The 120,942-nt window shown below is 39.7% G+C and overlaps 1 protein-coding gene across 1 annotated transcript; it reads left to right on the forward strand.

Moving 5' to 3' along the window:
- Positions 1-221: 221 nt before the first annotated feature.
- CWF19L2 (CWF19 like cell cycle control factor 2) lies at positions 222-82,972 on the forward strand. The gene is made up of 18 exons (XM_086739576.1): positions 222-338; positions 11,543-11,653; positions 12,344-12,457; positions 13,877-13,984; positions 16,335-16,454; positions 17,585-17,678; positions 18,808-18,923; positions 20,467-21,179; positions 26,414-26,510; positions 29,090-29,179; positions 50,132-50,257; positions 51,431-51,568; positions 70,748-70,960; positions 72,135-72,251; positions 77,380-77,535; positions 78,910-78,990; positions 81,384-81,485; positions 82,390-82,972. Exons 1-18 carry the CDS (start codon positions 255-257, stop codon positions 82,528-82,530), a joined length of 2,721 nt encoding a protein of 906 aa, XP_086595702.1. The 5' UTR covers positions 222-254; the 3' UTR covers positions 82,531-82,972.
- The last annotated feature ends 37,970 nt before the right edge of the window (positions 82,973-120,942 follow it).

A 120,942-nucleotide genomic window follows, 5' to 3' on the forward strand; every position in this document is an offset into this window, starting at 1 on the left:
CTGCATCCAGAGGGACCGGGGTCTGCCACCTCACCCCCTACACGGGAGGCGGGCTCCGCTTCGCTCCAGGGAGGGCGCTGGGGGCCCCGGCCCGGCGCGGAGGGCGCTGTGCCCCGCAGCCCCGCCGGGAGCCGCCGCCTCCGCCCCGCTCGCCATTGCTAGGGACGCCGTTTACGACAGTGTCACGGTCTCGCCGTACGGCGGGGTTGCTGTACGGTTGCTGCGCGACGGTTGGTTTCCGGTGCGGACTGGCGATGGCGGCCGGGTTTGAGAGCGAACGGAGCTTGGCGGCGCGCAGGGAGCAGCGGCAGCGGGAGCGGGAAGCGCTGCTGGCGCAGGTGGGGTGCCCGGCCCGGCCCGGCCCAGGGGCCGCTCATCCCCGTCCCTCCCCCAGGCCGGGTGCTGGGGCGGCCGCGGGGAGGCCTCGTCTTGCGCGGGGGCGGTGCGCTCCTGAGGGCGGCCCTGGCCGCGGCCTCCCACCCGCAAGCCCGCCAGCGGCGGCTGGAGGAGGGGGACGCCCTGGGGAGAGCCCCCTCCGCCCCGAGGGTCGCTGAGCTGCTGTACCGGGAGTGGCAGAAAGCAACCGGGGACTTAATTTTGGGTGACAGCCACCTGAGTTCATGCGTTTTCCCGCTTGTAGTGGTATTATCCACTTGGTATTTCACTTATTATGTGATTCTATTCTTACACCACTGGAAAGAGCTTGGCTTGTTCTTTACAGCCTTTCTTCAGGTATTCGTATGCATTGATAAGATGACACCACTCCCATTCCCCAGCCTTCTCTAGGCTGGACAGTCCCAGCTCTCAGCCGTTCCTTCAATAAGACATAAAAAGCAACTCCTCCTCCTTGTCTTCCTGGGCTGTTTCCTAAACAGTCAGTATTCTTCCATTAGAACACTCCGGTCATGGAGTAGTGATAACTTGAACAGAAGTGAGACAGCCTGCTTTTTTGGAGCCAGGGTATTACTTGCTTGGTTAAGTGTTAGCCAAGAATTAGAAAGCTCCCACTCACAGATGCTGTGGTAGAGTTGCTGTGACCTTGAGACCTGTGCTAATCCTAATGCATTTTATTAAAAATCCACTTATATGCCATATTTGGTACTTGTGCAGTAAGCTGCTGGTTGTTGTTGTAACATTTAGGTCAAGTGAATGATAAAATAGTAAATGGCACATCAGTTAGATGACATGACCTGTTGTGAAATTTAAGGAGCGGGCAATAACTATGGAAAGAAAAATACGTGTAAGAGAAGGACAGGGTATGGAAGAAGTATGAGGTTGTGATGATGGGCTTTTGAGAGATGGAAGGCCAAAGTAAGCAGCAATCAAATCGCACTGGATAAAGATATTTTCAGAAAAAAAAAATAGTGGGTAAATGGTCTGAATAGCCTCTGTTTGAACTGCTGTATGATATGTTTAAGTGTGCTGCTTTGCTCAATTCAGCCTCTTGGATGTTCAGAAAATACTCTCAACTGGAAGTGAAACTTATGTAGGACACCATTATCCTACTTGTACAGCAAGCTATCTGGGGTAATGCCATTCTCTTAGAATCATAGGACAGCCCTGGATGGAAGGTCCTCGAAGGATCACCTGTCCCAACCTTTTGTGGGAAAGGGAGCCTGGATGAGATTGTCTAGTGTTCTGTCCAGTTGCGTCTTGAAAATCTCAGCTGATGGAGATTCCACCCCTTGTCTTGTGAAGAGAGAGACTTCACCCTCTTCATAGCTGCCCTTTAAGTACTGGAATACTGTGATGAGATCCCCTTTAAGATGTCTCTTCTCCAGGGAGAAAAGACTGAAATCCTTCAGCCTTTCATTATAGGGCAGGTTCTCCAGCCCTTTGGTCATTTTTCTGGCTCTCCTTTGGACCCTCTCCAGTTTGTTTGCATCTTTCTTGAAATGTGGGGGCCAGCACTGGACACAGTACCCTAGGTGTGGTCTGACAAAGTGCTGAGTAGAGTGGGATGATCACCTCTCTGCCTCTGCTAGTGGTGCCCCTACAGATGCAGCCCAGGATCTGATGATTTGCCTTTGTTGCTGCACCGACGTGCTGCTGACCCCTGGGCAGCTTGTTGACCACCAGGACCCTCAGCTCCCTGTCAGCAAGGCTGCTCCCCAGCCACACAGATCCAGGCCTGGGCTGGACTCCTGCGTTATGTCGTCCCAGGTGCAGGACCTTGAACTTGCCTTTATTAAGCTTCACATAGTTCTTGCTAGCCTGTTCTTCCAGGCTTTCCCAAGATTGCTCTCCTTTCTGACGTGTCCACCTGAACCCCCAGTTTGGTGTCATCGTTAAACTTGGTGAGGGTGTTTTCAGTCCCATCATCCAGATCATTTATGAAGGTGTTGAGCGGTGTGGGGCCCAGTATTGATCCTGGGGCACCTCACTTGTGACAGGCTGCCAGCCTGACTGAAAAACATCGATAAATGGCTACTTTTTCTAAAAGCATCTTAGAGTGTCAGGCATTGTTGTAGTAGTTAATTAAATAATATTTTTCCAATTTTCTTGTTTGCTTCTATTTGCATCAGTACCTTAACATGAAGTAAAAGTGTTCTGTGAGGGTGTTGTTTAGAAATTTTGGTATAACTTATTCTTTGCAAACATCTGTGGATGATTTTACTTTTTTTTTTTTTGTATCTCTAAAATACTGTTAAAATAAGAGATGTAGCATTAAACACCTTTGTGATGTTTTTATAGTAACTGGATTGTGGTATTAAGTATGCTGCGATCTGTGGAAAAGGTAACAAATTTATATTTAACCTCTCGTTGTGTTTAGGTAAGTCTCAATTCAGGGAGGCAGTAAGGCTGAGAAATGAAGTTTGGTTGCAGTAGTGTTGGAGAAACGCTACAGCAATGAGCCGAAGCTACGCTCACAGAGAAAAGGTTGAAGTCGGGGATGAGAGTGCTTGCTCATACAGAGGCTGTGGAGAGAAAAGGAGCGAAGGTTGGTTTGGCAGAGTTTGAGTTGGTACTAGAAAGCGTGGTATCTTGAGCGTAGGGGCTGTGCTTCTCACTGTTAGGATGTCTCTCAAGAGGTCTCTGATGGTGATGTAGCTTCATAGGTCCTAGCTCTAAGTATTGATACAATCTTGTAGGTTTAGATCCTGCTCATAGGCCTTGTTAAGAATATTAGAAAAACTGATTTTTTTTTTTTTTTTTGCTTTGATTTGAACAAGAAACAGACCATCATTGTGTTGTTCAACATGTTTTTAAAATGCCATGAATACAAATTACTCCTAGATGAAAATCTTAAAAACATATCTGGAACTTTTGCGCAATACTAAATAAAACCAAATATGCAACCCTAATTTTCTGGAGGAAGGCAACTCTAATTTTCTGTATGTAACAGTGGGCTCAGAGTTGACTTTTACCACTCAAGACTAATAACTGGGGAATAAGTAGCTCTGTAAAGATGCTACATTGTTGCTCAGACAAAAGCTAGTAAAGTATTAGAAGTTACAGGGAAAGGAAAAGAACAGAAGAAATGGTTACACAGACATATTACTGATTTCTGTGTAATACCAAACAGCGTATGCAGTCCTGGTCCCAGTATCTCAAGCAGAACTGAACAGACTTGGAGAAGGTGAAAGGTGTCGGAGATGATCTTGGTACACACTGTCCAAGATTAAAGATTTTGATATGAGGAAAAATAGTCTGAAAAAAGGTAATATGAGAGAGTTCTGTCAAATCATAAGTGATATGGAGAAGGGAATAGAGAATTGCTGTCTGCTGTTTCTTTTAACACAGAAACTAAGTTGTATTAAGGGATTTGCAGGTAGCCAGCTCAGAGCAGACAAAAGAAATGAACATTTGGATGACACACAGACAATTTATAGGGCCTCTTGTATAGCGTGTTGCAAATACTCCCACTTCACTTCTATCCAGACAAGAATAAAAAATATTTGTTGGAAGTTATTGATTGAAAAGTTTCTAAGCCTCAAATGGCTGGAGGATACAGAAATATTTTGGAGATGTCTCACTTTGAGCTTAGCCCTGTATCCATTTTTCTCAGCTTCCCTGGCCATTGCCAGACATTTTCCTGTTGGGATACTAGCTTAGATTCTCAGTTCTGAGAATGACAGAGCACTGAGAAATTCCATTCAGGGCAGCAGGATGGAGTATAATTTGTGAAATTCTAGGCACTATGGTTTTACAAGTCCTTTTTTTTTTGGTGGAGTGTAGGAAAGGGTCTTGAGATCATCACATGGTTTTCTACAAGATTTAACCATTGGAGGTGCTTGATCCCTATATGGCCGTTGCAAAACTTTTGCAATATGACTTTTCAGCTTCTTACTGAAAGTGCACATTGCAGAGGCTGTGTGATCTTTCCATGCTGTTATCCTTCCACTTCCGAGCAACCTAAAGCTAAGTCAGACTCTGGGACTTTCAGGGATTCTTTTGGGTGCATTGGGTAGCACTGAAACGTGCATTAATGATCAGATGTCTTTCATTGCTGTTGCCTGTGGAATTGCTGTGTTCATCGTCATATGTATGTCCTTGAACTATTTATTTTATTTGCAATAAGAACTCAAAGTTGGAGTAAGGAGTGGACGTGTTGAAGGTTGGTGGTTTTCCCCCCTCCCCCCACCTTTGTGTACCAGAGTGTTAGAATGTGTTAGCAAAAGCATATTGTAAGCATTTTATCCTCTTCAAGTTGATGTGGGACAAAGAAGGCCATAAAGTTTCCTTTATCCCTATTTTGGGTGATAGAGAAGTTTAGGAATGAAACTTTTTTCTTTTTTTTAGAACTCATTGCATGGTTTGTCTTCCCTTTTATGGACTGATTAACCTAGCTTTAAGCTATGTAACATGGCAAAATTTTCAAGACTTCTCATGTAGCTACTCTGTTATTTCTATGCAAAATCAATTCAGCATTTTGTAACATGGAAGCATGAAGATGTCGTCGTTGCCGTGTCACTACTCTGCTGTCTGCTTTTCAGAATGGAACTGATTTGCTGCCACCTTTTTGCTGTCAGAATAACATTTCTGTCTTCCTTAAATTGAAAGATACTGTAACTTGAAAGCCTGGAGATTAATATATATATATATATATATATATATATATATAGGATATAGAGATATATGCAGGGTATAGATATCTATGTAATATGTACTAGTACTTCAGACATGTGGTGGCATAGTACTATTTAAAACAGCATTTGATAAAGTGGTTAAATCTTTTATATTTAGCTTAAGTAATTGAGGTTGTCCCCATTAAGTATCACACATCTAGCAGTAGTCAGTACTTAGCTAAATTTGAACTCCATTTTTGGTCTTTTATGTTTTGAGCTTTTCTTAATAAACTCTCTTTTGAATTAAGTTAAAAACATTTTTATCGTGAGCAGGCATTAAAATCTTTGTTTTCCTCTGTCCATTCAGAAAAAGAAGTAAGCAGAAAAATGAAGAAAAACCTAACCTTCCCTTGAGGGTACAGTGCCTGAAGTTTTGTGCAGGAAAAAAGTTACAAATGGCAAATTAGTTGGTAGGGTTTATTTGCTTCCCTGCTTCTTACCGAGGAAGGAAAACCAGTCCTCGTTTGAAGAAAGTGAAGTATTTCTGAAGTTTATGAACTTCTAAAGATGTTCATCAGTTCATTAAAATATGTATGTTACTGATAATATCAGTAAATGAGAATGGATTAATCTCTTCAGTGTATTGACTTCTCAGCTTTACTTGGGTTACTTTGATTGTGGTTACACTGCCTGCTGCTATAGTGGTGGAACAGAACTGGGAGAAAGCTACTGCAAGGCTTTATGTTAGTGCATTTTGACCATCTTCCTTGCAAAGACCAAAAAAAGAGATGTGCACGGACTTTTCACATGTGTCTAACATAGTTAGGACAGTTATTTGGTGGTTTCTATATTGGAAGCTCCTGTTTTTCGCTTTGGGAAAGACACTTGGGATGCTCTGTAGGTCTTTGCTTCTGATAATCTGAGAACTTTGCAGAAATAACTGTATTTCAGCAGTTCTGTTTATGGAAAGATGAGATGTTCAGCCAGCTAACTAACCTTAAGGAGCTTTTAGTTATCAAATATTGGAAATTATTAGTCTGTTTTCTGTTCTATAGGGTATATGGTTGGGGCTAAGGTAAAAGGGAGCTCTTAACTCTGGTTCTTGATAGGACAGGGAGGAGTCTGACAGAACTTTCACTGTCTCTTCAGAAGTAATTCTCTCCAAATCACCGAGCTCAGTAGAAGAATCTGGGATTAGCTCACTCTTGGAGATTCCATATCTGCAAAAATCAAGAGAGTAAATATATAGTAGATTTTGAAACAGTTATAGAGGTAGAATGAATTTCTTTATATTATAATATATATATTTCTTTACTTTTAAAACAGGCTGAACAGAAGCAGCTGCTTTATATTTCAAGTTTTTTGCTGTTTATAAACTTACACTTCTTTTGAAGAACCAAAATACCACCCATTTTTCTTTGAAAATACTGCCTACACTTTAAAAAAAACCTCAGTGTGTAACAATATCACTGACTTCACTGTATTTGGGCTCCAAGCAAACTGTGAAATGAGCAGGTTTTCCCGGTGAAGTTCGGTCAGGTATTTCCTCATAAAAGCTTACCCTTGGGTTGTTGCAGTGATGGAATGCTGAGGTGGTATTTTATCACTGAGGTGATGGAATGCTTTGGTGGTATTTTACATTTCGGTTTTCAGTGGAAAATTACAGAAATTGCTCCTTCGACAGAAATTAATAGTAAAACATATCACTGTTAGGACTTATAGAGCTGTTATTTGTTGGAAGTTGCTTCTGTGCTGTAATGCTAAGCACCTCTTCTTTGTTCTTTCCCTTTTAAATCCTTTATGAAATGTTACATCACTCACTCTCTGTGGAAGGAAATAAGTGTGTCAGTATTACTATACTCACTTAAATCTTAGAGTGATATTAAGAGAGTAACAGCACTGAGAAGTGCTGCCTTTTCACAAAAGGTTTTCACACTTTGACAAAGCACCTCTGTAGGCGTTTTTGAAAGTAACATCTTTCGTTTAACAGACAGGTCATTCCAGAAGGCGAGCGATGAAGACAGATTTCTTCATTGTTATATTCTGTAAGTCCTTCCTCTAGAGCTCGCCCTGCCACCAAAGTGGAGAGGTCCTACATTAACCTGAAGTATCTGCCTACAGTTTCCTAGCAGTAGTAGCTACTGCTCTGCATCTGTTTGTCTGTTGTGTCTGCAGCTGTACCAGCAGCAACAGTTACTGACTCCCACGTGTTTCTGCCTGAAGGTTGACATCACCTAGAGTTTGATTTTTAAGTCATGTCTGACTGTTCTATAATGATTATTAATCACAAGAAGCTTAAATGATTTAAGTGATGGTTGTTTCAGTGACATGTCTTCTGTGCCTTTTGGCAGGCGAAAATGACAAAGAGCAGTGACGTTTCCAACTGGCACGGTTGTGTATGGAGGAGGTGGAGGTACAGGCAGCACTCTGACTCATTTGTGATTTGGCAAGTTCAGGTGGAAGCTGTTTTTCCACTGCCGTCCTCCTTGGGAAAACTCTGTGAATGTAACAATAATTGGAATATTGAGGGTATAAAAAAGCAGTCTGAGCATTCATGAAAATAAGTTTGTTATTCAGGTAGGGAATTGGTTGGTATAAGAGCATCAGAACTGCAAGGAAGGGTATGTTCAGGTTCCCTGAGTTTTGGGGTGATGGAAGCTGGGAGAGTAAGACAGGCAGCTTTTCTGACAGCTGAGTATCGGAACTGGTAACTGAATGGAATAGATTGTGTGATAGGATGGGTGGTGGTCCTGACATTAGAAATAAAAGCTCATTGTTTAGGTTTGGAGTACCTTATGTTAATGTCTGAAGGACTGAGTTAGGTATTAGTCTTTTGAATTTATCTAACAGGAAGCTGTTGCCAAAAGGAGTTTTCCCACACTTCTTCCTCCTGTTCACTTCCTCCCCAAAGTGCACAATTTTCCCTCATTCCTTGTGCTTAAAATGGTAGCCTTGATGACCTTGCCAGAGGGCCATTAGAGCAGCTTAGCTGTTGCTTTCTGTGTTCGATGTTTTTGTCATGCTGTATTGATCTGGTGTTGTGCTGTGGAGTTTCTTCTGGTTGCTTTTTGGAGAAAAAGAGAATTTTTCTTCATTTGGATGGAGAAGTTGGCTTTTAAATGGTGATGATTATCATCTGAAGAGCTAGAGGTTGACCAGAGTTAAGGACGGGAAATTGCATGGTCTCTGTAGTGGTATGGAAAATTGTCTCTGGCCTTGGTGGGAGCTGAAATGGTACATAGAGTTGGGGTCAGGAAAGAGCATTGGTGGGCTGGGGAGGGAGTGTTTTAGCCTCCATCCCTAGGTCACGCATGTCTACTTCTGGACATCTTTGGGGGGCTGTTATGTAACAACCTTCATTTATTGGGCAGCCTAGACCTTGGCCATTGGCAGTGACACTGATCTTTTCTGCTTCCTCCTGGGGTGGCACGGTGTAATTTTTACAGGTTTTGGTGTTTGTGTCTGCAGTGTATTACAGGCTATTTGGAGCAAGTTTTGTTCTTCATTTAGCACATAGTGTTGTCAGCAACTATGCAGGCTGGCCTTAATGACCTGCCTAATGAACACCAGAAAGCACTTTCCCTGAGCTTGGTTTCCTTCCTCATTCAGATGTGAAATCCAAGACTACAAAGTTTGGCTCTGTTCACCTTGGCTAACATAGTGCTGTAGAGTAATTATTGTTTTTTATAGCACTTTACCAACAGACCTTTCAGAGTGCCTTGCCAGCATTATGGTTCACCTCGTGCTTGTTGCAAAGGAGACTCTGAGCAACTTTATTAAGGTGTTGCAGAACTCAGTAATGCAGCATGACAGTTACCCTTCTTGACAGGTTATTGCTTGTAATGCTCCTCTGTGTAGCGTTACTTTGAAATAGAGGTACTTCAGAAATGTAGCATCCTCTATTTGTGGAGAAAAAAAACTTTAAAATATTGCACTGGGGGACTAAAATGTACCTAATCTTAAGTACTCATCTGTAAAGGGGAAAGGATAAATTTTTGGATATTTTTGTGGTACCATGCAGTATTAATGAACTTTAATGTGAATTAAATACTTTAACTCCTGTGGGTTGAGAGATGTGAAAGTATTAGAGTTGGCCTTCATAGCACAGAATGGTAAGTCTGATGGGGACTTAATTATAAAATGTAGAAAAGGGAGAAAAACTAGTTAGATGCTAGTAAGCCCTGCGTCATTATAAAAAACAAGTAGAATAGAAAGGTAAGATATTCCTCCTCCTGACCACTTGAAATAATTGGAGGGAGTGTGCTTGCATGAGGGGAAACAATTCACAACAATAAAAATGAATATTGTAGGTTGATGGAGGAGGGAGCTGGATTGTTTTTAGAAGTAGAAAGGATCAGAGAGTGTTGCTGCTAACTTTCTAGTCTCATGTTAAAATGATAATTTAGATGAAAATAAAACTTCTTTCATAATTTTATATCTCTAGGCAGTTTTCTCTTTTTTTTTTTTTAATTTTACACATGGATATTGTTAAGAATCTTCTATATTTTGTACCTTTGTCTAAGAAGAAACAAACTTTGACCTGATGCTTTTGTGTCTGTTTCTCTCTTTTTAATAGTCTACTGGTATTGCCACTACAGATTAATCTTGCCCAATTCTGTTTCATTTAGTATTCAGGAGACAACAGTATGCAGTTTGATGATGATTTCTAGTCATTCTGTGTTCTGAATATGTATTTGTGTACTTCAGCCAAAACGATGATCCACCTCCTTTATTAGGATTGTGTATCTCAATTAACTCAATGCTTGCATGTGTTTTTTTCTGTTTATTCTTAGATCTAATAAAAGGTATAAAAGCTCCTTTTGTGCCTTATTTATAATGTTAACTTCATTTTATGCGATGTATATTTGTAACTTTGGTAACATGAAGGAAGTAGTAATTTTATTTAAAATATACCTGCTATTATAGAGGAGGATAAGAGGCCAAATCTTCCTAGACAGGCAAAGAGTATTAATCGAAGACATGTTGACAAGCTGATCTTGGTTGACCTTCATCTGAGTTGTTTATAGATCTGTATGCCCAAGAGCTGCTGAAGGGGTGGGAGGGAGCTGTGAACTCCAGCTGCAGGTCTTTCTCAACCAAAAGTGACACGGAGTATGTGGCAAGCCTATCCTTTTCGCAGTCCAGATCCTGGCAGCATGTTTCATGATACTTGTAGACCAAACAAGTCTGGAGCCATTTGTGTTTTTCCCATCTAGAACTGTAGTAAAATTCCCTTTATCTCTGCTGTTTCATCTCTCTCCACTTATAAGCTTGGGTTTTGTGTATGTGTGGCTTGTAGACATTTTCTGAGTTGCATGGCTGAGGTTATTAGCTTTCACTTATCCATGAATGTAGCATGCTTAGCTACTTTATTTTAGTCAGATGAATATATTTTTAAGACAGAAGGGCCATCATTGTCTGTACGGACTGGAACAGAAAATAGCAGTCAGCAATTTCCACATGAACTTTCAGGAGTGTTGTCCCAGATGGACCAATGTCCTGGGGTGGGCAGGGTTAGACAGTGAGCTCTCTGGATCATGTAGATGTAGCAGGAAACATTCCTGTATTTTTTTGAGTCCTGGGTGGTTTTGGTGACCCTATGTTATGCTTAACAGCTATTTCACTCTCACTTAATTGTAGTCCTACTTACCTTTTTGTTGTTCTGTTTATTTACAAACTGGAAAACTGTTTTGATATTGTAACAAATGTCTCAATGTGCTCTTAACTCATTCTTTCTTTATGCCTTTTGAATTTTAAGATATAGCATTCACACTTTTTGACTGGCAGCTTCATTCTAGCTATGGAAGTTTCAGTCTTGGCATCTTTATTCAACTTGACTTAAACTTTTTTTTTTTTTTTGGTTTGGCAAAGTCCCTTCTTTTAAAATTAAGAAGTCTGTGTAGCAGCCTGGCTGTACTTGCATTTAAGTGCCTTAGAAAGTTTGTCGCCTGCGTCTTCTAAGAAAATAGATGATGAAGGTTTAAAAGGGTACTTTGGTTGAGCACAGATGTTGTATACTCCTTGAGAGTATGGACTTCTGCAGTTCTAAGTTTTGCACGTTGCTGAGATATTTCTGAAGTTGAATATGCACAAAGATAGGCTTGCTAACTTCTCAAATTAATAGACAGAGCACCGTGTTTTGCAATGGTGTAATTGCCCAGAGGATTTTTTGAAATAGAAAATCAGAAGTCCACTATATCATATCCTGTGCAGTTAATGAAGATTGTAAGAATAGAAGACTTGTCAGAATAAAGAATGGAAGTTGACTGTCTCCGTGTCACTCTTATTTAGGATGACAGGATGAAATGAGTGCTAGAGGAGCTGCAAAGCTGTAGCTTGAGGAATGGGGGTGCGTAGTATGTTTTAGCTGGATTTCCCCTTTAACGTGTAATCCAAAAATATTTTTATTGCAATCCTCTAAAAAGGAACGTTCTCAAGCACAATTCTCAACATTGTGTGTGGTTACAAAGGTGTGGCTGTGAGTAAATGCTACTGAACTCAGCCTGCATATTTTTCTTCTCTGTTCGTCTTAGGCCAAAAGTAGTTATGAGAAGGAGCAGAGGCGTGAGCTGCTAAAGCAACTACGAGGTGAAGATACGTGGATGCTTGCCGATGTGAACAAACGTGTGGAACAACTGGAAAAGGTGACGGAAATGCATGCTCGTACGAACAGCAGGCTTTGAGGGCTTTAAGATGATCTTTAAAAACCTCCCAGTTTCTGAAATCTTTATTCTTCACTGTTAGCTTTTTTAAAGGTTTTTGTTTTTTTTTTTTTTTTTTTTACTCCCAAAGAGGAAAAATTTCTGTCATTCAATTCCAGCTTTAATTTCTGCCGAATGCAGAAGAGCAAGCACTGCCAGACAAGAATAGTCCTATGGGAAGAAAAGTCTTTGTAGCCATCCCGTTTGTGCTCATTCACAGGAGAAAACTAAATGGAACCACTGAATATTGCATCCTTTAGTATCAATGTAGAAATCTGTGCAGGTATTTAAACAAAAGACAGATGTGTATTGATGATGCAGGGATTCCCAAGAAAATAGATTTGATTGAAATTAATGTGTTGGAGAAGATACTCTATGTGTAGTTACAGTGCCTTAGTTTCAGTGAAAAAGGTATTGAGAGGGGGAAGAAAAGTCGATTATGCATGTCAGGCATGCCCTCCCCCTCAACAGAAGAAAGAGAGGGTAGTAGAAGTAAAAAGTAGCTATGTCCAGCTGTGTGCGTTTTACCTTTTTCAATGTGGCTTTGAAAGTAGATTGTGATTGTGTTTTTTTTTTTTTTTGTATGTGGGTGGTTTGATTTGCTAGATCTCATTTACAAACATTTATTTCTAGGAACATTCTGTGCAGAAAAAGAAGAAAAAAGATAAGCATTCAAAAAAATCTAAGAAGAAGAAAAATAAGAAACAAAAATCTGAAAAGAAGGATGACTTACTTGATAGTTCTTCGGTAAGTAAGAAACTTTGAAATGCTTCAGATGACAATTTTAAAATCTGCATCATTTTAATGTGTGTGGGTACACATGGTTAGTAAAATTAAGACTCATTCTTACACTTTTCTGTTGGGAAAAACTGTAGCAAAGTTTATCTTTTTAATATACCAAGCCTTTAATGAATTTATGTGAGTGCTTGTGAATTTTATAATGTTGAATTGACTTGGTAAGACCTAAGGGATTTATAGATTTTCAGCAGAGAGAAATGGAAAAAAATCCTCATTCTAGGACAGACTGGAAAAATTAATAGATTTCCAGTAGTCAGTGGTGTATGATAGAATGATGTGTCTAAAATTGCACATACTTTACTTTGATTTTAAGCATGAGTTACTGCTGCCTTTTTGGATCTTCAGCCATGTAAACTCCCAACAACATGGGAGTTGTACGTGAGTCTGAAGGGAGGCTCAAACTTGTGCATTTGGATCTGTAGACAGATGCCTTCACACTGAGGGACACTCTGTCAAAACAGTACAGAGGCTGCATTAGAAATCTGGCTGCTCTCTGGGAACATTGTGTGAAACATTCTCCCAGCATTTTGGTGCAAGTCAGGTATCACTGTGCTTTTTTTTCTTTTCAGAGATTCTCTTTTATTGAGTGAAGGAACATGCAGTATGATGAGATTTATTTTCCAGGGATTGGTAGCAGAAGTGAACTATACTTTTCATTGTGGGAAGTGTCCTAAGGCACAAATGTCCCACGTTTCCTGTGGGAGTCATCGAAACCTCTCAGATGGCATCAGGGAGTCCCAGGATACAGCACAGTCCTGGCTGATACCATTGATCCAAAGTCTGTATTCCCACGACAGGTTCATGTAAATAGCAAAGAAACTCTGTTCAATGGAGTCCTATTTGCTTTGAGTGTAAAATCTCAGTGCACTGTTTGCAAGTGCAAGTGTAGGAAGTCGGATATGAGAATAGGAGGAGATAGCACGTGCAGTGCTCTATATTGTACTGTGTTACTGATTTAACTTTTTAAATGTAAAACATACTTTAATCTAAACATAATTTAGATTTTTAAGTTTTGTTTTTGTAATGCCATAAGAACAATTGGGTTTTGTTTTGTTTTTATTCTGACAGTTTTCACTTTAGCAGTGTTGTGCTAATACACTGCCAGTATGAACTTGTGTTACGTGCTGTGATCTACTCATGAAGCATGGTGGAATGTTTTGATCATGAAGGAACAATCTCCTATGGGAATATCAATATTCTACTTTTATTGTCAATATTTTTAGATAATAAACAGTAATATATTAATAATGCATCAGCAATCAGCATCAATTTGGATTATCAATATACTTAATAAGTATTGTATTTTATCAATGTGTAATAGTAAGTTAAGGTGTTATTGTTATTCTTTACATTAAATTCTTTTTTTAGGATTCTTCAGTTGAATGGGTTGAGTCAAATGTGTCACAGTCGGATAACACAGAAAAGGCTTGGAAGGTCACCAAGCAATCAGATGCTGTGAAAGAACCCTCCCTGCAGGTAAGCAGTCTGATAACTACTCCAGAAATAAATTCAGCATGACCAAATGGGAAACGTGTTTAGGTTTCTTGACAGTTCTTTTGCAATGTGTTGAACAAAACCTATTTTACAGACAAATGTCTTTGTTTAGTTAGGTAAATGTTACATTTCATTCATTGGAAGACTTCTCTACCTAACAGTTGTTTAGTATTTAATGAGGCACTACGCTTAAAGTTGCCTAGCACCAATTCCTTTCATCATACTTTGATGTTCTAGCAACTTAGCTTGATTTTCTTGGAGAGGTCAACTTAAACAACTTGACTAGACACGTTATTTTTGCTGCATAATTTTGGTGGCTGTTCTACAGTTGAATGAGTTTTTGCTTCTGTGGTGCTTGAACTGATATAAGGAAGAGAGCTGTAGAACTTTTCAGCCACAATATTTATGGAATCAGTGCCTCTTTTGATCTTTGTAGGTGAATTCTATGCCCAGTAAGCAGTGTTTATTCTGGAAAATTGAGTCATTCTGAAATGAACTGCTGTGATTTTAGTAACATAGCTGTAGTCACATATCATCCTCAGTTGTGTGAAATTATGATTTTTTAATTGTCTAATTTCACTCCTGAAAAAAGTCCCTGTTTCTCATTCTGAATTTGTGCATTTTGTTAAGAGAAATAAAAAGGATCGCTGAATCGTATGTAACTTCTTGGAAAAGTATAAATTAGTGAAATATGTATGTCATGATAATTTATACTGCAAAACCATTTTTTTCCCCCAAGAATTTCTTGTATAATGTGCACCCTGGTTGAGTCTGTTTTTGGAATAAGAGTGTGCTTTTGAAAGGAATTTCCTGGTCATCCCTAGTTTTTTAAATTTTGACTTACATTATGAAGAAGTCTTGGATCATGTAAATCCATTTCCTGTTGGATTACACTAAATTAGAAGGTACATTCTCAAAGTGCACCTAAGGTGCTGCGTGGGAGGACTCTTGGACTAGTCCAGAGTGCTGAATTTGAAAAAAGAAAAAAAAACCAACAAACCAGAAACAAAGAACTCTAAATTGCAGATCTAAAGCCTATATAGAATGCAGAATCAGGCTCTTTTCAGTGGTGCCCAGGGACAGGACCAGAGGCAGTGGGCACAAACTGAAATACAGGAGTTTCTGTCTGAATATCAGGAAACTGTGTTTTACTGTGAGAGTGACCAGGCACTGGCGCAGGTTGCCTGGAGAGGTTGTGGAATCTCCATTGTTGGAAATATTTACATGCCATGTGGACATGGTCCTAGGAAGCTGGCTCTAGGTGGCCCTGCTTGAGCAGGGGAGTTGGACGAGATGCCCTCCAGAGGTCCTATGCCCATCCACTTCTGTTGATCTACATTGCTTGCTAATGTAGGCATAGGTGCTATTGAGTCACTTGAAGATGGATTATTTTTCAGTTTCTTCTCTTTCTTAGAGGGGGATCTGAGTAGTGGAATGTTGTGTTTCACCTCTCGAACTCTGGTGTCTTGCCTAATAAAATTTTTAAATAACAGAAGAAGTGTGACATATAGCGCCTATTCAGATTGACAACTCAAGACTTGAACCATACTGAAGATGTGAAGACTCTTCTGCAAAGATATATTTCAAAATAGGTGTAATCTTGTTATTTTGGTTGCTATGCTATCTACAGAAGTGCTCTGAATACTTGTTTTTGCACAGTAGTTGTTTATAATGTCTATGTCACTGCTTTCTTTTGAGGCTTCAGGTTTTGTGTGTATAAAGGTAGGAGGTATATCTAGGCTTTTATATGCTGCTCTTCTTTAGAGAGTAGTCCTCATTTTTGAAATGTCTTTGGTCCATCTTAGGTTTTGTAAATGCAGCTTTCTACCTGTTATTGTGGGTACAGTTCACAGAGTTTAGATGTGTAACTGTTTAATTTGAGGGTGTGGTTGGTGCCTAGATACCTGATGTATGAACTATGCTCAGTTAGTGAGTGCGGATTTCTTATACCCTAGAAGAGATGTAAGAGGTCATCAAGACAGAATTAGCAAGATGAAAAGGAATTGGTCTGGATGTACAGTATTCATTTCAGCAAACAATAAGCAGTCTATATGATTCATGTGTTTTCTAGTTTCTTAAATATATTGGAAGATGTATTTCAAATTACAGAAAGACATTTACAAAATTTATTTGTATAAGTGAATATAAAAAATTGAAAGATTGGCATTCTTAAAATCATATTTGCTTTGCATTAAAGTATTTAATATGTGTTTGTAAAACCTATACTTTTTATTTTAAGTAGCTTTTGTCAGTAATTGCACTAGTTTGATTTGTACCTAAGCCATGCTTTTGTTGGAAGTACGAACACTGATTCTTTGTGTTTATTTTAAAGAGAGAAGAATGGATGAATTTAGACTTCATGTCATTGAAAACCACGTCAGTAGCAGCTGTCAAAGGTGAAAGACACAAAGAAAAAATACTGGAACGACAAAAAGCTCAAGAAATGGAGCAGGTAGGAGGAATTAATGTATCAACTTTTTTCCTGAAGAAAGAGTTCAGAGGAATTGCTGTGCCTTTCATGCTGCAGTTGTGCATGAACACATGCGTGGATCAGGGTTTGGCTAGGGAAAAGGTTGCTGTCATTAAATTAGTTCTATTTACATACAGTTGCTGGCTGCTTCATTTGTTCATTCAGCTCCTTAAATGCAATGTAGTCTGGTCTGAAAACATAGTGGCTGATCACTATCTAATATTTACTTGTCCTCACATCTCACAGTAGGCCATTTGTTGCTGTTAGATTTCCCAGTTAGTTGTGTTGTGACTAGGAACAGGCTGACTTGGAGCGCTGTTCATGTGTAGTATCTGGTGCTTTGGTTATTGTTTTTTGAGAAAGGATGAATCTCTTTGGTTTTTCCTCACATAATTTTTTGCTGAACATTTTTTCTGAACTGTTGAAGGACAACTTAGTGTGGAGATCTTAAATCACCAGAATGTTAGCATGTATTATATAGTTTTGTGACAATTTATATGTATTCTTGATCCTGGAAGAATATGATTTTTATAGACTTTCCCACCCAACCGCTTGCTTTCCATTCAGATATATAGTTTTATGTTTTCTACACCAGAATGTCTGTCCTTTCTTTGATACCCAAAACAATGTATACAACAACTGCATAGAGCGTGCCAGTCGTAGTGATGATGATACAACATAGACAAATTCAAAATTTTGTCAGTGCTGGAATACCTAATCAACCCTTTTCTTCAGTGGACTTCCTTGCCTGCTTCCAGAGAAGTCAATTGACAGAATCATAATAGATGATCTAGTTTGAGAGTTTGAGGGTAACTTGAGGTAAAATGAAGAGCCTCTATAACAGCAGTGCTTCAGACGCAAGTGCACATAGCTGCTATGCTGGCAAAGAAGTCAAACAGTAAACCTGCTTCTGTGTAATAAGGGTGCCAATTAAGCACATGTTTGAGCGCTTTGGCTCCAAATGGAGAGTTATGTTTATTTCTACCTGTCATTAGATAGCATAAGTTATGAGCAAGCTGTTCTATTCCCACACAAGTTTCACAAAAATTATCAAATATTCTAAAAAATACAAACCGTATGCTATGCACACTTTAAAATTATTTCTGTTTTAGGCCATGCTGTCTCAGAGAGAACTCAATCCCTATTGGAAAGATGGTGGTACAGGTTTGCCACCAGAGAAGGATGAAGCAGCTTCAGTTAAGAAAGGTAAACAGCAACTTTTAGTAATAATCTTAAATTTCTGTCTGCAGTTTCTGGTCTCTGTGTAGCTAAAAAGTTACTACTAACATTGATGTAAAGGGATTATGAATAACATGTAATACAATAAAAGTTGGATGAAAATTCTGTAGTGAATATTGGGTTAATATCATAGTATGTTGTTTTGCAGAATTTATCTTCATTGGTTTTAATTTTGAGTGGTTTGACCTTCAGTATCTTTACAGAAATTCTCCATTTTGAACTAATTAAAAGAAAGCATGATTTAACTGAGACAAGATAAATTGTTGTCATCTCATTTGGTTCCTTTCATTCCATTAAACAAATTACAGTTTTAAAATATTCAACCACAGAAGTCTGAGTCACATTAAAATGAAGTACATTACAGATACAGTTTATGAAAAATGTTATTTCTGTAACCTTTGCAGTTCTTTCCTTACCCTAGGGTTATCCTGCCTATTTCCAGCATGAGCAGTTAGAAAAACGTTTTTTGTAATGTCATGAAACATTTATTATGTGATAAGAAGGGTCATTTTATCTGTCAACAGGGAACAGTAGAGTCCCTGGCATTTCTCTTTGGGAGCCTTTCCCTGTGGACATTCTGTCCTGCAAACCATTAGCCTCATGCCCAGTTTTAGGGGTCACAGAGATCAAAAGATGACAGGCATCAGTGAGTATGTGTCCTGAATGTGAACACCTCTTCTCAAATGGAAAGCAATGGGTTACTCATTAATTTTCTGAGAAAGGGAATGCACTTGTTTGTATGTAAGGGGTATGCCAAAGTATGGACACAGGAAGTGGAAACAATGGGAAGGTTCTTTAATTTCATAAAAAAAATTCCACAACTTCTCATTTGCCACTCCTGTCTTAGAAACTGCTTGTTGTGTTCTGTGATAAAATGGAGAAGCTTGAATTAAATGAGTGGTGTTCCTGAGGTATATCCAGCATTAACTTATAAAAACATGTAATTGTAGTATTACATGCTTTCTATTTTTCTTTTGCATCCCTTCAATTTTTACATTAACTGTAGGTGAAGGTTGAATGTCACATACAAAGTAAGGTTAAACAGGAATAACTACTGAGATAGAAAACTATAACTTCTCATTGTTTTCTACTTTAGTTACAGTGGTAGAAGATGCTGGATTAAGTTGGTTACAAAAATCCTACCAAAGGATGAAGGAGCAGGCTGAGAGAGAGAAACGAAATTTTGAGGAAATTGTAGCTGAGAGATATGGGGTAAGGATCTTCAATTAATTTTTTTTTCCTACTAATAGATGGTTGGGAAAGGTTACTTTAATGTAAAGGCACAAATACTTAATGTGTAGTGTAAGACATAAGGAAGGAAGCAGGAAAAAACAGCCTCTGAAGCTTCTTTCAAGTGATGAAGAATTTAAAGCTACCCAGCTTTTTATGTATTTTTCGTGAAATAGTTTTACTACATGGGATCCTATAGCAAATTAAAAATACTTATCTGCTATATCAGGAGGTTGAAATGATCCCAGTCACATCCTGAGTGCTTCCAAAATATGATGTATACTAGAAAATGTATTTTGTTCTCCTGTATGTAGCAGATAATAATGCACGTTGTGGATCATAATAATGCCAAGGTAATTTGGAGGGCTGTGTCAAATTTTGCCAAATATGAGTCTTCAGGCCACCTGTGATCTGCTCAGTCCAGATATATTGGGAAAGCTGCTTGCTTCTGAAGGGTTCAAAAGTCTTCAAAATTTATTTCTAATAAAACAGTCTGCCATAACAATATGAACTCTTTAAAGCCTGCTCTCCCTACATATTATATTACTGTCTTTAAAAGCATTGGTCAAAGGGTGTTAAATCTTGACCATAGTGTTACATTTGAGATTTTTGTGGGTTTTTTTATTAGATTAATTTGGTTGTGGAAATCTTGGAAAATAGTTCATACTATTGTCTTTGGATTGAATTGTAGTCATTCCTGAGTGATTAAGCCGACATGGTCAGGACTGGTAGAAATTATTCAGTGACAGTGATTGTAAAGAATGTTATTTTTAAGAATCTTTCTCAAGAAGCTAAAGTTCAAACAACATGAAGCACTCTGGCTGCTGAAGTACAGGATAGTGAATGAAAGAGATCCCTGCCTGATTTGTTTCAGTATGTAATGTTGGGGAAGTCGGGGGTGGTAGGTAATTGGTGGCTTTTAATTCAGCTCAAAAGAGGGAAGAGGAACAGTTCACTTTTTCCATAATTGCCTAATGGATAGAGTATTTGTCCAGAAAGCCAGAGACAGAGGTTCAAAGCCTGTTTCAAGCTAAAGGTTTTGAACTCATTCCTGTGTTTTTTAAGAATTTAACTAGATTGTAAAATGGTTTCGTGGGAACATCCATTGGTTCTGTAGAAGCTGAGCATCTGGTAAGCATAAATGCAAAGTTCATGAGTAAGAAAGAAGCAGCCTTTCTCACTAGCTCAAGCTCCTGATCTCCAGGTTGCCAGGAGGAGACAGTTCTGAGGTTCTGGTCCCTTTTCCCAGGAGTGCTTTGGCACTTTACTTTAGAGCCACTGGATAAAAGTTAGAAATAGTCCAAGAGAAGGGATCAGAAGGCCTTCCCAACAGAGCATCTTAGACATGAGACTGTAAGTCCTCTTTTTCGTACTGGTCTTCCTTTCCATTCCATGGCTCATGCCTTGCTCTTTGTGCAGTGACTCATTTTCACAGAGTGTTGCCTTTCTTGCAATACTTTGTAGGGAGCTTCACAATAACCCATGATCTTAGAAGCAGTATGACTGTTTTTATTCTTTCTTATAGTCAATGGAGATATTTCAGTCACGATTGGAAGAAGCGGAAAGAGTTGCATCCAGAAAGGAAAATTATTATAGAAGTGGAAGATGGAAGAAAACTGACTATTCAGAAAGTGAGAAAGAAAAGAAAGAACAGCATATGACAAAGGAGACACGAGATGAAGATGATAGAAACAGGAAAATGTTTGGTGGCTATACCAGGGAGAAACATGACAAGGGATGGGCACAAGAAGACAAAGATTTCAAAAGGGATGTGTCAAGAGAAGACCAAGAATGTGGACACAGTAGCATGGACTCAGTATTGAGAGGCTACAGCTCCAAAGCAGAAAAACACTCTGATGAAAAACGAAGTCAAGAAAAGAGTTCATCTCTAAGGAACATGAAACACAAATTTCTGAAACCCTCTGAAGATGATTTGTCATCTTACAGTGCACCTAGAGATTACAAGTCACAGCAGTCCTCTTCCAAACTGCCAGTTCATAGCTCTTTGAGCAATCGTTTCCAAAAACCTAGTGAGGATACTGCACCGTGGACCAAAGCACACACTGAAGACAGCAATGAGAAATTAATGTCAGATCAAAAATCATCAGGTACTAGGGAGCAAATTGATGACGATAGTTGGGAAAGAACTCCAAGTGATGAGAAGTCGCGAGAGGAGTACCCAAGTGATATTCCTGAGAAGAAACAAATATTGTCTGACAGTAAAACGTCGTGTTCTAGGTATTTTACAACCATCTTTACTGGTCTGTTATTTGCTGTATTTTTGATGGCAAAGTATACCAGAAACTCTGTCTTCTTTGTGACAGTATTAGATCTGATCATATCAGATCTCTTTACTTAGGAGGAGGCTAGCTTCACAGCTAAGGGCAGCTAAAATGGACCACTGCAGAAGTAATGACCACCCCCTGCTTGTCCTGTCTCCTCAGCATATTTGGGAATTGCTAATCTTAGAATTATAGAATGGTTTGGATTGAAGGGACCTTTAAAGGTCATCTACTCCAATCCCCCTGCGAGGAGAATGATAGATTATTTTCTGGTTTTTTCTGCTGTTAGTTCACACTGCAGTAAAATTGACCTCTTAGGCAAAAAAACTGCAAAACAGTATGTTGTTGAATTCGTAAAAGACAAACTTTGAATGTTAGAAAATGCGGACTAAAAACTGAAATAATGAATACAGCAGAGAGAAGTTTGCTACCTGTGAATTGAGCTCTTACACTGAAGTTATAGCATGTGAAATATAGTAGAAGGTATTGATTAAAAAAGTAGCATGGAAAAGTATTTTCTATGGAAATGACAAAAGATGAATAGGAATGGGAAGAGAAGAGGAAAGTAATTTGCAGTAGGAATTTCAGTTTGCCTGACTTGATTTAATGAAAGACAACAGAGAGCAGTAGGGAGAGCTGGTCAGAAAAGTAAGTTGTAAACGAGTGAGCTTTTACACTACTTGAGGCCGCCCGTTCTCCACTATTACCAGCTTGTTGATTCTTTCAGTGATATGAGTAGTGTAATTATTGCTCTGAATGGTTTTCTTCAGGTCTTCTCAATAATAGGTAAGCATATGCAAAAGTATTTTAGAGTCAGGGCAGTGTTATTTAATTGCTTGTGAAAGCTGGACAAGCAAATGTTCAGATTATACGAGCAGAGTGATATGATTTTGTTAGAAACAGCATTTGATGAAATATCAAGTGTAATTGCCTGTTTCTTACATGCTTATGTCAGTTATTTGCAGAAAAAAGCTTCATATAGTGGGTTTATTAATTTAATGTTAATGTTGGATTCTAATAACAAGGCAACACCTTGAAATGATGTATTTTATTTATAGTGGTTCCTACATGTAGTACTTGCAAACGCATAGTGAGGTATCTGCAAAGAAGAATTGTACATGAAATAAGTGCTGCATGACTAACCAAAACCAGGCAGCTGTGTTTACGAAATTCTTTGTGCTGTACAGGTTGAGTATTTCTTCCGGATTTTACTTGCTATGTTTTCTACTTTGAAAGGAGGGAATTAAATTTACATTTTTGTTGATAGCAGGAAGAGAAATTGTTTGCATGACATTCACTCAATCTATTTTATTTATTTATGTATTTATTTATTTATTTTAAAAGCATGAATTTGAATATTCATCGTGGCAGGAGTATTTCTGAATTCTGCCACGAACAGTTCGTATGCACTATGGGAAGCCCCATAGTGTTTGTCATGTTTTGTTTTATTGTTTATTTTAGTATTTGCCTAGGTGTTACTTTGCTGGAAAATGAGAAATGTATCTATATAGCTGTTTTAGTTACTCTGAAAAAAGAGATCTTGTAGCATTAAACCTGCAGTGTATAAGACATTATTAGGCATTCAAATTTGGTGATCCTTTTCATTTTCCGGATACTGCCCAAATAGTTATTGTCCTGAAGTGCCTGAGGTTTGCCACTTAAAAGCACTTTGTAAATTTGATTTATAATGATTCAATGTGTGTCTCAGCTGGAGCCTATGAACCTTCCTCAGCTCTTGAGTCCTGGTTTCTTCATAACTTCATTTAGGTATGAGATCTGCACAATCCACAGTTGTTTTCTGCCTGCCTTGGGTAGTACTTTGGTTTCTGTAAGGGAACATAGGTATTAATATAAGGAGGGATGCTGCAGTGAGCTGGGAGATTGCATCCATGCTGCAGTTGAGACACAGGCTCCCTGAAAATGAAAATACACATTCAGAACTGTATGCCTGGAAAAACCCACCCTGCTAAGATGATTTTTTTTTTTTGCGCACATAAAAAAATATGATTATGCATGGTTAGAGTCTAGTCCTTAATCTTAAATATTATGCACTTTTTTAGAGAAACCAAATACCTCACTAATTAACAGCAAATAATCTATGTCAATGGCGCATAATCCTTTAGTAAGTCTAACTTCATTCTCAGTTTTGTTTCCTCCATGACTTCCAGAAGGAGACAGCAGGATCTGACAGCTGTGTCATACAAGTGATGGTAAATAGGAGTTCTGATATCCAGTGTACTTTATTTAACTGTAGTGAACTACTAACAGTAGGAGAGTTTTGGTGGTTGTCCAAAATGCAGAGGCTGCGAGAGACTCACCATGTGAAGACCCTTGTTTTTATTTGATTTATTTACGTATTTTTGAGGGGTTTTATTTGGAGAGAGGGGAAGGTGTGGAGCTGGGTGTTGCTCTGCTTGTTTTTCACCTCAGCAGGTAACTAAGCACGTACCCAGCTGCTCGCTCATTCTCCCTCCTGCAGAGGGAATCTGAAGAGCAAAAGGGGAGACTCATGGATTGGGTGAAGAGACTTTTAACAAATGAAGGAAAAGGGGAAAAAAACAAGTGATGCAAAGGCAGTCAGTCAGTCATCACCTCCCATGAGCAGACCGATGCCCAGCCAGTCTCTGAGCAGCAGCTATTTTGGAAAGACTGTATCCCCAGCTTCTATTGCTCAGCATGGCATTGTGTGGCATGGGTCAGTTTGGGTCAGCTGTGCTGGCTGTGTCCCCTCTAGCCTCTTGCCCACCCCAGCCTATTTGCTGGGGATGCAGAGTGAGAAACAGAAAAAACCTTCAGGCTGTGTAAGCACTGTTCAGCAACAGCCAACACACTGGTGTTTTATCAGCACTGTCACGAGTTAAGTCCAAAGCACAGCACCATACGAGCTGCTATGAAGAAGATAAACTCCATCCCAGCCAGACCTAGTACAGCATGTAATTATTGAGTAGAAGTTAGTGCTACCATTGCCTCATTATTGTTGTCTTAAAAGCAGCAACTACTCCTTTACAGTCTTATTTTTTGGGTTTTTTTTTTGGTTAAATAATAGTGAATAACTTTTTTTTTTTTTTTCAAATACGAAAACCGTACCTTTTAGCTTTTGGTTACTATGTGTAGGAAGGACAATACTAATTGTCACTGGACAGAACTGCAGATTTTGAGAAGCTAAGTTGTACATGGAAGTGATTTGCTTATTCAAGTTCAAAGAATTAAATTATTATGATAGAAAACAGAATTCTTTTCCTCACAGAAGATAACTAAGCATAGAAACTATTTAGCTGGCATTTTCTTTTGCATGTGTTTTATGGTTTAGTACTGTTAAACCCAATTGTGCATCATCTTTGATATTTTAATTATATTTTTTAGCCAATACAATGACTGAGCTGATTTATTAGTAAAGTGGAGATTACTTAGGCCTGGAAAACCATATAACCTCTGCTGATTGACTTATTTCCAAGTTATTTTAAGCTGACTCTTAACTCCTAAGCTTCTCTGTGTTTGAGATAGTGTGTGACCTGTCTCCTTCAGTGAGAATTGTCTGTCTTTGTAGAATTTTGTAGAAAATTCTGGCTTCTGGAACATTTCAGGTTTGGATGTGTGGGCTAGTTATCTGTTGCGAATAGTTTATAAGCTGCTGCTTTCTTTTTCTTCCTAGAGTTTCAAGTCTTGTAATACATGTACTCTTTCAGTGGTGCTCAGTCAGTCACAAAAAGTAAATCTTCATTGACGTGAGAGCTTGGATTAATAGGTGTTACTGGTTCAGTTCCTCATCTCTCATGCTGACAATGTACCTTTTCAGTTTTATCCCTTCTAGAACACTGAGAGAGTTTCTTCAGCCTATAAATCAAAGTGGTTTTGGACAGTTATGACACAGGTTAATTAAAAGTGCTGATTAGATGTCCACGCGATCCCCCCAGAGGGAAAGTCCATCCAGCTAGCATTTGCTGTAAATCACACTTAATAATGTGACTGCTTCAGAGTTTAATTTGAGACAAGATAAAAAGCAAAACAAAACAATGTCTCTAGTCTCAAAAAGTTCAGACAGTGATTCAAGCATTAGTGCCACTTAAAAAAAGCATGTATGAAGTAATAAACATCTTTTGTTCCCTTTACTGAAATAGTCTGCCTTGTTTTGAAAAATATAAGTTAAGGAGAATTGAGAACTTCTTTGAAGGTTCTGTTGCTGGTGAAGTTAATGTAAATGTTTCTGCTGAGTTTTGGGGTTTTATACTGGGCATCTTCAAACCAGGCAAAGATAACTTTGGTAATTTCCGCAGGGCCAGGGAGATCTGGCAGTTAAAGATAACACCGTCTTCAAAGTTCTCCTGTTCTTCAGATCCTACAAGTTTTAACCATATTGAGTAGTGAGTGAATTCTTTTTCTCCCTTTTAATAGCAGGAGCCGATATAATAACTGTGATTTTACATCTTTTTGTCTCTCTTACTTTCGGAGTTAGTTGACTTTAGTCTTTTCTAGCACTAGAGAAAAAGAGACAAACTTGTTCTATGCCTCTTTGCAATAGTTCTTAGAGACCTTCTTTCTTATCATAAGAATTCATACTCCTACCTTTTAATATTGAAATTAAGATATAATACTGTTTATGACTAGCTGTAGCTTCTCTAGGGAGACTTCATTTTAAAAACAGTACCAGTTAATTTTCCATGGAAAGTCTACCACATCAGCCTTTAGAAGTACAGGTTTTACTGTAAGCAGGTAAGTATGGGCATGTAAGTAGTTTTCAAGAGATGGACGGCCATTTGGCGTACCCAAGGAGAACTGGGAAATGGGTGGTTTTGCAGGAGCTGAGAAGTAAAAGCATGACCAAAGTCAGAAAGGCCAGTGTGAGTTTAAATTACTCTTTCTGCTCCTCTTTTCCTTGCTTTTTTATCTGCTTATATCTACTACTGCCTATTGACTGTTTTTTCATGTTGAGAAAGTGTTCATAGATAGTGTTTTTCATTTTAATTGATCTCAAAAGTAAAAGGAAGCATACCTCATAAACATTTTATTCAAGTTTTTTGGTTTCCGAGGCCTTGGCAACTTCTAACTGTAAATATATTTTTATAGTATGTTGTTATCAATTATTTGGACAATAGAAGCATATGTACCAGTACAGTAAGCATATAATACTTAATTATGCAGGTGAACACTGCATTGGTTTTCTATGAGTTTAGTGCTGCTGATGTTTTACAGACCTACATCAAAGGATGAGCCGCCTCGGGTCCTTAGTGAAGAGGAGATGAACAGACTGGGAGCGAGGATTGTGAAAGCAGAACTCATGGGAGACATGGTAATGTCTTTGAAAAAATGTTGTGATTTACTGCAGTTTTTCTTTAAAGCTCATAGTGATTTAGTTGTTAAAAAAAAAGTATTGTTTCAAGCAAATGAAGTCCTGCAAAATTTAATCAGGTAGGATTTGAAGATATTGCTTTTAGAGTAATTTCTGCTTTAAATGTAATGGTTCATAGACTAGAATAGAGGATTCGGGTCCCCAGGTTTTGTAGGCTAGGCAGCATATGCAAAACCAGTTGTCCTCTGCCTTTTTTATAGGCTTTAATGTCTTTATATTAAGCAGGGAGTAGGGGAAAACCTCAAAGCTCCCCATCTGTGTTACAAGGTAGATGGTGTGTTTTGTTATTTCATCAGCTTTGTCACAAGTAGATGCTTGTGGTCTGTAACTCTGCTATATAAGCATGCTTATTAATTCTGATATGGAAATATAAAACTGGAAGGAACCTCATCGGCCATTGCATCCAGCTCTGCAGTGAGAACAAATGTGTAATGCTTTGTGGTCACTTCTACTTCTTGAATGAGTCTGGATCCATGGAGCTGAGAAACAGCTGCACATTTTAATGTTGTTTTAGGAGGCTTGTTTCAGACAGCAACCTGAAGGATCAAGAATTTTGCTCTTTCGGAACACTAAACTCTGAAAGTGTATATATATATTTTTTTAATTACATTAAGTACGGCTATAGTGAGTTTATTGCATTCAGTAGTACTGCCTGGAAGTTTCAATTATAACAAGGTCATAGTCTGTTAGTTTTTAAGCTAGATTTTACAAGTGCTTGCTCTGAATAGCTGCCCTTAAGGAAGTATTGCTGAAATTTTTTCAAGGATATAATAAAATAACACTTTTAGAAGTGAATCGTATTGCTAAGAGCCTTTGTATTTTTTTAAAAAAGATTAATTTTTAGTGTACCTGTTTACCTTGCCTCCCGTGACAGAATATTTGCACCAAAATCTGCATCACTAAGAAGTAATAAATAAGACATGTTACGACTTCAAGTGCCAAATTATTGTTTCCTGAGAGGCATTGATTCTTTGATTTGTTTTAATCTGTAGTTTTCCTAGTTAATATAAAGAAATACACTAGTGAGGAAAAAATATGTTTATGGATGTAATTCTATGATAAGTTTGTGAGAGACTGGTGTTAGTCACTTAAGGTATTATTTTAATACTTTTTCCTACAGGGGAAAAGGATGAAAGCTATCTGTACACAACTTGCTGTAACTACTAAGGATGGGAAAGTTTTCCAAAGCCTTTCATTGAGAGCAGCAAAAATTTTAGAACTTTTTTTTCTACTACTCAGCTTCAATAGCATTGTCCAAATAAAAGACTGGGCACAAGTGTAGGGTTTTTTTTTTCAACCTGACAGTAACCAAGCAAGAGTAATTTTAATAGAAATATTCAGAAGTTCTATGGGGCAAGTATGATTCTTTTACTATTCTACCATTTTGTTTTGACCAAAATAATGTAGCAGAAGCTAACATTACAATTTTACTGTTAATTTTATATATACATTTTTCTACGTATGCACTCTGAATTAGCATAGTTAAAAAAAAAACCAAACCAACAAAACCAACCACCACTGTATAAGTAACAAAATAACTCATCTTTGCCTTGTTGCTCTTTAAATATTTTTCATGGACTTTCTCTGATCAGAATGAAAATGCAGCTTGTTTAAACAGGTTCATCCCCACACACCAGAACAGATGGTTATGTAACAGCATGTCCTGATGGCTGGAACTCAAGGTTGGCCATGTGGGACAAATGAATTCTGAATCTATTTTTGCTACTGCTCGCTGCTTGGTGTTAATCAAATGGCTTAATTTTGGGGTGGCAAGTATAGGCATGATTATTGGAGTCCAATCAATGAAACTGGCAAAGTGGTCAAAGTATAAATGGTTGTCACCTGACAATTCTTAGCAAATGAAGATATTCTGAAGTGCTTGTATTTATTTAATGAACAGATGGATGAGAGAGCAGGAGCATCAAAAACAATTTGCACAAGACTGTAAACTCTTCTCATTTTCCACCTCTTGTCCATTTTAATACCCAAAGTAAGGTCTTAAGTGCTAAAGTTGGACATGTGGTGTAGGGAGATGTGTAACTGCATAGCAAAAATGTCTGAGAGATTTCCCTAGACCCATTGCGTGCATGTGTGTATATGTGTGTATATATACATAACAATAAATAAAAGGATATGTAGCATAACTTGGATAGATTATATACTTGGTGTGTTCAGTCTTCCTTATTTAGCTTCCTATACATAAAGTAGTATCTGTGCTTAGCCACACAATGAGTTTATTAGTATAAGTGAATAATGTTTAAGCATAATTTTTCTAGTCTTTTTATGACAATATGTTTTTATGCTTCAGATGCCTCTGTTCTGAACATTTATTTTAATTTTGTCTCCATAAAAAAACTGTGTGAATGGTATTGACATGTTTTCGTTAGTCTTTTGTGTCATTACAGTTTTAAAAAATATATTAAAACGTGAAGTAATGGAATGAATAGTTAATTCTGATATAGAGGTCTCTAAAAGTCTAAAATGGTTAAACTAATGGAGTACTACTACTTTCTTTGAAGGAGTTAGCTTCAGAACTTCAAGCAGAACTTGAGAATGCTCGCAAATTGAGAGAGACTCAAGGGCAGATTCCAGCAAAGTCTAGCAGAGAGGTAAGTGGAAAACATTCTTCTTTTCTTTGTGCTATCATGATGGTACAATACAGGTAGCAGCTGAATTATAGAGAACATGAAATGTACTTAGGAAAATTGCAAGATGTGACTTCAGGTGGTTTACTGTTCAAATTGAATTGTACTTTTTCATGGTTAGCAAAACTTTCTCCATTGTACTTCAGCACCTTCCATAGGTTTTTTTTTTTTTTTACTGGTAATATTTTCTCAGCAATGATATATATCTTCCATTAAAAAGAAAACTGATATGTTGTGTTGTTGACTGTGCTAGCTGTTACATAACTGATGTCTCTGAAGAAGGTGGCACTTTGAATGTTGTTCTTTTTAAAGGGTGGTATTCAAGAAATGGGTAGTAATCTTTTTCCATACAAATTTGATATAACTACAAGGAAACAGGGTCAATATCTTCATTTTTGAGCTCTGTCCTCGTGGTGAAAAGCAGACTTCTAGGCAAAAACTAATGTTCTTGTTCACTTCAACCCCAATTCCACAGTGAAAATTCAGCTACAAGTCAGTTGAGTTTGAAAAGCCACTAATATTTTTTATTTTTTCTTAAGCTGCTTCATCTCAGACCTCATACATTGACTAGTATTTATCCAGTCTTTAGAAGACAGACTGAACTGGAAATTAATGTGTAGCCTCTTGCTGACTACATTGTGACAATAGTATAAAAGCTTAAAGTCTCAGACCTTGAATTCACAAGAATTTAAGATTTTGAAAGCTCTGTGTAGCTAGACTCTACTTTATGACAATGCAATTCTTAGGCATATTTTTGTGTATATAAAAAAAAACCTAAATAAACCAGGCTGGAGTTGTGTAATGCAAATAGTCGCTTTCAGGTACAGTAGGGCTGATGTCTGTAGTTCTGCAAGTGGTTAGTTCTTGAAATACATCATGACAGAACAGTATTAACCACTTCACACTTGCTATGAAGTTACTCAACTTCTTAGGCTTGCGGTAAATTGGCAGACTCTCTTTCTGTGGTGAAAACCTTGACATTTACTTGATTTAACTCAGGTTTTAATTACTGCCAGGGCTTACTTCCCAGAGGGTAAAGGTCTTCCTGTGTATTTTAGAGGCTTACTGTCTTGTCTTTATGAATATGCCTTGCCTGTGCCTATTTCATGGCTACTTCAGCCTGTATTACATGACTTTTGAGTGTGAGCACTCCAGTAAAGCTCACACTCAAAAGTGTGACAGTTGCTCTGTCCTAAGTCCTGTTCCTGTGATGGTTGCTAGGGTAGTCTTACCAGTTTCACAGCTTCAAACTGATAGTGGGCTACTGGGACACAAGCAGAATGTCTTGAGTACTCCTGTGTATCAAGGACCAGCTGTATCACATTGTGTCTATAAAGAACCCAGATGTTCAGAAACCATCTTGTTTCACAAGAGCAGCATATTTGTGAAAGTGTATTTGGTCCTGTACCAATCAGTCTTGCTATCATGTTGACCACCCAAGTGACAGCCTCGATCAGTTCAGCCAGCTGTATTCCAGGTAAAATACCTGAAGCAGTTTCCACAGAAGTGGTTTTCTAAGTGGGTGTCCCATTGATTCCAAAGTTTGATAGCTTTGCCTCTGCTATCAGTAACAACTGTGAAGCAGTTTGTTTCAGGCAGGTCTGTCTCTGGTTCCTTGCAGCAGCATGGCCAATGTCATGCTGAAAGGTCCTGAAACGTGGCTTTGCCTTATTTTCACTTCTGTTGGGAGAACTGGGGAGATAAATCAGGAAGCAGTGAAGGCAATTCTGAATGTATCTCCCTAGGAAGGTTTTTTTCCTTCTTGATTAATTGAACGTGGATCAATTTCCTAATTCAGTTCACTGTGTGACTGAATGAAGACTCATGCTGGTATAACGCGGTCTGCATGGACGGCTGGGGTTTGTACAGAGGACAAGATCAATTCTTTTAACAGCAGTACTGGTTTATTCTGCCTTAAGAAAAGTGATCAAGAAACTACAGACTGAAGAGACTGTGAAGTGGTAGCTTAAATGCTGCTTTTATTTGTTTCTGTGTAAGTGAGAATAGAGACAAGCCTAGCTTTTATAGTTTACTTGATTTAGGCAATAATTCTGCCCCACGCAACCCTAAAGTTATGGTTTTGAATTATAATTCCAAATATTGATGTTTGGTATTTAAAAATCTTACATATATCAGATGATATATTTCGCCTAGCGTAAGTGTCCTGGTAAGACTGTTTTGCTAATGATTTTCCTTTGGGCCAAAATCATCTGTAGTTTTAACATCTGCTGTTTGTAATGCATTTAGACATTGCAAGTAGAGATTTCTAGCTGAAATAAGCCAAAAAGCATTAATATATACATCTTTCCAGATCTAGAATAGCAAGAAAATTTTACAAGATACTGAAGAAGAAAAAGTCCACTTGGGTAATTTTATAGCCAAAATTTATGTTGAGGAAAGGATTGTTGTTGTTTTCTTGCTTGTTTTTTTTTCTTTGTTCTTGGTAGTTAGTGTGACATTTCTAAACTTTCATAAAATGAACAACCGCAATGAATAATGTTACAGGTTTTCTCTGTATTAAGATATCCCAGAGTAAAATTCAGTACAGGCAAAAATATGTTTGAATTCTCTCTCTCTCAAAAAACCCCATAACTTTGTCTTAAATAATTTTTCATCAGTATTGAAGCATTTCTTTTATGTACTACCAGCCCTCATTTTGCCTGTCTAGTGTTTGATTTGTTTTCAACTGCTAGACTTCCATGTGTCCAAAGTGCAGAAAAAATGAAAATTTATTGGTTGAGCTGATTTTGAATTGTTTGTGGCTTTTGAGTAACTTTATAAATGGAATTATTTTGCCTGAATTGAGATACAATTTTTTCAAGAAAACTTGTCTGGTTTTTAGTTTTTATATATATTCCTCTTGAAGGCATGAGTATCTGTTGTCTTGATTTTTTTGGTACTTTGGGAAAAATTCTAGGGAATGTTGTTTGGGGATATTGTTTAACTTAAGTTGTTTAGTTTTTTCCCCACATTTTTTTTTCTCCTACATCATTTCCACATCACCTTAAATATTTAATTTCTCAATTGCACTTTTTCCTACCTCTGTGGTTAATTTATTTGATAAAATATCTAATCTATAGATAAATAATCAATATCTATATATGTATATGTTATACACATATATGAAACCTAAATAGAGGATAAGGTGGTTTTTTTTCAGTAGCCTCTGAGCTGGTGTGCTATTGTAAGTATTTTCCTAGTTAGTTGTGCTAGGAGAGTGAAGAAGCATTGCTATGTTCAGGCTTAATGCCTGAATATGCAGTTAAGAAGATATACGTTTTCTGCTCTAGAGTAAGCAAAAGAACCGTGAGAGGACACAGATGTGTATCAGACTGCCGTAAGCTGTGAAGGCTCCTCAGTTACAAGGCTTTGTGGAACAGAACAGCAGACTAGACAAGAAGATAATTGGAGGGAAAAGGTAGATTTATTAATATTTTTTTCTCTTAGTACCTCTAAATATGTCAGTATCTGACATCACATATTATTTTCTGTATTGGCAACATTAAATAACATTCTGATTGTAATTTTTTCTGGATTGAAATGTGAAATTAGATCAGAGTAACAGTTTTGGCACTCTAGACACTGAGCAAGCCTGGCTTTTGCCACATAGGATTAGATAGCTCTCATGGGCTAGAGACTGCGTGTGTATTGTAAATGGAAAGTCTGTGCTAAAAGCACAAAATGCCTAAAAGTGCAAAATGCGTAGGTGTGGCAGCTGGTTTTGTGTGCTCAGCTTCAGTGAGAGAGATGTTGACTTGTTTGAATGTAGCATCCTGGAAGTCCATAAACAGAAGCTACCTGTGTGGTGCGTCTGTTGCACACTGAGTGGACCTCTTGGCTTGGGTGGCTGCCAGCTCTAGAGCCCCTCTGTTGTTCACTGCAAGTTACCTTAAGCGTGTAGTCCTATGAATTTTAGTAGGATTACAGTTAAACTAAGGCATCTCTTAAGTGAAAATTGGGGCCTTAAAGGCTGTCATACTTAAATACTTAGATCACATGTATAGAGCTACAATGACTGCATATGCAAAGACCCTTTTTAAAAGGATGAATTAAAATGTAGGTTGTGCTTGTTTTGTCTTTACATTTGAGCAGGAGGCAACGTTCATGGCCATAAGTTGTACCAGAGGAGGTTTAGATTGGACGTGAGGAAAAACTTTTTCTCCCAAAGAGTGGTAAGGCACTGGAACGGCCTGCCCAGGGAGGTGGTGGAGTCGCCGTCCCTGGCAGTGTTCAAGAGGCGGCTTGATGAGGAGCTACAAGATATGGTTTAGTAGCTGTGGCAGCAATGGTAGTGGGAAGACGGTTGGACTAGATGATCTTATAGGTCCCATCCAACCATGTGATTCTGTGTGTGATTCTATGTGTTCAGAGTCTATGGAAATAACAAAAACTTGCTGAATATGCAAAAGTGACATTTGGGCTATATGAGGGGACCAACCCTGAATGAAATATTCTAATTTCATTTGTGATAAGTTAAGCATCTGAACATAAGCACCATTTATGTCTAAATTTTCATGGGCATTTGGAGAAAAGCAAAGTTCCACTTTGAGCCCTGGTGAAACTGTATAAGAGAAGGCTGCTGTTCCATAGTGTTTCTGAGTTAGGATAGATGATGAAAATTAGTACTTGTTGAATGTAAGGAGACAGCAGAAAATTGTGGAGAGTTTAGCATTTAAAAAAAAACTTCCATGTGTTCATAGTTTAAGTACAGTTTATATTTGTTATCTGAAAGTGCTACACAACTCTTGATTTTAGTGCATTCGTTATGAGGATGTTACCTCTCCCATTGTCAGTATCAGTCAGAACTGATGTAGTTTATGCTTTTATTCCATTAGCAGTCCTTTGAGGCACATCATTTGTGGTGGTTTTTGGTGGTACAAAAATTGGGAGGTAAAAAGTTAAATGAGCAAGAGGCAGATTTGGCAGATTCAAAGTAAATGGAGGAAAGGTGATTATTCACAAAATGGTTGCTCCAGGATGTTGTGGATATTGGAAGCTTGCGTAGATTCAAGGAAAGACTGTACAAGTTATTGAAAGTAAATCCCTTGAGGGTTGTACGGAAATGGTGTCTGGCTCTTAACGGCTGAATCGCAAATGCGTGGAGGCGTGCTTTCTTTTTGAACTCTTCATTAGGCATTCACATTTCGCTACTGCTGGAGAAGACATGTTGGGCTTTGGTTTGATCCAGTATAGCTGCTTTTATAGTTTAATCTGCATGTGGAAAGTGTTCTTTATGACTATAAATAATTTTATGATGTGCATAATTTGTGTGCTTTGCCGTTTCAATTTTTTTTTCCAGATTTTTTCCCATCTTTTATCATACTGTCACTATAGTCCCTGGATTAGAGTCCACTCTGCTAAATGAGAACCAGTTTGCTTTTGTGTTGCTACAGACTGACTTAACTGTGTTTGTGTTTTTTAATCAGGAAATCTATTGACATGATACAAAATTAGGTAAAACTATACTCTGTTCATGGTGGTGGATAAATGAAGTATAAGTCTATGCATCTTTAAAAACTGTTTTCAGTTCCAAACTAAGTATGGCCTGTAAGAAGAACCCTTCTCAAAGCTAAGCCTGTTAACCGTGTTCCACAGCACTTAATCAGTATGCAGGAAAGATAAGATAGTCTCTGCAGAGCAATTGCTGGAGACAGTTCTTAATAATGATGAATTGTGTTTAAAATACAAAATCAGTACAAAATTGAATGATAGGTAGAAGGTGGTACTTTGAGCAAAATAACATGATAGAGGATATACTATCATAGAGTATTTAAATAAGAGTGTGAAGTTCTGAAAAAATTAGAGAGAAACAAACACAGGTTTTCTGTCATACTTTTGAGAAATTGTAAGGAGAACACAAATGATTTCAGCATAGCAAATCTTCATTTGAATAACTGCATTTTCTGTGATAGTCCATCAGCCTTCAGTCTAGTATGATTCATTTAATAAATATATTTAAATCATAAAGACTGAAAACAATGATTAAGATATATATACACACACATAAATATATATATATATGCCCCACGAGATTATTTATATATATTCCTCAAGATAGAGCAAAAAACTCAGGAAAAAATCTCCTGAAGTTTTTTCTAGTGAAGGGTATGTAGTGCTTCTGTGAAGCCTCTAGGGCATGAAAGATATCTGTAGAGTAATAGTCTTCAATTTTGGCAGGAACTGTATTTTGTTTTACAGTAGGCATCTGACTGACACAATGGTGCTTTAAAGGAGAAAACTTTTTCTAGGCTACCTGTTGGCTCTGCAAGAGTGACACTCTCCAGTCCATTGCTTTTGCATCTCAGATGGTGAAGGTTTACAGTGCAAGGAAAAGTTAATTTAGCTAGTTTTATAGCATAAGTAGGGCTCATCTTTTAGTGAAAGCCTTAATGATACCAAGAGCTTCAAGTACTTCAAATGCTTCTGCTTTTTTATTTAACTATTCTTCCCAAGTATAAATAAGAAGATTGATTAGATTTCCAATACCACCTCTTGCAAACTACATCTGAGCACAATTTTTGATGTATTGAAGGTCTGATGTTTAATTTGGGTCCCCAAGATGCATTATAGTCCAGACTGAGAGAGAATTCTGGGGAACCTAGCTCAATATGGATGACTTTATTATTTCTTCTTCTTTTTGAAGAATTAACACTTAGCATTTTCAGAAAGCAGACTGAATACAACATCTTGGCTTAGACCTCAAATCCTGTTTATGATAAAAGACCACCCATTGCACACTGTAACGTATAGTTCTGCATTAAGAGAGAGAGGATGGGACATGTTGGATCTCTATCCAGAGAAATTATTTGCAGCCAGCTACTATCCCAAGACAAGTAAACTATATGACATTAGGAGCATCTGAGAGGAATCAGTTGTGGAACAAACCTGAAATAATATTCTATTGGTTCCAGTAATGGTAATAGGGAAAAGTGAGAATGTTTATTTTTCATGTGTTTTTGAGATTGGACTTTTCAAAAATAGCTTAAAAACGACAGTGCTTCCTTGGAAAAAGAGCTGGTTATCTAAAAGTAAAGTGATGTATTTGTGTGTGTGTGTGTGCATGTGTGTTTGTGTATATGTGTGTATACATGTAAAATTTAGGTAGTGCTTAATACTTTGGAGTAGGAAGTGAAAGAAAGAAAAATAATCACTGCCTCGAAAGCAAACAAAAGAAAAAAACCCAAATCACCCTGAAAATTAACATTCAAAATTGCAGGTGTGCCAGCATGTTTAATTTTAGGTTTGGGAATCGAGACTATAAACACAGATATTTTTCTGCAATAGAAATATTTGGTTGTCAAAATTCACCTGTCATATGTTTTCATAACACATGGTTGAGTGGCCTTTCATTGTGACATAGCCAATGCAGAACTTAAATGCAGTTGTAGTAATGCTTTTAGACTTACGATATATAAAGAATAATTTTAAAAATTATTTAATTATTTACCCGCAGAAAAATATAGCTGAGACACTTGTATAAAAACTAGAATGCTGAGGATTAATGATCCCTGCTAAATGCACAATAAAAATCTGTGACTTCATTTGGAACTTCAGATGGTGGGGAGATACAGCAGCAGATGGCTGTTGGCCTGGTTACTCTCAGATGTTTTCAGCTCATCATAATTTTGAATTCCTGCTGTTCCATCATGCTTGAATCTCGTCTGCAGGATGGCTGTGCCATTTTTTCTTCAGCAAAAGTTTATATTTTCCTTACAGAGAATTGACTAGCTCTAACTGGAACAGGGAATAATAAAATGGGCATGTCTTTGCAGAACATCTTTAATATCACTAGTGCATACTTTTAAAAAATAGATACTTCCAGTTTGAAATGGAAAGGTAGAACCTCGCCTGTGGTCCTCTTGGTCCTCACACAGCCTTGGTAAACACATGGTATTGCACCTTTTTGGATTTCAAATAATTTACATGTAAAACTGTCGTAGTTCAGCCCCAACGGGGACCAGACTACGCAGTCTCTCTCTCACTCCCCCGACTCTCCGAGAGAATAGGAGGAGATTTGACAAACAAAAGAAAACCAGGGAAAAAAAAAAAAACAAACACGCGGGTTGAGATTTGAACAAAAAGTAAATTTAACAGTAATGACAGAAGAAAACAATAGAGTGATGGAACACAAATACAGTATAATAGCTCACAACAGATCTCTACATCCAGTCTCTTCCAACTAGGAGGGCCTCCCTTCAGCACCCTCCTCACTTATATACTGAGCATGATGTCAGATGGGATGGAATAGCCCTTTGGCTAATTTGGGTAAATTAACCCCAGCTGTTAGCTAATTAGTTAACTATCCCAGCCATAGGGGCTACCAGCTTCAGTTCTCCACCCAGCTCAGGTAAATATTAACTCTATCCTGGCCAGAACCAGGACAAAAACCAATTATAAAACTGTGATCCATGAATCAATAGTGTATTTTGTATGTTTAACCAATGAATCACAATTATTGTGTTCAAAATGAGGTTTTAAAAGGAGAATTTGATCGTCCAGTGACTGTTGGGACTACCTGATCTTCAGTGTAATTAGAAGTCTCTTTAGCTGTTGCTACTGACACAAAGCAGAAACATTTAATAGAAATAGGCTGTTTAAGAGGAGCAATTAAACTATGCACCCATCCTTCTGAAAGGAATTAAGAAGTTTGGCTTTCAGCCAGCACATCTGGATAACGACATACTTTCAGCTAGCAGCATGGTTTGCGTATTTATGCACATGAGATTTTTGCAGAGGTTCTGCACTGCACTACAGGGCTGTGGAGGGCAGGGCTCTCCACCAGTACCTGAAATGGGTGCACCACTACTGATGTCAGTATTTACTTGCCCGTTCTGTTCTGCCCGTAAGCCCAGAGGAACTGCTTCTAGCTAAGATGATGTTACAGGCTCATTGCTTTTTCAAGTCTTTGACTTTCTTCTGATGTCTCCCAAAGTAACAGCAGTGGTAAAGGCTTGAGGGTATGGGTATAGATGAGTAAAAGCTTAAAAGGACGCAGAGTTGAATCTTTATTCTACAAAATCTGGTTGTCCACATTCTTCCTCTACCTCTCTTTCCTTTTTTGAAGACTCCTATTCTAGATATACTCATTTAATACTACTTTTTCAGATTCGACTACTTCTCTTTCTATAAAAATGCATTATTAGGCTCCCTCATTTGCCTGAATTAGTATTTCTGATTGGGTTAATCTGTTCTTTTCAGTTTGTAAAATTATATTTTCTGATACTGCACTCTATGTAAATACCTCATTTACAGAGCAGGGGTAAATTTCTTTTCTAAGTAGTGAATATTGAGACCTGAACTTTTTTGAAACTTCTTACAGTTTTTTTTTGCTGGACTTTTGTAGTTATTCGTTACTAATTTTTAATATTTACTTAAGTAAATGCTATTTTTATTTACATATGCTGAATTTCTGCTTGTTACCTTCTTGTTCTTGTACTACATTTGTCTTTAATATGACCACAAATTCTTGTTTCATATTAAGATGGGACATGCTGCATACCTTTCTTTTTTATGGTCTGAGTATATATATTTTGTATCAGATGTTCTTGCTATAGAAGCAAGCCTTCTTAATCATTGCATTTTAAAAATTTTCTTACATCCCATACCTATTGTGGCTCACTGATGCTATGGTTAACTGGCTAACCATTTCAAAGTGTACCTAACAATTTAAAATATCAAACTGCATCTTCAGATCTTTTTAAAAAGTTGTGTTTGCAAGGTTATGTGGCTTGCTGACAGCCAATATTATTGTTAAGTTAGACTTAATCACTTTAGTTTTCCCTAATACTAGACCCATCACTGGACACATTACAAGCTGCTGTAAATTACACATTACTAGTTCCAGTCTTACTTCCACAGGCTGACAGTATGGCTCTTACTGAATTTGATTTGAGGTTTGTATGTGTGTCCATTCTACTCACGAGATATTGTTCTGCTTGCTCTATCTCAGACATGCTGTAAGAAAATAAGTAGTGAGAACAAATAGAAAGATTTTTGAATGCTGGGATGATGGGAGCCATTCAGTATAAAGAAGAGATGAATAGGAAGGTCAGGTCAGTTATTTTGAGTAATAAACAGTTTAGCTAAAATATTCTTTTTCATAAAGTAAGAACAGAAAATTGTTGAATTTAAAAGGCAACCAATTTTGTATCAATAAGATGAAATTACATTTTGACATAACATCTTATTAACCTGTGTCACTCACTGACTGGGGGAAAGACAAGATAGAGACCAAACAATTAGTAGTTGTCCAAGTACCTAATTGTTTTATAATAATGAATGTTTTAACTTATAAATAGGAGTTATGGCTTTTTTTTTGTTGATTTTTTTTTTTTTAAGTCTCATGCTTTATACATAAACTTAGCACTACCTGATGAAGATACTCTTCTGTAGGGTAGTTCATTTCTGTGTTATGGCCTGCATTAGATTTTCTAATGCTTCTTGTCACTGTTAAGTGAAACACCCTGATTATGGCATACAAACTTTTTGGTCTTGTAAAATCTTTTACATCCCATTTTTATATTAGCTCAGTCTCTTTTGAAGTTGTAATAGTGGTGCTTATTACTGTGTTTACTGAGTCTTTCTGGAAATACAAAATTTTCAACCTAGGTTGAAGTTTGTTCTTGGTTCCCTTCCCCATGCTGTGGTTTCCCTTAATCTTTTTTTTTTTTTTTCCACTGTAAGAAACCCATATCAAAGATACAAGTTTTATACAGTGGACTGCTGTTACAGAACTGTGACTATTTTAGTTTCATCTTGCTGTGAGAATGGGCTCCCTACTGATTCTGTAGGCGTTACCTCGAAGTGGGCAGTTCCATTATTCACAACAAGTGCCAGACCCTGAAGGTAGCTTAGATGCTTTGAAACTTTTGTTACATGGAGACTCTGGGTAGTAACTACGCTGAACTCCTCACTGATGAGATGCTCCCTTACAAGTAGCCAACGCTTTAGGAGGCAGACTGCTCCTTCCAAATGGGGCTGACTCATCCTGCTGATCCCGGTGGTGGTCCTGTCTAAATGCAACCTCTAAATGCAGCAATGAGAGCTGCACAAAAGGGTAACTGAAATGAGAGAAGAAAGAGTAATTGAAAATACCAGAAGACAGTGGATGGAAGAAATAGCTCTGTCCAGCATGCTGAGAAGTGCTCGATGTGTTCTGGACGCTTACTTGAGATTGATATGACAGACTTTTCCAGTAGAGGAATAAGGCAATACACTATAAGAGAAAGGAAACAAGTTGTATGCTTAGTGCAGCATCTAATTTGTCCGTAGTGTTTGGCTGTAGAGGTTTGTTCCTTGCTGAAGACTGTTGCTGAGCTTCGTAATTCCTTCATTACACTGTGCTTGTACCACTCAGTGTAGCTCTTGGTAAACATCTGCAGGCAGCTCTCAGCTCACGCAGCATGTAGCTTTTTGTTGGCTCAGTAATTAAAAAAAACATGTTTGTTTTTCCTAGCTCAAGTTGCTCCCTGTCCCACAATACACTGTTAAAATATATCTTATTCTCTTTAGCTATTAACATTGAAAAGCAGTTCCAATTGAGTAGAGCCTCTCTCAGGTGCTTGGGTTGCTTAGTCCCTTTGTTCAGCTGCTCCAGTGTCTGTTCCTCAAATTAAGCTGTGCACCTGTGGCAGAGCTTTTCCATTTCCTCCTGCTGGAACAGACATCATCTCTGGGGAGTTCAAAAATCTTTTTTAGAGCTGCATTTTATTTATTCGTGTATTTAATTTAAGGCATTTATCTTTCAAAACCAGACTTGTCTGCTTTGTTTTGTTCAGTTGAGTGTTAATCGCTATATAGTGGTTTTTACGTTTGGTGAGAACAACTGTGTACTTTGCATATTTAATTGGTCTGAAGTAAAAATTCATGTTCCTTAATTAATGACAACAAACAATTCCCACACTATCTTTGTTCATTTCAGACTGTAAATTATATTGTTTGTGTAGCAGTCATCACAAGATTCAGGGACTGTGACTAAGCCTCTTCTCCAGTTTCAACTTTAACCTTTAATAATATGTATTGTATTTGAACTACTTTAATATGTATTTTAAAACCTATATTATACTTACTTAAATAGAGATATTATTTATCTGATTATAATTATTAATTAATAATTACTGTATTACTGTCACCATCATTTCTGTTTATTACATAGCTTAATGTGTTTAATATTTAATAATGTTTATTCGGTAAGTCATTAATTCAGAAACTTGAGAGGTTTAAAAGCAAGTGAAAACAGATGCAAAAAGCCAGACTCAAGTGAATCTCTATGTAGAGCACAAAAAGATAATTATTGCCTGTTTTATGAAAGATAGTAACAGTTCCTGGGAATATTTGTAAGGTCTCCTGGATGATTTCATAGTTTGTTAGTTGGAAAGAAAGTGGTTTTTCCGTTCTTGTGCTATGCTGAATGGCACATAGGTGTTACTATATACCATGTCATATAGCTGTAGGAATGCAAGTCTATAAATGTGTAATGAAATTATCAACAAATAAAATGAGAGTTTTAAGTACACTCTTTCAGTTAGATTGGTATCCACACTCCTTTGAATCCTTCAGAAAAGTCTAATACTTCCATGAGTTATGGCTTTTCCCTCCAAAGGCTTTTTCCCTCCAAAGGCTGAAGTGTAGAGGAATTCTGTTCTGTATTGCACTTGTGTGAGTTTGCCCATTGCAAATGTCAAATGCATTGCCCCATAATTCCCAGGCTCCCCCTTTGGCTCATTTTAAAGGTTTATGTTTTACTTGTCACCCTCCATTATTTTTGTATTGTATTATTGTTGAATAGGAAAATCTTAAATTTAGAATGCAAATAATTAATTTATTGCTCAAATGTCATCTTCTGATACTGCTATAACCATTTGATCATATTTTTTTTTCTGCCAGAAAGCTTTCTGCTTCTGATGTGTTTAGAAATAGATTTAGTATTTACTGTGAGTAAGATCCTCCTCAAATTAAGCTTTTGCCTTGCTTTTTAATGTTAATACAATTAACTTTCTATATTTATGCTGTGTTTTTATTCAGTTCTATTTTTTTTTGACTTCTGAAAGAGGTCTTTACCTCTAATAACATCTTTAATCTTCTGAATAATCATGCCTGGCATATTTGATCCATTGGATTTGTCTTGGTTCATAGTGTGCATTTACTTTTAGTCTCTAACATGACTTCACATTAGTTTTCATGCTGTCCATAATTATTTTATCCTTTTATCTGCTCCTTTTAATTTCTCTTTGATGGACCACTTCTTTGTTTGTACTTTGTCTTCTAAAGCTAAATATTACTATAATTTTTTGCCTTTTCCTTTTCTCTGGATTATTTAATCTAAATATATTATGGTCAGTCTCATGTGCCTTGTGTCAGGACTCTAAACTCTTTGAAATTAGAAAAAAAACACAAAACCTCACAAAACCCACAAAAACCTGCCAGCTGTAGGGTTCTGACTCAAAGAATTCGGTATGTATTGTATCTAAATGTTTATAATTTATGCATTGTTTCATGTTGTGTAAATGGGAGCCTGCTGAAAACTCTCATTAGAACTTAGAAATGCCCTACTGTCTTCCTCTCTCATTTCATTGTACACATCTATGGTTCTTGGTAGTTTCCTATCCCTTCTTGTTTATTTTTTTTTGAAAAAAGAAAACATGAAGATGATTCCATAGTCTTCACAGGCAACTGCACTGTTGTTCTACAGTCCTTAATGTTAGAAGAACGTTTCTCTTACCTAGCTTGTATTTCTTCTGCGGTTTAAACCTTTTTGTTTTTCTCTTATTCATCACATATTCAGTTTACTGAAACTTTTTGAGTTTTTGCACCCTACCAATGTCTGTTCCCTAATTTTGCCTTCCTTCTCTTCCAGGTCTTTTTTTTTAATAACTATTTCTTGTTCTCTAGTCATTTTTCTTGCATTTTTCCAGTTTCTCTCGTTAAATTTGCATCTTTCTTGAAGCAATACAAAGATGTTGGGGGTTGGACTAGGTGACCTTTAAAGGTTCCTTCCAACCCAAACTATTCTATGATTCTATGTGGCGAAGGAGGGACCTGATTCACTTGAAATCAGATTTACTTGAAATCAGCATCTTTTTGGAGACTCCACAGGGGCAGCAGACCCCGTCACAGTTTTCACAGAATAATCTAACAAGTCACCATTTCTGAAGAGTCCTGTTTACGTGAAATCCCCAGTCAGATGCGTCTTTCTACTCATTCAACTCCTTTTACTTGCTTCCCCATCTTCATGTGGGTTCAAATGATCCTCTTAGGAGAGCTGCTATATCCCTGCTTGGCCACGTGGGTTTGGTAGATTTGGGAAAAGGTGTTTTTTTTCTCTGCAAAGGTCTGTTTCTTTTCAGACTAATTAGGAACACTCTGGATTTTTGAGTTTTCACTGCCACATCTGTGGCTATGTCTTCAGCTTCCAAACTTGTAGAGTTATCCAAGTCTTTAAACAACTAGGGCATTTGTCATGTTTCCTATAATATGTTCTGTTGGCATTAACTTCGTCTTTGCTTTCCCTATCTGCTGTGTATGAATTTTAAAAATTATTCCCTTTTTCCGTTCTATCTTTTTGTACTGCTCTTTTTATGATTTTTCTCTACATGATTATCTTGTGTTAAGTCTAAAATATTTAGCCTGTGAGTATATTTCTCTTTTCCACCAGTGCAAACAAAATTTTGTGCTTATTTCAACCAAGTGTTGCAGATAGGTGAGTTTCTTGTTGTCGAGTGAACAGTATACTCCTTAGGAAATACTTTTTTTACTCCTCATTCTGGTTTTTAAAACTGTTTTTGCTTTGACCTTTCTCTTCCTCAGTGCCTTCAACTGTTAAAATTGTTTCTACTGTCTATCACAGTATTGAGTCTTGCTAAGTCATAGGTTGTTTAAGCATTACAGTATTCACAAATGTCTACCTGTTTGGTTTTTTTTTTTTTTAAATATGCAGAAAGAAATGACCAGTGCCCTAGCAGTATTGAATTGGTTACCTCTTCATTATCATATCCAGAATATTCCATTTGCATTTATATCCCATTTTAAAGTGTTGTACATCCTGCTGCTTTTCCCTCATGTTGTATTCTTTTGTCATCCTGTTATCCTTTGTCTTTGCTCATCTAATGCTGATCATTGTTTTTTTGTTGTTGTTACATTTTCGAATTAATAGTGCTTTTCACGCTGTAGCGGTAACCTGTCTGAGCAGCATAGTGATGAATTGAAAACACAGTCCCTCCCTCTAGTTGTCTTGTCTCTAGCCAGGTTTGACCTTTAGCACATGGCAAGTGTGGAGTGGAGGTACCACAGCCTTTTCCTCCTATTGGAACAAATCACCTCTTTTCCCCTTCCCAATACAGAGAAGACACCTTATCTTGTGAAAAAGTAACAGCTGAGGCAGACACCTGGCTGATGCTGGAAATAAGTGATGGTGTATGTGTATTATCTGAAAATACCGTTATTGCCATTGGAGCCAGACTAGTGTTGGTTGTCTTGGTTTGCATTGCAAAATGAGGTTTGCCTTTGGTGATACAGAAGAGAGAAATTTGGCTTCCCTAGACAGCTTTTTGGTCCATAACTTTGACCATCATGTAACTTTTCTTGGAAAAATAGAATTAAGGTGTTGAAGTTAGAATACTTGAGTATCTACAGAATTTTCAGACTTTATTGAGGTTTCTGGGACGAGGTTTCGTTAGGCAGGGATGGCAGATGTAAAGCAGACATCAGTTGTTTGGTGGAAAATAGCTTCAAATTGGGATTAATAAGGTTGTTTATAAAATTTGACAAAGACTGTCCTAATATCACCAAATTTAATGATGTCCCCATTATTTGCTCTAATTTAATCAACCTGTTTACCTAAATGTCGTTGTAGTATAATCAAGAACCTCTCAGACTTTTTAATTTCTTTTTTTTATTCTTAATCTTTTCAGAACATGAAATACTTTTCTGGTGAAGAATTTCTGCCTTTTAAAATTTTTATTTTTATATGTGTATATATATATGTATCTATATCTATCTATCTTTATTTAAGTCTGAGAACACCCCTGTGAAGTGAGAATGTTCTGTTGTCCCTGTTTTGGAGGGAGCTGAGCTGATCTGTCTCTTGATAGGATGTCTGTCATCTGAACGGACGTCTATTGACTGAAAAGGTAGTAGCTTCCATTCCAAACGAGAAGGTCATTGGTGAGAGCAGATGGAGGCACGGGGAGACTGAAGGCTGGGCATGTAAAGGGAGTGATACGGAACAGCACTTAGCACTCCAGTGCTTTACTTGTAGGCAGCTGGCAACAATAGCGTAAGCTGCAACTGAAAGGACCTAGAAACGCAGTGTGCAATAGCTGAGGTGTAATGAAGTAGTTAAACAGTCATGTAGGAAATGGATATATTCATTTTGCTCCCTGGTACTTTTTCTGAAGGACTGGAATAAATGGGAGTTCCTTCATCACTGAGCTATAGTGATAATGCTTAATTTTCGTATGGGCTGGTAGATTCTGTCTGGTTTAATGAGTCCTCCATGACTATTCTTCACTCCTGCTGCACAGGCATTCCAGGCTGCTGCCTCCTCTTCTTCTCTCCGCTTGGTGAGTAGAGAAGTTGTGGGAGATCTGTAATCTTCCTGAGCTGCATTGAAGTTAAATGAGTGAATGATATTCCTCCAGAATATTTTTACAAAAGGATATATTTTTCTGAATTAAATTTGTGACCTCAGCCCTTTTTAATGAACTGAAGAGTGTTAATGAGCACTGGGTCTGAACTAAGTCAATCGGGATAAAACTTAGGGATAAGGATGCTTAGTCCAGGCATTCTGATTGGATTTGGATATGGAATGGATGATGTTAAGCCATCTGTCTGTGGCAAAATGGGAGCAGTTTTGGGCACGCTCGGAAGCATAACTCAGTATGACTCTAGAACTCCACTAAGAAAAACTTAGGTGCCTGTAAGATCTTAAGTGTTGAAGGGTAGATTAGGAGTTCAGGGATTACACTTTTCCATCCAAATTAAGATGACCTTGCTTGTAGGTAATTCCTTGAGGCAGGTGTTTTGCTTCTGGTCTTTCAGTTCTGAAGAGGCCCGGTATAATAAGGATTTACACTAATTGGCAAAATGTTCCTATTGTACAAGGAAGTTGAGAGATCTCCTCTCTGCTCATACGAGTGATAGTGATTTTACTATCCATTCACCTGTCGCTGGCTGACAGATGGAACTGAAGCCGTGCTGTTGGCAGCTAGCTTCTTGGGTTCTGATAAAGAAAAAGCAACGTTACCAGTAGTTTTCATATTAACCTTCTATCTATGTAAGTATCTATGTTTAATGGTATTCACCACTCTGTGAACTCTTTCTTTCTGGTATCCAGCATTTAATGTGTTCACAGCTGTTCTGTTTTTCCTCTTTGTAAAATAATGTCAGAACTGTCAGTCATAGCTAATAGGGTTTTTTGTTGTGGGGTTTTTTTTTGTTTGTTTTTTTTTTTTTTTTTAACCTTCGGTTGAAGTAGAGATTAGGAACATAATTCAGAATGAACATGCACTTTTGTTTTGATAGCAGCATCCTGATGTAAGCTGTGACATGGATCTTGTGATACCTCTTCAGCAGTGATCTGACTTTCAAATTTGAAGTTAAAGTTTGAAAAAACTGAAACCAGAGAACTGTTTCTGGATCCTGTCTTCTGATAGTTTGGGCCATGGGACACGGTGCTTTGTGAACTCCAGTATTGCAGCAAAATATTGTATTCGGAATGCTGATAGAGATAATGAAAAGAAAATGAAACTGTCAGTTTCCTGTTGATCTTTATTCAGTTTAAATAAAAGATGTATGTCAGACAAAGGACTTAGATGATTAGTTGTTCTATTTCTAGATTGAGTGGCTCCCATTTAGGAGTTTTGAACTCTTATGCCAGTTATAATAAGCATATTAAAGAAAAAAGAAAATACATAGTCATCTTTTTCTTGGCTTATAGATCATAAAAAGGTCTCCATGCTTTATCAGGTAATAGTAATTGTGAAATAGCTGGTAAGATGTGCATTTAGCTCTGTTTGTCTCATTAAAGAGAACAAGTTAGAACTCATTGATTGCCATAATAACAGTAAGCAAACTGGTTTTTGCTAAGGATAAAATATTTCTTACTGATACCTATTGATTACAAGGAAAGCAAAGGCAATGTGGAGACTTGCAAAGCTCTACATCAACTGTAAATAAGCAGTTCTATTATGTTCTATATAAAGAACACAGGAAGTCTGCTTAAAGACGGTTTTATATTTGTAACAATGTTAAATATTAAAATACAGAGTAGAAAATTGCTGAAGAGCTTCTAGATGATAATACAAAAGATGTTAATCTGAAAATACATTTATAAAAATGCAATTCTGTTTAGTTTCATGGAGGAGGAAATGATAACTTTGTATATATTTTAGTATTTGATAAAACTGATTGTTTCACTCAGCCATGTTTCAAGGCTACGTACTTATATCATTAAAAAAATTCAAGAGTTATTTCAGAATGCTTCTCTACTCCATTTTGTCCAGAGCTAAAGCAGTTTTGGCAGAATGAATGCTTTAAGCTTGTTTCAGTTGCCTGTTTCCCTCTGTAATCTTACTAGTTTATCAGATCTTTTGAAAATGACTTTTTGCAATTCTTCCTTGGATAATAAATCGCTGTAGTAAAATGCATGTGCATGATTAAGGGTAGCATTTTGGCCTGTAGAATTCTCATTACATTGTATAATCTACAGTATGGAAAACGGAGCTCAAGATGTGATTAGCTGGCTAACGAACTCATTTTTTTATTTGCTGTCAACCAAGGATCCCAAGTCTTTTTTTCTACAGTGTTGCCCTGTAGTCTGTCTTCAACCTTTGCCAATGCATGAGTTTGTCCCTAGGTGCAAGACTTAGCATTTGTTTGAGGTTCCTATTAGCCTGTTCTTTCGGTTTGTTGTTCTTCCTCTGAATGCCAACCCTACCCTCAAGTCTATCAACCAGGTCCCCATCCCACCTATTTGGTGTCTCAGCAAAATTGCTGAGAGCACATTCTGTTCCATTGTTCTGGGTGTTGAAGTTAAGTTGTGTTGACCTCTCTATCAGCCTCTGAGGGATGGCATCTGTAACAATGTGCTAGTTCAACTGTGAGGAGTGCTGGTTAGACTACTGGTTAGAAGTATTGACAACTACTTTTGAAAACCTGAAGGGCTGAGAAGCCTAAGGGTAGACCTTGCTGGTAAAGACTGGCAAGATACTGAGTATCTTAGTCTCTTTCATCTTTCCTGTCCTTTGTCACTAGATCTTTCCTCTCTTTCAGCAGTGGACCTGTGTTGTCCTTGCTTGCACAAAAGTTATCCAGTATGCTTGTAGAATTCCTTCTTTTTGTTCTTTGCATCTCTTGCTAGTTTTAGCTTCAGCTGTGAATTTCCTAATTCTATCCCTGCATGCCTGGGAAGTGCTTCTGTGTTCCTTCTGTGTAATTTGTCTCAGGTTCCACCTTCTGTAAGCTTGCTTTCGTTTTTGTTAGAAGTTCCCTCCCTCTTTAGCCAAATAACAGATCAAATGGACCTTTCTCATCCTCCGTGGAGGTTGTCCTTGAAGATCAACCAGCTCTTGTGGGCACCTTTGTTGTTCATGACCATCTCCCATGAGATCCAGCCAAGCAGATCCCTGAATAAAATGAAGTCCATTTTCCTACAATCAAATTTTTCTTTGTTCTGTTACTCACCTCACTTCCCTTAGAATCTTAAGCTGCTGACTTCCATGTCCCTGATTAGACTGTTTTAGTTTTTTTTTTTTTTTTTTTTAATTTGTGATTCTGAAATTTAGTAGAGCAACACTCCTAGTCAGTTTGTTCAGCATTTGTGCCAATACTTGTCCTCAGTGCATTCAAAATCTGGATTGCTTGTGCCCTACTGTGTTGCTCTTCCACAGATGAACTAGTGGTTCTGTTCCACCACGAGGACCAAGGGTAAGCATGTGAAAGCTTCCCTTGTTGCCCTGTCCTGTGTGTGTTTCTTAGCTCATATCTCCAGCCTGGTTTAGACAAGTTTGGAATATATCCTCTTCATGCTTCCCAAATTTCTTTTGGTATGTAGAAGCAGTAATTAAGTACAAGTGTAGTTTATGTGAGATTGAATGTGTTTGCCATTGAAAGGCAAATGGCTTATTTGGCATATATCAGGTAAATGCTTGGTTTTGTTTCCATATATTTCAACAGATGATTTAAACGTTGTCAATCTGTAGTTTAATTTGACTTAATCATCTGTTTCTTCTTTACCATAGAGAGAGATACTTATGTTGAACTGTTTGTATCTCCTATTCTGCATATCTTAGAATCAAGATTAAAAGTTTTCAGTATTTCATCATGATAAAAGTGATCAGTACTGGTGGTAGGTGCAGTGTAGAAAAGAAAAGTCTGATCTGATGGAATCAGACTGTTGAAAAGCAATAGCTAGTGTTTTGACTAGTTTGTTAGCCAAGGTTTGAAAGGAAAAAAATATACCAAACACAAAAAACCCCAAACATCCCAAGTCCAGTAAAAGCCCAGAAGTGGTAAAGTGCTGCAGCTTTTCAGATGATTTTCAGGAATGTACCGTTAATAGTAGTGGTGTATATTAATTCAATATTATCTATTTAAGTCTTCAGAAGAGTTATATTTCTTCTGGGGATTAATCTGTATGTGAAAGAACCAAGAATACAAACTTGGTTCTTTTTGGAAAGGATTTGTTAACTTTGCACTTAACTAGCTGAATGTATTTTTAATAGTCTATTATTTTTGAATGTGGAAAATAACACCTTGTGTAAGGTAATACTGTCTGCTTTGAATTGTAATCAACACACAAAGGTAATGAATCTTTTATTTAATCTTTAGGGTTTCAAACATTTATTTAGTGTGGATTAAGTGTTTCTTTTGGTTTTGTCTGTATCATCTGTTTAAAATATATCTTAAAACCTGACACAGACTTCAAGCCGTCGAGAAGATGAACAAGTGGTCCTTGTCAGAACAGATCAGAGTGGAAGGGCATGGCCTGTGACCGCACCCGCTGAACCACGGGAGTCAAAAGGAGGATGGAGAAAGCGACAGATGGTAAGTTTTACAAATGTGAGTATTGAAGTGTAATTCTGAAATGATTTTGTAGTTTTACTTTTATGATGCCATAATTAACATGAGTGTCTTATCAGAATGTCAGTAGATAGTAAAAAAGTTCCTTTCAGATGATGGTTGTAATTAAGTATTAGAGTACATATTTATTAAGCATATATTAAGTTTATTTTCAGACTCTGTTTCCCTAGGGATCACTTTGGAGCTTATTTAAATACACATTGAAGGAAAAGTAAGTTATTCAAATTATCACAGTCTCTTAGCCAAGTAGCTTATATTACATAAAATTATGTAAATAATGAAGATTAGCAGAGGTGAGTATTTCCAAAATAAGAAAGATTTTATTGAGAACACTCAGATCTCAGGGGCTAATTTTCCTTTGCTCCCAATCAAAACTACTGCTACTGCTATGACCTAATCTTTGTAACCAAGTGCTTTGGAAAACAGTGAGAAGCTTGGAGGCTAGAGCAGTGTTTTATTCTTAGACTATTTGCTTGCAACAGTAAAAAAAAAAATATTTCCATCTTGGGATAAGAGGAGATCACAGTATCTCGTATTCTAGCAAGTATGTTCTTGATTAGTAGGACAGTTCAGTTTGTAACACTGCTATGGAGGAGTAAAAGGCACAAGAGAATGAGGAATTGGTTATCATCCTCTTGTTGTTTCCATTTTGGAAAATGCCGTCTTGCTTTGTGTTAATGACCATTTCCTATGCTCCTTCAGGATTTAGTTTAGACCTGCCCTAAAGGGCAAACTGTTCTCCTGTGCACTCTAAGATGGCAACATTTCCCAGCAGAGGTACCACATTTATACAAGTTTTCAGTAGTGTCTGTGACTGCTGTGTTTCAGTAGTGTCTGTGATTTGACAATTCAAAAGCTTCTGTAAATAATGAAGATTACTTTTTGGAATATTCCATTTTTGAGAGCTGATTAACTGTTTCAGTGAATTGCTGTACATCTTTCCTGGGTGGTAATGTTGTATCTCTGATAGCTTAAGGGATATGAAAAGAAAAGATGTTCTTTTCCTTAGGTCAGATGAAGCAGCAAACCCATTTATTTCAGATGATTCTTTAAACTTGTTGAAATTATTAGGATCTGAATTTTATAGTTGATCTTTCTAACTAGATTCATATTTATTTTCAATATGTTTGTTTCCAGGTCCCTACTCATATAGATAAAGAAAGAGTAAGGTATTTTCAGGATGATGATAGTATGAACCTGACAGATTTGGTCAAAAATGAGAAGATGAGAACAGCAGAGGATCAAAACTCACTGTTCACGCGTATGGTGTCAAAGGTAAGGTGTCGTGTGTACGGTTTTTTAATTCAACATTTTATTATTAGAAATATCAGGGAGAACATGAGGCCTCAGTGCTCTAGATTATGTTGCTTTTGGTTGAGAATTCTGATTGTCCTGAATAATAAAGTCTGTTGTAAGATGTTCTCAAAGTGATGGAAACCTGCATGCATGCAGGAAATGTGGTGTGTTCAGTTCCTTCATAGAGGTGATTGTGCTGTTCCTCTGCCTGTGGAATTTGATACTTTTGAGATGAACACTTTTAGAGTGTGTTGTACATTAATAGGTTACTTATGCCCAACAAAGCAGGTTTTCCCCGAATTAGTGACGAATAGAAGCAGCATTTTTGTAGTGTTTAGACTGTCTCTTCCATCTAGAAGTTACAAGAATCAATGAAATTTGAAGCAAACTACCTGAAATTCCATCAGGATGTCCTGGATAATGAGATAATTTATGCTCACAGGCCTCACAGATTTATACATCGTGGTTCCATGAGTGATTCCGCTTAAAAGAGTGGCCAGCTCACAGACAGATACTGCAGTGCAAATGGAATGGTTAATTTCTGTCGTCCAAACTGAGTAATAAAGGATACTTTCTGTGCTTGATGTGGAAGTGTTTGACAGATATAATTTCCAGTAGCTACGCCATACAGTTTCTCTAGTATGCTTCAAATTTTACTAGGTTACTGCTCCAGTATTTTGTGTGCTACTGAGCAGGTTTTGAAAAAGCTTGTTAACTTGGAATTAGTATCATCACAGACCAAATTTGTTTTTCCATTTGTCTAGAAGGCAGACAAGATCCTAGAGAGTAGATTTTGGTTGTGTTTTTTTTTTTTTTCTTTTAAAATTCTCCTTCTTCAGGTGATACTTGAAAGAATTGGAAAAGCCATGATAGTGCCCAGTAGAAAATATTTAACGTGATGCTATAAACCATTTGTCAGGAAGTGCTTCTGGAGACATTATCAGAACTTTAGAAAGTAGTGTGCTTTATACATCTTCTCAATCAGCTGCTTCTGGTAGAAGTTCTCATTCTCTCCCACTGGCACACTCAAAAAAAAATTATGCCTTTGGGGTCCAGTTAAATAAAAATGTCTTATTACCAGTATTTTATTTCCTTCTTTACCCCTTCCCCCCAAAAAAACCCAAACACATAAAACTGCTTCAAAACCTGTGTAATAGTGCAAACTGTCAACTAGAATTAACTAGCATATCTCTCATGCAAACATTTAGAAGTAAGTGAAAATGTAAGGACACAACAAAGCTTTTTACTGTCCACATCATATGATAATAAGCATAACAAAGCGAAATGGTTGACATTTTCTCAAGGACCTTATTCATCTTGTCTTGTCTCCATTAAACATTTTCTTTAGAAGAGGTAACTTTTGTGAAAAATGGTGTTTGGGCTATATGTGCATGAAAGTCTGCATTAAAACATGAATATAATTAAAAAAAAATCTTTAAATCTGGGCATCAAAGGTGAGCTTGTAAATCAGTATTAACATGTCTTTCTGAAATTAGTATTAATGTGCTCAATTTGTTCTGTGTTTAGTGTGATGTTTTCATGTGGCTGCTTCCAGTGAACAATTTACAGAATTGCTTTTTGTGCTCTGATTCTTTTCAGAGATGCAAAAATAAAACCAGGCTAATTTGAGTTTCTTGAGTTTGGTATTAGCAAATGTTTGTCATTCCCCTATGGAGACATAGTGGAGATTCCCCTCAAAAAGAGAAATATTTTTTTGCTTGGATTTTTCCAAACTCAAATGAAAGGCCATTTCTGAGAAAGAAACATGTCCGTTTCTACAGTGATGTACTTGGCTTGTCCCTGAAATTCCTAAACTTTGTGAAAGTATTGGTTTTGTATTCATATACTTTCTGATTCCAAGTTTTTTCACTTCAAACTGTAAATAATGTTTGACTCTTAGATCAATTTCAGTTGTTCTTTGGTTTAATTTTTGGATTTTTGACATTATATTAAGTAATTATTAATGCAAGGAAGACTAGCAAACTTGAAGGGAGATCAAAGATTTTGATATTATTTAGTTTTGTAAATCTTCAGAGGGAAAATTCTGATAATTTTTCTTTGTATTTTTTTTTTTGTTTTGTTCTTTTTCTATTCAATTTGAAATGCTGTGAATCTTCCAAGTTCTTGATGACTGAGACACTTAATGCAAGAACAGCTATATGAGAGATTCACTCAGCCCCAGTATTCTGTGCCCAGCAGTGATTGCTTAGGAGAAAGAGTATAAGAACAGGTCACATTTACAATGATGCAGCCTTTATGTACTTTACTGGCCTTTAGCAATTTGGAAGTTTTTATGGTTATACCTTACCTGGCATTCCTCTTTGCTTTTGATTTATGGATGGTTAATTGGGGATTGGACTGAATATCCCCTCTTCATAGAATCATAGAATGGTTTGGGTTGGAAGGAACCTTTAAAGGTCATCTAGTCCAACTCCCTGCTGCCTTTCTGGGGCTTCTCATCTCCCGTTTTATTATCTGTACCTTTTGCTTAAAGGTATGAGCTATAATTATTGGATTTGAAGAGAACAGAAAACCAAATCCTGTATGCATAACATCTTTGGTTAGCATTCTTGTATCTGCAGCCAGTCCTCAAAGATTTTGGTTACTTGCAGGGTAAGGATTTCTGGGCCAATGGTGAAATTTAATCTATTTAGGAGTGGTGCAGAAATGGCCTGGCTCAGTATGTAACTGTTTTAAAAATAAAGATTCCGTACAAATGAGGATGAACTTTGGCAACTGCACTTGCATCCATGTAGTAGAGGAAAATGCAATATGGTGTTTGACTTCTATAAAGAGGCAGTTACAAAGAAATGTGGAGTCTGTGTAGTGGGAGTTTCAAATGAGTGTCTAAAGAGAAAATGCTTGCAGATTATGAGGGACTCTTAAGTACTCAGTGCTAATTGCACATGTATGCCACTGGTGGAAACATTCTAAGGGAGTGAGCACCATCCCCAGACCGGATAAAACTTTATTTAATTGTTTTTATTTAAAAATAAATCCACGGGTGGATAAACAGAATAATGAAGAGCTTCTGGAGATTAAAAGAAAAATCAAATCCAGAACCCAACCATTATTTAAAAAGTACTTGTCATGTCCAAATAAGGAGAATGGAAAAGAGTGTGAGCTTAGCAGGCATAGAAGTAAGCTTTGATAAGAAAGATTGAAAAATTATCTTGAGGGAATTACTTTAAGTAATTAATTTGAGTTTGCTAAAGACATAGAACTAGGAGTTAAACTCATTGGAAGTAAGAAGCCTGCAGGAATGTGGTGCTGAAAAATCCTGATCAAGATATAATTAGATATAATTTAGGAAAGTTAAGTGCATGCCAGAACAACTAATGAACTATTTGCATTAATATTCTCTGTAAATGAGGTCAGAGTGATTCTTTTGCATGAGCCGTTATTTACATGGAATAAGTGAAAAACTGTCTCAAGTTAACAGTGTCAGCAAAATGAATGTTAGCTCAAATTTATAGAAATCCATTATTTTAAAAAGAAACTTGAATTTGAGCTGAATAATAACAAATGACTAAAACTGAATGGTCTTCACTTAAGTGGTCTGAAAGAAGTCAGATGTGACATGCTGAACTGTGAACTGCTGAGTGTAATCTGTTAATCCTGAGGAACAGAGGATGGCAAGTGTAATGGCAATCTTTAGAAAGAAAACAGAGTCAAGGAGTGAATGTTTTTTTTTATTATAAGAGGAGGTTACCAGTGGATTCATCAGGAATCTCTTCTGTTCAACACCTACATAAACCATCTGGAGGAAGGAATACTTTATGACCTGACAATTTGTTATTGTTATATAATTATTCAGAACTGTAAAAAATAGAAGTCATTGTAAATTGTAGGATTTCAAAATAACAATGCTGGGATTTTTTCTAACATTGTGAAACTTCTGTCTGAACTGGTTCTTAGGATTCACTTTAGAGAGTTGCTGGAGAGATGTACATATTTTAGTGGTGTGAGTCATCTCTCCTATTTTGAATGCTGTCTGGCAGACATTATGGGTATGAAAGGAATTAAGATGTCTAGCTCAGACACGGGAGATTATGCTATAGGCCTCTCAAATAAGGAGAAAGAGATCCCACCATAGGTACTGAGGCAGTAAATTCAGATGGAAGTCAGTGCTGATGAATGCAAAACGATGGTAGTCGTGAAGCTGAATGAATTGTGCATATACCACAACAGGCTGTCACTGCTTGATTTGAGAGTCATTGCGAATCTGCAAATGTCATCTTAGTGCTGGTGGGATTGTGAAAAAAGGGAGTTTTGGACCAATTTAAAACATGTAAGGCTACTGTTGTGCACCCATAGCTTGAATGCTACGCAAGCTCATAAAATACCCTGCAGTCAAAGGTATAGAGTAGGAGTCACGTGAAAATAACCTAAGTAAGCCAAAATTCCTTCAGCTTGAGGGAGGCAAAAAAGGCAGCTGGTAGACTAGAACACACAATTAGCTTAAAAGTTTTAATAGAAAACAACTATTTTTCTTTCTCATATGTGAAGTGGTCACAGAGCAGAGTTTAAAATGAAGGAGGGTTTTGGTTGTTTTTTTTTTCTCAGTGAAGAAAGAAATTGTAGAACTTGGGTTATAGAGCATGCGATACTGTGGAGGCCTTAATAGCAAGTGGGACGAAAAAGGATACAGCGCCTTTGTGAAGTACAGTTTCGTTGATAAATAGGGAGATCTAGACAGGCTTTGGGCTCAGGATTTCCACAGTGAAATGCTGAGAGCTGCAAGTGTGTAGCAGAAGCGTCAGTTCTACGTGCTTTGTATATGCTTTTCCCTATATGTTTTAGCCATTGCTGAATATTGACTTGGCAACCTGAAATGATCACACTGGGTTAGAGTGAGCAACTGTGTGTAGTATGTTTTATTCTAAAAGCTGCTCTTCTTGGTAGGTTTTTTATTTTCTTTTTAAAGATAAAATTTCTTAAATATGTTAGAATAATGTATTGTGTTTCTTGGCTTATGGGACTGCTTGATTTCAGTTTGGGAAGGCTCTGAAGTTCCTACTGATTTCAATAAGCTTTGGGTCAGATGCTGTGTACTGTCTTTCTTTTTTGTTACTAGGCAAAGATGTACTACATCACATTATTTCATTAGATCAAGCTTCTTGAATGAATAACTATCTCTTGACTAATCGTTTAAGATTGAGCTGTATTATTTATTTACTAGGTAAGTGTGCTGGAGCATGGACTAAAAGTAGATGTTTTTGTCAGTTACTGTTCGAGATGAGGTTATTTGTTCGACTGTACAAGGAATCTGTTGCAATGGATTTTCAGTTGTCCAAATTTTAATTCATGCTACTGAAGTCCCATACAATGTCACATTTAGGTTTTGAAGGTATTTTTGTTTGGCTTTCGTAAAAAGAAGCATCATGAATGCCAGTTCTTTGTTAAAATCTGAAATGCTTTTGGTAGTTTCTGTACAGGTGATTCTCAGCTCTTGTCACCACAAAACATGATGGTCTTCCCCAGATGGTGATTGGTTCTTGATCCTAAATTAAGAAATGGGCTTCTAGGCATCCTGTGTTTTCCATGTCTTTAGGTAGAAAGCGTTCTTGTTTGCAGCATTGCAAGATCAGTGTTAGTGCTTGCATGTTGGCAGCAGTCTGAAAAATTTGCATGTGATCATAGATACTATAGAAGGTTTCTTTATGTACTTTATAAACCTGTACTGCAGAGTATCGGCATTATGATCTGGGGGCTCAGTGAGACAATCTTCAAAAATCTCGCACCTCTCCTAAGTGGATTCAGCAAGGTGTTTTTACGGCCAGCAGGAAGTCTAGCAACCAAACCTCTTTTGTCAGTTTTAGTTTGATAATGCAGTACACAAATTTGACACATACAAATTACTTTCTCTTTGTGCCTTCATTTGAGTAGTGAAAAAAGTATCCACAAAAATGAATCTGTCATCTTTCAGACGAGTGGTGGGAGGAAACTGCTGAAAGTCTATCCTACCTAGGATGGGAGAAGGGAGATCCTACCCCTTAAATTCTGTTGAATAATTACATTAATCTTACCAGTCTGAACTGCTTTTATTGAGTCATTGTTGTGATTTCATACACGTGGCTACTGGGATGGAAGAAGTTACCCACTGCAGACAAGGCAAGTGCTTTTAAAGAATGAAAGATAGGGTATATTTTTACCAACAGCCCTCCTTTAAAGAACTCTGTTGCACAATTGCTTCTCATTACAGTGTTGTTTTTGCCTCCATAAGTTCTAACGTCAAATTGATGCCAACATAATTCGTGGGAAAATGGGTGTTTGAGGGGTGGCTGATCCTTAGGTTCAGTTGGGTGCCTCTCTTTGGCTGAATGGAAAACAAAACTATCGTTTATTTAAATTATCAGAAAGAAATATTTTTTTTTAATCTGTCACATTTATTATTTGTCTTAAAATTGCTGGTTGCTCAGACAAGTAAAAAGAAAAGTTAGACTACAAACTTAAGGAGCTTCTACTACCACATTATGGGTTTGTTTGTTTTTTTTTGTTTGTTTCTTTTGTTTAGAGCTTCTATTTTATGGTCAGTCCAGTGAATGTTCAGTGTCTAGCAGCAAGGTGGCTCTTCAGTCCTTACAGGTCTTTGGTTATGCAGTATGATCACTCATATTGCCGTCTTTAATCCAATGTGAGCTAAGGAGCCTAAACCCTCCCTGTCTTTATCACCTCAGTCTTGTGCAGTGTGTTTCCTCCTGCTCCCATGATCTGTTGAACCAGCTAGCAGTGTAATTCCCCATGCAGTTGTGACTGTGGACAGCCATGGTTGCCACCAGGCATATAGAGTACAGAACTATTATTTCCTTCATGGATTTTCCCATGTTTTTTATCACTTTCCCAGCCTATACCACAAAGAAAATTACAGCCATGTGGCTGTTGGGAGAGGGAATTGCAGTGCTCTCACGGATGGGAGCAGAATGAGAAAGACAGACCAGCACATTTTCCATCTCTTGCACAGCTGAATGCTCTGTTCCACGTAAATGTTACTATCCTGAGTAGAGTGACAGAATCACCTCCGTTGACCTGCTGGCCACGCTTCTTTTGATGCAGCCCAGGATATGGTTGGCTTTCTGTGCTGAAAGTGCATGTTGCTGGCTCATGTTGCACAGTACCAGTACCGCTAAGTCCTTCTCAGGGCTGGTCTCGATCCTTTCTCCGCCCAGCCTGTATTTGTGCCTGGGATTGCTATGACCCATGTGCAGGACCTTGCACTTGACCTGGTTGAACTTCATGAGGTTGGCACGGGCCCATCTCTCCAGCCTGTCAAGGTCCCTCTGGATGGCATCCCTCCCCTCCAGCGTGTTGATGGCACCACACAGCTTGGTGTCATCAGTGAACTTGCTGAGGGTGCACTCTATCCCACTGTCCATGCTGCTGACAAAGAGGTTAAAGAAGGCGGGTCCCAATACCGAGGAACACCACTCGTCACTGGTCTCCACTTGGACATCAAAACTGATCCCTGGCTGCTTGGACAATCTCTCTGTATTCCTCCCAGACTACCTGTCCTTGCTTCCACCCTCTGTCGGCTTCATTTTGTTTTTGAGTTGGTCCAGGAGCTCCTTGTTTATCCATACAGGCCGTCTGGTGTTCTTGCCCGACTTCCTCTTTGTTGAGATGCATCGCTCCTGAGCTTGGAGGAGGCGATCCTTGAATATCAACCAGCTTTCTTGGGCCCCTCTTCCCTCCAGGGCTTTATACCATGGTACTTTACCCAGTAAATCCCTGAAGAGGCCAAAGTCTGCTCTCCTGAAGTCCAGGGCAGAGAGCTTGCTGTGGACCCTCCTCGCTGCCCTGAGGATCTTGAACTCCACCATCTCATGGTCGCTGCAGCCAAGACTGCCCTTGAGCTCCACATTCTTCACCAGCCCCTCATTGTTGGTGAGAAAAAGGTCCAGCATAGCACCTCTCCTCATTGGCTCCTCTATCACTTGCAGGAGGAAGTTATCATCCACGCATTCCAGGAACCTGGAATTGCTTGTGCCCTGCTGTGTTGTCCTTCCAACAGATATCAAGGTGGTTGAACTCCCCCATGTGGATTAGGGCTTGTGACCGTGGGGCTGCTCCTGTCTGTCTACAGAATACAGCCTCATCCGCTGTGTCTTCCTGGTCAGATGGTCTGTAGCAAACCCCCACTATAATGTCCCCTGTCCCTGCCCTCCCTTTATTCCTGACCCATAAGCTCTCTGTCAGCTCCTCATCCATCTGCAGGCAGAGCTCCATGCACTCCAGCTGGTTGTTGACATACAGGGCGACATCCCCTCCTTGTCTCCCCTGCCTGTCCTTCCTAAAGAGCCTGTATCCTTCCATTCCAACATTCCAGTCGTAGGAGCCATCCCACCATGACTGCCATGCCAACAAGGTCGTAGCCCTGCAGGCATGCGCACATCTCTAACTCTTCCTGTTTGTTCCTCATTCTACATGTGTTTGCATAGAGGCACTTAAGCTGGCCCTCGATGAAGCTGACTTGCTGGCTGGAGCAGCTGGAATTCCCTTGAGCTGCACTTTAGGTGCTCTCGTACTAACCTGAGATCCTTCCCTAGGTTCTGGGCACCTGTTGGTGGCACTGGCCACTGACGGTAGTGGGATGGATTGTGCTTCCCCTCCCCCAGCAATGTTAGCTTAAAGCCCTCTTAATGAGTCTGGCAAGCCTTTGGCTGAAGACACTGTTCCACTTCTCTGGTAGGTGGACCCTATCAGCTTCTAGTAGACCAGGCTTCTCAAGGTGTGTATGACATTGTCTCGTGCCTGACTCCCACTCAGATTCACAGAATAAACATCTCTTGTTGTCAAGCCATACTTGTCCTTACAAGTCTTTTTCCCACTTGTGAAGTTTCCTGTTCTCAAGAGCTTTATGAGATTAAATGGAGAGAATATGCCATCTCATTGCTATTTGTTTGCATATTGAGCCTATGTTTTAAATTTAGTTGACAAGCAAATTCTGATTTATCATTCTCCACTTGCCAGTTCTTCTTTTTCCAGTCGTGGTTCTAGTACAACCCTGTTGTACTTGAGACTTTTGTCTCCTGTTACTTTTTGGCTTCTGTCCACAGCAGGTTGATGTGGATGTCTATTATCTCGGAAAGTTTGAAATACAAACTCTCCCACAGCCTTATGTAAAAGCCCCAAATCTTTAGTTTTCAGTTGTGAAAAACTTTTTTTTTAAACAACAATTAAAACCCCAGCACTAATCTTTTTGATATATGGAAAAAGCAGGCTTTAAAATCTGATTCTTTCATATTTTGCTGTTATGCCTAAAAACCCCAACTGTTTGAAGTTAACTATTTTTCTACTTTTTACTTTCTTCATCTTGGAAAGCAGATTGGGGTCACACTGCTACAGAAGCATGACTATAGGATACCAAAAAGTCAACAAAATATCTGAAAACTGTTTGTTTTTTTTTTTCCTGCCAGTTCTAGAGTAGAAAATATGTGTGAAGTCTTAGGTTTTCACTACTGATAGCTTTAAGTACCCTGTCTGTAGTTCCTTCTGCCCTTGCCTGTTTTAAGTAGTTCTGTTTTCCTGAATTCATGCTGTTAAGAGTTATGTAATTCTTTCAGTTATGTCAATAGATGCTTGTGGGTGTATAGAGACTGATTTCTAGAACATTACCTCAATAGAAATTACCTTCTATTTGTACGCATAAATTCTACTAAGGTATTTTTTTCCTTTTTGACTGCATTTAACTAAAATGAAGTGATAAAGATTAATTTCTGTTGTTCATCACACCATTTAAAATTTGGCCACAGACTCATTTTAGTTAAAAATCTCTGCAGGAATCCATAACATGAATCTAACCAGTGAAAAATACAGAATTGTATTAATAATGCTGACCTTCATTTATGGATTTAGTAAAGAGATACACTGCTTTACAGGTTTGCGAAAAGGGAATTTGCACGTTGCCTTTCCTTGGTTCTGAAGTCTGTAAAATGGAAAATGCTTTCGGCCTTATCATTTTTACATGCTGTGCAAACCTGCCTGTTGCACATCGTTGCATTTCCATGAACATAAACCAAAATGGATACATTGGAAAGTTTGGATACATTTGAAAAACTAAAGTGAAAATGCAGACTGTTGCTGCTGCTATTATTACATAACAAACCTTTTTCTTCTCTTTCTTCACACGGTTGAGCCATTCTAGCACAGTATTAAATTGACGTGATGAAACTCTAACAAAGCTCTGATGTACTGTTGTTTTGTGCGTTTACTTAAAGATCTAAGCCTGTGCATGGTTTGCTGTAAAAAAATTAATATGAAAACCTAAGAGAAAATAATTTCAAACTCCTTGTTCTGTTACATTTCAGTTCAATGCACTAAACAACTTTCTTGTGTATATTGTGTAGACACAAAGTTAAAGCTGTTCTTGCATGTGGAAACAAATCAACAGCAGTGACAGCTGGATTAGGAAAGAAAATCTGGGAACAGGAGTGTCGCAGTTTAGCCCCACTTGGGACCAAACTACGCAGTCTCTCACTTACTCCCCCCACCCTCTGAGGGAACAGGGAGAAATAATATAACAAAAAAGGCTCGAGGTTTGAGATAAGGTTCTCTTCTCATCTCCTTTCTTAACATCTTGCAGCCAGGCTGGGCCGAGTTGGGCCCAGTCGGCCGCCCGGCAGGAGGCCAGAGGGTGAGGGCCGCAAGGCCCACAAGGCTCGCGCCTCCCCCTCTGCGCCCGCTTCGGCTTCTTCGCATCTTGTTTTTTTTTTTAAAATTTTTCCCCTTCTTAAATACGTTACTGCAGAGGCATTATCAGGGAACATTCTGTCACCAATTGGCTTGGCCCTGGCCAGCAGTCCACCCTTGGCCGAGTCCACTGGTCGAAGGGGAATCTTCTAGCAGCTTCTTGTATAAGCTGCCACCATAGACGCCCCCCTCTACTAAACAAAACCAACACAAGGAGGAACTGTGTAGATGCAGCCCATATTAAATGACTGCAAAAGCATTTTATGTTCTTAATTAATTATGTTAAAATTACAAGATATGTTGCAAATGAAGGCTTGTGCAGAGCAGTTTCTTCTAGGCATGAAAGTTGTGGCCAGGGATAACTGTAAAGTTAAATAGAATAGAATCACAGAATGGTTAGGGTTGGAAGGGACCTTTAAAGGCTAATCACGCTTTCGGCTAATTCACACTGTCACGGCCCACTCAGGACTTGTGATGGTTCTTTTAGTGCTATCTCGAAGTGCAGAATTACGGCAAACATGCCAAGAAGGGTTGGTTTCAGCCAAACAGCACAAACTTTATTATTTTGCCTGTAAAGTGCCATGTGATAGGTGAAAGAGAGTGAAAAGGAGAAGTAAAGATAGGAAAAAGGGAAAAAAAAAATATAATAGCTACCACTGTGGGTCCAAGGTGTCCCTATGCTCCCAGATCCAGGCAGCATCCTACCAGTCCTCACCATCGATGTCAATGTCGATCCTTGGTGGAGAGAGCTCTTCGGGGCTCTCGTTGTTAGGGCTCGACCTTTTATGCCAAGTAGCAAACCTTGCTCCTCCTTTACTTCGGGGATCTCTGCCTGCTCTTGGCCCTTAGGACAGAAGTGTGGTTTTTTGTACATTATAATTAGCAAAGTTCAGTTAAAGGGCACTTTCTCACCGTTGTTTTTGAGACAGCAGTTGTGATTCATCCTCCTTGATAGCAGCTGCAGGGTTATCTCTGCCAGTTTTGACAACAGGGATGAGCGGTGGCACCTCCGCACCACTCTGTCCGCCGTTTCAAGGATGTTGTACATTTTGTTGTTAGGCCAGAGTTGGCCTTGTCCATAACAGTTCCGTTCAGTTCCTGGGGAAAAAAAAACCTGTGTCTCAGGCAGGCTGCTGGCAGCAACTCCTGTCAAGTTGTGAGCCTAACTTTTAGGCCAGATCAAGTCCATAGTCCACCTGGAAGTCCTTGATGACAAGATTGAGACAATACTGATTTTCTGACCGACCCTTACATAGTAGCAGAATTCTGTGGCTGAAGGTTTTTTTTTGGCTTACATTTACTTTCATTGACTTGCATATAAAGTTTTATCTGTCGTAATAACTAATTATAGTAAAATCTGTAGTTTTCATTTCAAATAACTGAAGCAAAAAGGAGCGTGGTCCCTGACCACTGAGCAATACTCTGCTGTTTGTTTATGGCTTGACTTCTGCTGCTCAAAGGTGGTTCTGAAATACCTTGCTCATCAACACGATTCATAGTATTTTTGTCAGAAGCGTAGGTCTTAAAAGCACTCTGTGCATTGATATGTTAAAATCCTTTGATACTATGTGTTTAAAGTATTATTTATTTCACTGGGATGATAGGTTTGGGGAATGGTTGTACACTGAATTATATGTTAAATTAAACCTACAAATTCAGATGTCTGGTCTAAGGGAGATTGGACTTGTAATAAAATTAACATGGTAAAATTCTGCCTTGCTTTGGCTTTAGGAAATGCTATTTGAGATCAGAAAGTCTGTTTTCTGAGGTGATTTTGTTGTAAACAAGAAGTGCTAAATGCTAAATAAATTTAAATGTGATGAGATGTATTCATATGTCACTTGGATTTATATTCTAAAATAATAGTTTATTCTTCTTTATTGCAGCTTCCCAAAATATATTATGAGTACAGCATTCCACAAATATTAACTCTGTCATTTAAAGTTGAAGACGTCAGTGTTGCCATGACAATTTCAAATCGAACCGATACGTTTTATACAATCTATAGACTTTTTTTTTTTCACAAATTTTCCAAGCAGATGCACTTTTATTAGCTTATATGGAAGTAACTGTAACTATGATTGCGTTAGTGAGAAAACAGGAAAAGAAGTTCAGTAGTTGCATACAAAATAGAACAAGAAAATAAGCAGGGAAGTACACTACAAAAAAGCTGAAAATAACCCACACAGGTATATTTTGTTACTGTGCTAATTGTGTTTAGTGGAATTTCCTGTTTTATCCCCAAATTTCAGAGGAAGAAGGGAAAAAACTGTACTGAGGATATTATATAGGAATAATCCCTGATGATTAGGAGTTCTGTGTCTTGAGGTTTCCTTTCAGTATTACAATGATATTAAATTATTTAGTAGGGCTTTCTTTCCAGAGGGCACACCCAAAAAGCAAGTAATAGCAGCAGAGGGGGAGATAAGAGACACAACATGCAGCACACTTCAGATGGAGTGCGTAGGCAGCCAGCAGTGTATAAGACTCCAGGGATTTTACTGTAGCAATAAGAAAAACTGAATCCGTTTAAAATTAAGCTGTAAGATACAGTTCTATTGATCTGAATGCTTGGCGGAAAAATGAGGTTGACCCTGGAGTGTACCTGACACAGATTGACCAGAGTTATTTTTTGAGGTAGCTCCATGCCAAGGTGCCTAATGGCTTCAGTAACATAAAAAATGAAACAGTCATCAATTATTTTATGAACAGCATGTTATATAATGAAATTTTTCATGTAATATATTAATAGTCTTCATGGTAATTATAATCTTAAGGATTTCTTCAGCAAATACAACATTTTAATTTTCCCCTCTTTCAAATCATTCTCATTTATGCACAGTCAGATGCTCATCTCTTTCTGAATTCCTGTGCCGAGTGGTTAGAAACCTCTCTCCTTGTTTTGAGTTTCGGCCACATTTGCACTGTATTAGAGCTGTCCAAATGAGAGCACAAAGGATGATTTTTATTTGCACCTGAAATAAGTTTGGATGCCTTCCCTGGCTGCTCCTTAAATATTTGTGTATTACAGGCCTTTCTTGGCCAGGGCAAGCAAAACTGTGATGGTGTCCCTGTTGGTTAAACCAAAACAGCATCCTAGTTGAGGAAAACAGATCCCCTGTCAGATGGATGGTAGAAGTTTCACAGTTGTACAATTACACCATGATGTGTAGGAAGCTGTGTCATTTTGCCTGGTGCTAAGAGTCCTAAAGCCACCTGTGTGTTCTCTGGTTAACCAGTGCTTGACAAAAAAAAAAAAGAAAGGTTGGAAAATAGAGGGAGTATACAAAGGAAGAGTGGCATATGAACCCAGAACAAAACAGTGAAATGGAAAAGAGAAGACAAGCAACTGTGGAGATGATCTGTCTCATGAGCATGTCAGTTTAGGTCAGCTCTTGGTTTTGGCCAGCGTTTGGTAGAAAGAAGGACTTAAGGTGCATTGCCTTTAAAGATGTCTGAATTTCATGTATTAACTTTAGACAGTACAATGATGTTTAGTAGGACATCCCAACTTAAAACTGATGTATCAGAGTGACATCCTGCTTCTTTCTAATCTCTGTGCAGCACCTGAAATACAGCAAGGACAATATCAAGCGTCGTGAGGGAACTAAACACACAGTTTCCAGAATGCATTGACTTTCATGTTTAACAGGTGTGATGCTTCAGCTGAAGCAGAACAGCAGCTTTCCAGCAATTCTAATACGTCAGCATAGGTCCTTCTTTGGATTTGTACAAGCTTTGTCTTTTGTACGGAAGAAGATATGTATGAAAGAAATGAATTTTTAAATGATTACTTGTTTTCCTTCTGGCATTTTAGAGAACACTTTCTTCATGTTCTTTCAATTCCCTTTTCACTTTTTTGAAGAAATTTCATTATAGCCAAATAATGCACTTGGCAGAACACACTGGGCACCTTATTGTGAGAGTATAAATTTTTTGAAAGAAAATTTCCATTTTGTTCCCAAATAACTTTTCAAAAAGGCCAATATTTAGAGTAGCAGTTGAAGAGTACTCTCTGGTCTGCCATGGTAGCAGCTACATTTTCTTTTATTTCAGTTCTGACACATTGATGTTTGGCATTTGTAGGATTCAAGGAATAATCATATTTAAGTAATTAGGACCTTAAAAAAATATATGTATTTTTCATTGCTACTGACAAGGAGTGTGTTAGTAATGTTTATTGCTACTATTCCAATGTTGCAGGCTAAATGTCATTAGTGGTTTTTTGTTTGTTTTTAAAGCACAAAACATTGCTGAATGGATTTTCCCACATGTATTCATATCATATCTTATTTCAGTAAGAGTACACAATTCTTGCTGGATGATATTTTTGCCTGTTTTTAGGTTTCTGTAGTTGCTGAACTGTTTTGAGATATGTTGGAAAGACACTGTGATAATAGGGGAGTTGCAAATAAATTCTTATTCCTTTCATGGCTGTTGTTTTTAGAGGTAAAAATATATCTCATTTTAACCCTCTTTTAAAGAAATCTAAAGGATGTAATAAAACATGGCAAGAAATTAAGATTCAGGGACAGAGTGACCATCTGTAACTTGGTCTCTTTGTCTCCAACCTGCAATATAATGCCACTGTGTGTCGACGTGCTAGGCTTATGACTTGAATAAAGGTCTCATAAACGTAAACTTCTCCTTAAAGGTATGAAAAGGGGAAAAAAAATAACTCCTCGTTATTCCCCTTTGTCCTTGTCTGTTTTTCTTCAGCAAGGGAAGGGTATAGTGCTTGAAGAGCATCCAATTGGGCATTTACTGTTAATGATTAGACTTTTTAATTGCATAAGCAAGTTGAAATGTTTAAAATAATGTTTTTTTTCTTAGAAAATAACACTTTTTTTTTCTTAGACTCTGCTTATTTCAAGCACTTATTTCATGTCTTTGAAGCTGAGATATTATCTTCTGTTATTTGTTAGTATTGCAGTGAGATCTATGATTTTGTTGCTGGTAGAGACTGTGGTAGAGATAGTCTGAACTTGATCTGTGAATACTTCTGTGTCGCTTTACTATGGCTTCTCTCCCCAAAATGCTGTATTGCTACCTGCCTTTTCTTGTTCCTTTACTTCTCCAAAGTAACCTTACATTTGTTTTACTTCATTCTCCAGTGTGTTTCATCTATTTCTGTTGACCAGCATATACTACATCTTAAACCAGAAGTGCAATGTTGTCTGGCTCCCATGGCCTCTAGCTGTATGAAGAACTCTTCTACACATCTTTTTATTTCCATGAAAAATCCAAATGTTGTTTAAGACTCTCCCCTGACTTACTCTAGACTGATGCACACAGCTTGAGTGGGATCCAGGCTGCAGTAGGAGCTTACATTGAATGGACGATTTATGCACACTATTCCACTTATGTATATAGCCTCTTTGGTGATATTAGAAGTAAAGTTACTATTTAATCTTTTCCAGTGTTTACCTTCACTTGGAGGATTTTTAATTTTGAATCCTGAAGTACTACCTTTGGATTTCCAGGAAGTACTAGCAGAACTCCCTGGTGCAACTGGGGAATCTTTTTCACCATTCTGTTGGCTCACTCATACTTCTGCCACTGGCTAGTTGGTTGGTTTGTTTTTATCCTTTTTCTTTTTTTAAATTACATTTGTAGCTTGTTTTTTTAAGTCTCCTGGATTGTTCTTTTTTCATTGACTCCACTCAAGGTCATGTATTGGACTTTATGTTGCTTCAGACCTACTCTTAGGCTTGAATCATTGAATTAGGAATATTTTTTCGTATTGGGTTGAACATGATGCAGAAAAGTACAATTTCTGAAGAACAGCAACATAAGTTATTTTTGGTGTTACTGAATTACCGTTTGAAATGTAGTGATCTTCTATAGATCATGACGATACCAGGAGAAACCAAATCTGGTCTTTAGACAGCACTTACTTTATTAACGTTTACTGCTTTTTGGGTGAGCATTATTTTTTTGGATCCCAGCTGACTCCACTTTGTCCACTGTTGAAGAAAGTCATCATTCAACCTGTTTAACAAGATGAATATTTATTTCATCCAAGAGGATCTGTAGAGTATTTTTAAGGTGTTTTGAAAAATACTATTATTTGAACCAGGTCATGCATAACAAACTAGGGATTTCCAAGGCTGCTACTAAGTGCAAGCAGAGAGAAATAGTACCAGTATTCTGTGCTGCATGTGATACTCCTGGTAGCCAAGATGTTTTGATTTCTGCTCTTCCTTTTCTTTGTAGTCTGCCAACTGTCTTGTTTCATGTGTATCTACATTCTTATAGCAGACTCTTTTATTTTAAAAAACCCCAAAGAAAATATTAAACCTTTACTTTTGGTAGTAACACAGTGGTGCCATTCTGTAGGTAGTGCTTATTGGTGTTTCTTCTACTGAAGCTGTAATTTTATCTTTCTTATGCTTACAAAACAAAGAACAGAAACTTGATTTTTGACACCAAAACCACTAAATATTTTTTCTAAAGCTCAGGAATATCCTGTTTATTTTAAATATAGAATTACAGCATTGCAGCACAACAGAACAACAATGGAGTTGAACTATTGAACCATTGATTTTAGTCTGCAGTGGCTTCCAGTAGGAAATACACATAAGCAGTTAAATGTATTATAGCTAAATAAAGTAATATTAAGGAGGCTGCTCCTCAGTTGTTTGGTAATGAAAGTACTGAGCATATTTAAAATAATCTCTCTTTGTGTTAGAGAATTGCCGTATTCAGGTAAAGCAAGAGCTGTTGTCTGTCAGTGTTTTTTTTAGGGGGAAGTTACTTATCTATTCTACAAAATAAAGTCTTAATTTTTTTTTTAGTATCAAATTGTCTACACGAACTATGCCTGGGATTTTTGGAAGATTTTTCTTTTATTTGGAGATTGTGCTTCAGTGATGATAGTATGCCTTCCAAATGCCTTCAGCTGACATTACTCCTTTGCTAGGGCTACCCCAGTCAGTATTCTAAAATATATTAGGATTTGTTGTGAAGACACTTCAACTATTTCCGTAGCAATTCTTGGAGCAAAACTATTTGTACATAAATCTGCCAAGACTCTGACAGACCAGCACCTCCAATATCCAGAAATCTGTATAATGTACTGCTTTTTTTTTTTCTCCCTGACATTTTGATAGGGAGGTTACTGAAATTATTCAAGGTAAAATTACAGTCAAGTATGGCATAGAAGTATTGCAGCACTGGGATTTCATTTAAAGGCAAAAACTTGAAAAAAAATTGTTTGAATGCTTTTTACATTTGCTTTTGTTGTATGTGTTGAATCTTTAGGGTATTAATGGCACGTCATTTTGAAGTCGTGCAGAGCAGCCAAAGCAGAAAATGGAGAAATAATTTCCTTAAGTCCTTAAAAAAATTAATCTTTACAGTGAAGACTTGCTAAGTCTTTGATTTAGGCAAGATGTCATGGGATTTGTTTGTCATCAAAATAAAAAAAAAAGATTGATAAAGCCTAATGCTTTATATATATAAAAAAGTGTTCTGTGAGTTATAGAGCTTAGTGAAATCTACTGTCATTTGGATTTGAGTTCCATGACCCCCATACTTTTCTTGCTTTCTTTTGCATTCATTGTCACTTGCTGCTATTGCCATAAGCCCAATTTATTGCCAAGTCCTCTGTCACCTTGTGTCAACTTCAGTTCCTCCAGTTCCTTTCTACAGATTCTGTCCCTCCTAAGTATTGTCTAGGTGAGATGTACCCAGTTTGCCTGGGTTTCCACTGTTAAGATACTGTGAGGTACCACTGACCCTCAAGCTTTTCTTCATAACAAATATAGTATTTTCAGAGTTTCCTCTTAAATGTGACACATTTAATTAAAATGTAGCAATTAAGAAGCAATCCAAAAACCTGTGGATCATTCAGCCTTGTTTCTGGTGATGTGCTAGTTGTGTTTGTTATCCATATCTAGCAACAGGTGCACTCAAGAAAGATCAAACATTGAACACAAAGACCGTTTTCTTCACAAAATGGCCTAGTACTGTTCACTGGGTAAGAATAGCTGTTGACATATTTTCACAGAATATGAATATGAGGTGCAGAGTCATGGTCTAGTTATTTCATAAGAGATGATTTAATGGATAGTGATAGTTGTAATAGGAGAGGAGGAGGAGGAGGAAGAAGACTGAAATAAAGTGTATGATCATATATGCTTTAAAAAATTGTGCATCTATTTAAAGCTGAAGTTATGTCAAGATAACATTTAAATACCTAGCCCTTAACTTGAGACGGAATATAGTAATATACTCTTCTCACTGCTGTCACATCTATATTTTAATACCTATGCTGTCTAAGACTGTGTATGACTGCTCTCGGGAGATGTACATAGCGGTTGCAGGTGCTGCAGATGTCGTATGGAAGGAAGCAATGCTACTGCTTACGTACTTTATGCTTTTCTCAATAAAGGATACTACTAAGAGCTAAGTATCTTTTTCTTGCTTATTTATATATACACACAATTTTTCTGTCTGTCTTTTCAGCTCATGGAAAAAACTGACAGAGACTACTACACTCTGGATGACATGTTTGTTTCCAAAGCAGCCAAAAGAGCACGTACTGGGGAAGAGGAAGAAATACAAAGAAGAAAAGCAATACGTGAGCACCAGCAGCTTGCTGCACGCATGGAAAAGTGCCCATACTGCTTTGACAGCAGTGAACTTTCTAAACATCTTATTATTGCAATTGGCACCAAAGTAAGAAAATAGCAATTTAACACAAATGTAAAAATAAAAAAGAAATAAAGGAAGATAGTGCTAATATTAGAATGATGTTAGAAGATTAAGAACGAAATTGCTTCTATGAAATTATTTATTATTTTGCACCTTGTTTTCCTTGCCCTTCCAATTGATTTCTCAAATTCCCCAAGGGCGAGGGGGAAAAAATATAAATCTGTTGTGAATTTTAAGCTAATCTTTGATATCAGAACTTCACATTTGTGGAAGAGAGGAGCAATAATGAAAGATCTGAGTGCACAGATTAGACTGCAGGTGGATTTGTGGAAGACTAAATCACACTGCACTGGAGCAAATGTGAACTGGTGAAGAACTGTATCTCAATGATATTAAAGAAAACTAAGTGGAGATTTCAATTTCTAAGCCTAAAATCCTTTGAAATAGACAGAAGTTTTGTTTTGGGAACCTTCCTGTTTCTGTTAATGCTTTTAGAAGTTGCATAAATATTTGGATTTATAGCACCTGCAGTGCTTCACTGTGGACTTTTTTGTCATTCTTTCTCTAAAGTTTTCTTTTATTATTGATGTTTTTAATTTGATTTGAAATTTTTTTATAGGCCAAGGAATTAAATGCATAGATATGTATTATGGTACATTGCATTTATTTTTTATATATATAGACTATATATGCATATATATATATTTTAGAAAATGCGTACACATGTATATTTGTGTATATATGTAATCTATATATGTATATCTGTGTCTGTATCAAACAGATACATATACAGGGATATGTCTGTATCTGTGTGCAGTTATATATATACAAATTATATATACATGCATTTTATATTTTACTAAAAATGGCATGCATATATATATCTATGTATTAAAAATGTATTGTAATGGACTAGACAGTATGATTTTGTAACAGTTAGGATACCAGCTGGTCTATAAGGCTGATATTATTGCCTTGTTGGTGTAACTGCTCTCTGGATGCTACTAGTTCATTGGAGCTACTGGTGGATAAAGGGACCTTTTTGAAAACACTAAAATTAGTAATACCTTGCTGTAATTAGAAGGTACTAGCTTCTGTTGATTTGAATTTAGCAAATGATGTATTTTGTATCCCTGGCAATGGGAAGGTTTTTAACGCTAGAAAAACGGGCCCTTCAGTTTTTGTTCCCTTTTTATAGGTGTACTTGTCTTTACCAAGCAACCAGTCCCTTACTGAGGGTCACTGCCTGATAGCCCCTCTACAGCACCATACTGCAGCCACTCTTTTGGATGAAGACATCTGGGAAGAAATCCAGGTCAGCTGAAAAACTGTCTCGTGTTCTAAAAGTTTTGTAGAATAATGTTGTTCTGGATAGTAACATATGTGTTGTACCTGTTTTCATAATTTCCAGCCTGGCAGCTCTTTTCTGATTCCACTAAGGGGCAGAAGATTCTCACGTCATGGATGAAAATTAGTGGTCAAATATTGAAAAAGAGAGATGCAGGGTAAACACTGAAGAAAAGTTCCCATTTATAAGCAGTAGAAAAAATTGCCTGGAATACTGCAATACCTTTGTCTTTGGAGGTCTTTGAAACCAGGTTAGAGGAATACCTATTGGGGATAACATAGGTACAGCTGATCCCTTACAGAAAATGGAATAACTGGCTTCGCAGTTAGGATTGTCTTGTGAGTGCCAAGGAAAATAAAAGGATTGTCAGGGCAGAAAAATCACTTATAATGGAACACAAGCTGAAGATATGTTGTTTACATATCTTCAGGTTTTTTAAGCTAATCTGGGGTTTGGGTGAATGTCAGTTGAGAGAGAACTATCTCATTATTCTTCAAATCAGTGAGATCCCTGTTAGAATACAATTTCTTGCTTTTTTGAAAAGAATTATTAGAATAAGTGCCAAGTATGATGGGTCATGCTTTCCAACTCTCTTATGAAGACATTTTGATGGCTTTGAGTTCTCTTTTCTTTGGAAAGGGAAAATCAAGGGAGGAATGTAACAGGCTTCTGCCTAAGAGATGGATTGTGATTGTCAATCCCCCCATCCCCTGCCATCAGGACTATTACAAGGGGAAAACGACTTGCAACCTCTTACATCAGAATATTGGAGACTGTTTCAGATTAGAAAAAAGGCTGCGTTGCTTGCAGCTGCTTAGATTTAAAGCCAGGTTAATGCGTGAGTTTGAAATGGTTTAAATAACATTGGTCTTGCCTTGAGCATGGCAGACGGGTTCTCTGACTTTCCAGATTTGCTCGCCACATTGATTCTCATGGCTGGTGTCATTTTTATACAGTGTTTCCTAGTAAATCATGCTCCCCCCAAGCAGAAAGGGAAAGGAGTTCTTTTGTATGTGATAAAAATGCCTAAGAAAGTTGGATAAGAAGTCCCTCAGGGGTCCGTGCTGGGCCCAGCCCTGTTCAACATCTTTGTCGGCGACATGGACAGTGGGATAGAGTGCACCCTCAGCAAGTTCGCCGATGACACCAAGTTGTGTGGTGCCGTCGACACGCTGGAAGGGAGGGATGCCATCCAGAGGGACCTTGACAGGCTGGAGAGGTGGGCCTGTGCCAACCTCATGAAGTTCAACCAGGCCAAGTGCAAGGTCCTGCACCTGGGTCATGGCAATCCCAGGCACAAATACAGGCTGGGCAGGGAATGGATTGAGAGCAGCCCTGAGGAGAAGGACTTGGGAGTGCTGGTGGATGAGAAGCTCAACATGAGCAGGCAATGCGCCCTTGCAGTCCAGAAAGCCAACTGCATCCTGGGCTGCATCAAGAGAAGCGTGTCCAGCAGGTCAAGGGAGGTGATTCTCCCCCTCTACTCTGCCCTGGTGAGACCCCACCTGGAGTACTGTGTCCAGTTCTGGAGCCCCCAACACAAGAAGGACATGGACCAGTTGGAGAAGGTCCAGAGGAGGGCCACGAAGATGATAAAAGGGCTGGAGCACCTCTCTTATGAGGACAGGCTGAGAGAGTTGGGGCTGTTCAGCCTGGAGAAGAGGAGGCTCCAGGGAGACCTGATAGCGGTCTTCCAGTACCTCAAGGGGGCCTACAAGAAAGACGGGGAGAGGCTGTTTAGTAGGGCCTGTTGCAATAGGACGAGAGGTAATGGTTTTAAAATAGAGGGAGATAGATTTAGATTGGAAATTAGGAAAAATTTTTTTACGATGCGAGTTATAGAACACTGGAACAGGTTGCCCAGAAAGGTGGTGGAGGCCCCATCCCTGGAAACGTTCAAGGTCAGGCTGGATGAGGCTCTGAGCAACCTGACCTAGTCAGGGATGTTCCTGCTCCTTGCAGGGGGGTTGGACTAGATGACCTTTGAAGGTCCCTTCTGACCCTAACCATTCTATGATTCTATGATTCTAAGTGCAACAAGTAGGATCAGGAGGAACAACAGAGCATGGGGGAAAGTTATAAATTTGTTTATTCTGTCTTCTATGTAACCTAACCTCTTTTAACTAAATTGATGATAATTTTTCTAAATTTGTATGAGAAGGAAAATAGGATAAAGAGAAGATAAGCAAATGCAGTTCCTGGATTCAATGCTAGTCTTTTCCTTGCTAGAAAATGAAACTAGTTGGTAAAACCATTATTCATTTACTCTGTGAATGTATTTAAACATTTATTTGCAACAAAGTACTTTGGGAGGTGATGGACACAGATTTGTTTTTATTATTATTATTTTTTTTCCCCTCTCCTTCCAGCTTCTATGTAATTCAGTAGGAGTGTGGAAGGCTTTAGCATGAGTGTAAGCATACACTTAGTCAGTGACTAAACTAACTTTATGATACCAGAGAAGTATTTTATATTGCTGTTGAGGCAAAAAGAAATTATTACACTTTAAATAGTCATAGAATGTTGCATTAAGCACATGTTTCAGCTAACTATCTTTGCTAGGGTATTTTTTTTAAGATATGTTGGCATGAAGCAAGAAGAGTTATTTTATACTGTCTGCCTTGAAGCACTTGAATTTAGCATGTTGTGAGTTTTAGACTGATGTACTCACTTGCCAAAGTAAATATGTATGTAACATTTTTAATATGAAAAGATATAAATCTTTCTATGTTCTATATTGACTGAACTGTTACATGCATCAATGCTGTGTGTATCTAAGCATAAGGCAAGCCCAGCCCTCTTATTTGTTCTTATGAATGGTTTTGTCCTTTCCAGTGCTAATTATCCTTGATGTTTTTGCCTGCTTGTAGTTTGTAGGAAAAGTGCAATGTGTTTAAAAAACAAGAAAATACAGTCTGGGAAACGTTAGCTAACATCTACAGATTTTCTAGGCTTTTCAGTGGATTTGCATTTCAGTTGATATTGCAGGTTAGCAACTGTAAGCAATGGTCTTTCCCAGCGTTTGCTTTAATGTTTCTCTTATTTCACTACAGTTGCTTGCTTTGGTGTGTTTCGGACGTAGAGGTCTAGGGGCTGGGGTGAAGGGGAGAAGACAAGCTGTTGATTCTGAGTTTCCTGTTGCTCTGCACAGTGAAGTCCCCTATCAGTCAAATTAGAGTGATCTATTCCCTGGGCAATATCATCTAGCTTTGTTCCATCGGTTGTGTTAGAGGGGTGGTGGTAGTGTTGTTGCAGCATGGAGCCGCTTATTTGTGAGGAAAAGTTTAGTGCAGAAGGGTCTGCTTTGGAGAGCTTAAATACCTGGTTAAGATATATATTTGGCCAAGTTTCTTAGTCTTTTAGTTTGATTCATACTGTGCAAGATGACAAAGGGATGGGGAGGAGAGAGCTCAATTTCTAGTCCTATTGTGTTGAAAACCTGGTAGTGATTTGTTTTCCATCTGTTTTACTTCAGTACTTGCTGATGCTTGTGAATATGTGTATTTGCTTGTGTTTGTTTGGTTCATCAACTCTGAATTTACATTAAGATAGGGATTCTTAAACCTTCAGATGAGATTAGCCTTTTAATTGTGGTGTTTGTACTTCTAAGCATTGTTACTTGAAAAAACAATGCAAAAAGGACAACTTACGAGTTGTGTGAGTTGTGTATCTATGGTACCTGTGGTCTATACAGTTTCAGTGATTTCTTGGCTTACACTGTTGAAATAGTATAGGGAGCGTGTGTAATTTGCAGATCTTCGTTTTTAAAAAAGCAGTTTTCAAGATCTTGCGACACTTTCAAAAACATTCACTCTATCACAAACTCAGATGTTTTGTGCTTTTCAAAATGAGTCTGAATGAGTCTCTGATATGGTCCATTATGAGTCATAATTTAGTTCAGCATCTACATTGTAAGCTGTAGAATAATGCTCTTGCGTATCTTGGATGCAAATACCAACTTCCCAGATTCGGGAAGGCAAGGCAGGGATGAGTGGAAGGTGATGGGCAAGGTAGGTGGGGGAAACCACCTCACTGACAAGGCGCAATCCCATGGTACCCAAGCCACGAGAAGAGGGCAGGCCCCGTGGTGGTAGACAGAGCCAGCCGCAGCCCAGTGGTGGCCAGACAAGTCTGCAGTGATGAGTTAGGCTGGTTCAAGTCAGGGTCTAGATCAGCCAGGCACATTGCTAAGCATAAGCATGCCTGAAACTTAGCTCAGGCAAGGACCAAAAGTAAGGACCTGCGCTTAATTGCAGCTCCTGAGTGAAGGGTGACCAGACTCCTACTTCACAGCTCCTTTGTCTTCAGCTCATTCTGCTGAGTCTGATCCCAGCTTACAGCTGCAGCGTGTCAGGGCTGCCCATCTGCACGGGCAGCCAGAACCTCAAAAGGCAGGAGAGGCTGCAGAGCTGTTGTGTGCAGGCCCCTGACACTGGAGCTAGCAGAATTATAAATTGAAATACACTTTGAACAGGTGCAGCACTTGATCTCTGAGGGGAACTGGTAAGCATACGTTGAGACCAGATGTATTATAGTGCTGCATTTGGTTAGCTTCCGTACAGTGCAGGTGGTGGTTATAGCCATGGCTTTCTTTTGAGGCAGTGTTAGTATTTTCCTTAAAGGTCAAGCATGCCTAGTGGAAATGTCATTTTTTTTAAGAACTGTGTAATTGGAAGGATAATGGTTTCTGGAATCAACACAAGCCAAGACATTAACTTCTTAGAAATTGCAAGCTTGGGAGCTACTGTTAAAGACATGTTGTTTATGGAGTGTCACAGTTACGAATTTCAACACAGTTTTAATTTTGCCTGTAAAAATATGCAGTATTTATTAAAACCAAGTTTGTAGTGTTAATTATAATGCATATTTCGCAATAGTTTTCTGGATGTCCTGTGTCCATTGTAATTACATTGTAATAAATGTAATTTGTATGAAATTGTTGAATCATATGGCATTTTCCTAGTATGATTGCTGCTGTTATCCATTTATTATGAGTTTATTATTAATATAATATGTTAATGAAAGAATATAAAATATTTTATCTGAAAGCTTTGAAAAGTTACTTCGAATTATACATATTTTTTTCTCTAAACAGATGTTCCGAAATGCATTGGTGAAAATGTTTGAATCTAAAGACTTGGACTGTGTGTTCCTAGAGACAAACATGAGTGTGAAGAAACGATATCACATGGTATATGAATGCATTCCTCTTCCGAAAGAAGTAGGAGATGTGGCTCCAATCTACTTTAAGGTACAAGAAAATGTTTTTTTCTCTAGGTCATTTGAATGAATTAATCATAATTTATCTATTTCTGAAAAACTGTTTTTGATATTCAAGTGCTATTTTTGAAAAGACAGATTCTTTGATCCTACTTCTTTATCTGTTCTTTGATCCTATTTCTTGATCTTAAAACAAGCCCTGTGAGGTAATTCTGTTTTTCAAGTAGTCAGTCAAAGAGCTGTATGTCACTGTGCAGTTGCCTCAAGTCTGACTGCACTGACAGATACTGGAAGAAGAGGAGAGAGCTGTAGTTTCTTGAAATGCTGTGAGGCCAATACTTCTCACTTAAGTCCTGTAGTATAAACTTAAAATCCCATACATGTGCCTTGGCAAGCATAAAATGAGGAAATATGTCAACTGTTTCAAGAAGTACCAATGCATAATGTTTCTTCCACATTTCATTTTAGTAGGCCCAAATTTTACACGTGTCTTAGGTCTCTGATGAACATTAGACAGCATGATAGATATTTCTTCTGTAGCTTTTCTGTTTGCATTCCTCTGACTCTGTAAGGAAGGGCTCATTGAAGCTTTTGCCTGGAACTGAGGCCTTTCGGCTTTCAGCAACTGGATCATGATTTGCCTTGTATAAGTAAATTTTTTTTTTGGTCTTTGAAATACTGTTTTTGTTTTCTGGAAGTAATGTGGGTTTTTTTTTTTTTATGAAGTTGAGCAGTCAGTGTGATGAACAGCAATGGAGTGACTTTTACCACATTTGAAACTCTTCACCTGGTTGCTGTAATTCCTATGCTCCAGGTGCTACTAAAACTTGTGTTCTATCTGATTACTAAAGGAAAGATGAAGGACAAGATTTAATGCAATGTTATTTGCATAAAACTTTCTGAAGTTTCCACCATTAAAATACACAGCAAATGAAATTTAAAAGGTACCTACACTACACTATTCTCACTTGAATACTATGGATACAGTGGCAACTTTAAAGGTTTTTAAGTGCAATCAGCCTTCTAAGCTGGATTCTCCTCTTAGTGCTAAAAAAAGAAAAAAAAAGAAAGAGAAAAGGCTAATGTAATGTAATGTAATGAATTCATAAGAGGTTTTGAGCTCAGTAAAAAGAGAATGTGACCTTTTAGTTGCAACTTGTTAGAGATAATTTGTGTCAGGCAAAAGTTAAATTTAAAAAAAAAAATTAAGTGAGTTTGAAGATATTGTACAGTGCCTTCATAAAGTGTGTAAGTTGTGGAAATCAGAAAGGTTGCCAAAAATAAAGTTACTTTGTTAAGAAGTAGTTGGTATTTGCAGTGCTATGTACTTCACTACATTGAAAAGTTAGTTCTTTGCTCACTGTATGAAGGACTATTTTCACATTTAGATAAAATGATTTTGCAGAAAGCTATAATGGAGTCTGATGAAGAGTGGTCCATGAACAAGAAGTTAATTGATCTTTCTTCAAAAGATGTTCGGAAATCTGTAAGTAATGAGATGTATTGAACACTGAATTTCTCTCTAATCTTTTTCCATTATTAACTGTTTCAAAGAGAGAAGAAAGAGAACACAATTAGATTAGTGTATCAGGAGATGGCACAGGTATGATGAGAATTAAAGAGTCTGACTGAACTACTAACTGACATTAGGGAAAAGATTCTCATTTATTTCAACAATTGGTGGACTGAGCAGCAAGCATTAATTGAGAACAAAGCTGGCACTTTGAGGACATGTACCAGCATAATTTTCTTGATTAACTTTAAGAATTAAGGTAGATCAAAGATTTGCAAATTACTTTTCTGGAAAAAAATATGATGTGTCTTTTTCATTGACCTAGAACAGCCTTTCGTGTTGCTAAGTTTATGAAGCGAAAATATAAATAGCATTGTAAGTCTTTTTTTCTAAAACAAGGGAACAGTACTCTGTCTCCTGGATCCTAAACTGAAATGTCTTTATATATACAAATCTTAAAGGAATAATGCTGAAACTGTAAGATTGTTCCGTATTTTTTGTTATCTTCTGCTCTTTGGTGCTTCAGAACAGGGAAAGCCAACATCTGTCACAAATAAATGACATATAATTTTCTTGACTCATGGTAGGGCATCAGGACATTTGGTTTCTTTAGGAATCTTCTTATCTATACATTTTTGTGACTATTGCATACCCATTTGAAAGTAGGCCAGTTTTCACATTAAGTCACGACAATTCTTTAAGTTAATAAAATGCATCATTGTGTAAATTGTTACACAGTTGTGTGATTTTAACGTTATTTTAGGGTTAAAAAAATGCCTGCAGCCTTCAGGAGGATATGAGAGTATAGTTTAGAGACTGAGAGGATGGTTTGAGAAGTTGGAGAGTTGTGTTAGGAGGTGGTGGTGCCTGGAATGAGGGTCAGACATGGCTAAGACTTCATCTAGTGGGAGGATTGTGTGCAGAAACTGGAAGTATGGTGTCCAGAGGCAGAGCCTAAGCATCCAGCCCTTGCACAGTGTCAGGGCCTTCTCTGCTTCTCCCTCTGCTCCCCGCAGCGAGGGAGCTGGGGGTGGGCGATGGGCTGGGAGCGGACACAGCCAGGAGAGCTGTCCCGGTAGCAAGCACTGTTCAGCAATAGCCAAAACACTGTCATGTTATCAACACTGGTTTAGTCACCAGTCCAAAACACAGCACCATACAAGCTGCTTTGAAGAAAAGAAACTCTGTCCCAGCCAGACCTGATACACTGCTAAATACAAATACACATTCCTTGAAGTATAACCTGTCAACCCATTTTTTCCTTATTTAATGATTTTTTTAGTTAATTTTAAGTATTTTATGTTTCTTGCTATGCTATATTGCCCCTCTGTATTAAATCTTAATTATTTTTAGAGTGAGTTTTCAAGCAATATATGGAATATGCCATCTGAAAATTGCACACTTTTTTTTTTTTTTATGTAGCAGAGGAAATGCTTATGAATTTGAGGCTTTGTAAATCTTATCTGTACTGGAGGATCCTCAGCAATTAAGAGTGAAAAATAACTTTTTTTAGTGAAACAGCAGAAATGACTTACAATACTGTAGCAATAAATTAATTAACTTTTGAGGCACTTCTCACTCTGTCAGACTGAAGGGTCTCTCCTTGAGGGTGTGGATGCGCCATCCCTGGAAACATTCAAGGCCACGTTCGACAGGGCTCTGAGCAACCTGATCTGGTTGGAGATGTCACTGCTCCTTGCAGGGGGGCTGGACTAGATGACCTTTAAAGGTCCCTTCCAACCCAAACCATTCTATGATTCCATGATTCTTGTGGCAGGGTAACCAGTGTCTCCTCTGTAGGCTGACTGAGTTATTAAATTATCCAATTCAGCAAGTTAATGATAACTTGCAGCCCTATGGTTTTCTGGTAATGTGTTCTCCATGGAGGTGTTCCCCCGTCCCCGCTTCCCCCTGAATATCAACATTTCCTCAGGGTAAATATTTCCTGTTGTCGCACAACATCCCATCTTTAATAAATCCAACTTGCTGGTGGTCATCTTAAAATTTCTGCTCATCCTGTGTGATTCAGAGCTGTGGAGTCAGGAAGGCATTTGCTCAGTGTGCATGCTGCTGCCTGGTCCCTCCCTGTCTCTCACCTGGTGCTGTAGTGGTGTCCTCTGGAGGTTCTACCACCCAATAATAATCTTTTCAGTGTCTTTTTATCTAGTTGTTGTATGTGTTCTTTCTGCTTACCCATGTATTTTACTGTTTCTCTGTAGCAATTTTATAACAGTCTGAGAGGTGGTTGAAAATAAAATGTGACATTATGAACTGTAAAACCATTTTCAAATTCATTAAGTTGTGGGGAGGTTAACTGAATGCCTACAGTCTGTTAAACACCTAAAAATGTATTTTTGTGTGTATAGGTTCCTAAAGGACTACCATACTTTTCTGTGGACTTTGGCCTTCAAGGAGGATTTGCTCATGTCATTGAAGATCAACACAAGTTCCCTTATTACTTTGGAAAGGTATTGTTGTGTAAAAGATAAATTTACCAATTATACTCTATTTTGTAAAAATTAAGTAATTAAAACAGTTGCTGCCAGCACAGTCACTTTGATGTACCTTATCCCAGTTTATTAGCTGGCTTTTATTCAACTTAGCTTGTTGAATAAAGGAGCATTTGATTTCTTCACTGACTGATAGTCAGAATGTGGTTCTAGATCCATGTTTCTTTTGAATTAATAGGAACTCTAGATATTTGACATACAGTCTAATGGATGGAAAATACTTGCATCTATTTAAAAAGAAGAAAAAAAATGGTTTTTCATGGCCATAGTATTCTCATTTAGGTGCACTGGCTTCTGCTTGTATAAATGAGTGTGCATAGACACGCAAACTCACAGATAACTCCTAGTATAATGCATATGTGGTTAAACTACTCCATGCAGTACAGAGAGTATAGTATATACAGGAAGAGCTGCCATAAATTCTTCCTTTCTTTATTATGTCACAGCAATTTTTTATTGAAAGAGTCAGTATTGCAAAAACATTAAGAGGGATTGGGGAGAAAGAACTTATTTCAAGGAGAGTTAAGAGCAAAGTGTGCAGCTTTCTTTTTTCCGAACTTTTGTCTTTTTAGTGACAAATGTACTAATATATTAACAGTCTTGTAATATTAGGGTATTCATACAGTCCATTGCTATGCTGTACTTAAAAGAATTTTGCTGAGGCAATCATCTAACTACTACGGTTTTAATTTTTGGATTGGTATATTTTTCAGAATTTCCAGTTTTAATAACTAGCACTCAAAGAAGACAGTGTCAAATAATCTCATCATTTGAAAATATGTATTTCTATAATCTACGGTAAAATAGTTTTCATTAATACAGTAATTTTTCATCTGTCGTTATCTTTGTTCTACTTGCAAAGGAAATAATTGGTGGTATGCTGGACTTGGAACCACGGCTCTGGAAAAAAGGAATCAGGCAGAACTTTGAGGAGCAGAGGAAGAAGGTGCTGCAGTTTGCACAGTGGTGGAAACCATATGACTTTACCAAAAAGAAAGAATAAGTACATCTCTGCAGTGAAGGACTATATAAGCCATAAATTATATTAAAGGATATTTCATATGTTAAGCGTAACACCAGTGTGTTATGTATTGCTAATATGTTTTAAAACCAGGATATTGTTTAATTGCCGATTACCTGTTTCTGGTTTAGACGTGTCAATCACATGAATCTGCAAGCCTAACGAACCAGAATTGTACAGTGTCTTTAGTTTTTCATTTTTTAGCTGAGCCAAAAGAGTAATATCCATGTGTCTGTTGTAATTCTTCAAAATGTACCTTCTGCTTTTTATAATCTTTGAGGTAACTGATGTTTTTTTATCTTGTATTTAGCATAGAGGTGGTGCTTAATTATCGGGTGACTTTTTGTAGAAAATGGTGTAAATTTTAAGAATGTTTTCATTAATACAAATACATTGTTGCAGAAGGAGCCTGTACAGAAAATAATTTTCTGATTTGGAGTCCTTGTGTTCTTTGAGGTCATTGAAGTAATACGAATGTTTAAGTGTTATGTGATTGATAAACCTGCTGCTGCCCCCCTGCAGAAGAATTAATGCCATTTTCTGTACTTTCTTTCAATATGAAGTAGTATTTTCAAGCTGACCTGTTGCACAAGGGATGATGAAACAGTCCGTAGCTGGTGGCAACCAACAACTTTAATGGTAACAGTTACTTTTGATGACATAAAAAATGAAAGAGAGAGGAGGGGGAAAGAAGCCTAAAGCAAAACACTCTCTGATGGCCAGCAAAGAAGAAAATCACTGCAGGGATCTCCCCAGGTGACTCTTCTCCCCTGAGCATCCTCTGTAGTGTGGCAGGTGGTCTGCTGTAATACTTTTCTGGTAATAACTATATAGTTTTCGTTGGGGACCATCTCAGACTCCCTGCGGGTTGCTCCTGCTTGTGATGCTGTTAGTGCTGATTGGAGCACGGTCTGATCAGGGGTGAGAGTTGCACATTAATTGATTGTTAAGCTTTGTGCACGAATGTCACTGGGAAATTCCTGTCCACTATTTAAAGGAGTGCTGTCTACCATGTTATTCACTAGGTTTTGTTTTTTCTCTTATGTAGAAGTTACAAAATAGGTAGTAGGAAAGGGTGAGGGGGGAAGCAGGAGATTCTTCCATCAGGGGCAATCACTTTCCATGGGAAACTTGCCATAGCAGGCTCGAGCTTTCCAGGTGGAGAGCTGGGAGAACAGGACAAGGACAGAAGGACAAGGATGAAAACATTGCCACAGCGTCCTCCCATTGGATAAGGGAAAGGGTGCAGCCTTGCAAAGCAAAAGTTAAGACATCATGTAAGTGCCCCAACGTGCTTCCCACTCTTTTCCAGCTGAACCATTGCCGTATACAGCCCTGTTACCTGTTGTAAACAGCTTACATTAAGAAATGGATCACTGAATATTACAGTTGAAGAAGTGTTCATTTCTAATCCTTTGGTCTTTTGAAACTTTCCTGAAGAGCTAGTACTTTTTATTTTCCCAACAAACAAGTCCGGTAGAAATCTGCTATGCTGTAAATTGTTTTCTTTAGGATCATTGTAAATTTGTGTCACTACAAGAGAACAAACCTAAGAATAAGCTGTTCTGATGTTTCTAGTCTGATGTCTGATTTGTACCAGCAAGCAATGGATAAAAGGGCCGGATCTACTATTCTCATCAGTTTTGATCTTTAAGCTACTGGGTAGATTACAGAGCAAGTAGGACATGAAATACTAGCTGCTAGTAGTTGCTTAGAATGTGGTAAAGCTGAAGAAATTTAGGTAAAGTGCAGTCTTTGGTGGTATAAAGCATGACTAAAAATTGTTTTCTCTGAAAGCTTATGTTGCCTCTGGTCTATCTGCCCTCCTGGAGGATAGCCGGGAGGTGGGAGAGGTAACTGGCTTTTAAGGCCACAGTCTTTATCCAGTGTTGTACTGGAGATGCAATTTTTCTAAATGATATCACTTTTGCTCAAAATTTGTGTTCCTCAAGGGAAGTGCTGAATTTCACAAAGGATACATAGAAGTCTTTCTCTCTGACTCATGTTCTGTGCATATTTTGTTATTCTGGTTTCAGCAAAACTACTGATACTCTTTGGTCCAGAAAGGACTCTGAAATACTGAGTAAGGGTAGCAATCTCAAGCTAGTGATACAGGAAAATATGTCTTACCCTATTAGATGTTTTCAGGATGGGAGACTGGTTACCACATACACTGAGAATAGTATCTTGTGGTAATTGGTCACAGACATGGATATCTTCAGGTTAAGCTGTTCCTATTCATAAGCATCTCTAAATATTCATGAGGCCGTGAGAGTGAACACAGGTTGTTAGGGCACTTTTGTGGAAGGCATTGTACCCTTAGACTTCAGTCCTTGCTCTTATAAATATTAAAATGTTTTAAATAGACCTCCTTCATCCGGAAGGATACCCAATACCTAAATTCTTTTGGCACTAAGAGGTGGAAAATGTAAATTCAGATGTCTTTAGGGAGAACAGAGATCGGAAGCTGGATTTTTTACATAACTGTAAGTGTGCTCCTATGTACTCTTTGGTGTAACTGGGGAGGCAAAAGGACTTTGACTTCTCTTCAAGTGAATCTATGTGTGTGATCTAACAGGTGTTAGAATATATCCATGTGCTGCCCTGTCAGACAGGAAGATTCTTACACCTGATAAGTGCTGCTACTCTTCTGCTCAGAGCAAAAAGCAATGTTTCCCTGCTATCAAGTCAGCTTTTTCCAACCAACTTGGAGTACTCCCCTCCTTTGTATTTCCTTGCTATGCTGAAGGAATTGCATCCTCTCACCTGCATTCCAGGTCTTTCAGTGGTTTCAGGGAAGGCATGCTGCACCATCACATCACCATTACTGCTGCTTGATCAAGCCTGGGGTGAGTTCTGAGCAAGAACTCAAGACTTCAGAGCTTTTTATTCAATTATGTTTGCCACTAAGTTCTCTGGAGAGAACCAGGATGGATGCTACAATCAAGCAGGTGATCTGCCTCAGGCCTGGATACCTTGAAGATTCCCGGCCTGAGTCTGTCTTGGGGAAAATGAGCTAAACAGACTCCTGTGAGATGTTCACTTTCTTCTTTGCTTTTTCTCAGGCTGTATTAGTCAACCTGGTATTCCCCAGGCCCATGCAGTTGCTGTAGAAAGGTGCCTGAAGCATGAGACAGTTGTCTTCATATTAAGGACCCATGTTTTAAGGTCATTAGTTTTGCTCAAATTGAAGGAAAGCACCATGAATTTGTACCACAGCATTAGCTGCTGTGGTATTGTTATTCTTCCCCCTAATCGGTGGTTGGCTGATATCAAAGTGATTGCCTGAAGACATGCATTGATGTAAACTGAGCTAACGCAAAATGAGGTTGATGTAAGCTGAGGTAGACTCAGCTAAAATGGAAAGCCAGGCTTTCTGCTAGTTACTATATTCTTCCAGATAGGTAGTTCTCATTTATGTCCATATTCCACTTGCTTTCCCCTTCTCCTTTGTGTTTTCCTTTGGAGTACGACTGTGAGATACTGCAGTTGGTGCACTTTCGGTGTAACAGTGGTGGATTGTTGTTTTGTACTTATTAAAATACCTGAAAGAGAACAATGTGGATTTTTGATGCTTTGCTAGAAAATCAACATAGCCACGTTCAATCTTAGGTCTATTTGGACTAATTTTTTTTTCAGTTTGTTCATGAGTCTAAACAATGAGTTATTCCCAGAGTCATAATCAAATGTGATTTAGTGGGATTTTACATATTGAGTTCAACCAACTTGTTTTAAATTTCATACAAGTTCTGATTGGAAAATAACATGTTAGAATAAGTAGTAACTCTCATGGCAAGAGATCACAAATCTCTTACCATCTAATAAAGAAGAAACATTTTGATGGGTCCCTTAAGGGTTCTGTCTTTGGTTGAAATTTCTTTAGCATTTCCTGTCTTCTGCATTTGTATTTTTATCATTAAAGCATGTTTTCTCTTTCTAATTCCAACTGGATGAAAAGATGTAGAGACTGATGTAGAGACTGCTCTACTCTTAAGCATAGCTGTTTTGAAACAAGATCCTTAATGTAGTAGCTAAAAGTGCCATTTTTTTAGCCCTCACAAATAAAGACAACCTAATCCAGTGTGAAGGAACAGGCTTTAGAAATCCAAGCTTGCTAGCATCATAATTCTCTTGCACGTATTGATGTAGCTGTGTGGTAACATTACTTTTCTAGATGCATCTGTTTATGTCATTAAAAGTGAGTTTCCTTCAAGAAAGTCGTTTTGCTACACCTTTTACAGCAAAGTTGGTGTAAATTTTACTCCCCAAGCTAAGAACCACTGGAAGTTGGTTCTAAAAGAACATGTAAGCTTTCCTTGGGTCCCACATTTCAAAGCTGATAGTGCAATCCCACTATTGTCTCAGGGGAATCTTTGGAAAAGAGTTATTGTAGAAGTGGATGGATTTGTAGTTTTAAAAACTGTACCCTGCTCGATGATTGATCTTGCATAACTGCCCTGTTATCTCTGTTTATTCTGAGACTTACAATAAAGTGTACGTGTGGTCTGAGGGCAGCTGGTGACCTGAAATGGCTCTGATGAACCTCCTTTAAGTTCTGCCTTAGAACTGAAAATCCATCAATTCATTGTTCTTAAATTTTTAGCTTTTGTAAAGCATAAAAATAGAGCATGTATGCAGTAAAAACAAATTCAGCAAAAACCACAAGCATAGTTAACATTTTAGAGTAAAGTTAAATGTATTCTCCACAGACCAGTGTCTTTGAGGGCAATATTTTTATTCCAGGTTTTCTAGTTTGTGATTTCTGATCACTGATGCACAACTACTGGTTGTAGGTAATCATTAGGTAGATCATCTTAGTAATACTTGCTACGACTTAGCAAGTATTTGCTGGGACTGGCAAGCTCAGCCAGTCAGCCACTAAGATTGACTAGTCTGTACTAAAATACTGGGTCTTTGCCTATGGTCGACAGTGAGGGTTTGCTACGGTTATGTAGTAACAAAGGTACAAAAACTGGCATGTCCGCTGTTTGTTAGAGTACTACCAGCACTCCGTTTCTCCCTGTGTGTTAGGCTGTGTATTGATTACGTTTAGAGTACAACTGCAGAGACTTAATATGATTTCACTGGAGCCACACTGGGCTTTGCACCATTCAAAATGTCAGAATATGTCTCTTATGATGAGGAGGGGATAATTTTAAGTATGTGAAAGGAATTACAACTTTACTTGTTCATGTACTTAATCTGTTAATGCTGGATTTATGAAAGTAGACCTTAAGCCTTTCATAAGCGGTTTGTGGCAGCCATAGAATCAGAGGAGGACACGAGATAATTTTGTTTAGTTGATCCTAAGACAAGATCAGGTACATTTGTGGCATTCCTAGATTTGTTTTCTCTATGAAGATCTCTGAGGATGGAAATCCACAGCTTTCCTAGACAGCCTATTCCAGTATTCACTCTTTTCGTCATGAAACATTTCTCTTCCTACTCTTTAATCTGAATTGTCTGCAACTCAAGTCCAGTATTTATTGTCTTGTCTGTTATGAATGTGTGAAACATTATTTCATTTTTTTGGAGGTTCCTTTTACATATTTGAAGACTGCAATTAAGTTGTTTTTCCAAATTCTAGTCTTCAGGTTAAACTGTGCATATTCCTTGCAATGTTTTCTTGCAGGTTGTTTTTTCTATTCTTCTTATCGTTCTTTTGTGCTCTGGAGTCTCTCGGGTTCATAAAGATGTGATGTGATGGAGGCCTTGGGAGTGGATATGATATCTCAGTGAGGTGTTATCAGTGTGTCTGATATGAAAGGGTTATTGCCATTCTTTGTGGAATATCCTCTTATTCATTCCTCTCCCCAATGCAGTGTTTGCCTTTTTCACAAGAGCATGCCATAGCAAAACCCATGACTCCCTGCACTCTGCAGATCCTCTCCTGCTCCCAAGTCAACAGTTTGCTCTTATAGCTGAATATTTTTTGCCCAAGTGTAGGTACTTACTCTTATTTGTGTTGACTTTTTTCAGAGACCATTTTTTTCCCATTTTGCTGAGATAGTTTTGAATTCTACTTCTGCTTTTAAACAATTTTTTTTTACAGCCCCTTGAGTCACCTACAAAATTAAGCAGCAGTACTGTTATTGCGGCAACTAAAAATTGATGCCACATCCATGTGCGCCCTGCAATAGTTGTGTACACTGGCTAAACTCTTTCTCTGCTCTCACTTTGGACTTTGTGCAACTTCTGATACCGTTATTCTTGCAATGGATGTGGGTGCTGTGGGTGTCACAAGTAGCAAAAACAATCGGCTTTAGAAGAGTCAGAAACCACCTTTCATCTGGGAAAGGTGAGGTGGAAATGAGCTCCAGGACTATATTCTGTGTTTGCATAGGGAAAAAAATGGGCTGAAAATCGGACATTCCTGTAATACCATTCCCATTTGGGTCATCTGTCTGGCTGTGTACCGTCCCAGCCTCTTGTGCACTGCCAGTCTGTTCACTGTGGGACAGGGGGAGGAATGGAGAAGGCCTTGATGCTGTGCAGGCACTGCCTAGTAATAGCTGGAACATTAGCATATTATCGGCGTTGTTTTGATCTGAAATCTAAATCGCAGCACCATTTGAGCTGCTATGATGAAAATTAACTCCATCCCAGTCAAAATGTATACAGATTTCTTTTTGTTTTTTTTGGTGGTTTTTTTTTTTTTTTTCAGGGCTCTAGGAGAAGAATGAATGTCAGATTCTACTTGGATTTGTACATAATTTGACTATCTGGTAGTCATATAGAATCAGAAGGTAATTCCTAAGCTGTTTTTCTCCCTTTAAAGACTGCTACTACATTTCAGCAGCTTTAGGATGTGCTAGATTCTCTATTTCAAAGCTTAAGTGAGTGTCCCTTTGCTGCAAAGCAACACCACCACGTCTGTTTCCATCTGTTGCTGTTCATGAATGTTCTTGCAATGGGAAGAAATCTTTTTCACACACTGCAGATGGGGTTCAGCACAATGTTAAAACACTTTTATGTGTCCACCTGTGAGCTGTGCATCTTAAGTTCACAAAATAGTGTTGGCCTGGTCAATTAAGTTAATGGAGCCTTAGAGGGTCATTCCTCTTCCGCTGCTGTGGGTGATCTGATGCGTTAATTGAATCACTCACTAGGCTCTAGTGACTATGTTGGTTGGAGGCCAGTAGCTACTATTATTATGCAGAAGTAGTCTAAATTTGGCAAATGTCTGACACTCTTAGCTGAGAAAAGCGCTTGATCAGAGGTTTAGTCGGCAGTGTGGCTGTCCCTGTATAGTATTGATATTTGTTCCATGTGGATGCAAGGAATCTTTCAAATATTGCAAGGTATGTCTATGTTGAATCTGAGATTTATGTTACTTGGGTTTTCTTCTCTCTAATCAGAAGTGATCAGAGCACTGAACCTCAGTCTTTCAGCAAAGAAAACTTAGTCAAAATCAATGTATTTGAGTGAATTGACTCAGCTTTATTGAAACAGTGTATTGGTTTAAATTTCATGGCTGATGTTCTCAGCGGTTCTCTCTCTTTGCTTATTATGAGTTGAAAATTAATGTAGTATTCCCATATTTAGTATTTTTAGCCAGCTGCGTTTGGAGTGAGTGGAAAGTGACTGTCCCCGTAAAAGAAATCTGGAAATTCTGAGGTGAGTCCTAGTTTGGCCCATACTCATGTCACAGCCTCTTACCCGCTTTCTTTGCCCATTGCTATCAGCAGATAGCGAGAGGACCACTCCTCAACAGACGGTTTGAGAGACTTGATTAAAATTGCTCACAATGATTTCTGAACAGCTTGGTTGAATTTAAAAGTATGTACTACTGGCTCTTCCTGAGAGATCTGGGAAAATGTTGTCTATACAGATTTGTGATTTTAAAAGCCGTGAACAACGTAATATGCTTTGGAATGCAGAGAGTGGACAGGGAATTTGGCTATTATATCTTCTTACAAACAGCACTTGCTTCTTGAGAGATTTCTGTGAACCAGCTCTCTGCTTTGCCTGATGTGTAGTCTTTTTTTGTGAAGCTTTTGGGCTCTTTTCTATTTAGAGCAAAAATATTTTGGCCATTATCAGAACAGAAGCATGATAAGGAATTCACCTCACATCCTTGTGAGTAGTTCTTGTCTGTGTGTAGCTGTCTGGAGGACTGTGTGGATAAATAGCATTTATATTTCCTATCGAGTACAAAACCTTTTAAAAACTCTTTAAAATTGAAAAAAAAAAGAGTGAAGATCTCCAAGGAAATCTTAATCCTCAGGACTTTAATCTTCACAGCTCTTTACAAACATTAACTCCATATGTCTGAAGATTTTGACCAGCATAGCTCCCTCTGACAGCTGTGAAACTGCTGTTCCTTGGGACCAGGGGAATTTGCCCACCCACCACACCCCCACCCCAACCCAGCGCTTGGGCTTTGGGTCGCTGGGAGTGCCCAGTGGGTTCTCTCACATCCCAGCTCCTTCTGCACCCCTGAGATCCCGGTTACTTCAGTTGATCACATCCTCCTTGAACTTCTCCTTGTCCATGAACACTGTTCTAAATGATTTATGACTGCACAGTCTTTTATTTTTAGCTTCTGTGCAAAGCTTCCAAATCAAATCTTGGTGGGAACTGCTGTCTGTGATAATTTTGTTGTCTTCCTCTCCACTAATGAAAAACAAGTTCAGTCCTGCTGTTAAATGGTGCAGTTGTCTTCCCTAGTACATTTTTATACAAATCAAACAGGAACACAGGTAGATGAGAACAGTAATATGATTCTAGCATATTAAATAATTAACTTTAAAAAGGTTAATGAGTCTTTGCATAACAAAACAACAGTACTAGAAAGCCTGAGTTGTCTTTTAATGATGGGAAGAGAGGACTCGCAAGCAGGTTGCGAGGCCTCCGATTCACCATTTTCTTGCCCTTGAGTCACAGAAGAGTTGTGCAGCATTCACGGGGAGCGAGTTTGCTGTGCAGTGAGGATGCTTACTTCTCCCACCTGTCTTCAAGCCTCTGTATCGTATTTGGTTTCTGTGAACTGCTGTGATTTAAACATTAATACTTATTTTTAAGGCATCAGAGATGTGAAAATAGAAGAATGATAATGGTTTCTTCTAAACTACAAGGAAGGGGATAGTTCATGAGGTGTTTGGCCATTTGGTGGCAGAATCCTGGCTTATTTTGTGTTAAGAGACAATCAGTGGCTTCCTTCCCATTCCCACTGGTACCTGCAGCCGTAGTTGGCAAGGGCTCTGCAGGGGGAAACACAAAAAGCAGAAACAGAATGAAATTAGTATGGGGCACATTTGCATTGAAGGACACTAGGGACTCTAAAAAAGAGATTCCCACACCCCGTACCCCCCTCCTCCCTTAAAAGAACTCAGAGAGGCTGGAAGCAAGATGCTGAAAGATGAACAAAACACATCCATGTTGCAAATACATGCCCTGTTGTAACCCAGACAGGTGATGCTGACGGTAGTTGCAGCTTCCTTCATTTGCTTAGTATGTGTTACACCAGAACATATGAATGTGTGTGGTGTGTCTTCTCTTGCCAGTGGTGAGCAGCATACCCTGCTCTGGGCTCTGCAGCTCTGGGACCTGGAGGTTTTGAGAACAGGCTGAAGAGTGTTTGTGAGGAATGGCGTGGGTGAGGTGATTGTTTCAGAGCAGTGAAACGCAGTAAATCACTCTGAGTCCCTCGTTAGCCTGTGTCTGTGGTTTCTAGAGAATTTGTGCACTTCCTTTACTTGACAGCTCAGCTATTTTGTCACAGGAGCATAGGATTACGAAAGGGATATTTTTGTTTCTGATTCCAGAGGACTGATCCACAAGCATCAGTCTTGACTGTCCCTATAACAAGCAATTTACACAGATTTGTAAATCTAAACAAAAAGTGATTAGCAGAGATCCAGAAAGGCTATAAATAATTGCAATTTTACAGAAAACAAGCAAAAGAAAATATAAAGGGCATCAATTTTTTATTTTTTTTTCCAGCAGCGGGAACTGGTGCTCCTTGGGAATAGAGTATGACTCATGATACAAAGAGGCAAGAAGTTGGGCAGCAGCTATCCATGACTGTGGGGGCAAAAAAGCATCTGTAAGTGTTTCCAGTGTCATTTATAGACACAGAACATCCCATCTTTTCCTGTAGCCTTGCTCTGGTGTTTCACAGGAAAGTGAAGAAATAATCCAGGAATCAGTTTTACACCAAAGGAGGCCAAATTCAGTATGATTACTTTGGGGAAAACATTGTCAGCAACCTTAAACACCCAGCAATGAATTCCTTTTAAATGGAAAGCTCCAGCTTAAGGTTGCCTGCATGAAAACCCATTCTGTTAGCAAGTATTTTGCTAACAACAATACAACTTTTCTTAATAAATGCTTTTGTTAAAAGAAATCTTAATTTCTCTGCTGCTCATATAGTTTCCTTTGCTTTTATAATCAGGTGATTCCTCAGTTCTGTCGCTACCAGTCCGGTGGTGTTGTGCACATATGGCTGCTTTATTTAGGACGATAAAATTGTGATATTTCATTTTCTTAAATTAGCTTGTACATGTTACTTGAGTACACAGTCATCTTTGTATGATTTCTGGTTAATGTGTTTTAGACTCACAGAAGATTTCTGGCTATGCTTTTCATTGTGTGGTTTTGTTTTTTTTTTTTTTTTCCTGTAAGACGTTGCCTGCAGAACATCTGCTAATTTAGGGGTGCCACCAAGAATGCTTCTCCCACCTGGTATCATGCTCAGCATCTCTGTATGTGAATTCCTCGTAGTTAAGTAGCATGGCACTGCCTGATTTTGGGGAGTCCTCAGAGACCGATGCTGGTGCCTTTCCTAATAGGTGGGGGTCTTGGGGACAGGGTCTGCTTATTGGAGATGGGGTGCGAGGTTATTGATCGCTCCCCGTTCTAAAGGAAGAGCATTATGCAAGAGGACAGGTCTTGGGGAATAATCTAAACCATCTCAGGGAGCGTGTTCCCCATCTGGATCAGCTTATTAAGGATATTTACTAACGAAGCCCTAGTGTGGTGACACAGCAGCCAATTATTTTTTGCACTGAGTTCCCACTTGTTTAATGACAGACAGCAGGGCCTTTTAAAACTGCAGGCCTGACAACTTTGTGTTAAATCGATTATTTCAGTTTAGTCTTTAACAGCATGTCTAAACCCCAACCTGAATCCCCAAATATAATCACGTTACAGACCAATTATTTTGCTTGCTGAGTCACTTTGTCAATTTGACAGCATGCTTGGCAAAAAACTTTGATTCCTTTCAATGCTTTGATTAAAGAAATTAATTAATTCAGAGTTTTATTTTGTTTGGAGATAGCAAAGTCTGACTCTCCCACTGATTCCTAGTCCCCAGTAGTAGTCACTGGTGGGATTAATTCTCCCTTTGAAGCTGGAGAGATCTCTTTTGTGCTAAAGGTAACGAGCAGTGACTCAGCCCAGAACTTCTGGGCAAAATCCTTCTTACTGCCGTGCTGGGGCACAGATCCCTGATCTACCTATATTTGAAGGCCTAGTCCCAGCTTATTGCTTGTTTTGGCCAGAAGGTGACTGTATTTCTCTCTAGCAGCCATGAATGGCCAATGCAACAAGTAGTCATGAAGCGGAGATTGATCCTTACAAAAGATGTCTTCCTGATGGATTATTATTTAAAAAGGGGAATACAAAGATGCATAGACAGAGTTTGGAGATGGGAGAGAACCTTTTAGATTTGAATGAGCTAGTCTTGGAGAGTGAGGTTAGCAAATATTCATTGTGTTTGAACTTCAGAATGTTTTGTTGCTTAGACAAGTTGGGTGTCTGCAGCCTGTAGCGAAGACTGAGAACTGTTAACAGAAAAATACTGTCACAGGTCTCTGATATGTTTTCCCACTCATTATAATGGGAAAGGAATAGTATTAGCATTGGCATTTTGAAACTGTTTCTCAAATGCAACAAATACATTATGATTTAGAATTTATGAATATTGTATTGCTATCAGCACGCTGCAGACCAAATCGGCTGTTGTGCTGGCTGTTGCCCAGTCACATAACTAGGCCACCTATGTCATAAAGAGTTCAAGCTCTAGCCGAAAAAAACCCTCAGAGCAGAGGGAAACTCATTCTTTTCACTCCCATTTTGCTAATGAGGAATGATCCACAGAAAGATTAGAGCTTGTGCGAGTTGCCACTTACCACCGTGTAGTCCCTCCAGCTCAGATGTGGTCAGTACAGGCAGTGTTTAATGGGAGGGATGATATTCACTTCTAATTTATGGAAAGGAATATTATTAGAAGTCGATGTAGGGACATCATAGGAACGTGTAGAAATAAAGTCAAAAAGGCTGAGACGTGAAATGGATCTACTGACTTGTAGGGTCGTAAAAGACAAGGAGAGAAACTTCTACACCTACACTAAGAATAAGGCAATGAAAGCACAGCGTAATTGCTGAGTTAGGAAGAACAACAGATAACTGATAGTGCAAATGATAGATTAAGTCATTTTGGCTTTTAACTTTGTAAAAAAAGATTAATTTTGACAAGATGCTAAACACAGAGATAGTAGTCAAGTCAGGAATAAGGAAAGAAGAGACAGAACAAAATGTTTGATAGCTTGCACACATGCCACTCTCTGAAAAATCAGCAAGGAACTATCTGGATGGTTTGGAGTATTTGGGGGAGATGCGAAAGTACTATTACCACTGACTCATAAATATTTACAGAGACTTTCAGATATAGTATAATGTTACAGTATGTGTAAAATTGCCTAGATCTGTGGCCCATAGCTTTTTCCTTTTGTCAAGGACCTTAAAAAAAAAAAAAGAAAAGAAATTAAGCAAACTTTCAAAAAGATTTTTTTTTTTACGTTCTCGCCATGGGAATCTTCACACTTCTTTAAAAAGTTGCCTTTCCCTCTGAACAAAACTTTGCACTATTTCTACTTTGAGTTTTCTGTCATTATACAGTCCAAACAAAAATCATCTGTGAAAAAGTTCTTTCAGATGGAGCTTTACTGCCCGAGAAAAAGAGTATAGTTTTCACTTTCCTCTTAGTGATTTGTGCAGCAGAAAGGTTTTGAAGTGCACAAAACCTGCTCTTTGTGCTGGGTAATTTTACCCCCTCTTGTGGCCATGAGGCTCTTTTTTTAGTCCCAAATTCCCTGAAGCAGATAAAACGCATTGCTGCAAGAAACAAAATGTTAAGATCCTGAAAGTCATCTGTGTGCCCTTTCCCTGTAATCAAGTAATCCACCTCTGTTTCCAAAAGAATGTATTCAAACAGCTGTGTTTTTATGAGACTTTTCTCTTCCACATTGTTGAAAAAAGCATTAGAAAATCTCATCTGTGACAGTTTTTACTTAATAGCTACTATAAGTAGATAGGAGTCCTATAGTACTTTCTTGTCACCTTTGTCAAGCTTTGTAGTATCACAAAAAAAAAATGCCCTTCAGAATGAAAAAAAAAAAAAAGCTGCAGTTCTGTGTCTCCATCTTCAACCATCTTTATTCCTTCTGTAGGACAAGCCCTCTGAGAGAAGAAATTGCTTGAGTACTGAAACAATTCACATATTCTTCCTAAGGCAGGCATCAATGAGAGGTACTGAAGGTCTGAATACCTCAGCTCTCGTCTGAGTTTGTTCCCAAATAAATCACAGAACTGCTTGAAACTTTGTACGTGCACTGTCCATACGTGGAAAGAAACCCCTTTCAAATGCCCATCAGCATCCTCTGGAAGAGAACGTGATAGCGATTATGGACTGCAGATGCATTTCAACCAAGACCCCTTATATCTCTTAAGTTCAGTTTTTACATTGAGCAGTTTACGTCTCCTTGTCTACAAAGCCACCCAAGGCAGCGTTACCTTTGCTAGCAAGTAACCCTCAGCCTTTGTTTCTTCTATAACCTTCAGAATTTTCTTGGAAATAAATTCTGCAGTTTCACTGGGAAATGTCGTAAAAAGTGTCAGCTTTTCACTACACCGTGATGAGATGCAAGTAGTAGAAAATATCTCACCTTAAATTTAGGGGGGTGTTTTATCACTGGTATAGGGAAGATGTCTAAACTCCTGTTACAGTCAATACAGTTACTGGAGTTGAGAGGCGATTCAGCCCACTAAGTGTGGGTGGTGCTTTTGGGATGAGCCAAAAACATGGCTTGGAGTGGACTCCAAACCGTGTCCTGACTGGTTCTCCATGGACTGTCATGGGAGCTCAGATGCCTGCCTCATGAAGACATGTGAAACAGCATTGTAGAAACTTTCTATGCAGAAAACAATTGTCATTATTTTTTTCTCCTATATAGGAGTTATATCCTATAGAATATAACTTTTCTGCTGTAAGTCTTGCAGCAGCCATCAGAATAGCATTGAATTTCCTTGTCTGAAGATATTAGCCATTAAAGATGGAAAAGTTTAGTAAGTTTCACATATTGAGTGTTTAATGCTTGTTAACATAGTTTAATGCTCTAACGAGAGGTGGGGACCATGGGGAGAACCGAGGGCTCCTCTTTCTGAAGGCGCAGGATCTTAACTGAGGCCAGCCCCTAAAAATTGAGGGTAAGTTTTCATATAAACTAGTGGTTATAGAATAATAGAAAAGAACAAAGGATGTAGATTAGACAGAAGGAATCACCCCCCTCGTGTCCTTGTCCCCCTGCCCTTAATGAAGACAACACAGCAAGAGCAGCATGGCTTCCCTCCCCACAATTAGACCAAATTTTAACAAGTCAGTTGTGTTCGGCTGAGCTCCAGTTCTCACGTGCTTCTTACACAAATGGTGCTACGTATTCCCTAGCTTACATCAGTAGTAGTGTTTTCAGACAGGTCGTCAGATACCGGCAGGAATCCCAGGGGCAGGGTAGCTCCAGGCTCCATACTCCTGCTGAGCACAACCAAGAAGAGTTCCTGGCATGGAGCTCTGGACTCTTTTGGAGTGGACCCATTATTTCAGATAGAATATATATTTTCAAAGGATCTAGTATTTCTCGTAGCTCATATTTCTGGATGCACTGCAAGAACCCAAACAAAAATAAACACTTCCAGAAGATGTTTTTAGAATACCAATTGCAGCAGTTTAATACTATGTAGAAATACAGTAGGAAATAGAAGATTTCTTTAAAATAACATATAGCTGTAGAGGCCAGGAGTTTGGTTGTGGATTCATGATTGCCTACCTTTGCAGAAAAGTCTCTCTTCTTTTTAACCATTTTTCAAAGGACTGAGAAGAGCCCCTGAATCCAGACTGAATGGCCTAAATGCCAGCAACTGGAAAAACATGCATGTGTTAATATTTCCGCAGTGAATTTAATCCTGTGTGCATACCTGCATATATTTGCAGGGTATTGAACGGGACTAGCTGGAGGACACCTACCTCTGGAAAGAGTCGAGGTCTGAGCCAGTGGCTGGGTAAGGGTCCTGGTGTCTGGGTGTGGATGGTAGGCGGACCGAGAGCCTCTTCTGATATTTGAGGGGTCGGTAGGTGCAGGATGCCTGTGAGACGCGTGTGTGAGCTTGTGCATCCATTTTGCTAGTGAGCATCAAGCTGGGCGAGTCAGTGGGTAGGGAAGAGACCTGAGTGTGGGGTAAGCAGGGGCTGACGCAGGCATGGGTATGAGGTGGACTCAGGGGCTGTGCTGCCATCTGAGGGATCTGTGAATGTGGACCTGCTTGTGAATCTAGAGAGCGAAGGCACATGTGTTCTCACTAGCAGGCTTCAGTCCTGACCAGCTGGAGAGGAGGGATGGGATGGAGCTGTCGGTGCCGGCGTGTGGGTGCCTGTTTGTGGGGGTGCTGGCCAAGGCCGTGCTGTCTGTGGCATCCTGTGTGGCAGCCTGTGTCAGTGTCCTCTGTGTCTGTGTGTCTGGGATACGCTCTCAGCAGCCCTGCTGCTGTCCCAAGCTGTAAGCATCTGAGATATTTGAAGACTACTTCATAGCTGACTGGCATTCCTGAAGGCTCTAAGTATATGGTTTCAAAGGCATGGGCTTAATTAAATGACTCTCTTAAAACACTGGCCATATGGTATCCTGCTTCCCTTGACTGCAATGACATCTGCTAACAATAAAAGAAAAAAAAAATCATGTCAGAGGTCGTGTGTTATTTCCATGAGTTACAGAAAACATCCTTTCCCTAAAACTCCCACAGCACTGAATGTAATGACTCATTGCCTCTGTTTATTCCTTAATTACAAAGCTTCTATGTGGGGGTCTCAATTTTATGACAACAGATCTCACTGGCATCACTTCCATAATGACTCTGCTCCATGGCATGTTTGGCTCCAAGTATGGGATTAGGCTGAGGGCAAGAAGTACCTTGGAGTTTCCAGTGGTGGAGACCTGACATCCACAGCTCCAGCACCTACTGATTTATAGCTGACAAGAAAATGGGTGGAAAATTCCAAGGAAATTGCTGCATATGCCAAGCAGGAGAAGCAATAAAACTCCAAGGTTTAAGGCAGAACTGGGTGATGTATTTTGTGGTACAGCCAGAACCACGTAAAGCAAAAGGCCACTTCCAGGTTTGTATTCCATCATCACGTGTCCTCCCACAGTGCTGCTGGACATAGCCTCTTGAAAATAATGCTCTTTTTACTCTGTGTAATTTGGAAGCCAGAAGGAATTGTTGTATTTATCCAGTGGAGTGATGTCCAGCTTTTAGCTGAAACTTGCTGATAAAACAACCTTGTTTTTCTGACTGCTTCTGGTTACACCCTAATGCATGCTCCTACCTGTGACAGAGCCAAGATTAATAGTTCTGCTGGAGATATCGCTTCTGTGATAGGAGATCCTGCTACCCAGAGGAGATGCTAATCCCAAAAGAGAGTCATGGCACAGAAGATGAAGCTGCTTTCGAAGTGCTTTGAAAGTTGATCAGCAGGGACGACGGAGCAGCTCTGGTGGTCCTGAAAAATATGCTGGGTGAGCTTGCTGAGGCTGCTCAGAGAACGTACACAAATGGTGTATGAAAATAAGAAGTAAAAGGAAAAGTTTGAAGAGCAATTGAGAGAAAAGGCCGAGAGTGAACGCTTTCCCTCTCAGTTTCACCCCTGTGCAGTACAAAGATCAGGAGAAACCAAAAAGAGTTTTGAACAGGTCTGAGACATCTCTTCTAATGGGAGGTGGGGTGCAAATTATTCTTCTACAAAGTCTTCTCTCTTCTTCAGGCTACACTTCTGGGTCTGGGAATTAGTCTGCCCAATTAAGGCGCTCCTAGGCCTTGCAGAGAAAATGGCAATTGTGTTAAGTCTACTTACTGCGTTAATAAAACCAGAAGGAAATGTGTTTGGAGTAGTTGCTGAGCTTGCAAATGTCCACTTTTGATGATTTTGCTTCCAAAGGTGGAATGTTTACCACTGCATAATTAAAGTGTTACCCTAATTAATCTGGACCTACAGATCATTGTATTTCTGAAATGCATTTTCTCTGTTAATTCGTGCTTTAACAGTGTAGTAAGGTACAACAAAGGCTGCCTTTCCCTGGCATGGGATATGCTTTAGCTTCTTTTAACATGATGTTCAAAAAGAAAATAAAACTAATTTTCTTTTTAAAATCTCAATTTGGGAATAAGTCTTTTTGAAACTGTACTAAGAGGAGTTTCTCTAGACACTTAAGGAAATACTGCAGAAAGAACTAACCCCAATTTTTAAAAAGGGGAATAAGGAAGACCCAGGTAACTACAGGCCGGTCAGCCTCACCTCCGTGCCTGGCAAGGTCATGGAGCAGATTCTCCTGGAAACCATGCTAAGGCACATGGAGAGCAAGGAGGTGGTTGGTGACAGCCAACATGGCTTCACCAAGGGCAGATCGTGCCTGACCAATTTGGTGGCCTTCTATGACGGGGTGACGGCATCGGTGGACAAGGGACGAGCAACTGACATCATCTACCTGGACTTGTTCAAAGCTTTTGACACTGTCCCGCACGACATCCTTCTCTCTAAACTAGAGAGACACGGGTTTGATGGACGGACCACTCGGTGGATAAGGAGTTGGCTGGATGGCCGCACTCAGAGAGTGGTGGTCAACGGCTCAATGTCCAAGTGGAGACCGGTCACGAGTGGTGTCCCTCAGGGGTCCGTGTTGGGCCCGGCCCTGTTCAACATCTTTGTCGGCGACATGGACAGTGGGATAGAGTGCACCCTCAGCAAGTTCGCCAACGACACCAAGTTGTGTGGTGCCGTCGACACGCTGGAAGGGAGGGATGCCATCCAGAGGGACCTTGACAGGCTGGAGAGGTGGTCCCGTGCCAACCTCATGAAGTTCAACCAGGCCAAGTGCAAGGTCCTGCACCTGGGTCATGGCAATCCCAGGCACAAATACAGGCTGGGCGGGGAATGGATTGAGAGCAGCCCTGAGGAGAAGGGCTTGGGAGTGCTGGTGGACGAGAAGCTTAACATGAGCAGGCAATGTGTGCTTGCGGCCCAGAAGGCCAACGGCATCCTGGGCTGCATCAAGAGAAGCGTGGCCAGCAGGTCGAGGGAGGTGATTCTCCCCCTCTACTCTGCCCTGCTGAGACCCCACCTGGAGTACTGTGTCCAGTTCTGGAGCCCCCAGCACAAGGACATGGACCAGTTGGAGAAGGTCCAGAGGAGGGCCACAAAGATGATAAAAGGGCTGGAGCACCTCTCTTATGAGGACAGGCTGAGAGAGTTGGGGCTGTTCAGCCTGCAGAAGAGGAGGCTTCGGGGAGACCTGATAGCGGTCTTCCAGTACCTCAAGGGGGCCTACAAGAAAGATGGGGAAAGGCTGTTTAGTAGGGCCTGTTGCAATAGGATGAGAGGTAATGGTTTTAAAATAGAGGGGGGTAGATTTAGATTGGAGATTAGGAAAAAATTTTTTACGATGCGAGTTATAGAACACTGAAACAGGTTGCCCAGAGAGGTGGTGGAGGCCCCATCTCTGGAAACGTTCAAGGCCAGGCTGGATGAGGCTCTGAGCAACCTGACCTAGTCAGGGATGTCCCTGCTCCTTGCAGGGGGGTTGGACTAGATGACCTTTGAAGGTCCCTTCCAACCCTAACCATTCTATGATTCTATGATTCTATGAACTGACTTCCTGCACCTTCAACCGCAGGAGCTGGAGATGCCTTTTGGCCAAGACAGTGTGGGTTGCCTGACACAAAGGCTGCAGCCTAGCAATAGAGGCTTCCCAGCAAGTCCATAGACAACACTAGCTCTCAACTTGCTTTTTCTGTGCTGTTCAGGACAGCATCATCTAACAAGGACTTGTACATCTATCAACTATGTTTTTACATTAAGAAGCCTCAGCACATTTTGATCCCTAATGTAGTTCTTTGTTCCTGTGCAAAGGAATGACTCAGGTTCTTGTAGCTCTTGTGGCTGATTTAAAATATATTACACTCTTTGCACGAAAAATAATGCTGGAGACATGCGACTCTGTAATAGTTGCTCTGTGGCCATTTTGTGGTCTTTGGCTCACTCCCATTATAAATCTTGCATTTTTGAGGTATTTCCAACTCACTCATTGAAAATTGCACCAATGTAATGTTCAACATTCAGGATGTTGGTTAGAAAAATTATCCAGAAGTTTAAAAAGATGTGGATGCCTTAGTCAACAGCAAGATCTCCTGAGACGTAACATTTCTTCTCAGAGCTGTTGGAGTTCACATGAAAAGCCTTGGGGAGGGAGGCAAGAGCAGAAATCCCACAGCTGTTTGATGTAGTTTGAGGCTCTAGGTAACCTCCTACACTAGGCGCCTTATATTCAGAAGAAGATTGTGCCTGGCCTGAAGAGCTTACAACTCAAAGAAAGAGAGGCACAAAGAAGTGGAATTGGTCAGGGAAAACTGAGTTTTGTGGATATCAGACCAAACCCCCCCTGCCCAACTGCAGAATTGTTCTTGATAACCTGGAGCAATTCCAGGTGATTGTATCTTTTTGCCATCATTCTGGTGGTGTACAAATAGTGAACTAATGGTCCTTAAACCCCCTTAAACTATGAGAAAGGCTTGGTATAAGTGGTCCTAAGACGTTTAAGCAGGACTAGCACAGTTGGAGGCAACTGAGTGTTGAACAGATGTTCTTTTTTTTTTTAAAAACTTAGTTTATCCATAAGAAATGTGTCCAACCTCCCTGCAAGGAACAGGGACATCTCTAACCAGATCAGGTGACTCAGGCCCCCGTCCAACAAGGCCTTGAATGTTTCCAGGGATGGGGCATCAACCTCCACTCTGGGCAACCTGTTCCAGTGTTCCACCACCCTCAGTGTAAAAATTTTTTCTTCATATCCAGTCTGAATCTACCTTCCTCTGTTTTGAAATCATTACCCCTTGTTGTATCACAATCTGCTAAAGAGTTTCTCCCCATCTTTCCTGTAGGACCCCTTTAGGTACTGGAAGGCTGCTATAAGGTCTCCCTGGAGCCTTCTCTTCTCCAGGCTGAACAGCCCCAAGTCTCTCAGCCTGTGCTCATAGGAGAGGTGCTCCAGCCCTCTGATCATCTTTGTGGCCTCCTCTGGACTCACTCTAACAGGTCCATGTCCTTCTTTTGTTGGGGGCTCCAGAGCTGGACGCAGTACTCCAGGTGGGGTCTCACGAGAGCGGGATAGAGGGGCAGAATCACCTCCCTCGACCTGCTGGCCACGCTTCTTTTGATGCAGCCCAGGATGTGGTTGGCTTTCTGGGCTGCAAGCACACATTGCCAGTTCATGTTCAGCTTTTCATCCACTAGTACCCTTAAGTCCTTCTCCTCAGGGCTGCTCTCAATCCATTCTCTGCCCAGCCTGTATTTGTGCTTGGGATTGCTCTGACCCATGTGCAGTACTTGGCACTTGGCATTGCTGAAATTCATGAGGTTTTCCTCTCCAGCCTGTCAAGGTATCTCTGGAAAACATCCCTTCCAGAAGGCCACCAAATTAGTCAGGCATGATTTACCCTTAATGAAGATGTGCTGGCTGTCACCAATCACCTCCTTATTCTCTGTGTGCCTTAGAATAGTTTCCAGGAGAATCTGCTCCGTGATCTTGCCAGGCACAGAGGTGAGGCTGACTGGCCTGTAGTTCTCCAGGTCTTCCTTTTTCCCCCTTTTTTAAAAATATCAGTTATGTTTTCCCCTTTTCCAGTCAGCGGGAACCTCACCAGACTGCCACAACTTCTCGAATACGATGGACTGTGGCTTGGCAACTTCATCCACCTGTTCCCTCAGGACTTGTGGATGCATCTCATCAGGTGCCATGGACTTGTGCACCTTCAGGTTCCCTAGATGGTCTTGAGTCTATTCTTCTGCTACAGTGGGCAGTTCTTAATTCTCCCAGTCCCTGCTTTTGCCTTCTGCAACTTGGGCCATGTGGCCCTCGCTGGTGAAGACTGAGGCAAAAAAGTAATTGAGTACCTCAGCCTTCTCCATGTCCCAGGTAACCAGGTCACCCATTTCCTTCCAGAGGGTGTTCACATTCTCCCTGATCTTCCTTTTATAACCAACGTACCTATAGAAACTTTTCTTATTGCTGCTTATGTCCTTGGCCAGATTCAATTCCATCAGGGCTTTAGCCTGCCTTACCTGGTCCCTGGCTGCTTGGATAATCTCTCTGTATTCCTCCCAGACTACCTGTCCTTGCTTCCACCCTCTGTGGGCTTTTTTTTTGTTTGTTTTTAAGTTGGTCTACGAGCTCCTTGTTTATCCATGCAGGCCTCCTGGCGTTCTTGCCCGATTTCCTCTTTGTTGGGATGTATTGCTCCTGAGCTTGAAGGAGGTGCCCCTTGAATATCAACCAACCTTCCTGGGCCCTTTTTCCTCCAAGGCTTTATCCCATGGCATTTTACCCAGCAGATCCCTGAAGAGGCCAAAGTCTGCTCTCCTGAGGAGATTCTTTGCATCAGAGCAGAGAAGTGCTGGAGGAAGAGTGTGGCAGCTGCAAGAGGACCCTGGCTGGCCCCGTCAGAGCAGCACAGGGTACCTTGCCTGTCTTGCTCAGAGCAGTTGGTTGCATTAGTAACCCACAGATACCGGTAATTTGTTCTGCTTTTCTTTCCTAACAGGCTACGATTTTATTGTTTTTTTTTTCACTTCGTTTCAATACACAAGCTATTAAGGAACGTGCCATGCCAGCAGGGCTGCTTCATTATCCAGGTTCCAGGCAATTCATCCTGGACACCAGCTCCTACCAGACTGCATCATGTGGAATTTCTATGGATTGTTTAATTAATACAGCAAATACAAGTGACAAACTAGGTGGAGATACTGAACTTGGACTTAGCATGGGGATTTTTCAGCCCAAGAAAAGAACATTTTTTTTTTAATGTCCTTTCTGGCTGTTGCAGTTACTGGGAGATGATACCTGAAAGTGCTACAAGGAGCAGAAAGAGAGCGATGTAATAAAGGCATCAGTTTAGGTTTAAAACATCTTCTGTACATAAGTGGAAGGTGCAAGATGACACTGAGTAATTTTTAGGCCTATTACCTTATTACAGGTGACAGAGATACAGTTAGATGAATCTGTATGAGCAGACAAGCAATATTTAGAGAAGAAGGGGAAATGGGTGCTTAGAGCAGTTGTTTTTTGACAGGCTTTTGCAACGAACCAGTAAAAAAGTAGCTTCGGTACGCACGTAACAACTGCAATCAAGACACAGATTCTAGCAAGACATTGAAATCATAGCACTTTCTTGGTGTCTTGGTCTTGTAAAATCAGATGTTACTTGAACAAATTTGAGGCTTGGAAGACCCATGAGAACAGCAAATGGTGCTGGCTTTCTTGATACAATCAGTTTTCTTTTTTCCTTCTTCTTCTTCTTCTTCTTTTTTTTTTTTTTAAATATACTTCAAAAACATACCAGAGAGAAGAAAAATGAGAGGCGACCTTTTTTTTCCTTCAATTAAGGCTCTTGCCCAAGAGTATCTCCATTGCAGCTTGGTAAGAGGAAGCTTTTGAAAGATATCCTCATCCTCTGAAAAAGGAAGAGGAAACGATGTCCTCCCCCAGCAAAACCAGATGGATAGACACCATAGCTTAGACAGAAAAACTCTAGCCACCTTTGTTAAAATGTCCAGGTTAAAGAGTGCTCCTGCAATGGCTGTGAAAGCTCCGGGACGATGTAGAGAGCAGCAGTGCTGGAACTGGTCCTTCTGCAGGCCAAGGAGTGGATCGCCTCCCTAGAAACGTGCCCTTTCCTCCTCTTCAATGAGGACACCTCCAGACCTTGGCAAGGGGTCAGCTCCTTCTCAGATGTACAAAGGAACCTGCCCCAGGTATTGGCAAACTGTCATGGGTGTTGTGGTGTCCCTCCCCTCTTCTTTCCTTGGGACAGTAGCATCTGAAAGCTACGTAAGAGACTGATTACCCCAAAATCAGCTTCTGAATCCTGCTTAGGGAAGGCAGCTGCACTCCATGGAAATCTCTGTGCAAACACTGTGGTGAAGCTGGGCAAAGCAAGGACATCTCAACCACAGCGATGAGCACTAGAAACCATGCATCTGAAGTCATGGCAGAGGCTGATCTCTATTTTTGCTAGAAAATCAAAGGTAAGATGTGAAAGGTTAAGGGACAGAAAAGGAAAAAGGAGAAAATATTCAGGCCAAAAGAAATGAGGGTCGATACTGGTTTGCATCAGTACAGCCCTTTTTTAATTAACAGGCTTTTCCGAGGTAAGGAATTACATCAATTCATCTTGAAATGACACTTGACAAGGGGCAAAGTGTCTATTACAATCTCATTTAATAAAATGCTCAGCCCTCTTCAATATGCTTTCTATCTGCTTTATCCACTGGAAACATGCACTTTAGCAATTAATTAACTTCCCTTCTAATTACATGGATGTAGGCAGCGCCCTGCTATGACCCTGCAGAACCACAACGCAAGAAATTTTGTTCTGTTGTTCAAAGTAAGTGCTTGTTTCTGAAATGGGGCACGGAAGGGTCAGAGGGACGTAGCTGTTTGTACCCTCCCTTGGATTTACTGGAATAATTATTTGCTTGTTCAGAATTAGCGACTACTTCAGTAAGGATTTTATGACAGGTCAAAGGCACAGTTGTGGAAGCAAAACCAAATCTCCTACTAAAACAAAAAATAACATATAACATCACATACAGTATTTGTACTTCAAGGAAAATATAAATAAGTACTTCATTAGAGATGTTCTCAGAGGAAATAAGCCAACTTGGAAGAGCCCTGAACTTCGAGGACATTTGCTCAATGTGGAGCCAAGTTCAAACTTTGCAGCTCTTCAGATGTATTATATTTTTTCTGAAAGGAATGTGGTGGGCTTAGGATGAGAATGCTGATAAGGGCAAGAGAGCTTCTAGTCTGCAATGTCTCCCAGTGCAGTTTATTTTCTAGTTTAGACTGGAATCCAACACTTTCTGCTTTTTGGGAGAAAACAAGAAAATTTCTAGGGCAGTTCTGAGGCTGGTTGCTGTCATGAAGGTAGTTTGTTTGAAACGCCCAGTGCCTACAGGTGAGTTGAGCTGCCCGAGATGAGCATTTTGCAAGTCTTTGAAGACAGCACTTTTCCAACTTTAGTATTAATTATTTCACCTCAAATGATCTATATGCAATTTTAAATCCACTCATTTCAGAGTCTGTGAAGTGGCTTGTACCACTTGTTGTGTCAGTGATGTCCAAAAGATGCTAATGCACTGGGGGAACCAAACATTTGGAAGAAAATTTGGAAGAACGAAATACTTAGTGTCTTCCTTCAGTACTCCTAGGATAAACACTAGGAAAAATTCCAAGGGGTTTTCCATCCTGCTCTATTTCATGACTCGTATTTATTCTCTCACTCCAGGAAGAGTGTCTGAGGTTCTGTGACAGCTGGGGGACAGGCCTGTGACTTCTGAGAAGTGCACTGTCAATTCACTTAGCACATGAAGAGGATGCTTGCGAATGTGTGTGCTCAGATTGCAACAAAGAGCACGCACCATCCTTCTGCTCCTTGGTTGCACAGTGTCAAGTGCCACAGAGGTCCTGGTCCATTACTGGGGTTTTTCCGTATTAGGTCTGTTGCCAGAATAGACAGTTAAAATGATACAGAGCTCCTCCAATGGTACATGGGCTATCAGATCTAAATAACAAACCCTGAATGCCGCTTGAAGCAGCTGTCACCACAATGCTCCTGCTCTCCACACGGCCCTGCATTTTGTGAATGAGGAGAGAGGTTTGAGAGACAGCAGGCATTATCCTGTGTATAGCACAGAAAGAGGATCAAGTAGAAAATTCTGCACAAAAATCTGGTGTAGAGGAAAGTGCGCGAGTAGTAGGAAAGCAGTGCTAAGTCCTGGCAAGAGAGGGCTGAGGGCAAAAGTAAATCTATGTCTTTGCAGACTTGATCTGAACAGAGATGAACACAGTGCTGCCTCTGCCCTGGACCAGGATGGCTATGATGAGCATGATGCTGGACTGGTAACACTGCTGGGAGGTGATGGCTATGGCTGCAGGCTCAGTGCCCCGTTAAACACAACAGCAGAGGTAGGTCAGGGATGTCTATGAACAACATGGCAGTACACCAAGGAAATGTTCCCGTTGGGTTCCTGTCCAAGCTATGTAGAGACCTTCATGGCTTGTACTTCATTCACTGGAGTGTAAATGACATCATTGAATTGCCTTTACAACAATCATAGAATTGTTAGGGTTGGAAGGGACCTTCAACGGTCATCTAGTCCAACTCCCCTGCAAGAAGCAGGGACATCTTCAACCAGATCAGGTTGCTCAGAGCCTCAACCAGCCTGGCTTTGAATGTTTCCAGGGATGGAGCATCTACCACCTCTCTGGGCAACCTGTTCCAGTGTTCTACAACCCTAACTGTAAAAAAAATCTTCCTAATATCTAATGTAAATCTACCTCCCTCTATTTTGAAACTGTTACCCCTAGTCCTGACACAGCAGGCCCTACTGAAGAGTTTCTCCCCGTCTTTCCTGTAGGCCCCCTTTAGGTACTGGAAGACCACTATAAGGTCTCCCCAGAGCCTCCTCGTCTCCATGCTGAACAGCCCCAACTCTCTCAGCCTGTCCTCACAGGAAAGGTGCTCCAGCCCTCTGATCATCTTTCTGGCCCTCCTCTGGACCCTCTCCAACTGGCCCATGTCCTTCTTATGTCAGGGGCTCCAGAACTCCAGGTGGGGTGTCACCAGAGCAGAATGGAGGGGCAGAATCACTTCCCTTGACCTGCTGGCCATGCTCCTCTTGATGCAGCCCAGCATGTGGTTGGCTTTCTGGGCCGCAAGGGCGCATTGCCAGCTCACATTGAGCTTCTTGTCCACCAGTTGAGCTTCTTGTCCACCAGTTGAGTTTCTTGTCCACCAATATTAAGCATCTTGACTAGCCCTTGCTGTGCATCAAGGTATATAACTGCACAAGAAGCGGGACCATTAATGAAAAGCCTTGAGTTTCCATTTGGTATTTCATTTAGGTTTTCTGAGAAGAAAGGGGCAACACACTGCTGTGAATGGACTGAAAGTGAATGGTTAACATGAGCCTTGTCACTTCGTGGTGGATTGTGGCAAGCCCTGGAGTTCACTGTTGTAGAGTTATGGCATTAACCATTAGCGTAGAGTAACTTGATATGACTCAAATTACAAATTTGAAGAAGTAATGGACATGGATTTCTCTTCCAGCATTTCACTGCTAGATCTTCTCAGCCTAGAAACTGGGATATTTATTATTCAGGAGGACCTGCCATTACATTTGGATTCACTCCAATCAAAAGGTTTTGTTGTAATGGGGAAGGCCAAGAGCTGAGCAGGAAGACCATGAAATGCCTTCTGAGGCTAGTTCTCTCGCAGGAACCACTTGAGTAGACTGAAAGTCTATTTCATGTTTAATACCATGAAAAGTGCTGCGTATGGCAACTCACTTAACTGAATGAGTAATATGAAAGTGATATAATGATACAAAGATAATATAAAAACCTCTTGAGACATTCATGACAAGAATTGAATCTTTTTTTTTTTTGTCTCAGTGTATTTCAGAGTGCCCTAGAGGAACCTTTTTTTTTCCCAACAGAAAAGCAGACTTATGAATTTTCCTATTATATCTAATTGTAAACACAGATTCTCATAACATAAAATTGAGCTGCCTCAGGAGTACTTTTACCTCTTATAATTGGATACTCACCCATAAGGGTGTGTGACCTTGCTGCCAGCTCATGTACTCAGTGATTCACTTTTGATTTTAGATCTGGTGATTTCCTGATTCACAGAATCATAGAATCTTTAAGGTTGGAAAAGACCTCCAAGATCATCAAGTCCAACCATCAACCCAACACCACCATGCCTACTAAACCATGTCCTAGAGTGCCACGTCTACACGTTCTTCAAACATCTCCAGGGATGGTGACTCCATCACTTCCTTGGGCAGCCTGTTCCAGTGCCTGATCGCTCTTTCAGTAAAGAATTTTTTCCTAATATCCAATCTAAACTTCCCCTGCTGCAACTTGAGGCCATTTCCTCTTGTCCTGTCACTAGTTACTCGGGAGTATGATTCTATGATTCTATGATTCTATGTTCTGGTGGTCTCCTGAGATAATAGATGTCTCTCTGGGTCTTACCAGTATAGGTATGGAATAAGATAAGTACACCGTAACAACTAAATGGGCCACAAATATATGACTGCCTGGAGTTTCGAAACCCTGTTTTCAAAGACTTGGTGGAAAGAGTTAAACATGCTTGTAAATGTACCTGTTGTGAAGCTTCTCCTGGCTGCACAGTGGCAGGCAGTCTGTTCAATGCAAAAAGGGCTTCAGAAAACCTCTGGAACATCTGGACTCCCAGCAGGAATTAAACAAAGGTAATGCTGAATTACCTGTGTCTGTGTATTCAGATATTCAACGTGTGCACAGAAACTCCTGGCTCACAGGTGTTAGTGAGGACCATTCACAATCTTCCTAAGCAAGAATCACTTATCAGAGAGAACTCCATAGCAAGCTTATGTCAAATATGTGAGTGGTTGACCAGAGTTAAGAATATTCTCCTTCCCTCCTATGTCTTTCTCAGATTTGTGCCTCCTTTTTGTACTCTTGGTACTGAGGAAAGCATTTGTTGTTGAGATTTTTGCAATTCACTCTGGAACTCTCCTCATCCTTGCTGTTTGTTCCTTCCTGCATATGTGGGTGATACAGAGGAACAAGTTATTATGCAGATCCTTGCTTATTTCATGCTAAGGCAGAGGGGTTTTACAGTTTGTAGTACTCTTCGCAGAGCTGAACCTTGCTCCATTTAGTCCTTCTTATTGAGAGGCTCTGTTTTCTTTGTCTTCCACTTTCACACAACTTTCACTGTTTCCTCTCTGTCAATCAGTCTGACCTCCAGCCCCAACGGTCCTGCCACTGCAGGTAGGAGAAGGGAGATCCTGACTTGGAAAAAACCCTGCTCAGCATCTTTGCTGTTTTTTTTTTGTTGCTCCCTTTTGGCTGCCTGGGCAGGAGGTGGCCAGAGGCAGTGGCCCTGGGTCAGTGGTTCTGTGATATTCCAGCAGGAAGCAGTGAAAACAATTCACGCGAGTAATTAACTCTGCCCACCCTCTGTGGGAGAAAGCGGACACCGTATGCATTTCTGTAACTTCAGAGTGAGTAGCTAGAAAACAAACAAGGAACTAATCTCAGCTTTATATTGCTCTGTCACGTTTCTCTTTAATTTTTAACCCTTCCAGAGTGATGAACCTTCTTCTTAAGTCAAATACACATTCCCCCCCCCGCCAGAAAACCTTCCCAGTTCTAGGAGTAAGGCATGGACTGGAATGGAAATGCTGGAATCGATATCAGCTGTTGAATTGGTGCTGCTGAGGTGAAGGGCCAATGAGTACTTTTGGATTAATCTGCTCATGCACTGAACTTCCCTGAGTATCCAGTGATGTTTCCAACATCCCTGCTAATTAACATTTTCTCATCTGGGGAATCTCTTTCTCTTCACTCTCTGCTTCTTTTTCTCTTCTGTTAACTTGCAGTCCTTCAGTCAGGCAGGGAAAGTACCAGTTTGCAAGCCCAGGATGGGTGAATTTTTCATTATGTTAGACTGGAAAGCTGGAGTTTGAACTTCTCAGTAAGTGTGGCAACTTCTTTCCTGGTTAGCTTTGGCAGCTAGTTGGAGGGCCATGTTATGTGATGTGTCTTTGTTTTTTTTAATCAAGTTATTGGATGGCAAGATAGCATTAGACTCGGCAATAGAAGTGAAGACATGATGGCCTGTGTAGAACAAAGATCAGTTCTGTATTTTTGCAGACATATAAAGCAAAAAGAAATATCTCTTATTTTTGAACAAATTAAATGACAAAAAAAGAACCAAAAGTTATAATGAAATAAAAATCTTTGCAAACAGTGCAGGTGCTCAAAATAATCAGAAATCAGCAGAATAAAAAAAAAGGACTCACAGAGCCAAAACATCAAGATAAAAGAGTGAAGTGCCTGCAGTAGCCTTGTTGACATCCATATATACATTTACATTGCAGATACTTAAGCGTATGTTAGGTGAATCCCACTTTCCAGGAGCCAGAAAGTATTTTGTTATTTACTGCCCATTTACAAGATGGTGGGGCTCTCCAGGAGCTGTGTTCTCCAGGAGCTGTGTTCTGAGTTGGTCTTCTTTTCTAGTAACACAAACCTCCTTAGATGGTGATGAGAAAAAGCTACTTTAAGTTGTATGTGGACTGAAAACATTCTTGCAATGGCCTTTGTAATGTCACTGGAGATAAAGCCAGTTAAATTGGTCCGACATCTGGAAACTAAAGATAGTTTTTGGATAAAAGACCTAGTTTCAAGCATTCTTTGGTGCTACCAAGGGACCAGTCAGCCTTTCATGCATGTAGCACTCCTGCTGCTGTCAGGTCAGTTTGAAAACAGATACAGAGGCTCATACTAAGGGCAAGGGGACACGCACCGGCCGACATCCTTGGTGCACCTAGACCAGATACACACGCCCATTGCCAGCTGGGTGAGAGACAGCGCTACTTGCCTACAACACAGCAGTGGTAAGGTGTGATTCCTGTGACTCTACACACAAGAAAAGTGATGTTTTCCCCTCTTAGAAACATCCTTAATAACAGGAAGTCATTAGACTGAGGCAGAGTCCATGACTTCTCACCACTCTCAGTGCAGAGCAGCTCATACCAAGAATTAGCTCTCTGAGGCAAAGACATCTTTCCTCGTCACCATTTCTTTTTTTTTCCTAATTTCTACTGCTTCTTGCTCTTTTCTACTCTCTGGTGAGGCCACCAGAGCTGGGGTTCAGGTTCATCTAAGTAATGACACCCTCATTTATTTGTTTATACAAAAGTCCACCTCTGACCTTTATGTCTGAGCTGCTGCTACAATCAGTAGGGATGCACACAGTCGGTGAAGTCTAGAAAAGGAATCTCCTTAACGGCCTTTATGCAGCGGATTCAGCTGTCTGAGGGTAGGTGCCACTGGAGACTCCATAGGGCATCCCATCTTCTATCTGCTTTCCAAGCCAGAAGATGTATGGGGTTTTTTTTTGGCCTGGTAATTAGAAATTAGAGTCTACTTTATGTTTCCCTCTACTTTTTTTTTTTTTCTATGACTATGTCTTTAATATGTCATGATAATAATTTATAATGGATCTTTTTGTCTCAACGGAATCCAATTTATATGGAGAGCCTTCATGAGGACAGAGCAGGTTGTTTCTGGAGAGAATCTATATTAGCAAAATGTTGGCAGTGATTACAGTCATTGTGAGTTGCATGTGAAATAGATAGCAAGCCTGTCACACTATGTGGTGGGTCAGCCTTGGCTGACTGCCTGGTGCCCACCCAGCCGCTCTCTTTCTCCCCCTCCTCAGCAGAACAGGGGGAGAAAACAAGATGAAAAGCTCATGGGTCAAGATAAGGACCTCATCAGATACTGTCAGGAGCAAAACAGATTTGTCTTGGGGAAGGTTAATTTAATTTACTACCAATCAAATCAGAGTAGGATAATGAGAAACACAACCAAATCTTAAAAACACCTTCCCCCCTACCCCTCCCTTCTTCCAGGGCTCAACTTCACTCCCGAATTTTCTACCTTCTGCCCAGTGGCGCAGGGGGACAGGGAATGGGGGTTGCGATCAGTTCATTGCACATCTCATTGTGGGGTTCCTCCCATGGGAGACAGTCTTCCATTAACAGTCCATGGGAAGGACTCTCCAGTGTGAGTCCTTCCCATGGGATGCAGTTCTTTACAAACTGCTCCAGTGTGGGTCCCTCACAGGATCTCAATCCCTGCGAGCAAAACTGCTCCAGCATAGGCTCCTCTCTCCACAAGGCCACAGGTCTGAAGCTTGCTCCAGTGTGGGCTTCCCATAGGGCCACAGCCTCCTTCAGGCATCCACCTGCCCTGGTGTGGGGTCCTCCACGGGCTGCAGGTGGATCTCTGCTCCTCCATGGGCCTCCATGGGCTGCAGGGAGACAGTCTGCTTCACCATGGGCTGCACCATAGGTTGCAGGGGAATCTTGCCCAGGAGCAGCATTACTTCTCCCCCTCCTTCTTCACTGACCTTGGTGTCTGCAGAGCTTTCGCTCTCACATGTTCTCACTCCTCTCTCCCATGTTGCTGTGCAGCATTTCCTAAATATGTTCTCACAGAGGTGCTGCCAGCGTCACCATTACTTCCACTAATTTTAAATGACACATTACCCATCACTGCTATGACCTTAGCTCTTCCAGTTTAGAGACATCTTAGACCTCTTGAGTACTTTTTATCTGTTCTCGTTATTCATTGCTCTTCAGTCTGTGAATTTTCTTAACCGCTCTTCTAAAGTAAATTTAATTTCTACCTAATCTTTCCTAAGATCCCTAACCCTCAAGAGCAGCTGGAACCATGTGAACACTAAGTTTCTTCCCCTATGAGCACTGATGCAAATAAATAATTTAAAAATGGCCATGTCTGCCGTGATCTTCTTTCATACCATCAACTGGTCCTACAGATTTTTTTGTCAGGCTCCTGAATCATAGACTCACAGAATACTTTAGGTTGGAAGGGACCTTTAAATGTCATCTAGTTGATGTGAAGAAACATTATTAGTGTTAATTCCCTTTGCCATTTGTTCCTTAAAGTGTTTTTTTTGTCTGTTGTGTTTTTATGTGCAATCTGGCACCAGATATGTTATAGCTATTTTTTTCCATTTGTCCACAATTTTAGCTTTCACAGTTTTCTGAAGCCTCCCTTACCTTACAGTTTAACAAAGCCTTTTTCCTTTTACCCTTCCACAAGTCCTAGTTAATAAGCTGTGTGCCTTGGTCCTGTGCTTCCAGTGCCATAACCTTTAGACCGCTCCAGCTGTCAGTCAATGTGCAAGCTCAAGGGTTTCCTTTGCAGGCTGCCTTTTGGCAGGAAGAGTGGAGAAGGACCCCCTCCAGGGTCTGTGTCCATGGTTTCTCTGTGAGCAAGGGGAAAGGAGAGCCAGGAGCTACGCCAAGTGCTCCTGAGGACTTGGTGACAGAGACCTGTAGCATCATCTCAGACCTGAGATGGCAGAGACATACGGGCATCCTGCAGCTGTGAATATACCCCCTACCAAAAACAGTGTCCAGTACTTTTTATTAGATTATTCAGATTTTTTTTTTTAAGAAATAATATGCCGCTGAGAAATTTCATAACAGAAATTACAGCCCTTGCTCCGGGGAGCTGGAAGGCAGGTCAGCAGTCTCTCCCAGGGATTTGCTTGCCTGCTGCCCAAATTCTTCCCACCCAACCAGTGAGCAGAAATCCTCGCTGCAGCTGGGGGAAGAGTGAGGAGCTGATGCTGCCCTATAGCCTCCACAGAGAGCTTGCGAGGAGGTTTTTCTGAAGATCTGAAGAGAGGCGAGAGCACCAAAGTGAATTGAAATTAACTAAGAATTGAGTACTTCCCTTCATGTGTGAAATCTGCTAAGAAATTCAGGTGATGACCCCTGGGGACTTTATCACTAGAAGAGTTTTTCTGGTATTTCATGCCAAGCAAAGCCATAGCTATCCTGGCATGATGTATTGCTGTCAGCTTTTGTTAACTTTGAAGAATGAAAATAAACAAATTCGACAAAAGAATTTTTCCTGGGAAAAAAAAAGCATTCAAAACCTGACTGGATATGACCCTGAGAAACTTGATCTTTCTTTGAAGTTGACCCTCCTTTGAGCAGGGTGCCCAGCTTCTGTGAAAAAGCCGCACCTGCTGAGATGATGTCTGGGACTGAACTGATATAAAACTAGATATATAGCAGTGTTACTGATATAACTGTGACTGCAAAACTCTTCTCTAGACTTGTCCTCTGAGTTAATTCTGAACACATTTCCTTCCTGATTTATGGCCTTCCTTCCAGTTTACACAGTCATGACTTTAATCAATTTCCAGACACTATCTCATCCCTTCTCTTTCCTAAGCCACACAGTTTTATCCTTGTGAGCTCTTCCTTCACACTTCCTTCTGATATTTTCTGTGTTGTTTGGGAACTCTGAACATTTGAAGAGTTAAATCCCCATAAGTATTGTCTGTAAAGTCTCTAAATTCTTCTTTAATAACATCCATCCAGTCTCAAATCTGTTTCAGGTGTTCTTTAAGCTAATATACACCAAGGGCCTGTTTGCTGATTGCAAACCAAGGGAAGGAAAAAAAAAAACCAACCCTGAACAATGAAAATACCTTGAGCACCAAGGAATTGTCCTTATGAGACTGGATATTGATGGTCCAAGGGCAGAAGAGAGATCATAGAAAAGGAGAGGTTTTCTTTTGTCTGTGCAAATCCCTTGGTATAGCCACAGGAGGAAACATGCCTAATCCTTTCATCACCCCAGGAGCCTCCACAGGCACAGCAAGGACAGAGCTGTGCTGTTGAGCTCCTTTGTCCTGAGCACGGCAGGAAAAGAGGCAGGAGAGGGCAGCCGCAGCAGGGTTGCATGATGACCATCACCTTGAGCCTGATGATCAAGAGCATCTCTGAAAGAGCAGTCGCTGGGTAACTCCCAGCTTTGGAACTGGGGGAATGTATACTCCAGCAACATAGTGTGATCCAGCCACCACTGCTGTATGCTCCTGTGTCCTCTGATAGCAGCCGTCAGGGTGAGGAAAGCCACTGCTCACTACAACAGCATGACAGGAAAACCGGAAACGTTTGCCGAGAATGAGCTGGGACAGTTGGGCAACTCCTTGAAGTTCATGGATAGGAGAAGTGGACGTTAGACCGAGTGTAAAATAGGTCCTCAGTTCGCCAAGCAAAGGTGCAGCCAGGGAGCCTTTTTCTTTTCACTGTCTCATTTGCAGGACTGCTGGCTATTTCCTATTGACCCCCAATGCCAGCAGTGTCCCCTCCTGTGGGCTTCCCCATGTTCCCTGACAATCTCTGCCCCAGCCACTGCATGCACTGACCTCTTCCATCTTTCAACTCTTCTCTCTCTGTGACATGCTGGCGTCTGGGAGGTGATCTTGATTCGGTGGCTATGTGACATGCCCATGGTCTAAGGACACACATTTCTGACTTGCTACTGGCTAGGGCTGCTAAGATGAAGCCGATGACATGCATTATGTGTGGGGTTTTTTTTTGTCCTCAAGTAGGAAACAGATAATAACTTGAGTTTGCCTTTGTATCCTTGGATCTCTTGCTTTGCCTTGTTTCTCATCAGGCCTTTTCTATTCTGTTCTCATCACGGTCATCTCTTGCCCTGACCAAATCAAATTTCCACAGAGAAACTTCATGAAGAATGAACAAGGTGGCTTCTGGGGAGAGAGTCAGTAGCACGGAAATGCCAAGCCAGGTCATTATTAATGGCTGCCTACAAAATAAATAATAAGCTTATTAACCTTGCAGGCCACAGCAAGCTGGAATAGGCTGCAAGTACTTTGGAGGACACAGCTTGAGCTTGACAAATGGTCTTGTCAAATGGGAAAAATAGTTTGAGAAAAATAGGATGCAGTTCTGCAGGGAGAAGTGTGAGCTCCCACCTTACGCAGAAATAAGCAGCTGCATGAGGAAAAATGCCTGCATTAACAGCACTCTGCAGAGAAGGGTCTGGGGGTCACAGTGGATCAAAAGCAAAGCATGAGTCAGCGGCGTCAGGTCGTCTCCACGCCGAGATATATGAACCAAATTACAGCCTGCAAGACAAATGGAGTGATTTTTCTTCTCAGCATGTCTGAGCCCCCAGCAGGGATGCTGTGCTGAGCTAAGGGCACTGAACTTCTGGAAGGATGTGGCCCAGTTGGACAGAGTCCAATGGAAAGCAGCAAAAATGGTCAGCAGTCTGGAAAACATGACCTGCGAGGAACGAGCGTGAGAGCCCAGCCCATATAACTGAGAGATGGGAGGACTGGGGAAAGGGGAGTCCTGGGAAGAGCAGTTCAGTTACGGCTCTGCAGCTAGTGCTGCTGTGGGAGGATGCAATGAGGGCAACGCATGGAGTACAGGGGAGAAAATCTACCACAGATTTTCCTGTCTCCTTCCTCATCGGGCTGCCTCTGTGCCATGTGGACCCAGGCTGGGCAGCAGCAGTGAGGGGCCATGGTGGGCTGCGAGGAGTCAGTGGGATGGGGGGTGAGTGTCTGGCAGCTGTATGGGAACCCCTGTTCAAGGGGGAGATGTAAAAAGCACGTTGGGGAGGTAGGCATTGCTTCAGGTCTGAGAAAACACGTTACAGTAGGAATGCTGTCATCAGGGGTCTGCAGAGAATGAGGGGATCGGCAGGTCCCCATACTCTGCATTACCAACAGCTCGTGGCCACTGCCGGGGGCGGGGCAGGATAAGAGCCTGCAACAGTGCAAAATGCTGCTGCAAGGAGAAAGGGAATGACCTGGTCTCTGTCTGGCTGAGACAAAGCAATGGATGAGCATTGCAGCAAGCTGAGATTGTACACTGGAGTGCACTTGATAGCAACGGTTATGCCTAGGAACGCTGTGAGATCTCCATCACTGGAGGATTTTGGCAACGTTTGAGCAGATGTGCATCAGGGGTGATTAGCATCCAATCATTGCTTTGGAGCAGGAGTGCACTAGAAGACCCCCTGAACATCCTTCCAGCCCTGTTTGCTCTAACTGAATGATTCTTTGTGCAAGTCCAGGGGTTCAAAACCAGGACCACACCCTGACCTTCGGCTGGTGAGCAGGGGCAGAGCCCCCAGGAGCTGCTTTCTTCTCTGGAGACTCACTGGGCTTGCCTGGGGCCAATGGGGACCCTGGTGGGAACAGCACAAGGGAAGAGCCTTGCGGGGAGTGGTGCAGCTACCATGGGTGCAGCTCTGCTCACAGATCTTGTCTGCTGTCAGCACTCCCCACAGGGACTCTGCAGCATGAAACGTGGGTTGCTGGAGGTGTGAGCAAACGGACTGAGGTGGGATGGAGATGCCACTTCTCCCCCTCAGCCATGCAGAATCGCACCATATCTGTCTGTAACCACTTTAGGGATGGCTTTCACTGAGGCCTCACCTGGCTGCTTGCCTTGGCCCTGGCACTGCTATGCTCCCAGGGAGCAAAGCCTCCGTCGGTGCCGCAAAGAGGGGAGTGTGAAATGGCAAGTGAGAGGCATTTACTGGAGCTTCACACCAGCAAATGGGTTAAGGCTAGTGCCAATATTGTCATTACAAGGTTTTTATTTTCTTTGTATTTGCAGGGTAACATTGTGAAAAAAATGAGAACATGAGCAAGGGCAGTTGAACAGCTGGGATCTAACAGTTTACACAAACTGTTGATGGAGAAAGTAACCAGGGTCATATATACACTACAGCATGTGCTGCATTTATTAGATTAAATATATGAAAATATCTATTAGGTCACATACTATTACATGCATTATGTTTTACTGTGATCATAAGCCTGTACTGAATTTCCCAGCTCCTCTACAACTGGCCAGAAGGATGGAAGCACTAAATAATCTTGAACATTTATTAATGCAAACTGGACGAGGGTTGCAGATAAGAATGCTGGACATCAAATTCCTGCTGCCTGGGGAGTCCTTTTGCTGACCAGTAATGTGAGCCTAGCAAAGGGTAAATATACCCCAAGCAGCAGTGAAGAAAACAAACAAGGAAATAAATTCTGCCTAGCACTGACATGCAAGAAATACCATAGAGCCAATGTTATAGGGATACTCAGCCCTTGCCTCTAGCTACAGAATTGCTCACGGAGCTGGGTGAGCCCCAGTGTGCCTGCCCGCGCTCTGGCACAGGTCTGGCCTGGGCTAGGATGAGGAAACACCCTCTCAGACTGGCATCAGCTCCTTTCTAAGGTAGGGATAGGAGGTAAAAGGACATTTTGGGGTCAAACAGAGAAAAAGGAAGAGGATAGAAACTGGTTTGCTTGGGCTGAGTTTCTCTGCCGTTGCCAGACCTGGAGTAATTATTCAAGTGAAGGAGCAGGACTCACACTGCTTGTGTGTCCTGGAAAGTGTTCACTTTTGTGCAACACTTTTGTGGCACTGGAAAGCCTCCCCAGTGGGTCCCTGGTGGTGCAGCAGCAGTGAAAACCCAGTGTGGGAGCAGGGGCAGCAAATCTCCAGTTTGTGGCGACAGTGGCTGACTGACTCATCACTGCTACTCTCCTCTGCAGAGACGGCATATTTTTTCCTTAGGACTGTGTGAGATAAGTGCCAAGTAATAGCAAGTGTCCTCGAAAATCCTTCTGCTGCCACCGACTGCAAGGGCTTACTTGTGCTTTTTGTGAAGCTGCTCTACACCCAGAGAGCTAATGGGAAAAAGCTTCTTCAGATCTTGTAGGGAAGAGCAAAGGTTCTGCTAGTACACTGGACACTGTAGGATAGCTGGCCTCTCACAGCTGCCTGCACAGAAACTGGTTGCAGGACATGTCAGGCAAAAGTAAAATAAGCCACTATCAAGCTGGGCAAAATGTCTGTGGCCCCAGCCTGGAAAGCCAGGCTGGTTGCACCGTGGTTGTTGCAGAGGGAAGAGTGGGATGGCTGGGTGGTGACTATTGATGGCAGAAGGTCTTCCAGCAATCACTGCCGCCATCTTTCTCATTTTCTCTGGTAGCAACTCAAGAACTGTGCTACCCCATCCTGTCACCTCTTTCCCAGCAGCACAGTGTGGGGAAGTGACAATTACTATGGGGAGGAGAAGTGTGGCCCAAGTCAATGCTTCCAAATGTCCATCTGCCCTGGCACCAGCAAGAATAATAAACCTTCATCCCTTTCTCTCATGCAGCTGTGTCTCTTCCTCCCAGTCTTCCCATGGTAAACACGAGCACACACCATTTCCTCCCCTTTGGGATTTCAGAGTTGAATTTTGCTATGCTTCTAAGGAGATCTGAGCCAGCTCTGATTTGTTTTATCAATGCATGTTCATTTCTGCAAAAAGTATAAAACCTGAGGATTCTGTTGTTGTTGCTGTTGTTGTTATTACTAAACTCCAGGTTTGTTATCACAGCCTGCCTAGGAAAGATACCTTTGATTGACACTTGGGTGGAGATTTCCAATGCCCAGTTCTTTAATGTATCAGACTAAGCATCAAAGCATTTGAGGTCTGGCTGGGGCCATGCCTGTCCTTTCTTTACGACTTCTCCCATTTTTTATTGTTTCTGACATATCTGAAGAAGGAATTTTCAGGGGCAGATGTT

Source organism: Chlamydotis macqueenii, chromosome 1 (genome assembly GCF_036417535.1).
Source record: "Chlamydotis macqueenii isolate bChlMac1 chromosome 1, bChlMac1.mat, whole genome shotgun sequence".
In the NCBI taxonomy this organism is placed as follows: domain Eukaryota; kingdom Metazoa; phylum Chordata; class Aves; order Otidiformes; family Otididae; genus Chlamydotis; species Chlamydotis macqueenii.

Excerpts from the sequence above, each read along its gene's own strand:
- CWF19L2 (XM_086739576.1), top strand. The coding sequence starts at position 255 with ATGGCGGCCGGGTTTGAGAGCGAACGGAGCTTGGCGGCGCGCAGGGAG. Across the intron at positions 50,258-51,430 it reads GATGGAGAAAGCGACAGATG|GTCCCTACTCATATAGATAA; the intron begins GTAAGTTTTACA and ends GTTTGTTTCCAG. Across the intron at positions 78,991-81,383 it reads CAAAAGATGTTCGGAAATCT|GTTCCTAAAGGACTACCATA; the intron begins GTAAGTAATGAG and ends TTGTGTGTATAG.